This window comes from Lissotriton helveticus, chromosome 8 (assembly GCF_964261635.1).
Source record: "Lissotriton helveticus chromosome 8, aLisHel1.1, whole genome shotgun sequence".
Taxonomy (NCBI): domain Eukaryota; kingdom Metazoa; phylum Chordata; class Amphibia; order Caudata; family Salamandridae; genus Lissotriton; species Lissotriton helveticus.
In genome coordinates, this window is record NC_136069.1 from 980,605,055 (window position 1) to 980,749,233 (window position 144,179).

Here is a 144,179-nt window from a genome sequence, read left to right on the forward strand (position 1 = left end):
GTGTTTGTGGGTGGGTTTTGGGGTCTGGGAGCAGCGCTGGGTATGGATACTTTTCATTGCAAGTGGTTTGAAGAAAATCAGTGGTGGCAAATGGGAGTTAGGGCCTAGCTGCAGAGCGCGCGTGGAGTGATGTTGGGAATTTGCCAGGAAAATTACTGTCTCCTTTTTGGTAGTTTTGCTTTTTGGCTATTTGGGGGTCTTCTACTTGTTTCCGCCTGGGTTGACGGCTCTGGGGCCATTGCTGGGAAGGTCTAGTACCGGATAAAAGTGTTTTGGAGAAAATCGGAGCAAAAAAAGTTTTTGCCTTTTTGCTCACTATCATGTTTTCGGTGGCCTGTTTGGGGGGGTTCCTGGTGTTTGTGGGTGGGTTTTGGGGTCTGGGAGCAACGCTGGCACAGTCTAATTTTGATTGCATTTGTTTTCCAGGACATCCATGGTGGAAAAGTCGAGTTATGACCTTGCTGCACAGCGCGTTTGGACAGAATTGTATGAAGGCCGAAAAATAATTCTAAGTATGAGATTTTCCATTTTTGCTTTTTGCCTGTTTGGGGGTGTTGTGCTTTTTTGCGGGTGGGTCAGCGGGTCTTGGGGCATTGCTGGGAAGGTCTAATACCGGATAAAAGTGTTTTGGAGAAAATCCATGAGGAAAACGTTTTTGCATTTTCTGACATTTCGCTCACTACAGCGTTTTTGGGGGCCTGTTTGGGGGGCTTCCTGGTGTTTGTGGGTGGGTTTTGGGCTCTTTGAGCAACGCTGGGTATGGATACTTTTCATTGCAAGTGGTTTGAAGAAAATCCGTGGTGGCAAAGGGGAGTTAGGGCCTAGCTGCAGAGTGCGCGTGGAGTGATGTTGGGAATTTGCCAGGAAAATCACTAAGTCCCCATTTTGGTAGTTTTGCTTTTTGGCTGTTTGGGGGTCTTCTACTTGTTTCCGCCTGGGTTGACGGCTCTGGGGCCATTGCTGGGAAGGTCTAGTACCGGATAAAAGTGTTTTGGAGAAAATCGGAGCAAAAAAAGTTTTTGCCTTTTTGCTCACTATCATGTTTTCGGTGGCCTGTTTGGGGGTGTTCCTGGTGTTTGTGGGTGGGTTTTGGGGTCTTTGAGCAACGCTGGGTATGGATACTTTTCATTGCAAGTGGTTTGAAGAAAATCTGTGGTGGCAAAGGGGAGTTAGGGCCTAGCTGCAGAGCGCGCGTGGAGTGATGTTGGGAATTTGCCAGGAAAATCACTAAGTCCCCATTTTGGTAGTTTTGCTTTTTGGCTGTTTGGGGGTCTTCTACTTGTTTTCGCCTGGGTTGACGGCTCTGGGGCCATTGCTGGGAAGGTCTAGTACCGGATAAAAGTGTTTTGGAGAAAATCGGAGCAAAAAAGGTTTTTGCCTTTTTGCTCACTATCATGTTTTCGGTGGCCTGTTTGGGGGTGTTCCTGGTGTTTGTGAGTGGGTTTTGGGGTGTTTGAGCAACGCTGGGTATGGATACTTTTCATTGCAAGTGGTTTGAAGAAAATCCGTGGTGGCAAAGGGGAGTTAGGGCCTAGCTGCAGAGCGCGCGTGGAGTGATGTTGGGAATTTGCCAGGAAAATTACAAAGTCCCCATTTTGGTAGTTTTGCTTTTTGGCTGTTTGGGGGTCTTCTACTTGTTTCCGCCTGGGTTGACGGCTCTGGGGCCATTGCTGGGAAGGTCTAGTACCGGATAAAAGTGTTTTGGAGAAAATCGGAGCAAAAAAAGTTTTTTCCTTTTTGCTCACTATCATGTTTTCGGTGGCCTGTTTGGGGGTGTTCCTCGTGTTTGTGAGTGGGTTTTGGGGTGTTTGAGCAACGCTGGGTATGGATACTTTTCATTGCAAGTGGTTTGAAGAAAATCCGTGGTGGCAAAGGGGAGTTAGGGCCTAGCTGCAGAGCGCGCGTGGAGTGATGTTGGGAATTTGCCAGGAAAATTACAGTCCCCATTTTGGTAGTTTTGCTTTTTGGCTGTTTGGGGGTCTTCTACTTGTTTTCGCCTGGGTTGACGGCTCTGGGGCCATTGCTGGGAAGGTCTAGTACCGGATAAAAGTGTTTTGGAGAAAATCGGAGCAAAAAAAGTTTTTGCCTTTTTGCTCACTATCATGTTTTCGGTGGCCTGTTTGGGGGTGTTCCTGGTGTTTGTGAGTGGGTTTTGGGGTGTTTGAGCAACGCTGGGTATGGATACTTTTCATTGCAAGTGGTTTGAAGAAAATCCGTGGTGGCAAAGGGGAGTTAGGGCCTAGCTGCAGAGCGCGCGTGGAGTGATGTTGGGAATTTGCCAGGAAAATTTCAAAGTCCCCATTTTGGTAGTTTTGCTTTTTGGCTGTTTGGGGGTCTTCTACTTGTTTCCCCCTGGGTTGACGGCTCTGGCGCCATTGCTGGGAAGGTCTAGTACCGGATAAAAGTGGTTTGGAGAAAATTGGAGCAAAAAAAGTTTTTGCCTTTTTGCTCACTATCATGTTTTCTGTGGCCTGTTTGGGGGGTTCCTGGTGTTTGTGGGTGAGTTTTGGGGTCTTTGAGCAATGCTGGGTATGGATACTTTTCATTGCAAGTGGTTTGAAGAAAATCCGTGGTGGCAAAGGGGAGTTAGGGCCTAGCCGCAGAGCGCGCGTGGAGAGATGTTGGGAATTTGCCAGGAAAATTACTAAGTCCCCATTTTGGTAGTTTTGCTTTTTGGCTATTTGGGGGTCTTCTACTTGTTTCCGCCTGGGTTGACGGCTCTGGGGCCATTGCTGGGAAGGTCTAGTACCGGATAAAAATGGTTTGGAGAAAATCAGAGCAAAAAAAGTTTTTGCCTTTTTGCTCACTATCATGTTTTCGGTGGCCTGTTTGGGGGGGTTCGTGGTGTTTGTGGGTGGGTTTTGGGGTCTGGGAGCAACGCTGGGTATGGATACTTTTCATTGCAAGTGGTTTGAAGAAAATCCGTGGTGGCAAAGGGGAGTTAGGGCCTAGCTGCAGAGCGCGCGTGGAGTGATGTTGGGAATTTGCCAGGAAAATTACTAAGTCCCCATTTTTGTAGTTTTGCTTTTTAGCTGTTTGGGGGTCTTCTACTTGTTTCCGCCTGGGTTGACGGCTTTGGGGCCATTGCTGGGAAGGTCTAGTACCGGATAAAAGTGGTTTGGAGAAAATCGGAGCAAAAAAAGTTTTTGCCTTTTTCCTCACTATCATGTTTTCGGTGGCCTGTTTGGGGGGGTTCCTGGTGTTTGTGGGTGGTTTTTGGGGTCTGGGAGCAACGCTGGCACAGTCTTATTTTGATTGCATTTGTTTTCCAGGACATCCATGGTGGAAAAGTCGAGTTATGACCTTGCTGCACAGCGCGTTTGGACAGAATTGAAAGAAGGCCGAAAAATAATTCTAAGTATGAGATTTTCCATTTTTGCTTTTTGCCTGTTTGGGGGTGTTGTGCTTTTTTGCGGTCGGGTTGGCGGGTCTTGGGGCATTGCTGGGAAGGTCTAATACCGGATAAAAGTGTTTTGGAGAAAATCCATGAGGAAAACGTTTTTGCACTTTCTGACATTTCGCTCACTACAGCGTTTTTGGGGGCCTGTTTGGGGGGCTTCCTGGTGTTTGTGGGTGGGTTTTGGGGTCTTTGAGCAACGCTGGGTATGGATACTTTTCATTGCAAGTGATTTGAAGAAAATCCGTGGTGGCAAAGGGGAGTTAGGCCCTAGCTGCAGAGCGCGCATGGAGTGATGTTGGGAATTTGCCAGGAAAATCACCAAGTCCCCATTTTGGTAGTTTTGCTTTTTGGCTGTTTGGGGGTCTTCTACTTGTTTCCACCTGGGTTGACGGCTCTGGGGCCATTGCTGGGAAGGTCTAGTACCGGATAAAAGTGGTTTGGAGAAAATCCATGAGGAAAAGCGTTTTTGCACATTAACTTAGGGCTCGTTAGGGTTAGCACTAGCAGCAGGGTTGCATGTGTTTCGGGGTGTTCTAGATTTTTTAAACTGAGTTCTGGGGTCTTAGAGCACTTGTGGGAATGTGTAATTTTGGTTGCAAGTGGTTTGAAGAAAATCCATGGTGGGGAAGGGGGGATTTGGCCTAGTTAAAGAAAGCGTTTGCCACTATTCTTAACTTAGGGCTCGTTAGGGTTAGTAGTATTGTATTGCATGTGTTTGGGCGGGGGGCTGTTTGTGGGGGGGTTTGCGAGTCTTGGAGCGATGCTGGGTATAGATTCTTTTGCTTGCTTGCAAGTGGTTTGAATACAATCCACGGTGGGTAAGGGGGGATTTGGGCCTACTTTACTTTAAAAGTACGTTTTGTCACCATTTTCTACTAGGCCTCGTTTTTTGAGATCTGATTGGGGGTCTTCTTAGGGTCTTCTACATTTTTGCGACTGGGTTTAGTAAGGGTATGAGAGCACTGCTGGGAAGGTCTAATTTTGTTCTAAAACACAGTTTACAGTACACCTAGCTTGAGGGGAAGGATCCGCTAAATTAATTCGCCCATACTTATTTATCCTTCAAAAGGAGACTCAGACAGAGTAGGCACTTTCAAAAATATTGTACTGTCTATTAGGAATCTCAAAGTGTGACTTTTTGCACTACACAGCGTACATACCTTATATTTATTTGTCAGTGGTGTTCTAATATCACTTCCTGTTTTTCCATCAATAATTACAGGCCGGGTTTCAGCCTGTGCAATGGGAAAAAAAGGATGAAGTCAGGCTTCACATTAGCGAGCCGCAATTCAGCATCCGGCAGGCAGTGGACAGGGTGTCTTCTGGTCACCAACATTGATGGACGGAGCGTCAGATGGAATGGAAGAGTCCCGCTAATAAGAGGAATGGTTGGATGCATCTTACAACTTCCCAAATTCAACAGGACAACTACAACAACATACAGATACAGTATCCGTTCTTTTCTAATTATCTTTTAAGTAATGTTATTGCTGTGAACTTCTATGAGTGCGACTCTGCATTTCTTTGATCTCTGCTTCTAAATTCATCCCTACAGCCATCGGATAGGTTTTACCTCTGCTATTTTTCAAACCTAATTTAATGTACGAAGTGTTTCTCTGAGTGCAGAGATAGGCAAGTGAAAACGCATAATTATTACTGCAGCCCTGTACTGTCGCATTCTTTCATTCACGGTTGTCGAAAGTACTAGTTACTTTTCAGTAACCATGCATGCAGTAGTGCATGCACTTCCTTTATGTCACTTAAAAGATTTATGGTTAGCTTTGTACCCAAAGATTTGTTTATCTTCAATTATTGTTTGTCCATGCTGTGCTTTTTTTTTCTTCTCTCAACAAAACTTTCCCAAAAACCCCCATTCCCATCCATTTTCCAAACCCTAATCCTCTTCCCCCGGGCTGTGTGGTTTTGATTGATGTGTGACTAAATGACAGCAATAATTCCACACACTTGCTGAGGAGGATAAGGTCATAGCAACAGGATCGTGAAGGAATCCGAGGATATATTCTTACTCAGCTTGACACCGAGTCACTATTGGCAAATGAAAGCAGATTTTCATGTGCGCCATCAACTTGATTGGTCATCAAGAACATCCTCCTCCTAGACGTGGCAAATGAAATTATTACGCTGCTGTGTCCTTCACTTTCAGTACTATTTCTTGTAATAGTAGCCAATGTCAAACAAATTCAACGCAAGTAATAGTTATACTTTAAATACTTTACCATTTGCTAGGCTACATTGTGGCACTGTTCTAGTGTACTGTCACCTGCTATATTCTCGATTGTACCGTTCTAATGCTACGGTAAGGACAAACAAGGTTTAATTTTCTTTTTTTTCAGATGCTGCAACTGCTACTGTGTAACACCACAAGTACCACCGCAATGATGACATTTCATCCACCCTGGATTGCCAACCTTAATCGCCATTTCGCGTGCAGCCAGCCCTGTGCCTAGCCCTATTTCCAAACACAAATTACAGGTAAGATAAGCGTTTGGGGGGAGGTAGTATAATGAAGTATTTGGAGAGACGAGATACTGACACTAGTCCTAGGACTATTGAATTCACTTACTCTGTGAGAGGCACTTAGTTTTGAAAACATTTGGGCCATTAGTACTTATACAACTTGAATCAAGATGCCACTTAAGTTTCAGGACTGTTAAACCCCCACCCACCAGCCTCAAAAGCAGTAAAAAACACGTATGCTAAGATAAAGTTTAAAGTATATTTATATATCCAGTAACATAAATCTCCCGCAAGACCCAACCCCCCCGAACCCCAACGAATGTCCCTGAAAACGAAGTCCAAAAAAGTAGAAAACCCAACTCCCAATTCCCACCCCCCAGAAGTCTTTAAAAAAGGGGAAAGGGACAGTCTCCTCCTACTGGCTGCTGTTGATTTTCGGGCCAGGTCAGCATGCTCCTTGCGGAGGGTCTCGAGCAGGGTCTTGGTGTTGAGGAGCTCCTGCTCGAGGTAGGAAACCCTCAGGGAAAGGCGGTGCATCCTTTTTTTGCAACTGCTGTGGGGGGCAGCTGATTTCTTTGCTGCTCGGTGGTGGCGGGTGGCTGCGGTACCCCGACTCCGTACCGCTGGAGACCTGCGCTGACTGGCTGACCCAGGGAGCGCGGAGGAGGATGCAGGTGTCGCCGTGGATGTTGTTGAGGTACTCTGCGTGTCCTCCTCCTCCTGGGCCACCAGCAGCCGATATTCGGCGACAGTCGCCTCCAGCCTCCGTTGCCGGGCCCTTTCAGCCAGCTCCTTCCTTGTTGGTTTGGAAGGAGCATCTATATGAAGAAAGAAAGACATAGTCTGTAACCAATGCTCTTTAAGATTAACACAAAATGATTCAGCAGAAAGTTGTGTCACAGTAGAACTAGCAACTTGGAAGCGCAGTACATAACTATTGTGGCCAGTATCTATCTAACCTCCCACTTCTTCATCCTTGCTCTAACATTAGTGGGAGTTTAAGGAATCAATTCTACGAGCACTATGGACTCACTCCATTAGAGTCGACTATGACAGTACACCAGTCTTATTCTTCTTCTTCTCTCTTGTTTAGCAAAATTGGTATGTTAACTTCTGCAAGCCGGCATAACGCCAGCGCAGTCAACTTGCACCCGAGAAAAACAGACGCCCGCCATGATGAGTGAGACAGACTTTCGTTACTGTACCAGTCCAGTACATGCAGGTCGTGATGCTCTTACTTTTCTATTATGGGTGGCACTGAGAATACTCTGTTACAAGGGCTACTGCTAAATTAATTTAACTTTCACCCTACAGTGCCAATGAATAGATACTAGAAAAGGAAAATGAAGAAGATAAATAATCTGATTATCTATCACTGCACATGGTATGTTTTTGCTTACATATGGGATGACTTTAGGTGCTTTGCTTTTTATTGAGTGAACAGTGATACATCCACACAAGAATGACCGAGTTCTATTAAACTTATTAACAGAGGTAGTGAGCGGCCATCGTAATAGCCGGATATATGCTGTGCTTGCAATACAAACTACTGCTACTATTCATGGTAGTATTCGGACAAAATTACAACTTCTTTTCCTTGCCTTTCCTACACTGGGACGGACGTGCGGGTGCGGTGTTACATGCTCTTCAAAGTAACACTTAGTTCATCCAGTGACCGTCTACTCTCTCGAGTACACATATGCTATCTAAGAGTCATATAGTACCATGATCCAGGCATCCATCCATTCAAACTATATGTCAATCATTCTTCTTCATGTCTCTCATCTGGACAAACCTTAAGTTTTCTCACGGGGAGCACACTATGCAGTCTGCAATCTCAATAAGTAAGGAATATAAGAGCTTACCACTGCCCGCCACTACCGTTGCAACCCGCACAGCAGTTTGGTCCGGCACTTGCACCGCCTCCTCCCCAGAACTTTCCTCCTCCACCTCCGCGCTGGGCCCAGCACCAGATGTTCCACCTACAAAGTACATTTAAGAATGTTAGATGTCATAGACATACACCAATCACTAGTATTTTGTCTAGGAACGAATAAATGTGAATACCGTAAAAAAGCTAATAATTTGTGACTGTCTACTCTAAAGTAAAAATGTCCCTTTTTCCAGGGAAGGGTGTTGTCTTGCTGCACTTTTTGGCACAACTGATGAATGCTTGCATAACAGACAGAATCTTCACTTCTAAGAACAAATCATCATCACTAGGACAGAGGGACCAACGATTCTGCACCAAAAAGAAAAATTAAAGTTCAAACCAGGTGAGGGCTCGGCTCGCCCACAATAAATGTGTGAAATAAATCACTATAAGCACTTTTCCATTTTTAATCAAGCGTTTATGTTTTATGACAAGCTTGATTTCAATAAATATTTTTACTTTTAATAAAGCTTTAAAACTTAAATAGACTCTGTGGTTTTTGGTCATGAGTGAATGAGCAAAAGGTTTTGCAATTTGCAATGCATGAGCCCGTGCCTCTGACACTTCTGGACTCTGACTCCGTACTCTTGTCCTGCGTTGGATAATCATCATTGGGGATCAATCATCGATGAATTCGGGAGCTAAATGACTCTGCCACACTATCTAGTCAGTAAGGAGATTGGGGGTTCTTCAAAGTCTGATATCACTGAGGTATGTGGAAAGTCGACCTGTGCCTATTATAATTGATAAACAATGCACTTTAGTGTCCATAGTTCTGTTTGTACAGATTTGTCCCTGCAACAGTAGTAGTATGGATTGTCCTCCTAGCCAAACCAAAAGTAAAGTAGTATCTTATTCTTTCTTGGTGGTCATTCACCTTTTTATTGTTGGTAATTGTCAAAGCATAAACATTTAGAAGACTTGAAAAGACATTATGGACAATCCCAGAGGACTGCACTCAGAGCATAGAGCTACTGCTGACTAGAATGGGAGTTTCGTTTTACACCTTTTGCCAAATGTTCAATCTTAGTTAGCTACACAGACAGACAAATAAGAATAATCTAGTAATACCACAGGGAGTCATAGTCGAGGCAGGATAAGAATTTAGATACAGTCTACAAGAAGATCAAAGACGATTTAGAAAAAATCGAATGAGGAACGCTAGGAAAAAATAGGTACTCTATATTAAAATTAAAACTTACCGGGGCCAGCAAAGGAGCCCTCGCCTGACCGATCCTGGGCTGGTTCAGCAGCAGCAGCCTCCTCCAATGTCCTCTTGCCCCTGGGGGGAGCTGATGTACAACATGAAAGAAAGAAAGACCCAAAAACATGGATGATTGTTGTCAACCAAATCAAACATTTCAAAAGAACAATAACAAAATCTTTTGGCGAAATAGCAAATAGACTACTATTGAACGGGATATATTGACCTATCTCATGTGGTCTACTACGATATTAGTATTGCTTGATTTGCGGACCGTCGACTTGGAAAGTTATGCAACTCACTAAACAAACTACTAAAAAGGTTCGCCTAGGACTGGCAGGCAGCAGTCCGCAGCATTCGAAGTGATAGGCAAACTCCATCGTGATTGCAGATCAGCGACAACACTAAAAAGTTTCCTACTACATTAACCAGTCATTAAAATACTCAAACTATCAACCCACCACCACTATTTCTTCTTATTGCCAGGTGTACAAAGGAAGGACTGGACTGGAGTCTGTACAGGCAGATTTACAAGCCCCTTGCGGCTCTTTTGCTCCATTGTTGCGTGACTTTTGTGACGCAGAAGCATAACAAAAGAGGCGCCATGGTGCGGCGTATATTAACAACGTGACGCATATGGGAGATGCATCACGTTGCAAAGCCCTGCGTCATCAGGGGGCGTTCCGGAGCAAGGGAGGGCGTTCCTGCGCAGGAACGCATCCTAAAAGTGGCTGAGGGAAATCTACAAGATGTCAATCAGTCACTTTTAGGACAATGATGCGTGACTCAAACCCTGCGCCTGCTTGAAGCAGACGTACGGCTTGACGCAGCATTGGGGAGATAGGGCACCCCAGAGCATTGCTGGAGCTGCGCCATTGTTGTCACGCAACTCCAGTAATGCACCGCCTTTACGGCACAGATGCGTAAGGCTTCTGTGACGTTTTGGGCCCATGGTGCGCCACATTGTAAATACGGCGCACCATGGGTGGTGGTGGCGTGGCGCACAATTACTGGCGCATCCCTGCTACTTTGCAGGGATGCGCCGGTAATTGAAAATCTGACCCTTAGTGTCTAGCATTACGCAGTTCTTTACACTACACTCATACATAATTTCTCAGGCCAATGAAATGAACACAAAATAGAAAACAAATAAGCATAGTAGCAAGGCTACTGAGAAGGAGAGCAGTGCACCTGAAATGCACAGAAGATTTTGAAATATAATTTACCTACAATGTAATCGGCAGCATTATTGCTCTTGGTAAAAAACAAAAATTTGCAATACAATAAGTAATAACACACAGAGCGGGGGAAAAAGAGTAGTGATGAAATAGCTAGAAATAGCTACTACTACTCACCAAGCCCGGGGATCTCGACGCCGAGCACGTCCAGCAAGTCGCGTTCCCGGTCCATAAGATCCGTCCAGCAGTGGGTGGCCTGGTTGTAGGTGCGCCGGACCCCAGAGTGTTCAAACATGGCCCGGCACACCTTCTCCCACCGCTTCCGGCGCTCCCGGATCCAGTAGCCGGTAGCGATCTTGCCGCCTCCCATGATGGTCTTGGGGAGGCGGCGCTGGACATGAAAGACTAGTGCGGCCACCTCCTCCGCACTAAAAATCTCCCGAGCTATAACTTGCTCCCCCCTCAAACGCCCGCACGGGAGCCGGGCACGGGGTGCGGGCCCTTCCCCTTCGCGGGCTGCTTCCCGGCTCCCTTTACCATGGTCTGGGCAGAAAGGAAGGTAAATAATAAAGAAGAAATAGAATAGGGAAGAAGAAAAGAAAAGAGTTAAAAAAAGTAGTTTAAAATTAACCCAAAGTAGCAGAAAACACAAAAATATAGAGCTAAGAAAAATAGAGGGATAGATAATAAGTAAAATAGAACAAAAAAAACTTCAAACAAGCAAAGGATGGCAGAGATTGACAGAGAATACAGAAAGCATGCCCAGAACTATAGCAATGAATGAAAAACAAGATGGCCGCGCCCGTTGACGACCGCGTGAGTAAGTTCGCGCGAGATTTTCCCCGCGATCACACGTGAACATGTACTAGCGAGCCGCACACTTTGCGCGATTACACATAGCACCCGGAAACGGAATTAGGTCACGCAAACAAGATGGCCGCGCCCATGTACGACCGCTAGGGTAACTTCGCAAACGTTGCGCTACAAGCGGCTTGCGAACACGCAAAAAATCACGCAAACAAACACGCCGCAAAAAAAACAAATCGTGTATTCGCACGAATTCGCGGCTTCCGAAATCGATCTCGCACGAATTCGCGCCCCGCGATTCGCACTAAATTACAGAAAAATGATTTTTGCAAAACTGAAAGCACTCAGCAGGTGCAAAAGTTCAATCTTAACATTAGTAACAATTCCCTCTAGTGCTTCCTGAGGGGCCCCTCCAGAGTTCAGTTGCCCACTTGCAACTATTCTATGACCCTGCTCAGACCCTCACAGCAGGCTCAGAGAATAGCTACAAGTATGCTAAAGGTCCTGCTAAAAAAAATTAGACTGCAACAGAAAGCAATTACAGATAAGGAAGCAGGTGCCAGACTGGAAGTTCAAATTCAGTGACACATTAATCAATCAGCCCCTAATTCATTCATGTCAGTTGAGGCAGGGCAGGTGTGCTTTTCCCCCCATAATCTACAGTGATGAAACAGAGGGTGGCATGGGTGAGCCAGAGGGTGGCAGTGGTGAAACAGAGGGTGGCAGTGGTGAAAAAGAGGGTGCTGTGATGAACCAGACGTAGAAACCACATGGTCGTGACCGTTGCTACCCGATAAGTAAGTTCGCGTTTGAGAACTGGTAAAAAACCCTCGCGAAACGGCAGAAACACTTGCGAAACCAAAAAAAACCCCAAAAATCCGCTAAATTTGTGAGAGTTCGCGGATTTTGCGGATTGCGAATCCGTAAATACGCAATTTCACGGATTGCCAATTCGCAAAATTCGCCCATGCTTAATCCTATATCATTCAAGAGTTCGTCAATGTGTACCTGCCAATCAACGGGGAATATAGTGCTTTGTAGTGCGTTTCCATCGTTGAGTGAATGTCCACTTGAGCCGTGAGCATGTGAGTCAGGGATGCTCTAATTATCATGATGGGGACTGCAGGTGTCGCGCTGCGAAGGAACCATGATAACAATCTGCCCAATTGGTCTCCTTCGGCGCATTCATTTTGGCCTGATGGGCCTTACAGTCCAGGCAGCACAGCTGCTCTATCAAGCATGCATGGTGCTCTAGAGTCACAGTTAGGGGGTGCTGCTGTGCAGGGTTTGAGCTGGCCACTACTTCAAGCAGTCCCAGGGACACCTTGGTTGCACCAGGTCACTATGCAGGACCACTCTGGCCCCTACCACCACCCGAATGCACTGACCCCTGATTTCCACTTTTAGTGCCTCCCACTCAATTTGTCTTGGACTGAACCCCAGTTGTCCTTATGACCTTTCTTGTCTCCTCCTTGAAGACCTGTTTTTCTAACATGGTTAGGTGAAGCCACCATGTGGGGATTGAGGTTTCAGCATCCCCCATTGGAGACATATTTGTAGTGTATCATTTGCAATTGTTCAGCACCCTTATTCAGTAAAACGTTAATTATTATTCATAATGATTAAACATAAAACTCATGATATTTCACACAAATAGTTGATGTAATTCACAATCTCCAATGAATATATTTTGAAGAAAGTTCTTTATTCATATTCATATTTTTCTTCTTTTGATAATCTCCATAACATCAGATTTTACACCCTTGGAACACACAGCAGCTTCAATTAATGGTCTGGAGCACCAGAACTCTATAACAGAAAACGTATCCCCGAGCCGTAAAAAAACTTTTAACAATTTCCTTGCCAATGCAGAGTGGCTTCACTCTAAATCCTGGCCCTTTGTGGGAACTGACGTGATTAGTTCCAACATTAGAGGATTTAACAAAAAAGCTATTTTAAGAAAATTGACGTAATACCTACAGAACATATATGAGTGTATTGTGGCCAATAAGAACAATTTCGAATAGAGCCCTGAAGAAGTCCATCAGGACAAAACGCGTTGGCTAATGTTGTGTCTTTCCTATAAATCAATAAAGGATCTGCACGTTTAGACAACATAAACTGTGGGATCGGTGTCCAGACTGATTCCAGACACCCCAGACATCAGTTCGCCTGTATACCAGCAAGCTCACAATGCCACTATTAACCCCTCTTACCAAGAAGAGAATAGTTTCTGCCAACTATCGAACATGACAACCCTGTCCCTTCAGGGATTGTGGAAACAGTACAGTACTTTTAGCTCAGTCACTCGTGCTCACTTTGCCTCAGAGATACACAGATTAAACAATGGGGACGTTTTCAGTAAGCATTTATTAAATAAGCATCATTCTAGTGTAAAATATGTGTGCTACAACAACCATAAGACAGAAATAGATGTATACTGTTATAAGAAGAAAACAGAGTAAATAGATGGTAGAATTCTACCATACTGCTAAAACAAGGAATATATGCAGGAATATAAATACATGACAGTAATAATGCATACTCCTACGATGCTTACCCTAACCAGGTGAACCTATATGTGCCTAGCCTGTATGTCGGTGTATAGCCAAGAATCCCCCTAGGATGTAGCCAACCATTACCTCTGACCATTGGTTACTGGCCTGCTCTCTCCCCAGCAGCTCTGCGCCAACTACACAGCCGCCGAGCCCCAGCCGCCGAGCCCCAGCCTCCGTCTGGGAGGAATTTGAGGCAGCTGCCTTGCTCTGTTGTGCCTTTCCCTGCCTCTGGCCGTTCCTGCTACCGGCACATAATTACTGCAGTGCTGGTAATTACTGTGGTTACTGTTACTGTTTTGGTTGAATCTGTATTTGTTGCCATTATATTTATCTTTTTTCGTTTTTAGGGTCTTCTTTCCATTTTAGCATCTGCTATTTGGGTTCTGAACCCTCTTCTTCCCGCCCCCCTTTTTCTGCCGCTGCTGCCCATGCGGCCCCTCCCCCCTGCTCACACCCGTTCCCGCCTCCCAGCTGACGTCCCTCCCCCTTCCCTACTTAATGACGGCCGCTGCGTTGTCGTGCCGTTGTCGCGCCAAAGGCGCACCAAAGGCAAGCCCATCTGCTCCCATCCAAGACCCGAAGCGACCAGTGCCAGGGACCCTGCATCTCGACTCCCCCCTTACAGCACAGCCGCCCTCCACGCGCTCAATACCGGAAGATGCATAGACTGCTAACAGGCCACACCAAACACGACCCACGACCAGTTCTAATGCCTCCACGGCTGCCACACCTTCACCACCACCCCGGCCTCCAACGCCACCAACGCCAGCACCGCCGACACCCTAAGATGCATCCTCCTCAACGTGCGCTCCGTACACAAACACTCCATGGAAATCTGGAACCTACTAGACTCTCTCTCGCCCGACATCACCTTCTTCCCGGAGACTTGGAACAACACCTCCTGCATCCCCAACATCAACAACGCCGTCCCAAACGCATACAAAATCCAGAGGAAGGACTGCCCCAACCACCTGGGAGGGGGCCTAGACATCGCCCACAAGAGCACCCTCTGCTTCACGGCCTCCAGCGAAACCTTCCCCTGCACCGAACACCTGCACTTCCAGATCCAGACCAGCCCCAATGCCACGCTCCCAGGAATCCTCGCTACAAACCCGCCGACTCACGAATACCCTTTGCCACCACCATCACCGACTTCATCGCACCCCACGCCATCGCATCAATGAACTACATACTCATTGGCGACCTGAACTTCCACCTCGACAACCCCAGCGACCATAATTCCACCATCCTTCGTGACAACCTCGTCAACATCGGACTTAAACAACTCATCACCACACCAGCCCACAGAGCAGGACACACCCTCTAACCCATCTTCGCTGCAGGAAACATCGTTCACTTCAGCCACACAACGCAACCACTGTGGACTGACCACCATTGCATACACTTCGCAATCGACAAACCCAAGGCACCCAAACCAGCCCCACGCCCACCACAAAGCAACTGGAGCAAGGTCACTGACGAGCAACCTAACTCCACCCTCACTGGAGACAACCACAACTGGGCATCCAATGCAATCATTGCAGCCAGAGAACTCCACACTTGGATCTCCAACTGTGCAGACGAGCTCACCCGCTATGCAACCCCGACAAACAGCGCCCCAGGAAAACCGCATGGTTCATCACTGACCTCCAAGAAGCCAAGCGCACCTGCAGACGCCTGGAGAAGAACTGGAGAAATACCAAGACAACTGAAAAATACTCCACCTACAAGGACGCCATGACGGACTATGACAATCAAATCAAAAACATCAAGAGGAACTTCATCCACAACAAAATCCTCGCAATGCCACCAACACTAAGGAACTCTATGGTGTCATTCAGGAATTCACCAACCCGCACAGCGAAGCCACAGATATCACCCTGCCCCAAGACCTCTGCGACAAACTCGAACCTACTTCCACCTCAAGATCAAAACCCTCTAATATAACTTGGTCGACCGTCCACCAGAGCCACAGCCAACCCCTGCACCCCAAAGACACCAGCCAGCTCAACATCTCCAACTGGACACCGATCACAACCGAAGACACCACCTCGACCATAGAAGGCATACACTTGGGGGTCCCCATTGACCCCTACGCTGCTCACATATACCACAGAGCTGCGACCGCCATTGCACCCAAACTGTGACGCACCATCAACACCACTTTCAAAACAGGCCCCTTCTCAGATGACTGGAAGCGTGCATAAGTCAGGCCCCTGCTCAAGAAGCCCACAGCCGACCCCATCGACCTCAAGAACTACCGGCCCATCTCGCACCTCCCCTTAGCAGCCTAAGTTGCAGAGAAAACAGCCAACAGGGAACTGACAGGATTCATCGAAGAGAACGCCCTCCTCAAGCCGTCCCAATCCGGATTCCGAAGCAACCACAGAACCGAGACCGACCTATTTGTTGCCACAGACAACATCCGCACCCTACTGGACCAAGGCCACTCTGCAGCCCTCATCATACTCAATCTGTCAGCGGACTTCGACACCGTCTCTTAATGCACACTAGTCGCAAGACTACACAACGCAGGCATATGAGGAACAGCTCTGGACTGGATCCAATTGTTCCTCACCGGGAGAAGCCAAAGAATCAGACTACCACCCTTCCTCTCCGATCTCATGAAAATCACCCGCGTAGTGGCGCAGGGGGCATCACTGACCCCGACCCTCTTCAACATCTACATGGCTCCCCTTGCAGCCATCATCCGACAACACAGCCTCAATGTATCCTACGCCGACAACACACAGCTCATCCTCTCCCTCACCAGAGAACTCACCACCGACAAACTCAACATCCAGAAAGGAATGAAAGACATCGCAGTCTGGATGACCAACAGCTGTCTGAAGCTTGACGCTGAGAAGACAGACGTTCTCGTTCTTGGAACCACACCTTCAGCATGGGACAACAACTGGTGGCCGACCGCCCTCGATAGCCCACCTACCCCCTCACACCATGCCAAAAACCCTGGCATCGTACTCGACTCATCACTCCCCATGAACCGACAGGTCAATGCCGTCACCTACCACTGCTTCAACACCCTCTGTATCCTTCGCAAGACCTTCAAATGGATCCCCCCTCAAGGAAGACAGTCACCCGCACACTCATCACCAGCAGATTGGACTATGGAAACTCACTCTAAGTCGGCATCAACAAGTCCCTACTCCGCAAACTCCAGACAATACAGAACACTGCCCCAGACTCGTCCTCGGCATCCCACTGCACTAACACATCAGCCAACACCTACGAAGACTCCACTGGCTCCCTGTGGAGAAAAGAGTCACCTTCAAAAATTCTCACTCACACCTACAAATGCCTACACAACAACGGAACCAAATACCTCAACGACGGAATCAACTTCCACGTACCCAAAAGAAACCTCCGATCTTCCATCCTCGTACTGGCCAAAGCCCTGCCCATCCACAGAGCCAGAGCAGGCGGAAGATCCTTCCCTCACATTGGAGCCAAGGCCTAGAATGAGCTACCGGCATACATCAGACGCGCCCCCACCCTGAACACCTTCAGGAAGACTCTCAAGACCTGGCTCTTTGGCTAAACCGATCTGCTGACCCCCCCGCCCCCCTCAGCGCCATGAGACCCTCACGGGTGAGTAACGTGCTCACAATTCCCCTGATTACCTGAAGTGAGAGATGGAAGGACCCCATCTTGGTCTTGAGATGGACACCCCACGGAGGATGTCAGACCATTGCGTGCTGGAGTGTCTGCATGCTGGAACCTCAATGTCTCGTGACAGCGTGTCAGCATGGAAGTCTTTCTACTCTGACTGTCCCAGCAAAGATATGGTTCTTATAAACCCAAAAAGGTACCCTCAAGGGTTCTACTTTGCTGTGTCATATCGGCAGAGAATGACGATAGGGATGACCCTTATAGAAAGTTATGACGCAAGTGATGCAGAAGATGGTACTCCTGCTATGATTCTGAGAAACCATATGCATAATACATTAGGCCAGTTTTGGGAGAAAACCACACAACATTTATGCAGCACCAAACTGGGTAAAAGGTCAGCACATACCCATTATATAGTACAATGGCATGGTAAATGAGCGTGAAAGGTTAGGTGACTACCCAGCAGTGGTCGAAGTGGGGGGAAAAATGTAGGGGAACTGTGGTGGAGAATCGGAGGGCTGGAAAAACCCATGGATTGGGTTAGTGGGTAGAGTCAGAGGTGTGACCAGAAAGAGACAAACATCCCAATTTTTCGTATTTGTTTGGCATTTCACTGGCCAGTTACAATTTATTACATTATTTAATTCAGCCAATGGATACACGCTTAATAAAGGTTTAATATGAGTTATTGACATTAAAATATATTCACAAAGTGGGATACGTTTCCAATCACAGAATGCCCTAAATACGCTAAAAAGTGAAGTCACAAGTCATTTGTGTCCGAGCTATGCAGTTTCCGTCATCAGCACTTCTCCTTTTTTCCACAAGAGCAATTCAAACATGAATGGCAATATATCCTCGTTTTCAAATGTCTTCCACATAATTATGGCTTTTGCCATATTTGCCACATAATATATCCTCTGCTGCACAATCTGATGATTTTAACTAATAAATTGTTTGTAGCTCAAACGGATCAAAAGTTACAAAACAATGTGACATGTTGCTGAAAAGTGGTTGGCCCTTTGCAAAGGTTGACTGGTAACCTTTCTCACTGCTGCATTTGTATGGTACACTGGAACTAATGAAGCAAAATATTTGCAATCTGAAAGAGACATGTTAGTAAGTCGTTACCTTATAATATCCCCAGGCGTCAGACTGGATCCGGAAAGTTTTGCTTAGCAGTACCCCTGCGCATCAGTAGGTGGTGTTCTGCAGCTCCGGTGCCGCCACTGGCGTCGTCAGCACCGAGACAAGATCACGGAGGGTACTTAGGCACCATCCATGCGCGCTGACGTCAGTTCTTTCTTTTTCTGTGGCGAAAGCGCAGATCCAGATTGAGCACGTACCTCAGTAATTTTTTGACTACTTTATTTTAGACTTTTTGTCTCCTCTCTGTCTCCTGGTGCATGTAGGGATGCCTGGCTTCAAGTCTTGTGGGTTGTGCTGCCGTAATATGTCGGTGGCGGACCCCCATGATGTGTGCCTCTACTGCCTAGAGACAGACCATAACTCCGGGACTGTCGAGACTGTTGAGCCATGGCCCCAAAGGCTTTGCGGGAGCGACGCCGGAAGTAGTCCGAGGTCCGGCACTCCTCTCACCGCCGTTCCGGGTCTAGGGGCCGTTCAAGAGAACGCTCGCGGGACCAGAGCCGTCGATCCTCGGGCTCGAAGTCTTCGCCTTCAGATTCCGGTAAGGAACGCCATAAAAAGAAGTCGAAGAAGCGTGTTCCCTCTCTGATGTCCCCCCATCACTCCCCTGCGGTTCCTCTGGAGACGGGGAGTTCCGCGGCCTACCTGCTGTACCCGGGTCCGTCGGCGACTCCCGAACAAATTCAAGAGTTTCTTGTTGCCTTGGACCACCTTTGCAGGCCCCGGGCTCTCGCCGGTGCGCCTTCGGGCCCCGCGCTCCTGTGTCCAGATCCTGCTGGCCCGAGGGCTCCGCCACCGGCTCCGAAGGATCCTACACCGCTGGCTCCGGCACCACGAGGTGCAGCGCCGCCGGCTACGGCCCCGGTGCTGCACCAGGTGCCGCACTGGGTGCCATTTATCCTGCCCCGGTTCCGGACCATTTTGTTCCGACCTAGGATCCGAATTGGGATACGGCTCCGGCTCTGCAGCAGTGACCGGCCCCCTTTACGCTGGAGCCGGACGAAGACTGGGATAGGTCGGAGGACCCCCTTGCCCGGCAATGTGACTCAGAGCAAGGTTGGGTGGACGACCTTGAAGATGCGGGCAAACTTAATGTATCTTCTGACCCGGGGTTTGCCTCTCCTCCACCTACTATGGAGGAGGGTGCTTCCTAAACCGTGGTGCTCCGTCGAGCTGCGGAGGCTCTCAATCTCGACCTCCATACAGTGGCCCTCAAAACCAACCTCCTTATAGAGGTATTCCAGACGGCGTCTGCATCGTCGGAGCCGCTGCTCCCTTTCAATGAGGCCCTCACCAAAGTCCTCTTGGGCGCTTGGTTGCGCCCGGCCACGGGGGCGCCGGTGGATAAAAACGTCGCTAGGCGTCATCGCCCGGTGCCTGGTGATCCCTCTTTCCTGACCACTCACCCCACGCCTGAGAGCCTGGTCATTCAGGCCTCGACGTCGTGGAGTGCCTTTCCCATGGCTCCACCAGATAAGGACTCTAAAAGGCTGGGAGAATTTGACAAGAGGTTATTCTCCTCAGTCAGCTTGGGGCTGCGGTCGGTTAACACCGCCTGCTTGTTGGGCCGTTACTCCCATGCAGTGTGGGATTCTGTAGCCCAGGTCTAGCCTCAGTGTTCTGAGGAGGTCCAGGCTGTCCAAAAGTTGCCATCAGGTGCGGTTTGGATACAGCTGATTCATTGGGCAGGGCAATTTCCACGACTGTGGCGTTGCGGCGCCACTCCTGGTTGCGTTCAACTGGGTTCTTGCCTGAGGGCTCTCTCATGAGCAGGCCCTTTGATGGCTTCCGCCTCTTTGTCGATAAGGCTGACAATGCCCTGGAGTACTTTAAAGACTCTCGGGCCACGGCCAAATCTTTGGGTCTTTCTACAAAGAACCATGCCACGCCTGGGTTTCATTCCTTTCGTGGCCAGGGCAGGGGTACCCAAGCACGTTCCTTCAACAAGCCTGTGCAGAACCAGCCTCAGCTCAGCCGCGGATTCGCAGGGGCGGGTCTGGAAACCAGCACATGGGTCAGTCCACTTCCACCCCCGCTGCTTCCGCCTTTAAGCCTTCCTAATCCGAGCTTCAGGGAGCACCCCACGCCGGTGGGTGGCAGGGTCCGCCACCACCTCCCCCACTGGCACATTATTACATCAGACAGGTGGGTGCTGCAGATAATCTGCCAAGGTTACTCACTCCCCTTTCTGTCCTCCCCTTCAACTATGCCACCTCGGTACCACTGCATGTCGGGGGATCATTTGGCTCTTCTCTGTCAGGAAGTCACGGCGCTCCTGTCCAAGGTGACCATCGAGTGCGTTCCCGGTCTGGAAGTAGGGAGTGGTTGTTATTCCCACTACTTTATGGTCCCCAAGAAGGACAAGGGGGGCCTGCGCCCCATCTTGGACCTCCGGGACGTCAATCGCTTCCTCCGGAAGGAGAAGTTCAAGATGCTTACTCTGGCTCAGGTCCTGGCTGCCCTGGTCCCTGGAGACTGGATGGTAGAGTTGGACTTGCAGGACGCTTATTTTCACATCCCCGTCCTGCCGGCCCGTTTGCGCTACCTGCGGTTCACGGTAGGCCAGGAGCATTTTCAGTTTGCCGTGCTCCCCTTCGGCCTTACCAGTGCCCCTCGGGTGTTCACGAAGGTGATGGCTGTGGTCGCAGCTCATCTGCGCTGATCAGGGGTGTCAGTCTTCCCCGACCTCAACGACTGGCTGTTGAAGGGGGGCTCGCCCCAGGCAGTTGTCAACCACCTCCAGACTGCGGCGGACATCCTGCATGTGCTGAGGTTCTCTGTCAACATGCTGAAGTCGCACCTGAGTCCCTCTCAGAGGCTCTCCTTCATCGGAGCAGTTCTGGATTCTCCTCATTTTTTGGGTTTATCCTCCGAGCAGCGAATCCGGGATATTCAGGCTATGATTCCGCTCTTTCAGGTACTATCCCGGGTTTCAGTCAAGATGACCCTTTGGCTTCTGGGCCTTATGGCCTCCTGCATCCTGCTGGTGACACATGCCAGATGGTATAGGCAGACTCTGAAGTGTGACCTGAAGTTCCAGTGGGCACAGCACCAGAGCAACCTGTCCGATCACCTCCAGATCTCGAAGGGCGCTGCACGACAGTTGCAGTGGTGGCTCACGAATCGCGATTGGGTCAGTGGCAGATCCCTCTACCTTTCTCAACCGGAGCACACAGTGGTGACGGATGCGTCCCTCCTGGGATGGGGAGGCCACTTGGGAGAGGCGGAGATCAGAGGCCTCTGGTCTCCGGCGGAGTCCCGGCTCCATATTAACCTTTGGGAGCTGGGGGCGATCTGACTTGCACTGAAGTCATTCTTTCCCTCTGTTCGGGGAAGTGTAGTGCAGGTGTTCACAGACAACACCACCGCCATGTGGTATTGCAAAAAACAGGGCGGGTGGGGTCGTGGACCCTATGTCAGGAGGCTCTGCGCCTCTGGACATGGCTGTAACATCAAGGCATTACCTTGGTGGTTCAACACCTGGCAGATTCTCTGAATGCCAGGGTGGATGAACTCAGCCGTCGGTGCATGATGGATCACGAATGGCATCTGGACTCGGACGTGGTGCAAGGTCTCTTTCTCCAGGGGGGAGAGCCTTGGTTAGATCTATTTGCCACCGAAGAGAGCGCGCAATGTCATCAGGTCTGCGCGTTGGAATTTCCAAAGCAGCACTCGCTCGGAGATGCTTTTCGTCACGAGTGGAGCTGCGGTCTGTTGTACTCCTTTCCGCCTATACCTCTTCTGCCCAGAGAGCTGAAGAAGATCAGGTGCGACCGGCCCCAAGTCATTCTTGTGGCTCCGGACTGGGCTTGAAGAGTATGGTATCTCGAGCTACTCAGTATGTGCATCGATCCCCTGATCCGACTGCCTCTTTGGGAAGATCTTCTGTCGCAGCAGCAGGGGACGGTCCTCCACCCGAACCTGTCCAGTCTCCACCTCCATGCGCGAGGAATGAGCGGCGACAGTTGACACATTTCGATCTTCCTCCCGAGGTCTGTGATGTCATTCTGACTGCCAGGTGCCCCTCTGTAGGAAGGTGGAATCTGACTATATGGTTACCCCCACTTTTTGCCTGGTGTTTTGCTGGTTTTTTACTTACTTGGACTGGGACCCTGCTATTTAGGGCCCCAGTCTATCTGCTTTCTCTATAAAATGGACTCCATGTACTTTAGGTACATACCAGATTGGTTACTGGGTTACCATTGTGAGTCCCTGTATATGGTACCTTAGGTACCCAGGGCATAGGTACCCCAGAGGCCTACCAGCGGCTGAAGCATGTATTATGCCACCCCTGGGAAACCTTCAGAAATCGCACCACAGGTCTGCACTTGCAGCCTGGGTAAGGTGGTGTAAGCATCCCTTACTTAGATATAGTATACCTATATCTACCTTTACATATAGACACATAATAACCTATAAGTCACTCCTATGGCAGGCCTTGACAATCCAGAAGGCAGAGTGTTTGGTTTTGTGTGAGAGGGTGCCCTAGCATGAGCTGAGGCCCTCTGCAGCTTTCGGAACCATCTCCTTCTAGCTGTGTTATGATATAGCCATACCATATGCTCTTAAATGCATTATAATCCTCGCGGTTAATGCTAACTTTGGTTTGGCTTTATCAAAACATGTTGTGTTTGGTGTCAAACACTTTGGAATACTACCCACCCATCAGTTCTGGTGGCGGGGGTAGCATTCCACCCTTCTAGATGGAGAAGACATGTGCACACTGGTATACCTGGCTAAAGTTAAACAGAGCCCCAGCATCACAAAATGGATGCTGCTGCCACAGACACGAGTCTGACATCCTGCTGCTGGACGAAACTCCGGTAGGGGAGGCTTGGACAATAGGTTTCCTGTCCAGGGAGTTGCTAGCACCTCCCCAGACAGGCTTTAGTGTATTGGGGCAGGGTGGGTTGCATTCAGTGAATGCTTTTCAGACACTACATGGGGCACACAAGGTGCTCCATGCATTTCCCAGTTCAAACCAGTTGCTGGGGCACTCAGCCCCAGCTCTGACGTGAAACTGGACAAAGGGGAAGGGGTGTAACCACCCCCTCCCCAGGTCCTCCCATAGGTGGGACCCTAGATTTAGTCCAACCCCTAAACTTACTATAAGAATATGAGCCCAGTCCCTAGGAGTTTAGATTACCCTGGACGAAACTCTGCAACATATATCTTGGACCTTCGACATTTCATATCGACTTGAAGATGGAAGAAATCTCCCTTGTGGTCAAGGAGTGACCACCCTGTTCAAACAGGCAACAACAGCATCTTTGCTGGTCTGCATTTTCGAGGCTCTCGCCAGATTCTTAAAAATCTGTGACACAGTACATGGACTTCCAGACATCTCTGATGCTGACCTGTGCTCCCAGCAAAGCTGAGACCTGTTGCGAACACAAGAGACGTGGGACCGGAACTCCTGGACATCCTGCATTTTTGCAACCATACCTGCCTCCCGAGGTATCCCAAAGTTGTGCATTGGGGTATTTGAAGCCCCTGCCCCGAGCATCTTTTGCACTGAAACTCAGAGGTCTACATTCCACGAGTGTCCCATGGGCCCGCTTTGTGCATTTCTGCTCAAGGCCCCTTCACGGTTCCTAGTACATTGGCTACCGAGCTCCCACGAAGGGGCCTTCTTTGATTTCTTGAGCTTTCCTGGTTGCACCAGAAGTGCTCTCACTCCTCTCAAAAGGAGGAGTCCCTCAGACCTTGCTGGTCTGAATCAAAGCCAGTCTTGACATCTTGCGTGGGTTGCTGTTGCCAAGGCTTGTTGGGTCCAATTCGGATTCCGACACTGCAGCACTCGACATCCTTTGTGGGACAGCTCCTGGTTGTTGTCGACGCCTCCTGGTCCTCGTGGCTGAAGAGTCAAGCTTCACCTCTTTCACCTGAAAACACCCAACATCGGCTGGCATCTTCCCCTCGCCATCCTGGTCCCTGGCTAGTGACCCAGACTCTGTCCCCTCTGCTTTCAGGTTCTCTAATCTCCGATCCACCCTTGGATCCACCCGGACACTTTTCCTCTGGTCACCTGCAGCATTTCTTTGCAGCTCTCCATTGGAATCGACGACGAAACCCAACACCAAAAGACACCTATGCACCCTGTTTCCCTGGAGGAGGTAACACGAGTACTCCGGTGCTCCTGTGGGTCTTGACTTTCGAAATGCCCTGGTCTAAAAGGGTTCCATCGCAGTTCACCTCTAGGTGCCCTTAATCTTTAAAATTGTAACTTGTTCAATTACAATAGAAAGTCAATGGTGATCCGCGGCTGTGTTTAGACACTGCGAGCGTTCCCCGTGGATCTCCTGTGTCCCTACCTTGAGTGGTTCCTGGTTGCCCCAGTGGTTCTACAGGTCCTAGGCCTGCTTTCAAACCCTCATGTGGTTCTTATACCACTATTTTAGTATATGGCTTGTGTGGCCCCTAGGGCAAAACGTATACTGTACAACTTATCGTATGCTAATTAAGTTCCTTGTATTGTACTTTTACCTCTGACCTCATAACGAGTCCAGAGGGGTTGTGTTTAGATTAATTACATATATATTTGATATATACCTTGTGTGGTGTGCTTTCATTTGATTATTCAAGAGACTATATCTGGTAAAAACAAGTTGCTTAACTCGCATCTAAGTCTTAGCCTGAAGGCTGCTCTCCACAGCTACCATTAGGATAGCTTTCTATAAGGTTGACTTTAGAACCTACCATCAATAAGGGTCGCTTGGACTGGTGCAAGGTGCCCACTAGAATAGTGGACATCATTTGCCAGGCCAACTTCTCACACCCTCCACCAAGACAGTGTACGCCTGCAGGTGGAACAAGTTTGGTGCATGGTGCACAGCGAAGGCTGTGGATCCCCTTTCAGCCCCTCTTTCTGAGGTTCTTCTGTTCCTTCTCTCTTTGACACAGCAGGGCTCTGCTCTGGGCACTATCAAAGGTTATCTTTCGGCCATCTCTGCCTTTCTATGGCTTCCAGATCAGCCTTCTCTTTTTAAATCCCCGGTTGTTAACTGTTTCCTTAAAGATAATACGCATACATTTCCACCCATGCCCTTCATAATGCCTCAGTGGGACGTGAGTCTTTTCTTGACTTTTCTGATGTGCGCTCCCTTTGAGCCCCTTCATAACTGTCCCCTACATCTTTTCACTCTAAAGACGCCTTTCCTGGTTGCTATCACCTCTGCCAGAAGAGTGAGTGAGCTCCAGGCCCCTTCTTCCAAATCTCCTTTCCTTTCTGTTCATCTGGACAAGGTGGTTTTAATGACCTGTCCTTTTTTCCTACTAAAGGCTGTCATGCCCTTCCACATCGGGCAGACCATCATTTTGCCCACATTCTTTCCGCCTCTGCATCCTTCAAGGGAAGAGGAGAAGCTCCACCGTCTGAACCCAAAATGTGCGCTCGCATTCTATTTGCAGCATACACAACAGTTCCGGCTGGATGATTAGCTCTTTGTTGACTACGTGGGCGCCCAAAAAAGTCGGGCCATGCACAAACGGGCCATCTCCCGGTGGGTCATTCGGTGCATCAAAGCATGTTACTCCTTGGCCAAGAAGGAGCCTCCTGTGGGGCTGCGTGTCCATTCGACGAGGGCAACTGCAGCCACTACTGCCTTGGGATGCGGCGTTCCCTTGCAGGACATTTGTCAGGCAGCTACGTGGGCCTCGCTGCACACGTTTACCAAGCACTACTGCTTTGACAGTCAGGTCCGGAGGGACGGCTTCATTGGCCGTTCCGTGCTCCGGGACTTTCTGGTGTAATCTCGTTCGCAGACCCACCACCGGGGTTGGTATTGCTGGGGTATCTATTCTAAGGTAAGGAATCTATCACTAACGTGTCTCTTTCAGATGCACAAGCTACTACTTGTGTAACAATATATCTTTAACAGACATTAGTTAGTGATAGATTCCTTACCTCCCCACCCATCCTACCCGTTCTGCGAACTGATTACTAGGGTTAAGGTCATCCCTTTTTAGGGCCCTAGTTTTATGCACCAATGGTCAGTATCTTGCATGGCTCTGCGTTACCGCGCGGAAAGTCGTGTACAGAACTGATGTCAGCGTGCATGGGTGGCACCTAAGTACCCTCCGTGATGTCATCTCGGCCCTGACAATGCCAGTGACGGACGCGGAGTCGCAGGACGCCACCTACTGATGGGCAGGAGTACTGCTAACCAAAACTTTCCCTATCCAGTCTGACCCCTGGGGATATTCTAAGGTAAGGAATCTATCACTTACTAATGTCTCTTACAGATATATTGTTACACAAGTAGTAACTTGTGCGTTAGTAGATATAAACATTTTAAAATAATAAAGTATCAGAAAATATACTGCTTTATGCTGCAGTCTTAATTTAGTCAACACTGCCGCATAATTTTGTTCTCCATTGCTGCATAAATCTGCTGGGCCCATGAAGCAGAGACTGTGAAGTTTGTGAACTTAGGGCCATATTATCAAGAAAGGGCGATGCATTATCGCCGCTTTTATCGGCAGGAAACTGCCGCTAAAGTGGCGATAATGGGCCTGATAATATGTCCTTGTGAATTCCCATAGCAGTCCAGGTTCTGGTGTTAACCTGGGCTGCTATGGGAATTCACAAGGACATATTATCAAGCCCATTATCACCACTTTAGTGGCATTTTCCTGCCGATAAAAGCGGCGATAATGTATCGCCCTTTCTTGATAATATGGCCCTTAGTTTGGTGTGTGTACAAATCCTGCACTGCCGATCCTTGGTGAGTCACTGCTACTACTGTTGAAACAAGGCCTATGGAGGTACCAGTGGGTGAGGGAAACTGACTTTGAGGCTCCTGTGACATCAGTGACAGAGTCAATGTCACTCTGGGACTCTGGGGTGTGCTGCTCCGTAACCCTGCCCACAAGACTGAAGGTGAGCTTCAGTATGTATTGTGTTGGACACTTCATGGTTAACCCACACTGCTGTCGCTAGGGTCCACCTGCTGGTGCTAAGACACCAGGGCTTGTACAGTCTAGCAGGGGCTTCTATGGTCTAGCATGGGAATATGCTTCCACAGGGGGGTGGTCTGCTGGACTGATAGTGAAGGCTGAACCTGGTTCCCCAGTTCCAAATTCAGCAGCTCTAGCCATAGTGCCATATCCTGAGCACCATACTGCCCCACTGAAAGAGAAACTCGCTCTGCCTTCAGCTAGAACCCAATTGTGCTGCGCTACAAACACCTGGATGTGTCTCAATTCACATTATGCACTAGACAAGAGTAATATGCTGCCTGAAAAAAGTAATAACATCTTGGAAAAAGCAATTACTCATAGGGAATGTAAGATTGAGTAAAGCATGTGTAATGTAAGCAGGAACAACCTTGTCTTAACAGGTAGAAATGCTTTATTTCTCCTAAATTTTGCTGTTTTTTTATGTGTGCGGCATTGTGCAGCACACATAAAAACAGCAAAACGCCATTCATGATTGTTTATGTACAGGAAGGTTTCCCTTCCTGCACATAAACAATAATTTAAAAAATGACGAGTTGCAACTTCTATATGTGCTGCACAAAGCAGCACACATAGAAGTTACAAATCACCATTTAAGATTGTTTATTTGCACGAAGGGACACCTTCCTGCACACAATCATTCCCTGTAGCACAGGCACCCTTGCACTATGATGCAAGGGTGACTGCGTTGGCGCTAGGAAGCTGAAATTAGCTCCAAGCACAGGGGGAAACGCAGGACTGCACCAAATTGTTGTAAATACAGTGCAGCCCTGCGTTTTGGAAGTGGCATAGCGCGGTGTTAAGCCAAGAAGGCTAACGTCGCTGTTCTGTCACTTCTTTGTAAATATGCCCTGTTGTTTAAAGAAAGATGAGAAAATTAAACAAGCGTTTCACTGACAAACTCTGTAAAGTTGCCCTAATATGTTTAGGTGTGGATAAAACCAATCTGACCACTTTGCGACCACTCTGGCTTGCTTTATTTAGTTATTTTTTGTATTTTGAACCTCTCCGCCTGAGGCTGCACTTTGGAATAGAATAATGTCAGAAAAAGACATTTCCAGCAAAAGGGTTTCGATTTCATAGGGGAACAAATAAAGGAAAGATAGGTTAAGAGCTTGAATTCAGCAACTGAGGCAGCTGCCAGCGGCAGAGCGGAAGCTGACACTGTAACTCGTCTTCTTGGGCAAGACAGAGATAGAGTCCTTTTCTTTCTCTGCCCACCCCGCCCATTCCCCAATGGCCACAAACTGCCGAACCTTATCTACAGGCTTTCACTAATTCTGCCGTCCTGAGACGCATTTCTTAAAAATAGAAAAGTAGGGGAACGGATTGCATAAAATTAAAGAAGTAGGGGCACGCCGGGCCCCTCCAATCCCGCCCACTTCGACCACTGCTACCCAGGACTATATTGGGGTACATTATGAATAAGGCTCCCTGTTTTCCGTTTTTACAGATAAATACAGACAGAAAACAATGTGTTTTCTGCCTGTATTTATTTTAAAAAATTGATAAAAACAGAAAATTGTTATTCTTCTAAGTGACTCTCCGTGCTGTCTTTCATGAACTGTAGTCCAACAGCTGACCAGATGGACAGCATGGGAAATTAACAAACAGGATGAAATTTCTTTATATAATGGCATATGTCAACATTGATTTGCAGTATAGTGCTAATATTTAGTGGATGCATTGTTATGTCATATATGGCAGCTTAAATAGTTAAATCACGACAGACATCAAAAGAACCAGTGTGTATCTATCAGCTATATTAATATGGCAATGTACAGTTTTACAACTTCCTATATACAAAAAACACAAAATAAATATGGATAAACACAAATAAAGTGTCCCAAAAATAAATATGGATAAATACAGACGGAAATGTTAAAAACATAAATACCATGAAACCGGGAGCCCTAATTATGAATTATAACACTACTCTGGCTACTAATTTTATGGAGATTATTAAAATAAGAAGACTATGAATATGAATAAAGAACTTTCCCGCTGTACTCAGCACCGATAACCTATTTTTGGAGAGTGTAATGGTATAGGATGCGGTCTAACTGCACAAGCAGCTCTTGGGGGCCTGAATAATAAGAGTACTCCGAGCTCTGGGATGTAGGACTTGCCAGCTTTCATGGAGGGACCAATGAGTAAGCTACTGTGTAAGACAGGTGGCAGCAGTAACCACCGGTGAGGTTGGTAGTGGGTGATGTGATTGATCCATGAGCGGATCCAGGACACAGTTAAAATCTCCCCTCAGGATCCACGTTAGTATGCCCAATTTAGGCATTGTCAGGGGGTCATGAAAGAAAAGTCCAACTGAGGGGGGGTAAGGTCAGCGAGAAGGAATAAGGAAGCATGGAGGAATGTGTGAACCTCATCTTGATGTTGTGTGCTGCACAGAAGTGCGAGCCAATGCAGAAGGCCCCCTCCCATCACCTGATCAGTGTTCTGCATACTAAAAGAAAACTCTGTAACTCCCAACCCAGAGCAGCTCCCAAACAATTAGTCAAAAGACCCATAATGAGGAAACTCCAAGTCACTCTCACATACATCTTTGTCACTATTGACGCAAAGAGGCGGGTGATTGGGGTAAGGTTGTGTTTTAATATATCCCCCAAGGTGTGCAGTCATAATATCGAGTCTTTTATTTTGATTGGACAGAATATCGAGTAAAAAATATAGAACGGACATAATATCGACTAGACATAATATAGACAACAAAAATATCGACAAAATTTTTTTTACATCGAACAGAATGGACATAATATCGAATCAAAAATATAGAATGGACATAATATCGACTAGACATAATATAGACAACAAAAATATCGAATTTAAGGTAAGTTAATAATATTTTTAATTTTTTGTGTAATATTATTCTGTAGCGGGTTGTGGGTTTATAGGGGAATAGGGTGGGAAGTAATTTAATTATAATTAATTAAATATGTTAATTTATGTATTGATATTTATTTAGAATTAATTGTTAAATAATTATTAATTGGTAATTAATTAAAATATAATTGGTAATTAATTATAATTGATTAATTTATAAGTATGTTAATTTTATTAAATTATTTTCTGTAGCGGGTGGTGGGTTTATAGGGGAATAGGGTGGGAAGTAATTTAAATTTAATTAATTAAATATGTAAATTAATAATAATTGTTACTTAATTATTATTTGGTAAATAATTAAAATATAATTGGTAATTATAAATATTTAAAGAATAAATCAATAATAATTAGTAAATTTATTTCTGTAGTGGGTTGTGAGTTTATAGGGGGATAGGGTGGGGAGTAATTTAATAATAACTAATTAAATATGTTAATTAATTTAATTTGTTAATTAATTAATAATTGACCATTAAATAAAATGTACTTCATAAATAAAAGTAATTGGTTTTGGAAATTAAATTTAAGTTTTGGGTTTTTGGGTAAAGGGGTATTTTTAGGGTTCAGGGTCAGTTTTGGGTTTTTGGGTAAAGGGGTATTTTTAGGGTTCAGGGTCAGTTTTTAGTTTTTGGGTAAAGGGGTATTTTTAGGGTTCAGGGTCAGTTTTTAGTTTTTGGATAAAGGGGTATTTTTAGGGTTCAGGGTCAGTTTTTAGTTTTTGGGTAAAGGGGTATTTTTAGGGTTCAGGGTCAGTTTTTAGTTTTTGGGTAAAGGGGTATTTTTAGTGTTCAGGGTCAGTTTTTAGTTTTTGGGTAAAGGGGTATTTTTAGGGTTCAGGGTCAATTTTTAGTTTTTGGGTGAAGGGGTATTTTTAGGGTTCAGGGTCAGTGTTTAGTTTTTTGGGTAAAGGGGTATTTTTAGAGTTCAGGGTAAGTTTTTAGTTTTTGGGTAAAGGGGTATTTTTAGGGTTCAGGGTCAGTTTTCAGTTTTTGGGTAAAGGGGTATTTTTAGGGTTCAGGGTTAGTTTTTAGTTTTTGGGTAAAGGGGTATTTTTAGGGTTCAGGGTCAGTTTTTAGTCTTTGGATAAAGGGGTATTTTTAGGGTTCAGGGTCAGTTTTTAGTTTTTGGGTAAAGGGGCATTTTTAGGGTTCAGGTTCAGTTTTGGGTTTTTGGGGTACAGGGGTACAGTGTAAAAATAAAGTAAAATTAAATTTAAATTAAATTAATTTAATGAAATTAAATTAAATTAAATTATTTTATATTAATATGTTTATTTAATAATATGTTTTTATATATATATATATATCCAAACAAGTTGGGTCCTTCCGAGATCATTTCTCCCGTCGTCAGGTGGCGTACAACAGCGGCGAACCCAAGCCGTTACTTGAAATTACTCCAAAATTGCTTTCTGTCAGCAAGTACGCACTCAGAGACAAATTCTGATGAAAAATATTTATTCCCAAATTACGCTACACGTTTCAACACAATCCTGTGTCTTGTTCACACAAATGCTTCGATGTTTGCAGGCATTTTTGTAACCAAAGGAAACCACAAGCAACATAAACAAGGGTGTGTATTACAACAATCATGTGACTTACAATGTGTTTATATCGGCCATCTTAGAGTGGTGACAGACTGTTAATTGTCACAGCCTGCACCCTCCTAAAATCCATTTTTAAATGACAAGATTATTTAAGAGTCGCTGTACAGTGAGAAGGTAATTTCTACATGAATTTGTACCACATCGCTCCACACTTTATGGACCAAATGAAATTACATTCCAAATTACTTCTTTAGAATGATGCCTTCAAAATAATCCTCGCATACTTAACACGCTAAGGAACACATTGTTTTCGGTTTAGTACCGCTTATGTAATTTGCCGGGTTAGAGATTGCATGTTTAGGATTGGTAACATCCCTAGCGGAAGTATCCGCCATTACTAAGTGGTGTAGTCATACATTTTGATTAAACATACAACTCTTCGTTTAACCTCAAACTGTGATATAGTACTTGGATTTTATGACATAAAATGTACAATGCATACGGTCTAGTGCCCTAATTGCATCATATTTTACATGATATTTTACATGAACCTATGTCTCACCATTGCGACCACCAATCTATTAAAGTGTACGCCTTGTTCTGTCTGTCTGTGGTATTACCAATGCCATAGTTATTGCGCAGTCTAGTGCTCAAAAAGTGCAAAGTATAAGTGCTTCTGAATTCATGGATTAAAAAGAAGAGAGAAGTCACAAATAGGTAGGAAACCAGTGTAGTGCCCAGGGCAGTGAAGGGAAGTTTCTCTCGTGTCCTAAAAAACAATATGATAAAAGTGAAATTAAAATCTTGTTGCACTAAAGAATATATACATGCAGTGATCTCAGCAGGAAATAGTCAGTCTACAGGTTAAATCAATAATTTGCAGAACAATAGCTACCAACATGTACAGTCGCATGTTTGTATCATCATGTATACAAATGAGTTGCCAGTTCTTCATCAAGGTTGTGGCCACCAGGGAACCTAGTCTCGAGGTCCAAAATCCACCTTGATTCCCGTTTTCTGAGTGCTAGCAGCCGATTTCCCCCTCTCTTTCCAATATTTACCTGTTCCACTACATAACATCTAAGTAGGGAATTATTCGATTGGTGACACTCAGAAAAATGTCTTGCAATGGGGTATTTGATGTCCGTATTTGTAATGGCTCTAAGATGTTCCTGCACTCGTTTCTTGGCCATACAAATGGTACTACCCACATATTTCTTGTGACAGGGACATTCCAATACATACACCACGTATGTAGAATTGCAAGTCAGGAATTGTTTGATCTCTTTAGGTTTTGGATTACCCGGTATATGCACTTGTTTAACCATTACACTGGCCTTACATGCTCGACAGTGTCCGCAAGGGTAAAACCCCCTTAGACCTTGCACATGTTTCCTATTCTCAGTAACATCTCCCTTTACCAAGATGTCACGCAGATTTCGTCCTCGCCTGTAGGTAATACTTGGTCTTTCCCTTATTCGTGACCCAATGATGTTATCCGACTTAAGGATAGACCAGTTGTCTGTAAGTATTTTGTGAATCCTCTTGGATTCATTGTTGAATGTAGTAATTATTCTAGTCTGTACCTCCTCTTCCCCTTCGTTATTTTTTATTTTGGGTAGAAGTGCATCTGCTCTGTCAATTTCTGAGACTTTTGAGACTGCCTTTTTAAGTACCCACTCGGGATATCCCCTCTCCCGAAATCTCGATATCATGATGGTTTGTTCCGCAATAAATCCTTCTGGACTACTGTAATTTCTTCTGGCCCTGAGCAATTCGCCAAAGGGAATGCTCCATTTGAGCGGGTCAGGGTGGGCACTAAGGGCATGTAACAAACTGTTGCCAGCAGTCTCCTTCCTGTGAAGCCTTGTGACAAGATTACCTTGACTAACCTGAATTTCCGTATCTAGAAACTCTACACATTCATCACTGATGTTGCTAGTGAGATGTATGTTATACCCATTGGTGTTCAGTTTTTGGATAAAGTTTTCAGCTTCACTACGGGTACCATACCATACAACAAACAGGTCATCTATGTACCTGATCCAAGTACCTACTTTGGCAAAATGTTCCTTCAGATGGACATCATTCCTTATTTCCTCCTCCCATTTACCCAGGAAGAGGTTGGCAAAGCTAGGTGCAAAAGCCGAACCCATAGCCACACCACGGATTTGTTTGAAAATGTCCCCATCAAACATGAAATAATTATTTCGTAGGCACATTTTCATCATGTCCATGATCATGCTCATGTGGTCTAAGTAGCATATGTTTCTGGTCTTAAGGTAGTGATAACTTGCTTCCATACCCTGGACGTGGTCTATGATGGTATATAGAGCACTAACGTCCAAGGTAATGAGCAGAGAGCCCTCTACCCATTCTAAATCATTAATTTTGTTAAGAAAATCGGTCGTATCCTTAATGTATGAGGGTAACCTACAAACGTATTCTCTCAAGAAGTGATCAATGTATTTGGATAAGTTTTCATTGACGCTTCCAATAGAGGATACTATGGGTCTTCCAGGGGGATCAAGAGGGTCTTTATGAACCTTCGGCAAAAGGTAGAAAATAGGTAATTTGGGATAATCTTTTTTTAGGAATTTGAATTCCTGCCATGTTATAAGACCTTCATTTTGCCATTCAGTGAGATTCCCCCAGGTCTCCATGATACTCTCATGATAAGCGTTGATGTTGCTTTTACAATAAAAAGCACCAGTTTCTAGTTGTCTTAGAGCTTCCTTGACATACAGATCTCTTCCCCACAAAACAACATTACCCCCCTTATCTGAGGGTCTTAGAACCACACTCCTGTCTTCTGCTAATGAGAGAGACGACAACCAAGGTTTTGAGATTGATGACACAAGAATTGATAAGGCTGCTAAAACACCTTTCAAGCCCAAATCTGTCTTCTGTCCCATCATGCCCCATGACTCTATTGATACTTTCCAGGATGTGGTTGATAAGGAATTAACCAAATTGAAACATACATACTACAAACACCCACATAAGAATTCCAATCTATCACAGACACAGAGAGAATTTATTCTCTCATTAGCAGAAGACAGGAGTGTGGTTCTAAGACCCTCAGATAAGGGGGGTAATGTTGTTTTGTGGGGAAGAGATCTGTATGTCAAGGAAGCTCTAAGACAACTAGAAACTGGTGCTTTTTATTGTAAAAGCAACATCAACGCTTATCATGAGAGTATCATGGAGACCTGGGGGAATCTCACTGAATGGCAAAATGAAGGTCTTATAACATGGCAGGAATTCAAATTCCTAAAAAAAGATTATCCCAAATTACCTATTTTCTACCTTTTGCCGAAGGTTCATAAAGACCCTCTTGATCCCCCTGGAAGACCCATAGTATCCTCTATTGGAAGCGTCAATGAAAACTTATCCAAATACATTGATCACTTCTTGAGAGAATACGTTTGTAGGTTACCCTCATACATTAAGGATACAACCGATTTTCTTAACAAAATTAATGATTTAGAATGGGTAGAGGGCTCTCTGCTCATTACCTTGGACGTTAGTGCTCTATATACCATCATAGACCACGTCTAGGGTATGGAAGCAAGTTATCACTACCTTAAGACCAGAAACATATGCTACTTAGACCACACAAGCATGATCATGGACATGATGAAAATGTGCCTACGAAATAATTATTTCATGTTTGATGGGGACATTTTCAAACAAATCCGTGGTGTGGCTATGGGTTCGGCTTTTGCACCTAGCTTTGCAAACCTCTTCCTGGGTAAATGGGAGGAGGAAATAAGGAATGATGTCCATCTGAAGGAACATTTTGCCAAAGTAGGTACTTGGATCAGGTACATAGATGACCTGTTTGTTGTATGATATGGTACCCGTAGATAAGCTGAAAACTTTATCCAAAAACTGAACACCAATGGGTATAACATACATCTCACTAGCAACATCAGTGATGAATGTGTAGAGTTTCTAGATACGGAAATTCAGGTTAGTCAAGGTAATCTTGTCACAAGGCTTCACAGGAAGGAGACTGCTGGCAACAGTTTGTTGCATGCCCTTAGTGCCCACCCTGACCCGCTCAAATGGAGCATTCCCTTTGGCGAATTGCTCAGGGCCAGAAGAAATTACAGTAGTCCAGAAGGATTTATTGCGGAACAAACCATCATGATATCGAGATTTCGGGAGAGGGGATATCCCGAGTGGGTACTTAAAAAGGCAGTCTCAGAAGTCTCAGAAATTGACAGAGCAGATGCACTTCTACCCGAAATAAAAAATAACATAGGGGAAGAGGAGGTACAGACTAGAATAATTACTACATTCAACAATGAATCCAAGAGGATTCACAAAATACTTACAGACAACTGGTCTATCCTTAAGTCGGATAACATCATTGGGTCACGAATAAGGGAAAGACCAAGTATTACCTACAGGCGAGGACGAAATCTGCGTGACATCTTGGTAAAGGGAGATGTTACTGAGAATAGGAAACATGTGCAAGGTCTAAGGGGGTTTTACCCTTGCGGACACTGTCGAGCATGTAAGGCCAGTGTAATGGTTAAACAAGTGCATATACCGGGTAATCCAAAACCTAAAGAGATCAAACAATTCCTGACTTGCAATTCTACATACGTGGTGTATGTATTGGAATGTCCCTGTCACAAGAAATATGTGGGTAGTACCATTTGTATGGCCAAGAAACGAGTGCAGGAACATCTTAGAGCCATTACAAATACGGACATCAAATACCCCATTGCAAGACATTTTTCTGAGTGTCACCAATCGAATAATTCCCTACTTAGATATTATGTAGTGGAACAGGTAAATATTGGAAAGAGAGGGGGAAATCGGCTGCTAGCACTCAGAAAACGGGAATCAAGGTGGATTTTGGACCTCGAGACTAGGTTCCCTGGTGGCCACAACCTTTATGAAGAACTGGCAACTCATTTGTATACATGATGATACAAACATGCGACTGTACATGTTGGTAGCTATTGTTCTGTAAATTATTGATTTAACCTGTAGACTGACTATTTCCTGCTGAGATCACTGTATGTATATATTCTTTAGTGCAACAAGATTTTAATTTCACTTTTATCATATTGTTTTTTAGGACACGAGAGAAACTTCCCTTCACTGCCCTGGGCACTACACTGGTTTCCTACCTATTTGTGACTTCTCTCTTCTTTTTAATCCATGAATTCAGAAGCACTTATACTTTGCACTTTTTGAGCACTAGACTGCGCAATAACTATGGCATTGGTAATACCACAGACAGACAGAACAAGGCGTACACTTTAATAGATTGGTGGTCACAATGGTGAGACATAGGTTCATGTAAAATATCATGTAAAATATGATGCAATTAGGGCACTAGACCGTATGCATTGTACATTTTATGTCATAAAATCCAAGTACTATATCACAGTTTGAGGTTAAACGAAGGGTTGTATGTTTAATCAAAATGTATGACTACACCACTTAGTAATGGCGGATACTTCCGCTAGGGATGTTACCAATCCTAAACATGCAATCTCTAACCCGGCAAGTTACATAAGCGGTAGTAAACCGAAAACAATGTGTTCCTTAGCGTGTTAAGTATGCCAGGATTATTTTGAAGGCATCATTCTAAAGAAGTAATTTGGAATGTAATTTCATTTGGTCCATAAAGTGTGGAGCGATGTGGTACAAATTCATGTAGAAATTACCTTCTCACTGTACAGCGACTCTTAAATAATCTTGTCATTTAAAAATGGATTTTAGGAGGGTGCAGGCTGTGACAATTAACAGTCTGTCACCACTCTAAGATGGCCGATATAAACACATTGTAAGTCACATGATTGTTGTAATACACACCCTTGTTTATGTTGCTTATGGTTTCCTTTGGTTACAAAAATGCCTGCAAACATCGAAGCATTTGTGTGAACAAGACACAGGATTGTGTTGAAACGCGTAGCGTAATTTGGGAATAAATATTTTTCATCAGAATCTGTCTCTGAGTGCGTACTTGCTGACAGAAAGCAATTTTGGAGTAATATATATATATATGTATTATTTTTGGTGATATAATTTTATAATTTATATTAATTATTTATTAATATTACATTTATTTAATAATTATTTCTAAGTTTATATTAAATATATTTATATATATTATTTTTAACTTAATTTTAAGACATTTAAAAAAATCGATATTTTGACAGTCTATATTTTTGTAAGTCGATATTTTGGAGTCGATATTTTAGTACTTACCTGTTTGAAGATAGGCAGTCGATATTTTGTCCCTCGATATTTTAACCTCGATATTTTGCTATCTCGATATTTTTGGCGTCGATATTATGTCAGTGATCCATCCCCAAAGCAGCAGACAAAGTAAAGGAAAAAGAAAAAAGGTTAGGAGAGGCATAGCCGACCCATTTCTACATTGCAATAAACTTTGAGACACATAATTAAGATATGTTCAGGATCACCGGAGAGTGGCGGAGAGGCAGCTCTTTTCTCTTCGGCGGAAGCGCAGGGTGAATTGGATGTGTCACCATGGTAGTTTCCGGAAAAAAGGGCAATCCCGCTGAGTGGATCAATCATTCTGCCAGGCACTGGTTGCAGTGACCAAGGTGGTGCAGCTGCTATGGGCTACATTCGCCAAGTGTTGTCCATGTAGTTATATCAGTGTGTCAGAAGCCTGTGGTGTAAAGTCGGGGGAGCCATTGAGTCAACACTGCCTGCAGAACAATCGGAGTCCGGTTTGCAGAGTCAGTCTTCTGTCCAGCTGGGGGTAGGGGAATGCCCATGGCCCACCAGGAGGTCACTTTGGTTAAAGCATGGGGCGTGTTTTTCTTCGCGTGTACCCAGTGGGAGCGCCCACAATGTGTGTCGTCCCAGCTCTTTGTTCCTTCACTTGACTTTCTTCCTGGGGCCCTCTACCTGTGAACTTGCAGACGGATAAATCAGAGTGCCCATGTCATATCAGTGCTGTTCCACTCAGTCCCAAGCATCTGTGGGTTTGGTAAAGAAGTATCTGCTGTTGTTGGCTGTGACTTTAAGATTAGCTGGGAATAAAAGAGAGTACCGGAGGCCGATCAGTTGAAGTTTCTGCTTAACCCCCAGAAAGGAGGCTCTGCAACGCTGCACTGCCACTGTTTAATCTGGAAAGAGATATATGCATGCATTTTCATAGAGGATTGGGCGAGCAGAGCGAGTCGCCTGTAGGATGGTTTCCTTGTCTCTATAAGTCATCACCCTTGCCACCAAAGGCCTGGGGGGCTCCCGTGGGTAGCTTACAGGCTGGGACCCAATGGGAATGCTCAAGCAGAAAGTGAGGCAATAGTTCCATGGGCACCACTGTCCTCAGCAGCCAGTCCTCAAAGAATTGTGTAGGGTCGAACCCCTATAGGGAGGTTGTTCTGGTGGGAACACCCCTCAGAATCCACCGCACTACCCTTAAGTTCCTGGATTTTACGATAAGAGGTCGGACTTAAGCAGCATGAGCACAGTGGTGGCAGCATATTGTTTGGTGATCAGTAGGGGTGAACAGGTCCTTTTTAACCTGTGTCACTGGAGTGAGGCCTACATGCTCACTCACCTTTTTAAATTTTCTATGCAGTGAGCCTAGCTTACCCTTGGCCTACATCAGTTAGATGTAAAGTGCTGTGCAGTGCAGGAATGGTGATTCTGTGTTGGATGTATATGTGCCTGAATAGGGTAGAGGACATGGATAGAGCAGTACTGTGCATTACATGCATGGTGAGTGCATGTACTGGGTGGATGTATTCCTGCAAGGGATATATTACATGATAGATGTAGTTCTGTGAAGTGCGTGCAGAGTAAAAGCCTGTGCTGGGTGTATCTGTGCTTGCAAGAAGTACAAAACATGAACAGTGGAGTGCTGTGCAGTGCACGCATGATGATTGTGTGTACTGGCAGTGTGTGTGTTTACAAATAGCACACCATGGCTTAATACAGAAAGGCTAAACTTGTGAGCAGTGCACACAGAATGAAAGTGTGGGAGGAGCATCTACGTGTCTGTGATTGTACAAATGCGTGGAGGTAACAGTACTGGATAGTGTATGTGCTATGGCCGTGCATTGAGTGCAAGTGTGCCTATAATAGTACATTACATGGAGGACCCTGGGTTCCATTTTGGGAAGCCCAGGCCTGCCTGGTGAAGATATGCGGAGTACAGGAATTCCCTCAGATAGATTTGTGTATTGCTGCATTACTGTGAGCTGGGTGGAACACACTATAGGAAGGGAGACAGAGACTTGACCTGTACACTTGAAAAGGGTGCTGTCTGATTCAGTGATATATCACAAGGGAAGACCCTGGACACATCTCAGGAAGGGAATGGGGCTGATGAGCCTTCTCTTTCCCAGTAACAATGTGATGAATTAGGTCTCTTGCTACCTGTTTTCTCCAAAGTACTGGAAAATCATTTCAACACCCAACTCTCGTTGTTTGTTGATGCTCACTATCCTCTCCACCCTTCCCAGTTGGGTTTCAGGACTGGCTATAGCACTGAATCCACCCTGTACGTGACAGAACATCTCAGACAATATTGGGATGAGGGAGGTACTGCTGCACTTATCGTATTGGATTTGAGTGCGACTTTTGACAAGGTGTCCCATTCTATGCTGGTTGATAGACTGCAATCAATAGGCATGTCAGATTCAGCCATTGGGTGGCTTATCTCCTTCTTAAAAGACCGTACGTTTTAGGTTTTTTCATCCAATGTGAAGTCCCAAACACAAGCTCTGACTTCCAGAGCCCCGCAGGGATCCAGTCTTAGCCCCTTGCTGTTCAACATCTATGTACACCCTTTGGCTCACCTGATAGAGTGTTATGGACTCACCTTCTTTTCATAAGCTGAGGATACCTAGATCATCTTCTCCCTGTCTTCAGCACAGAAAAATGATCTATCATCTTTACTTCATCTGCGCATTATGAAGATTGCAGCTTGGTGGAATCAAAACTCACTTAAACTCAACAGCAATAAGACCCAGGTCTGAGTTTTAGGTAACAACTCCTCCCGTTGGGGTGCTAATCAGGATTACTAGGGACACCTTCCATTCCAGTATCCAAGGTAAACAACCTTGGATTTTTGCTTTATGACAAGCTCTCAATGAGGCCCAAGATAGCTAAGGTGACTGCCATCTGTTTCTCAGTCCTTGAGTGGCTGAAAAAGATTCAGTGGCATATTCCTTTAGCGACACTGCTTCAGGCACTAGTTATTTCCTGCCTGGGCTATGGCAACGTGCTGTATTTGGAGACAATAAGTCATCTATACAGTCCCTGCAAATTGTCCAGAACACCACTGCTAGACTGCTTTTTCACTTGAGCAGATATGCTTCTGTGTCCCATTTACTATAAGAATGTCATTGCCTCAAGGTGGCCAAACGCATAGAATTCAAAGCACTGTGCTATATGTTCCAGGCCAAATTTAGCCAGGGTCCACATAACATTCAGGAACTAGGATCCCCCTACCAGCCGTCTCGACTACTAAGATTCTCTTCCCAGGCCCTGTTCCGTGTCCCCCAGTTCCGGTTAACCCGTATGAAGGGCCACTCCTTTGCCTATCTGGGTCCTAAACTCTGGAACTAATTACGGGATGACTTAAGAAACTGTTCAATCATTTCGCACCTTCTGTAAGATGCTGAAAATAGGGCTACTTTTGAATCTGCTTGGTTGGGACAATTTCTTGTGAATGCCTTGCACCGGGAAACCCTTTGGGGTAGCTGTGCGCACTACAAGTTGCTAATAATAATAATAAGGGAATATAAAAGCGTAGGTATCGGTGCAGAGGATTAACCTTTTGATGTAGATATCACTGTGGCTGACATCCAGGTTTTATCTCTAGTCACTCCATTGGCCTATGCTGTGTGACTATCCTATCAGCTTCAGAGTCTCTCCTGCTGTGAGTAGAGAGCATTTCGAGAGGAAAAAGAGAGAGAACAGTGTACACTTCAAAAGAAACATAACCCCAACATAAAACGTTGAAGACCCAGACCTTAAATCACATTTGGTATCTGTGAATGAACTATAAGAAGGGGATGTTGAGACCCCAAAATTTGTCATCTAATCAGCAGCCAGACAGGCTGTTTGGGGAGGGGAAGTTCTGCAAGATTTCTACCTGTGACCTGGACTGAGAGAGAATGCCTGCTAGTCTCCCTGAGAGAGAGGACATCACCCAGGTAAAGCAAAAGCACCTCCCTGGAGCCTGGAGCACCAGTGCTGCCTGTTTACCACGACATGTGTGCCCTATGAAAAAGAGGAGAGTGTTAGAGGGAGCGACAGTCAGTGGGGAACTCTGTCAAGTGGTCTCTGGGTGAGGAGTAAGGAGACAGCTGTGCATTGAATCGGTTTTTGCCAAGGTGAAGGATCGATTCATTGACCCTCGTATGCCAGGAGAGGACCACTGTGTATCGAGTGCTCTGCAGGCATTGTGAAGTCCACACCGCCTCATTGCAGTGACCTCAAATGCCACAGGGGGCCACCGTAGAAGTAAACGGGCAGACAAAGTGCCAAGATTTGTGTGCACCTTAGTGGCAACCCTGTATGACAGGAGAGTTGAGTGTGGTAGAGGTAGCTGCACCGGAGAGGTCCACGCTTTACCAGCAGACACTGCAGCTAACCCATATGCCATGAGAGGCTGTGGTGCAGAATATGGCCAGGTTTGGGCCGTTGCCCGGGGAAAACTGAAGCTTCAACCTATGGGTAGAAATTAAGAATAGAGACCTGCTCTGATCTGCCCCTGGGCTCTAGCAGATGCTGAGAGCACTTCTCTCTGTTGCTGGGACCCAGTCAGGAGCACGAAAATCAACCTACTCCCCACGCGGGGGAAAGATTAACTTAAAGCACCAATGGAAGCCTGGAGCGCCTGCAATTACTATTAAGGTGGGCCGCACTACTCAGGAGAGCCTGCGCCTGCCGGGTGCTGCAGTGCATTCCATGTGCAGACTGACTCAATCAAGCAGGACTCAAGCATTGCAATTGCCTGCAATCAGGGCACCTGGTGAAACGTTGAACGCTTCCTTGCTACTGGCTGCTACAGATGCTGTGGCACCATAGACAATTTTGACTATTTCCTAGAGTCAGAGTAGAATCTTGAGTATGACCTACTAGTGAGCATTCTCTGGATGTGGCCACAAGGGAATGGGGAATAACACTGAACACATTACTAGGAAGAGGGTGGAAAAGGGACTTGCAAGATTAACACTTGAGCACCGACTTTAAGGGAAATGTGTTATTGCTTTTGAATGTCGTAATACTTACTTGAAAATGTTGAGTTAGGAATAAAGAGCTTCTTTTAAATAAAAAAACAAGTATTTGACTGGATATTGACTTAGTGACATTTCTGAGTGCGCTTTGAGTTATGAGTCATATTCACTAACTTGTATCTACACTTCCCACCCAAGGGAGCCTTTGACTGCTCGTCCACAGCTACCACTGAGAGTCAAGCGCAGAAGTGTTACTCTGCTAGTTGCTCAAGATCCATAGTAGGTTGGGCCCCAGGACATGAGGAGTTAAAGGAACCAACCACCACAGTTGAGGCCAGTAGCCCCTGCATGCCCCATGGCTCTCTTAAAGGCTTGGTTCAAAAGAAAGGGAGGTACCCTACAATTCATAATAGGGACTGGGTAAGTACAACAGCAAAATCAAATAAGTCCCAAAGGGATGGACACAGATTTGTCATAAGAGTTTGAGCACAAAAACAATTTGTACAAAGATTAAACCATAACAAAGTTTTTTTTTTAAAACAATAAAGGAAACTAATCCTTCATTATGTCAGCTAACATCAGGATAATACAAATAGACCCAAAACTGAGTTTGTAAAAAAATCATTTTGTACAATTTATTACACATATACTAGTTAAAATACAATTTACTCATAAAGTTAATAAAAACATAAAAACATAGATATTTTATACACAATTTTTTTTAGAAAACAACAGTCGACGCGGCGTTTCGGTGATATTCCAATGATGTTCACCTTCTTCAGGACAGTTTTTTAAATAATGGAGAATATTTGTATTATTATAACATCCCTGAGTTGCTGACATTACAAATTCATAACCTAATACCCTCTTTATCTTCATATATCTCGAACTTGAACATACCTCACAATATCTCTCTATCTCCGTGGAGTTACAACAATGCTTGATGATCAGATTCTTATCTTGTCTAGGGAGATCCCTCACAGCATAAGTCTGAAGGCAATGAACAGCACTTCATTACAGTCATATTTTCCGCCTTATGACTAACTCTTTTTTTTAGATTTTATAAAACAAATTATGTTATACATACCGATTAAAAAAGGTTTAAAAATCTGAGATGCTTGGTTGGAGCCACCGTGTTTGTTTTTTATCTGTAATCAACTGAAACAGTGAAAACAAAATAGGCATAGGATCAATTGGTCTCTATGTCACAAATGAGAGAGGTATCTTAACATTACTTTTTCATTTAAACTTGCCTAAAAAGAACAACTTTACCGAGAAGCCTGTTACGGTCTCCTTGTAAGTCGCATTTGAATGTTGCCAACCCCTCGAGGTACCGTCATGGGTAATTTTCATGGAGATTTTCTTGCTCTAAATAAATGTTATATATAGACTTAGGAAAAATGGCATTAGTAAACTTTTTCCTAAGTCTATATATAATGTTAAGATACCTCTCTCATTTGTATTCACTGTTTCAGTTGATTAAAGATAAAAAAAAAAACACTTATGGCGGCCAAAAGCGGTACAAAAGGGGGTGGTGATGGACGGAGCATCTGAACTAATCAAACACTCACACCCAGTCAAAAGATCTGGGTTTAATCTATCACCGTTCTTCAGCCCACTCTGCCACCCCAGTTCAGACATGGCTATATGCAAATCAGTCTGACCCTGTGCCTCATGGGAACAGTCTAGCCCGAACTGCCAAGCCATGCCTTCCCTGGACCGGAAACACGCTTCCGAGGACCGGTTTCTGGCATTACAGCCTTCTTCAGCCTGGCTTGCTTGAATCCAGTGGCAAAGTGAGCAAGGGACTCACGTCTGAGCATACCCTGCCACACTTATGGTGGCCAAAAGCGGTACAAAAGGGAGTGGTGATGGACGGAGCATCTGAACCAATCAAACACTCACACCCAGTCAAAAGATCTGGGTTTAATCCATCACCGTTCTTTAGCCCACTCTGCCACCCCAGTTCAGACATGGCTATATGCAATTCAGTCTGACCCTGTGCCTCATGGGAACAGTCCAGCCCGAACTGCGAAGCCATGCCTTCCCCGGACCGGAAACACGCTTCCGAGGACCGGTTTCTGGTATTACAGCCTTCTTCAGCCTGGCTTGCTTGAATCCTGGGGTGGCATAGTGGGCTAAGAACGGTCATGGATTAAACCCAGATCTTTTGACTGGGTGTGAGTGTTTGATTAGTTCAGATGCTCCGTCCATTACCACCCCCTTTTGCACCACTTTTGGCAGCCATAAGTGTGGCAGGGTATGCTCAGACGTGAGTCCCTTGCTCACTTTGCCAATGGATTCAAGCAGGCTGGGCTGAAGACGGCTGTAATGCCAGAAACCGGTCCTCTGAAGCTTGTTTCCGGTCCAGGGAAGTCATGGCTTGGCAGTTCGGGCTGGACTGATCCCATGAGGCACAGGGTCAGACTGATTTGCATATAGCCATGTCTGAACTGGGTGGCAGAGTGGGCTAAAGAACGGTGATGGATTAAACCCAGATCTTTTGACTGGGTGTGAGTGTTTGATTGGTTCAGATGCTCCGTCCATTACCACCCCCTTTTGTACCGCTTTTGGCCGCCATAAGTGTGGCTGGGTATGCTCAGACGTGAGTCCCTTGCTCACTTTGCCACTGGATTCAAGCAGGCCGGGCTGAAGACTGCTGTAATGCCAGAAACTGTTCCTCGGAAGCTTGTTTCCGGTCCAGGGAAGGCATGGCTTGGCAGTTCGGGCTGGACTGTTCCCATGATGCACAGGGTCAGACTGATTTGCATATAGCCATGTCTGAACTGGGGTGGCAGTGTGGGCTAAAGAACGGTGATGGATTAAACCCAGATCTTTTGACTGGGTGTGAGTGTTTGATTGGTTCAGATGCTCCGTCCATTACTACCCCCTTTTGTACCGCATTTGGCCGCCATAAGTGTGGCAGGGTATGCTCAGACGTGAGTCCCTTGCTCACTTTGCCACTGGATTCAAGCAGGCCGGGCTGAAGACGGCTGTAATGCCAGAAACCGGTCCTCGGAAGCTTGTTTCCGGTCCAGGGAAGGCATGGCTTGGCAGTTCGGGCTGGATTGTTCCCATGAGGCACAGGGCCAGACTGATTTGCATATAGCCATGTCTGAACTGGAGTGGCAGAGTGGGCTAAAGAACGGTGATGGATTAAACCCAGATCTTTTGACTGGGTGTGAGTGTTTGATTGGTTCAGATGCTCCGTCCATTACCACCCCCTTTTGTACCGCTTTTGGCCGCCATAAGTGCGGCAGGGTATGCTCAGACGTGAGTCCTTTGCTCACTTTGCCACTGGATTCAAGCAGGCCGGGCTGAAGACGGCTGTAATGCCAGAAACCGGTCCTCTGAAGTTTGTTTCCGGTCCAGGGAAGGCATGGCTTGGCAGTTCGGGCTGGACTGTTCCCATGAGGCACAGGGTCAGACTGATTTGCATATAGCCATGTCTGAACTGGGGTGGCAGAGTGGGCTAAAGAACGGTGATGGATTAAACCCAGATCTTTTGACTGGGTGTGAGTGTTTGATTGGTTCAGATGCTCCGTCTATTACCACCCCCTTTTGTACCGCTTTTGGCCGCCATAAGTGTGGCAGGGTATGCTCAGACGTGAGCCCCTTGCTCACTTTGCCACTGGATTCAAGCAGGCCGTGCTGAAGACGGCTTTAATGCCAGAAACCGGTCCTCGGAAGCTTGTTTCCGGTCCAGGGAAGGCATGGCTTGGCAGTTCGGGCTGGACTGTTTCCATGAGGCACAGGGCCAGACTGATTTGCATATAGCCATGTCTGAACTGGGGTGGCAGAGTGGGCTAAAGAACGGTGATGGATTAAACCCAGATCTTTTGACTGGGTGTGAGTGTTTGATTGGTTCAGATGCTCCGTCCATTACCACCCCCTTTTGTACCGCTTTTGGCCGCCATAAGTGTGGCAGGGTATGCTCAGACGTGAGTCCCTTGCTCACTTTGCCACTGGATTCAAGCAGGCCGGGCTGAAGACGGCTGTAATGCCAGAAACCGGTCCTCGGAAGCTTGTTTCCGGTCCAGGGAAGGCATGGCTTGGCAGTTCGGGCTGGACTGTTCCCATGAGGCACAGGGCCAGACTGATTTGCATATAGCCATGTCTGAACTGGGGTGGCAGAGTGGGCTAAAGAACGGTCATGGATTAAACCCAGATCTTTTGACTGGGTGTGAGTGTTTGATTGGTTCAGATGCTCCGTCCATTACCACCCCCCTTTGTCCCGATTATAATATAAATCATCATTATTTTGATCTTCCACCACATTAGATAGTATCTTGCTTGGACCCCACGATGCACCTATTAATAGGACTTGCGATTAGAACACAAGTAGTTCCTGTGAGGAGTGAACTGCCACAATTATCACTCCGATATTGTTCTGGAGATCCCAATATTTAATCCTTTATTATTATTAGTTTCTTGCCACCTTGCCCATGTCCCACTGTATGGTGAGGAGGCATTCTCCAATCTGTATGTGTGTTCATAGATTTTGATATAGCTGTGGAAACAAATTACCTTTGCAGTGACCACATTTTTAAATGAAGGGCAGACAACTGTAAATATCGCTGGACAATGGTTAGGTATACAAATCCACAAGGAGTTGAACCCTCTTCAAATTATTAAATATACTGGTGGTTTTAAGGATATTCAAAAAGGCAGAGACATATATAACATAGATACTTTTCAGACTTTCTTTCTTCCCTCAGAATAATGAGAACCCGTCCCCCCCAAAAAAATCATAGACACATATAAATTTAATGAAATGCAAACATAAATTTAAGTAAAGATATTTTGATAGGTCAAACAAGCAAAATATAAACGTCAGCCGGTAAAGACCAAAAGCATGTAATCTATTATCAAACACAATCTCAATAACAGTTGAAACTAAAAGACTAACAGCCTGATTCATCAACGGGCCGTTTTGCGAGCCCCTAATAGCGATTCATAGCGAATCGCTATTGAGGACTCGCAAAACGGTATTCATGTAGGAATTGCTAAATAAATAGCGATTCCTACACATTCCTTATTTGCGAGTAACAATTTGCTACTCGCAAATAAGGAATAACTCCCCATTCATTCCTATGGGCCAAAAGGCCCATAGGAATGAATGGGGAGTATCCCTTATTTGCGAGTAGCAATTTGCTACTCGCAAATAAGATAGCGATTTTAAGGGTGCCAGGGGTGTCCAAAGGACACCCTGTAGCACCCCTTAAATGCACATTTGAACAGGTGTTGCGCACACACATGTCCAAAGGACATGTGTGTGTGTAACATGCAAAAGAAAAAAATGCACTAAAGTGCTTTTTACACTATTTTCGCAATTTACCACCAAGTCAGACTTGGTGGTAAATTGAGACCAAATCCTGCGATTTCGCTATTTCTAATTGGTTGATGAATTGCATTTAAGGAATCTCTATTAGAGATTCCTTAAATCCAATTCCTCGCAAATATGCGATTTCGGTAATAGTGATTTTTGCATTTGGGATGATGAATCCCAAATGCAAAAATCGCACTCGCAAAGGGCCAGATTCTCAGAATCTGGCCCTTTGCGAGCGCAAATCAGCTTGATGAATCAGGCTGTAAACTCGGAGCACATTGCTGCAGGCACGATGCATTAGAAAAGCATGCTGCCACAAGAAAATCAAGAATCAAAATCTTTAAGGAAAAGGCTGCTTCACCAAGCATCCTTTTTAAACCTAAAGGCAGGACTCCCAAACTACTCTACCGTAACACACACATTGTACAGCGCAAAATAGCAGAAGCAAAGTACAAAAGCACACACATCTGACAAACATTTAATGTGCAAGAAAAAGAGTAAGTTTTCTGGGAGCGAGTCTATTTGGAGTGTTTGTTAAATGTTAACGCTTCCTGCTTGAGAATGCAGGATTGTTGCAATTGTAGTGTTTCCTATGACTGCAAAAAATAAATTGCATTGCATTGCAGACCAGACCAAACTCCTCTCTTTTAACACAATTATAGGGGAGTGTTTTATTTTTTGGCCCTTGTACGGGTCTCTAAATGGCAAAATATGCATTCATTGTACAGCAACAGAACTAACTTTCAGTAATTGTAAAAATTAAAAAGTCTTCAGGTGCAACATCAACAAAGCCCGTTTCAGGCCGCAGGCAGTGACCAGCTGGCACAGAAAAATGATCAAATGAATGCATAACTGCTCTTAATTACAGCCCGCACAGAAAGGTACAGTACAGGGCTGGACTGGCCATTGCGGGCACCGGGCAATTCCCCGGTGCGCCGCAAGGGTGGGGGCCGTTTTTGTTACAGAGCCGAAAATCGGCCCTGTTACAAAAACGGCCGAAAACCGGCCCCGGCATAGAGGGGGGGGGCGGCCGAGCACTTTGCCAGGGCTGGGTTTGGTTCCCAGTCCGGCCCTGGTACAGTACGTAACTGTACAGTTTCGACATTGCGGCCCTGGTACAGTACGTAACTGTACAGTTTCGACATTGCGCAAAACTGGATGCAGCAGCTAATAATACACTCGCTGATCTCAACCATGTAGGATACAGTATCTGGTATGATTGAGAAGTTGCTCCTTTCTACATTACAGTAAATGCCTAAGTGGCATGTAACTAAATTATGCATGGCTTGTTGGCAATGCCTCTTTGCTTTCTCCTGCCCCTTTTGTATTGATTGTGAGGCGTGGGAGAATTTCCACGTTTTTGACTCTAGAAATTGTTGTAGACGCTTTAGTGTTCCTTCTCCACTTTCACATTCCTTTGGTGCGGCCTATTTTAAGGAACGCCATGGAGCAGCACCTGTTTCTCCTGATCTGAACGGTGACAGTTCCTTCTCTGGTGCAGTTGGTGCCACAAGAGTTTGCTGCTCGCCCTGTCTTACTGTGAGTAGGAGCCACGCCGAGCTTGACCCCTCCACGTGCAATTCCAAGATTCTCCGTCCGTAAAGTTCAGAAAAGAAGCACAATTTGGTTTGAGTGCTTGTCATCGCCTCGTTCCCTGCACCTGAAAGATGGCTGAATGTGGGCGTCCAGAGGAGCAGAGAGAGGATTCGGCCGTGGATGAATTCAACGACATCATCAAAAGCCGCTCTGGTAAAGCTGACGTTTTTAACTTTTATGGCGTGACATTAAAAAAGTACAATAAATTGGCAAATTAAAATCACTGTATACGATGAGTAATATGAATTGTTATCTGGAAGGCTAGGAACTGCGCAGTGTATCGTTTTGCACAAGGCCGTGAGTTTATTGCTGAGAGACATTATAAAGAAATGCACAGGCCTTAGCAACAAACAAACTAATTAATCACGATTATCTTGAGACACTCTCATCTCTGCTACACAGTATGAATGCCGACGTGTCTTTATATCTCCCTCCTCCCAGACTATAATGTCACTGTCAGGAATTAAATGTTAATGCATGCTACTTTCGAAGCTGGAAACTTCCGGCTGTCATTACAGAGAGGTAGTGTGAGCGTATGCTAGCGCAGGACGATATGTGGAACTTTTCTTTGAAGTACTGTAAGAAAATTAGTAGTCTTGATTACGTAGCCAATACTGTGAAGAACAGGGCCGTAATGGAGACGCAAACTGCAAACAGACCGGATAGCTAGGCTCCTAATGAAAACAGCCCAGTAAACACGTGTCTGTTTATCTGGAATACGCAAAATGTGTCTGCTGGGTACGAGCACAGCGTGCGACGTACTTAGAGCCTGGGGCTACAGTTCGGAACTTTGAAGGTTGGGTGCTAGTAGTGATGCAACACGGCAGGTCACGCAAGCAGCTGTGTCTGGTTTCTCCCCGTGGGTTAAGGTTTCAGATGCCTAGACTGCCTCTGCTTCACGCTGGAAGCAGACCAGGAGATGCATAGAAGATGTATTTATAGGCCATTCAGGAGTTTACGTGCCCACGAGGTAAATAATTCTGCTTTATATGGCTGAAACATGTGGCTTGGTATTTTTGAAATGTCAACGGAGCTGGCCTGGCCTGGGATTGAGAAAACGAGTCTAAAGTTTATAACACAGAATTAGAAATGCTCTGGCTTTCTTCCGCTTCTGTTGACAGTGCTAAATGCCGCTTGTTGAAAAAGGCAGTGACTGGAATGCGAGCTATTGATCACGAAGTCAGCTGTTCGATCCCGGGGCTGGCATCCCCGCCCCCAGAGCATCTACTACTGCAAAGAGCGCGTGGGAACACATGTGCACCACAAACCCTTAATATCAGTCTGAGCTGATTTCACTTTTTCTTAGGCACTATTATACTGCTAATGTAAATTGACAAAACATTAGACTACCGCCCATTTATTTTGCATTTTATTATACTTAAATTGCCGATACTCCTTTTTGGGTAAGGTTAGTACAAACCCAACATATTTCAAATCTATTCAAATCTCTGATTTGTGGACATGGTGGTCCGCATTAAACACTAAAATGCGCACGTCGCAGAAAGTTACATTTGGTGCCTCTTTGAGGCCAGTTCTTTAAGCAAATTCATTTGAGTGCCTTTTCTCGCTGTTTCACAAACAATCAAGACGTTTTATTTGCAGGTATAAAATAGGTTAGATGCGATCATACACATTTGCATAAGGTGGCAATCTTACTGCATCTTGCGCTTGATCTTTCATATTCTTAATACATGTATTACTAGAGTTCTTTGTTGTCCTAATTGTGTCTAGAGGCATCTATTTTTGTATCCACATTGAACTGCTGATTCCTAGTAAAGTGTGTCTAAGTGTGTTGCTGTGATTTACTTGATCCGAGTGGCATCTGTCACCGGTTTGTACTTGAAAGGGAGTGCACTTTCTAACTGCCAAATCACTTTTCTGACACATTTCTCTCACTTAAAGGTTGTGTTTACATGCTCTTGGCACTTTTAGGGATTCACATAAATACACTTGTGCTCATGTTAAAATGGTAATGACCCATTCTTTTTCGACTGAAATGAACTAAGCATGTAAGCGTTGGACGAACATACCTAAATGAAGTGTATTTTTAATTCAGAGAAATAAAACAAATAAAGATGCGATTCATGAAATTGTTGGCGTGGGTATTTTTAATACTGCTAGTGGATGCCAGAAGTGCATAACTTCCAATAGAGGCTCTGATCTTGAAATCTGGGTACCAGTTCCAGATGGATGCTCATTCAAATGATGGCACACTGTTGACACATGATTGAATATGCAATATACCCTTTGATTAATTATCTTATGGTCAGTAGTATACACAAATATCAATGACTCTTGTGATGCCAAATTGCTAATGGTGCCAAGAACCAGCAGTTGACAATGATAGCTAATAGCCAATGCTGGTCAGTAGGGAGGGACGTCAGTCAACATGGACGTACGCGGGGGATATGTCAGTTGCCTATTAAAAAAAATTCAAGATCGCGCTGCCAATATAATGCTGGCAGCATGGTCCTACATTGTTTTTAGATTATGCACCCACTGATATCATTTCTGCGGACGCCCATGTCACGTTTAATGACATGCTCTTTATTTAGAAAGTCTTTCAGTGAAATATAAAGCTGAATTCTCACTCTGTAGTGCAAGGCACAATACTTCAAACCTAAACAGCCTAAAATAATAGTAACACAAACTAGTGTAATGCTCTGACGTGCTATATTTGTGAGATACTTTGCCATAGAAAATTACCCACATGAAGCTAGATTAAATTAGCTATGGATATTAGTGAAAATAAGGTAATAACTGCTGATTGCAATGCATTGCATTGAATTTATGTCAGAATGTGTATGCTGGCTTGTCAGATGCTGGGGTAGGACATTTATTTATACATTGATCCGAGAGAGTGAGGGGTTCTCATGAAATTGTATCCTTTCGTTTTAAAAACATGTTGATAAATATATACTGCTGGCATTCGTAAGCAATATTAAATATACCCGTGCCCCATATTCATGAATCAACTGATGCATGATAAACTGAGGCGCTAACTCGTTCATTATTCCCAGTTCCTTATCCTATTCAACAAGGCAGTCAATGTAAATGTAAATGTAAATGTAAATGTAAATGTAGTTGAGCTTATATAGCGCACAGCTACCCGCAAAGCAGGTGTCCCGGCGCTTGCTTAGGGAACCCTTCCTGATATTCCCCTGTGAGATAGCAGGGTATCCACAAGGTGAAAGTCAGGCATCCCGCCGCGAGGGGCCGTTGTGGAGATTAAGCAAGCTGTTGCCCAGAGTCGCAGAGTGTGAACCCGTGAGTCGAGGAGGCACCGGGGTGAGTCAATGTGACTTTGACCACACCAAAAATGCACACAACGTCGACCACCAATGGCAAAAGAGTAGCGTCGAAAAACATTTTTTTTCGTTATTAATTTATGTCTTCATAGTCAATACACATACCGAAAAGATGCTTCATGTGAAGAAAGGCGTAACATAGTTTTCTCCACAAATAACTGCCCTTGTCTGAATTGTGTTTCACCAGACAAAGCCCAGCAGGTTCAAATTAATTGAATAGTTTCCATGGTGAGACGTTATATATAGTTTTGGAAAAGTTGAACTGATATTTCACTTCTAATGATGCTGCTTGTGCAAGCACGTTGAAATCCATAATTTCTGTTTGGTTCAGAGCTCTCTATATGAATTCTGTGCAGTTAACCTTGTTATATACAGAGAAGGGGGTTCGGAGAGGGTACAACAAGACAGCAGGAGAAGGTGTTCATATTGTTTTCTTAGGGATGCTACTAAAGTCCCATATACTCCGTGCCATGCCCTTTGGTCTATGTAACTTTACAGAAACAGTATTATCTTTTATTTCCAGTTCTTCAAGGAAAGCAGTTTCCCTTTCAGCTGGTGAAATAAAGGGCATTTTGTCATGTGTACATTTAGTAGAGGTAGCTCCAGCACCTTCAACCCTTGGTATACAGTACATCATATTTTTTCGCTTTTTGGGAAGAAGAGATGTATTGTTCATGGCTGGATTTAGCATTGGTGGCGCCCGGTGCGAGCATTTATTTTGCCCTCTCACCATTACTTCCTTCTCCAAAGATTCCTTCACTACTGCCACCCAGCAGTGCACCTCATCTCTTCATAGCCCCTTTGTCACATGCATTTCACTTGCTGTATAGTGCTACTCATACCATTGTTGGGTGTCAGAGCACTTTCCATCATACACACATTAAACAGAGACAATGAATGACACATTTAAATTAGTCTAAAGGAAATGTTACATAAAACAAGGGGGATTACAAGGTGTAGGAGTAACATGTCACCCATACTAGTAGGCAATGTATTTTAAGAGTGTTTGGTCTGGAGAACCACAAACTCAGAGTTTGAAAAGTGCCATGGTGATTGGGGTTCGGTTTATTATTAGGAACGTATTTCTTCCCAAATCAGCCCCTTTTAGCAATATTAGGATAATAAAATATAGGGGACAAACCATGTTTTTTTAACCAATACCATGCAGATTGCATGCAGCTTTTTAGTGGCGGTTCATAGGAAAGAAAGATTGATCACCAGTGTTATTTTGACATTTTTTGGTTACGCCTGCACATCGCTTGCACTGAGCGTGAGAAATCGATTGTTTTTAGTATAAACTTAAAAGGGATTTACATCCTGCCTCCTCTCTTTCCTGGCTTCTTATTGGTTCCTGTGCCTGCCACTTACCTTTCCTCCATTTCTATGGGCTGTAGCATATGCAAAATGTGATTCCATAAATGCAATCGCAATTTGAGAACTCGCAATTAATTGCAAATTCTCAAATTGCGAGGGCCTTGACCCTTGATGCATCGTAAAAGCTAATTTTGCGATCGCAAACGGCCGATTTTTGCGAATTGCACCGTTTGCGATCGCAAAAGGCTTTGATGCATGTGCCTGTAAGGACCTTACTTGTGAACTTGGTGTGTTGTGGGAGTGGGCCGCCACACAACTGCCCCACTCCCACCTGCCAAACTCAACAGGATGCCAGATTAGGAGCTTTGACGGTCCCACAGGGGGAGCCTTGCTAAGGCTCAGCCATGGCAGCGCCAAAGTCCATTACTGCACGGCATGGGCTGCAGTGTGGCAGTTGCCGCACCACCACCGTGGGTTTGGCGGTACATTGGACTGCCAAACTCATAAATAGGCTCTAAGTCTGAACAAAGAAATGTTCATTGCAACCTCATTCAAAGGGTCTTCAATGATGTCTCCTCCTTGGACAAAACCAGCAATCTTGTTCTGCTGAACTTCTACCTTCTCAAAGACTTTTTATAGAAATGTATTTTTTAAGTCCAAAGGTAAGCGCCGACCGAGCCGAATCCACTTATGTATTTGGCTCCCACTCCATCATGGTTGGCCATACTTTCCTACTTTGACCTGGTCTCATGTGACTAGATGTCTGCGGTTGGCACTTTGATCTTTTAGGCACTAGTTTTGACCTTAAACTTAAAAAAAATATAACTCTTATTCTACTGATTGGATTTTTGTTTGTTGGGTGCCAAATAATTTATTACCATTTACCCTATTTTTGGAAATTGGTGTGGAATTTTCCATGTGTGTTTTTCTCTTTTTATTACTGTTTGTGTACTGCCTACATACATTACACATTGCCTATAAGTTAAGACTGACTGCTTTTGTACCAAGCTGCCGAGGGGTTAAGCATAAGCAAATTTTGTGACTTTTGTGGTTTACTCGGACACGGATTGTGTCTGTTTCTTCAATAGGCATCACCCCATTCAAACAACAACCTAATTTCTCACACTTAGGCAACAGTGGACCTGCTGAACCATATTAAGTAATCAAAAAAATGAACCACAGTTGCTGCCTTTTTTAGACCAGTTCTAATGGCTGCAATTAATCCAATTAATATGAATGTTATTTCTCAACATTTGATGTGCAATCTACATGTTTTATTTGCAGGTATAAAATATATCAGATGAATTCTTAACCCCTTCGACGCTCATGACGAGCCCAGCTCGTCATGGAGTTTCCATTGGTTTCAATGGAAATTACATGAAGAAGAAAAAATACGCTTAGCATCCAAGTGGTTAAACATTTACCTAAGGTGGTAAAGTTACAGCATCTTGCGCTTGATCTTTCATATTCTTATTGGATGAATTAACCAAGAGTTCCATGTTGTACTGATTTGTGCCTGGAGAGATGCTCCACATCTGTTTTTAAGACCACATTGAATTGCTGATTCCTAGGACAGTGTGTTTAATGGAGGTACTGTGCTTTACATGATAGAAGTGTCATCTGTAACTGTTTTGTACTTGAAAGGAAGGAAAATTGTCAACCATCAAATAAATCAGTTTTCTGTCACAATTCTTTCACTTAAAGGTTATATTTTAAGTTTAATGTCTGTTTTTAATGGTAATACTTATGTCAGAAACAGACAGATTGAAGGCTGACGTTCTAAAACTGACCTGAAATTGCTAATTTACCTGTCTGATGATTGTTTGTAATTTCCTTTTTTCCATTGTTAGAATGGTGGTATACCATGAGTTATGGTTGTAGGGATTTCTGGGTAGGCCCAGGAGACATCTTTATTACACCAGAGTAATTGGAGTAATTTCAATAATTACACATTACTCTTGTCATGTCAAATCACTGAAATTATACAATTACTTCAGCTTGAGTAATAAAGGGTAGTTTGGGGCGAAAATCCTACTGCAGGAGCACAGGAACAACAAACTAAGAGAGAGTTTGCAGCTTCTGGCTACCACTGTTTGTGTCCTGTAGCATTTAGTGCTATTTTCTTAGGGTGCAATGCACCATCGGGTCCATTTTAGAAGCTGTCAGAACCCCATTCCGAGGGCCACAGGGAACTCAGGGGTTACGAGGTCTAATGTGTTGGTTGAGGCCTTTTACTGCTGATGCCTTGGGGCCCAACCTTCTGTGGAGCATGAGCAACTGGGTAAACATGGAAGAGTAGTGAAAGGCTCCCTCGAGGGAAGTGTAAATACAAGTTAGTGAACAAAATTCATAACTCAAAAAGTGCATAGTGGTGTCAGTAATGCAATGTCCAGTCAAATCCTTTTTTTTATAATAAGAATAAGTATTTTATTTATAATTATATGCACATTAAAAGCAATGTTATGACCTATATAAACAATAACACATTTCCCCTTAAGATTGAGGCTCTAGTGTTTTGCTAGCAAATCCATGTCCCACCCACTCTTTGTAATATGGTAGAGGGTATTCCACATTCATTGATGGCTGCATCTAGAGAATGCTCACTACCGGGCCTTAACTCAATAGTCTACTCCTACTCTTAGAAAGATAGTCAACAGTATCTTGGCATCGCTGCACCTTTAGTAGCAAGTCCCCTGGGACCCGATAGGCCTCTAACCAGTCTTACCCACTCCAGCAGTGAGAAAGCTTTGCAGTGTCTCAGCAGGTGCCCTGTCTGTCGGCTCTCGCAATGCTCTGGCCCTGTTCCTTAGAGTCAGCTACACACAGGAGGTGTGGCAGCACCATTCATGCAGGCTCTCCTCTGAGCTTACGCAACCAGCTCCAGCAGTGATCGGAAGTGATTCAGCGCTCCTCCAGCACGGCAACTGCTGTGTTCCCAATGAGGGAGTATTAGATTCCAATGCTCATGATCAGGGTCACAGTAGTGTGGTGTTGCACCCATGGCATTCTCCTCAGTTCACTAGGCCTATTTGGGTACAGTCCTCAATGCTTCCTTGTGACATTCAGGTAACAAGACTTAACAGTTTTTGGAATATGTTGGTTAGACCTCGACAGTAACCTCATCTGTACACCGAAGCGACTAGTATAATCAAACCATTTGGCTACAAATAAATTACTCAAAATTCATTCCTCTGTACTACCAATGTGTGCCTCGTTATATGTGTACAAGAATAAAACCAAGAATTGCTAATTCAATGATTCCCAAAATGACTGTTTACTCCAAGAATAGGCTACAAAATGTATGACACAGAGTTGCCAGACCGGAAACTTAACTAGAAATAATGACCATATATGAGCCACACTTAGCAGCCTACACAGACTGTCAGTGACTTAGGATCCTTTGCTTCACTGTCAAATGCACCATAGTCACCAGCCCAAGTTATCTGTCGAGAACAATTTCTCTATGTGACTGCATGTGATCATTAAGCTGGGTTAAGAATGTACCTTTATTCACCCCTAGCTACACATATTAGGACCATTGTAGGTTGTGATTCACAAGTTATTTTTCAATCTCATTAACAAATGGAAAAAGTAACGCATGTACGAGTGACCAAACCCTCTAATTGCTACTGCTATAAGACACTATTGGTTGGATTATGCTTTTTCTGAGACTCCCCAGTTGCACCTTGAGATGGTTTAGAGATTATAGTAATACTAATAACAAAAGAGAAAGCAAAATAAAATAGCAAGATCACTGTTTCATCTTTCTACAACTGTAATTGAAGTATCATTCACCTCCCTAATTGGAAGCCTCACTACTTTATGTTACAATTACCCTCACCACCTACTGCAACACTTTAGGCCCCTTTGTACTGAACACTTTAACCCTCCTTGGTACCCTGAGGACGTTTGTGGTTTCGTTCATGTTTATTTAACTGACCCCTAAATGATCAACCATTCCTCTTTTTCGCCACATTCATTTCTTTAGAATTGCCCCTTATGTCTATTATTCTACTTTCATGCTGAGAATTCAGAAATATTTCTGTAATTCTGTTCAAATTATATCTTTATGACATTTTTTCGAAAATCTATTCCATACAGCGATTTTCTTGAATTATCTGCATTACTACTGATGGCTGTCCAGGTCCCACTGCCATCTCACCCGCCAATCTCTGATTGCATTTTTCATAGGATCATGTGCTTTATGTCATCTTCGATCCATCACTTTTCTTGTAAATTTCAATTTCTTTAGTCTTTTATACCTGCAGTTCAACTATGTGATATTCCATAACCGCATGATATTCCACACCAATTGCTTTTTCTGCTTTGTAATCATATTCTTTATGAAATCTCATCTAAGATTCATACCTGTCCTCAACTTTTTCTCACTCGTATGCTTTTCAACTACTGTTCATATTACAATGCATAGTTTTGCAGAGCATATTGCATTGTTTCTCCTTCATATCTCATAACTCTTTTGAAACTCCATGTCCCCTCATAATATTTCCCTCTTTTCTCCAAATCTACTTGTATAGCCTCCCTCCCTTTTCAAATATTTGCATAACAATGACGTAATACACTGGAATGACTAATTTACTGATGGAAAATCAATTTTTACTGATTCATTGCTCCTCATACCAGTCCGTACTAATTTGAAGTGAGAAGGCAGCTCCCTTATATTCTGTTTCTCATCTTTTCTCTTTCTGTCATTTTAAACATATAATTTGGACCATTATTTTCATGTAGTTATTATTTATTCGATAGTTTTCTATAGCATTTCTGCATCAGAAACATATAAAGTCTCATTACACTTTAAACAGAACACAAAGAATAATGATGATCTGGGGGTCAGAGGACTAGAAGAGTAACACCAAACAGAACAACAAAGTAAAGCTGTGCATCCGTAATATCAGTGGCAGAATACTGCTGGTGTTTAATATCAATATCATAATATCATGGGTACTATAATGTTGACGTTTTTAATGTCGATTTTAAGGTTTTAATTAACAATAAGATCAAAGAATAAAACATTTGTTACTTCAATTTGTGATTTTCAATATTTATTTTATGTTTTTAGGATGTGTTGTAAAATTCACTTTATTATTTTATTAAATAATGGTTAATGTTTTAATGTTGCTTTTTATTCAGATGTTTTAATGTTTCGTCAGTGTAATACTTTTTATTTTAATTAAATATGTAATTTTATTTTTTTCAAGTTGTGGGTTTTCAATGGGTTTGCAGTAGGTAGTGTTTTAAATCAATGTTTGATTTTTTAGTAGTTAAAATATTTGTATTACTTTTTATAGTTTTAGTTACATTTTTAAAATGATTTCTTTTTATTTTAATCCTATTTATTTGGGATAGTAGAGTTTATCGGGTTTTGTGGCTTAAGGAGTTTCTTTCAATATTATTCTAATATATATATATATATATATATATATATGCAGAAAGAAGAGTTACCCCCAAATGAAGAAGCCACACACGGCGAGCTGTTGACCTTTTAATCACAGGATTGCAGAAGCATACAGCCTGGCACTCTGAACACAAATGCAAAGCCAGACGCGTTTCAGGCATTCTACTGCCCTTGTTCACTGGCGTGTGGAAAACAGAAGCGAAGCAAACCACCTGCGCCGCTTTAAATGTTCCGCCCATGTGGGCGTGTGCGCTTGAATGCTGGTAACTGTAGTTCGCTATAATCAAACCCAAGTGGGTGCCGCTGTACCACCAAAATGTTCAGTCTTACCCCAGTGGGTATGCTCAGAGTTTGCCAGGACTGCTGCCATGCCCATACAACATCCATGGATCGGACCCGTCGTTCCTGCAGCACCTTTGATTTCTGAAGCTGCGGACCTGCGTGATGAGCAGTGGGGCTTCCTCGCGGCTAAGGCAGGCCGCTATCGATGCAGAAAGAAGAGTTGCCCCCAAATGAAGAAGCCACACACGGCGAGCTGTTGACCTTTTAATCACAGGATTGCAGAAGCATACAGCCTGGCACTCTGAACACAAATGCAAAGCCAGACGCGTTTCAGGCATTCTACTGCCCTTGTTCACTGGCGTGTGGAAAACAGAAGCGAAGCAAACCACCTGCGCCGCTTTAAATGTTCCGCCCATGTGGGCGTGTGCGCTTGAATGCTGGTAACTGTAGTTCGCTATAATCAAACCCAAGTGGGTGCCACTGTACCACCAAAATGTTCAGTCTTACCCCAGTGGGTATGCTCAGAGTTTGCCAGGACGGCTGCCATGCCCATACAACATCCATGGATCGGACCCGTCGTTCCTGCAGCACCTTTGATTTCTGAAGCTGCGGACCTGCGGCTGTATGCTTCTGCAATCCTGTGATTAAAAGGTCAACAGCTCGCCGTGTGTGGCTTCTTCATTTGGGGGCAACTCTTCTTTCTGCATATATATATATATATATATATATATATATATATATCCACACACACCTTCCGCATCCAGAAGAAGGAATCAACCACGAAGGAGAAGTACTTTGAAGAGGCTTTATTCATGGAGAACAAGGTCCGGTGGCGGCGAATGCATTTCGGCATTGTCCGCCTTCCTCAGCGCCCTTCACCCGACCAAAATGTCCCGGTCTGAGCTTCCTGCTACCTTATGATGCTGATGTTGCTACGCTCCTCCCCCTTGATATTCAGGCCACCTGTTGCAATGCTTCACGGAAATCGTTGCACCACAACTCCCAGAATGCCACATGTTTAGGCAAAAAGGGCTGGTGTAGTGGATATATATATATGTATGTATTATTTATATTTTGGATTCCCGGGTTTGAAATGGGTTTTGGATGGGTAATGTTTAAAAATTGTCATTTTTCTATTTTAAATATTTTAATAACATTGTGTAGATACATTGTAAAAACTGTAATAATTTTTTTAAATTACAAATTAAACATTTCAATGAAAGTTTTGTGGTAATGAAATGTATATGTTAGCTATTATCACATTTATTAACTTTTTATATTAATGTAACTTTATATAGGTTTATTTTTTAAATGTTATGTTTTTTACTTCATTAGGTAAAACATTTCTGATATTTGTATTCATTTCTATTTTATTTATGTAAATTTATGTAGCACAAATATAAAATTTGACCTTTCCTCTTAGGGGCCGATTCCAATCTCGGTTGGAAGGGTACCGAATCGGGTTCGGCATTAGCGGATGCGATTCGGAGGCTGCATTTCCGTCCGAGTCGTACACGGGTCCGGATGTCAAAGTACGATGCGAACAAGCGCGAAATCTCCGTCCGAATCGTTTCCGGGTCCGAACCGCTCTGTACAACTCGATCACAAGCAAACCATGGCGCGCAATGGAGACATTTCACGACCGAGCTAGTACGATGCTCGATTCGGAGAGCCGGATCGAGTCGGAGCGTCCGGCTCACAATAGCATCCAGAGTCGGACTTCGGGGGTCCGCGTCAGGCCCCCTCTTACCCGCAGCCTTACGACTCGGACACAGGGGGAGACCCATGGGTCTCCCCAACACAGGAAAGTATGGTGCGGAAGGCACCGATGCGTAACCACTGTAGGGGGCGCATTTGTCCATGACGTACCCATTCAGTCAATGGGAGCCCATGTACGCGTCGTACAACCGGCTCCCATTGACTTCTGTGGGAGTCCGACCAAACTGAGTCCGACGGCATACGGCCGCATCGTACTCGCTCGGTCGGACTGCAGGAATCCGGATCGGTCAGAAAACACCCCGGATCCGGCTTGGTCGGAGTGCTTTCCGACCCTGATCAGAATCGGCCCCTAAGTGTCCAACACTTTTCCAAATGTTGTTTAGTTGGAATGGGAATAGTAAAGTTGATGACCCCAGAATCAAAAATGTTCCACAGTGTTGCTTAGTTTGGATTGTGAATAGTCAATCTTACTCTTTCAGTGACCAACACTTTCCACAGTGTTACTTAATTTGGGGTGATAATAGTATATCTGAGTCCTCAAGAGTTTCCAGTGCTTTTCTCAATGTTTCTTTGTTTGGAGTTCAATGCGTTATGCAGTATTTGTTGGTGTGAGTAGGAATAGTTAATGTGACCCCTTCCAGAGTCCAACACTTTCCCAAATGTTGCTTAGTGTGGAGGGCAAAAGTAAATCTGACCCTTCCGAAGTCTAACACTTTTCTAAATTGTGTTTTGTTTGGAGTGGGAATTTTAAATCTGACCCCTCCACAGCATCCAACATTTCTTTGACCACTCTAGAGTTAGAATAGTAAATCTGACCATTCCGGAGTCCAATGTGTTCCAGGGTGTTGCTTGGTGTGGGGTAGATATAGTAAATCTGACCTCTTCCAGAGTCCAACATTTCCCTCAAAGTTGCTTAGTGGGGAGCGGGATTAGTAAATATGACCCCTCTAAAGTCCAACACTTTGCCTAATCTGACCGCTTCCCAGCATCCAACATTTCCCCAATGTTGATTATTTTGCAGTGTTAATAGCATATCCGGCTTCCAAAGTCCCAAGCTTTCTCCAGTGTTGCTTATTGTGGGATAAGAATAGTATGTTTGCCCCTGGAGAGTTCAACTCTTTCCCCATTGTTTGTTGTTTGGAGTTGGAATAGTAAACCAGGCCCTTCCAATGTCCAAAGCTTTCCACATTGCTGCTTAGTTTGGAGTTTGAATAGTAAATCTGAGCCCTCCTGCATCCACAACTATCCTCAATGTTGCTCATTTTGGAGTGGTAATTACTTGAGTTTCCAACACTTTCCTCAATAGTGCTTAGTGTGGAGCGGGAATAGTAAACCTGACCCTCCCAGAGTCCAGCACATTCTGCAGTGTTGCTTAGTGTGGAGTGGGAATAGTAAATCAGACTCCTCATCGGCATCCATTATTCTCTCTGTTTTGCTTAGCTTGGAGTGGGCATAGTATATCTTGACCCCCAGACTCCAACAGTTTCCGCAATGTTACCAAGTTTGGAGTACTAATAGTAAATTTGACCCCCTACAGAGTTCACCCCTTTCCTCAATATCTTTGGTCTGGAGTTGGAATAGTAAATCTTACCCTTCCAGTGTCCAATGCTTTCCACAGTCCTGCTTAGTTTAAAGTGGGAATAGTAAATCTGACCCTTCCATCATGGTGCAAGGGTGCCTGTGTTTCAGACAGGATTTTTTATGTGCAGGAAGAGACACTTTTCTCCATAAAAACATAGAAAGTAGAAAAAACGATCAGAAATAAAGATATTTGGGGAGGCGTGGCATTTTAACACATTATCAGGTTTATGAGTAATGGTATATCTGGGAAAATGCCAAAATCCACGAGTGGTTACGTGGGAACACCCTTGCTCCACCCATAGAACACCTCCGTCCCGGGGGCAGAGTAACATCCTGAGTTTTGAGCTGCTTTTCATCACTCTAGATTTATCAAGCCATTAAGGGCCATGCAAGGTGGCTTCAGCGGCATGATAAATTTGACTTCGCTTTTGCTTCGCGCTAGTGACCCCTTGCTTGGTGCCAGGGCGATGCAAAACCATCATAAATATGCCCCGCCAATTTTTTTCATTTTCAGACAAACCGATGTTTAGAAAAAATACTTTGAGATTAATTTATATTTTGTAATTTAAAAAAAAAATCAAAATAGAAATTATGTTATTTTTTATGAACTGTAATTTGAGGACATATTTGCTTAAATAATTCATACAAGATACATTCATTTTAATTATATAAAATATTTTTTTTAAGTATTGGAACAATTTTTTAAATACACAGGCTATCATTTCCACACTATATTTTGGTTTTCAATGTTTTTGTTAATTTTAAAGTTCAAATTTATTATAATGTATATTTTTGCACTAGGTATTTTTTAACATTAAAACAAGAGGGGACTGGGAGCAATAAACGTCCAGCATATGTCTTTCCTAACATAGACAATAAAGAAAGGGTATACAGTTCTTATAGAATACCTTGTGGAAGAGCACACTTTGTGTCATCCCACAAACGAAGAGGTCGAAGGAGTACAAATCATGAGAAGCAAGAGCCCTTACTCATCCAAATGAGTGGCATGCTTCATCAACCGGCAGCGCCTCGTTAGGTTGGTGCCCCCTTGAGGGGGCTCTTTACTGCAGGTCTTTTCAGATTGTGTGCCTTGGAGGAACAAAAATAAGTGTGGCGTGTGTAGATTGGAATAAAAGGGTACAGGAGCTAAAAATAACTGAGGGACATCTAAATTCACTTTATTCTGATGATGGCCCTTGTCATCATTAAAAACAGGGTGAAACAATGAAGGAAGTGATGTCCTGGAGGATTGCAGATATGGGTTTGTCACCGGCAATGTACAGTGTTGAATGCTACACTGCATGATACGGGACTTAGGTCAGTTGAGTTTCACGTTCTTATGGTTGACAGAGTCTATGCAACAGTAAAAAAGGGTGAAATTAAACCTTCATGCATTAATATAATCTTTTTGAAGAAATAGCAATCACACCGCTCACTAAATATTTTTTAGATCAATCATTATGCTCAGAAGTGCAATCTCAATCAAAGAATGTCAGAAATATTCACTGGGTCTAATTTGATAGAGGTGTTTCACAGAAAGCCCCTTAAAAGTAATAGAATCACCACTGTCTCCTAATTAGGTACAACTGTACTAAACAGAGTTCCCTTAAATTGGGTCCATTAAGGTATGCAGGTAAATATACAAAAAATGGCGGTGAAACAGCTACTTGATTTTGAGGGACAGACGGAAACCATGTACAATGGAGTTGCACCCATTAAAGTCTGCGACACAACGGGTTGCAGACTTTCCCAAAATAAATGTACAAAATGTCCCAACTAAGCTGTAAACCACCTCTCAGTTGTAACTGAGACTCAATATCTTTGCCATGACAATGTACCCAAATTTTTGAGGTATAATTTTACTACCCACATTTCATTTAGACATTCTTTCAACTCAGATAAAAAATTCCACCAGAGGTGCCACCTATTGCTCAAAGCAGCACTTTAGTGGAGAAACCTCTGCCATCCTGGCAGGGAGCAATACATTAAGCAGATGTTTCCCTCCACCTTGACGGAGTCTCATAACTCCTCACAATGGCAGAGTAAAAATAATAACTTTCTGTGCATTAATATGTTCCACATATATTTAAATATGGTGCTTGAAAGAATGACATTCCTGCAATCATTTACATCTTGAAAAACCTTCCACTTCATCATCGCTCCAAGCAACTCTTTTTGGCTCCCAAATGCAGCGAAAATGCCTACTTGGGTATAGTAGAAAGGGACCTGGCGTTCCAGATATGAGAGCGGAGCCAAATATTGTGGCACAGTTTGGAGCATCCTGCTGATGCTCCTTCAGTGAGAGAATGACTTGTTTCACTGGGCCTTTTCAAGATCCTGTTCTGTGCAGTGCACCGATATAGAAGGGGGTCTGTGAGATGCTTTTTCCCCTTTTAGAGTGCAGAAATTAACTTGTAAATTGTTAGTACATAAGTTTTTCAAGTAAGTACATACACCGCAAGGGCACAAGTCCTAAAAAAAGAAGTGGGGGGGATGCTGACGTCACAACAGGAAGTGACGTCACGAAAGGTGGCTTGCACTCAGTTGAAGTTTTTTTTAGTAACCGAGCTCCCGGTAAAATGAGTGGGGAGACGCCGTCAACCCGCGTGGTACCCCGACTCGAGCCCTGTATACTGCTAACAGTAGATATCGGAACCACCGGGCAGTAACTGTCTCTTCTTCTCTTGGTGTCCGCTGTCAGCATATGTTTTGAGTTAATGTGTGTGGTGTAAGCGAGAAAAGGTAATGCACAGAACAGTTCTGCCGGTGCTGCGCACAGGATGGGATCATGATCCAGCCCCAGGGCCCATATCATGAGGAGCTGTACTGCCTGTGCACATAGCCGCCCACTTAAGTGTTTGAGGTGGCTGAAGCTCAGGCGTTCTTTGAGTAATGCATGCACTTTAGACAGGACAAGTCGGTAATGGAGAGCTGCAGTCCTTCCGAGTTATGTGTGAACTTTAGACATTTCACATGTTAAAAAAAAACAGTGAGTCTCTTGATGATTCCGCCCCGTGTATCTGAACATGAGGTCCATATTTTGTGTTGCTCTTGCACAAGGACGACACAGAACCTAAGAGGGATGTATCCAGCAATGCACGGCCACCTTGCTGCATGGCTTTATAAATCTAGAGTAATGCAAGGCAATGCTAATCGCAGCAGGGAGGCATTCCATAGGTGAATCGTGGGCGTTCCCATGCATCCACCCATGGATTTTGACACATTCCCAGATTTACCTGTAGTGATAGACCTGGGCATGCATCAAAATGCTATGGCAACCCAGAAGATATTTCTCCTAATTGTTTCCTCTTCCTACATGTGTTGCATTCTGCAGCACACATAGAAAGAGTTAAATGGCTTTCATGATTTTTTAATGCCTTTCATGATATTTTTTGTGCAGGAAGGCATTCCTTCCTACACGAAAAACAATTCTGACTACAACACAGACACCCTTGCAAAGTGACGCATGGGTACCTGCATTGGCGCAAGGCAGCCAAAAATGCGCCAGCACTATGAAAGGACAGGAATGCCCCTTATAATGGAAGATATGGAGCATTCCTGTCCTTTCGTGTAGCGCAACACAAGGTGACTTGCTGCGTTGCGCTGCATGAAAGAATGATCAATCTACCCCTCAATGTCAGTGGTCTTGGGGCTCATCTGATTGCCATTTTAGTGAGGTGGTGTCGATAACTGGAAAATTGCTGGCAGGGCTTGAGAAAGTAATATGTATACCCTAACTACACAATCACATTAAGATAAGTAAATGGTATGTTATGGCACTGGATTTATGGGTAAAATGTTTCCTGTTTTTTTCAGAGGGCTCACTGCATAATTTCTGTCTTCAACCTATAATCCTTTTGAATTTAAGGAACTAGTAAAATTGCCTTGATCCCTGCTAAGAAATTCAGATGAAAAGGCTTTTAATGGCTTATGTTTATGCACAGCGCTGGACTCGGAACGATAAACCTTAAACACATTTCTTTCTTCTCAATACAAATCTGGTAATTTCAGTGTGCCAGATTAAGGTGCACAGGGATTCCTGTTACTTAGAGTAATGACAGTTTAAGATGCAGAGCATGTTCGTGTCTGTTTCAAATGTAGCCAGAAACATAGCATATTACTTTCGGCCTGACACTGAAATAACTCCAGAACAAAATATAAATGTCTTTCTCATTTTCTGAATTTCCTCTTTCTTCTGGGTATTCAGATGTCGATTCGTGAAATCTCATAGCATGTTACCTATAGGCAATGTTCTAGAAGCTTGTCGCTTTATTAGGTCTGGCTTGAAGGAGCAAATGTCGCCAGGCAATATGTAATTAGCCAAAAAAAGGGTTTTAAAAAGCAATACCAGGAGAGGAACGTTGGCTCCTCCAATGTATTGTTAGCCAGGAGTAGATGTTTCAATTGGGCAGAAGATATGTGCTTCCACAAAAATGTTCTTTCCCTCCACAGGGCCAGTGTCAACAGCAGCGTGACTGCCTGAGCCTAAACTGTCAGAGGTAAACACATGACACTGGATGTTAGTAAGATGCTTTAGATAACTATTTTAATTTTTTTATTTATTTATTTGTGCGATTTTATATAGCGCGAACTTTACCCGAAGGTGTCGGAGCGCTTTACATAGGACCCAGTTTCAAACATAAGGACTGAAGGTTACAAGCGGACAAAAAATTTGCAAATTTTGGACTTACATAAGAACCAGTTGAAAACATACGGACTTAGGATTACATACGTTATAAAAAGGTACAAGCGGAAAAAATTGCAAATGTACAAGAGATAAAGTCACACAAGGAGGAGATACAAATGGATAAATTCTAGGCATATACTAGTGATATCTCTATCTACTTAGGGAGGGAATACACATGGATATACTCTAAGAGTCACATAGGAATGGTAGAGAGCACAGCGGACTCCTGCATAAACTAGTGATTAGAGTTATCTCTATATACATAGGGAAGGGGTAAGACTGGATATACTCTAAAAGTCACATAGGAATGGTAGAGAGCAATGCGGACTACGGCATGTTCTAGTGATTAGAGTTATCTCTATATACAAAGGGAAGGGATACACATGGATATACTCTAACAGTCACATAGGCAACTAGTCGTTAGAGTTATCTCTATATACATAGGGAAGGGATACACATGGATATACTCTAAAAGTCACATAGGAGACTAGTCATTAGAGTTATCTCTATATACATAGGAAGGAATATGACTGGATATACTCTAAGGGTCACATAGGAATGGTAGAGAGCACAAAGGTCTACTGCATACACTAGTGATTAGAGTTATCTCTATATACATAGGATGGGGATATGACTGGATATACTCTAAGAGTCGCATAGGAATAGTATATGGTGCAAGGTCTAAAGCCAATACCATTGATTAGAGTTATTACAATAAGTCAAAGAGCAGAGTTCCATAAGTGTGGGTGCAGTCACAGCACAAAGGGAGGGTGGGAGGGATGCAAGGGTATGGAGAGAAGGGGAGGCAGAAAAGGGAGGAAACATTTGAGGATCATCCACGGGGAAAAGGGTTAAAGGACGAGGGAATGGGAGGAGGGCTAGAGTCCAGAGAAAACTGTCCGAAAACAGCAGCAACGTGTCGGTCAGGACAGAACAAAAGACAAGAAGTCCAGGAGAGAAGGTGGGAGTTCAGGTGGGAGATGAAGTTGGAGGCCAGCCGCAGGCGCGTCGCCATCTTGGAGAGCTTGCGGTCATCCGGCTCGGTGGGCGTGAGATTGCGCAAGGTGGTGAAGGTGTTGGTGCGGTCACGCGTTGGCCGTGGGGCGCTGTGACGGCAGCCGGTGGGACAGAAACAAGTTCCAGTAAAAACCAAAGCAATCCAGAGGCACTGTCTTCGCAGTGTATCGGTGACCGGACTCAACCCCGGGCAGCTGCCGCCCGACAGGGGTAGTGGATCTGATCAGGAGACCTGTGCCAAACAGTAGTAGTCACTGGCGTTGTGGGGCGCGAGGGCCAGGGTCCCCCAAAGCACGGCCCACCCCTCGGAAGTTGCTCTACCGAAGGCTGTTCGGGGCTGAAGGCAGGTCAGGCAGGTATTGCTGGGCCCTGTCGGCAATGTTGAAAGAACACAGTCCCAACCTGGGGGGACAACCTGGAATCAGGCGGGGAAATCACAGGGGGAGACCACATGAAGCCCAGGCAGGTTAAGAGCAAGCCCCGCGTGGCGCCGATCTTCGCTCTGCGGTCACTGGCGGCCGCCATCTTAGGTCCAGGCAAGTTGCAAGGAGGGTAGTGCGAGGGGGAGCCGCCACAGCACTAGGGGCCAGTTGTGCGCCCCCCGCCCAGATATGTTAGCGGGAGGCTCCGCTAGGAATCAGCGAGCAGCCGGCAACCCTACCTACCGGGAGCAGCCTCCGATCGTGTGGGCATCGCGCTGGCCACCATTTTGGTGGAGCCGTGCAGGACGAATTATGCCAGGCACTGCAGACTGCTTCCGTGAGTAGGGTTGTTGGGAGCGCACCCAGGTATGATTTTGCGGCATCTCCTGGTGCTGCATGCGTTCCGTCACCTGGCTGATGTCAGTACAGGTCGGGGCGACGCCAGGAAGCGGGCAGTATGAAAGCCCGATCGCGGAGCCTCAGCAGGACACGTCTGCCTGCTGAGGCTCCTCCTCCTCTCTAGGTAATTTACAGTGTTTGCTTTTTCTCTGGCAGCAGCACGAAAGGCAGGACAGCAGTCATTAACTTTAGACTTTAGAGTGCAATTTGTGTTTGAGAACCCAGGGCAAAACTAATCTATGTGGATTTTTAGCTCCGGTTTGACAGTGCCACTGTCACCTGAGCTTATGAGATCAACAAAACAAGCTTCCAGAGTCTTACTGAGAGGGTCTTAAGCTCCAGTTACATTTTGGTTTCCCTGAGTATAGAATTTGATTGGGCGAATTTGTGTGCTTTCACTAAAGAGACTACTAGTATTGCACTTTTTGGAGTGTGGCAAAGTTTATACTTGTTGCAGCAGGTCTGAAGTGTTTGTGGTGACAAGCCAATGATCATAGCTGTAGGCGTGATCTGTTTGTTATGAAATGTAATGAAAAAAGCACTAGATTTAACACTTTACTTTGATAAAGCATATGTTAAAGTTGAGTGTTGGTTGCTTTTACTCTATATTAGACCCTATAGGTATCCATTTTGTTACATGGAATCTCACAGAGTAAAGTACTAGGCAATGGTTTTTGGTTTTAGTCACCCAGTGTACCAAATAGTGGATATGGGTTTGCTCTGTGGGAAATCTTGTTCGGCCACTTTTTGAAGAAGTATTTTGCTAATCCAACTTTAAATTTGTATACCTTCTTAATTTTATGGCTGTATATCTGATGGTAGCCTTATGGAAAAGTTTATAATCCTTGGTAGAATCTCTTTGTAACTATCTGCCAGTATCTTGCAATAAAATATCATTTAATAATATATCATATATATCGGCATGTATAAAAAACAGTATTAGAACTGATATAATGAATTATTAAGATTCTAACCATTTATGTTGAATTACCATGTGTTATAATAGTCTGTTTACCATGTTTATTATGTTACATGATGTAGTCACGTGGTACAGATCCTGGTGCTGTGATTGGTGATTTGCCGTTTTTTAAATCTTTTCAGTGTGCAATGGCAAATACTCTTTTATTTCGGTGAACAAGGCGACAGGGTCGCCGAAACGCGTCCGGTCTATGGCACTTCCGCTGCACTTATCTAAGATAATAAAATAAGAGACACTGCAAACGCTACCTGAAGTTGTTGTCCGTTTTTCTCCGTGAGGGTGCTGCAGTCTGCAGTATTCTTTGGAGCGGTTCTTCATATATATATATTTTGTGACCCTTCTGTCTTGAAAAGTCCGATTTTCGGGAGTATATAACCCACTTCAAGATGGCGCCCACTGTGGTGCTAGGAAGGGCAAGTCCCTTGTTGTTGTTTACCATTCTGGCAAAAGTGCATTTAAAGTTTTGAACTGCATGGTACCGGTGAGAAAACACCGAGGAAGGCAACCGCCGAAACGTTTGTTTTTTGCTGTCAATAAACGCTGTGTCTAGTATACTGCCGGAGTGCTGCTTTCATCTTATCGCATGATAAGGTTTCTGTGAGCGTCATATATATATATATATACATATATATATATATATATATATATATATATATATGTATATATATATATATATATATATATATATATATATATATATACACATATATATATATTACCTACTGGCGATAGCCAGTAGGTATATATATAGTTAGGATTGTTTTCCATAGGGAAATCGCAACATTCTATTAGGAATAACTTTGGCGCCGGTTGAGGAATCTTCCTGAACTTTTCCTTAACTTTGCCTCGCGGCGCTCCGCTCCTTCCCTGAAAAGTTTGGGGGGGATTCGTCAATCGGGGGCCGAGATAAAAGGGGGGTCCCAAAACGTGTTTTCCCCATGTTAATTTCCATCGGGCGGTTGGACTCACTTTTAGCCCGAACGGCTGAATGGTTTTCCACCAAACTTGGCAAAATTGTAGGGACTGGTAGCCCGATGTGCCTTTGCTATGTCTCAAGATATGTGCTCCAGTGGTTTTTACGAAAATTAACTTTGAAAAAATATATATTGGGCTACATTGGGCTATATATATGTTAGAGCCCAAATGTAGCCCAATGTAGCCCAAAGATGGCCACCAGAGACAAAAAAAAACAAATGTAGCCCAAATATCAGCCAGATGTAGCCCAACTATAGCCCAATGACAGAATGTCCCAGAGTGTTCTAAAGTACAACTAGAGCGCTAACAGTCTTACTTATGACAAAAGTATGGCACACCTGAAGTCATCTTGATTGGAATAAAGTGTTAACACTTAAAACATTTAATTTGCAAAGGAACAAAATGAGGGGGTTCATTTTGCCATAGAAATTATGATTAGTGCTGAAGAAAGAAAAATTAGGGCACATTTTGAGTGACTTCTCAAATCCCCTGATCTTTCATTAAAAAAATTCTGATATGCAGTCTCCCAAGATGGCCACCAGAGACAAAAGAGCCCAAATGTAGCCCAAATATCAGCCAGATGTAGCCCAACTATAGCCCAATGACAGAATGTCCCAGAGTGTTCTAAAGAACAACTAGAACGCTAACAGTCTTACTTATGACAAAAGTATGGCACACCTGAAGTCATCTTGATTGGAATAAAGTGGTAACACTTAATACATTTAATTTGAAAAGGAACAAAATGAGGGGTTTCATTTTGCCATAGAAATTTTATATATATATATATATATATATATATATATATATTCACTGAAAAAACCATAGGTTACACACCAGTTCTAGTTAGGAATTAGCATTTAAAAAACCTTTGAAATTCACTGAAAAAACCATAGGTTTCACACCAGTTATAGTTAGCTGGAAATTTTACTCGCATAAAACCATTGAAATTCCCACGTTATAGTTAGTTGGACTCACTATAACTTGCACGTCTGCAATGCACTGCTGATGATGTCACATATTACATCACTCATGCATATATTTAAATATTTAAACATTACTCGCTAATATATGTATTCACTAAGATACACTTAATAAGCCAGTTAACCAATCAATTTTTTTTTTAAAAACATTGAAAAAACCATAGGTTTCAGGCCTTATATAGTTAGGAAGTAGCATTTAAAAAACCTTTGAAATTCACTGAAAAAACCATAGGTTTCAGGCCTTATATAGTTAGGAATTAGCATTTAAAAAACCTTTGAAATTCACTGAAAAAACCATAGGTTTCAGGCCTTATATAGTTAGGAATCAGCATTTAAAAAACCTTTGAAATTCACTGAAAAAACCGTAGGTTTCAGGCCTTATATAGTTAGGAATTAGCATTTAAAAAAACCTTTGAAATTCACTGAAAAAACCATAGGTTTCAGGAGTTATATAGTTAGGAATTAGTTTTTAAAAAGCCTTTGAAATTCACTCAAAAAACTATAAGTTTTAGTGGTGTTATAGTTAGCTGGACATTTTACTCATACAAAACCAATGAAATTGCTCCTATATAGTTAGTTGTACTAACTATATTTCGCGCACCCGCAATCCACTGCTGATGATGTCACATATTAGATCATTCATGACATGGTCAGTGACATCACTAAAGACATCTCAAATGACATCACTGATGACATCACTGATGTGAACAAGGCTCCGTTGAGCCGAAACGTCTTTGACTTTTTCTGCAACGCAATAAATTTCAGCACCTAACTGGTCCGTGTCCGTGTGCTTTTTGCTGGCTGGTTGGCGAGATTCCAGAGCGCATAAGGAAAGCGGAACAAATTATATATATATATATATATATATATATATATATATATACCAAGTTTGCAATGCAGCACACGCAAGGTACATACTTTTATTAATTTATTTACTTAGTTTACTCTGTTCCGCTGTATGTCGAAGTCCACTACTTCCCACCCTGCCCCTACCCTGCCCCACCATGCCACAGCAATCCCTTGGCGAGCCGCCACTGCGCTTTAGTGAATCCAGTTATAAATCAGGTATGCACTGCCACACCTACTGCCTGCCTCAATATTTGCATGAATTTGAATGTAAGACTTAATACCCATTCTCTGCATAGCCGTTGATGCATAGAGTACAATGCGGGTGAACATATTTAATGCTTTTTGCTGCACCAGTGTACGTTTTCCTATCCCAAATAGAACTTCTCTTCATCACATTATTCATTGTTTACAGTTGTCTCATTCTAACAGAACCATACCCTAATGTGGACCACTCAGTAGCCGGTTTTCTGTTTGCACTTGTTTTGTATTTCTGTTTTTTTCTTTTATTCAGTGTTATGTTATTATGTGGCAGCCTTCCTTCTCCAATAAAAGCGCCGGGACACTCTTTTTGAGTAGCCGTGCGCTATATAAAAGAATAAATAACATAACATAACATAACATAACATAGCGGTAAGTCAAAATAAAGCATCATTTACATACCTTTGGTATCCTCAACAAGCTCTACTGGGATGTTCAACATAGATCCATGTGGCCACAGACATGCTCAATTTTTAGGAAGTCCACGTCAGTTATATACAATTAATCCAAACTGAAATAAATGACCTTGTTAGTGGGAATCATGGGAATCTGAAATGGCTCCACTCCTCGTGTACTGGAGTTGTAGGCCTGCAAATGTCACAGATCCCATCATTAGGTCTAGGATACCTGTTTTACCACTTATCACCGCACAAGGAAAGTTGCAGCCTGCATCTAAGAAAGCATGCCTGTCAAAGATTCAGCCATGTTTTTCCCTGTCATTCGAACTGGGGGGGACGTAAAATTGCATTTTCTTTGATTATGCAACCACTTCCTTCAAGTGCACATTTCAGTCGATAGAAAATAAAATTCTCCACAATTTAGGCTTATATACTAGATTTCACTTACTGTTCACATTGTGAAATGGCAAAAAAGTTATGTTTTCTTATTATTTTCATTGTACTCTAAGGAGATTATCCCAGTCTAGATTCATTAATTTTGCGGTGTTAATAAAAACCATTGCAATGGAAATGCCCTCAATACATCTTTACATCATCAAGGCAAGACGGAGCAGACCATCATATTTAAAACACATTGTTCAGACAAGGTAATCTCGAACAATAGCCATAATCCCAGGTAAAAACATTCTGACTCAGTGAAATGGAGAAACACTGAGACATGGTGCAAAATAGTCTGTAATAAGTTTTTGAGAAACGGAGATCAAGTGAGAAGAGGCAATGGGAGGAGAGAATAGATTTCCCAAAGTTCTCACATATTTTCCTGACCTTGCAAGCATTTGACTATCTGTTTGTGTAAAACAGAGGGCAGATGCCTCCAAGCATGTGTTAATGCCCCTTTTTTATTAGATATAATGGCTTTAAGAGGACTCTTCTAGGGGCATCCAAGGCAGCACAGCAGCACAGATGATGTAGCCATGATTCGGACCTGTAATTGCACAATCTACAAGCCCCCTCCTCACCACGTAGGGCCCAACAGTTAAAAGCAGTAGATTGCAGGCCTAGAAGATGCATAAACATGTTTCTGCAGGCCGATGCGTTTAAACTATCAGAGAGATATGGTTGCGGAAGCCCTGGGTGGTGCGAATCATTCAAAGGGAGCAGAATAGTAGACGATTTTAAGGCCCGGCAGTCCATCTGGCATGAGATTTGTCTTGCCTGTTATTTATAACCCTTTTCCAAACTGTAAGGGAAGAGACTCTTCTGTTAGTGATGATTCCTCAATTTGTAGGGATCTTATGGGCTTTACAATTTGTCGGTTCCATGGGTTCCCAGAACTGGTAAAGGTTTCTTTTAGACAGGCTTTAAGAGTGTTATCTGCGGCTTTTAATACCCTTATGTAATACTTCAGGGTGTCTGCCTTACAGGAGAGAGATTGTCTTATAAGGCCCAACTCCAGTCGTAGTCTTGCCCTATGTATACTCTAAGGAGACAGCAGTTTTAAATACATTCTTATAATTACAGGCAAATAATTAAATATTACATGTGTAAGACTAGTCAGTGAAACAGTTACACTTCTTCAACGTTGTGGGAGCTCGAATGGGAAACCTTGACGTTGTTGCAGGAATACATTATTTTTAGCTGATATTCAGAAAATACCAGAGTTTTACTCTTACATACACAGCAGACAGGAGTAAAAGGTCACAGCTTTACATGAATTAAAAATGAAAAGAAGAATATCTACTTTAAGTATATCCTGAGGCTTTTGACAAAACGATTGCAACTTTTTTTGTCGCTGTATCCACAGTTTTCCAGAAGCACGATGGTTGTGTAGCTGCCTCCCTGTTTTACGAATGTAGCTTCAATTAAGTAATTTCAGCTATATACTAATGGAGATCTGGCATTAATTCCAAAGGCAATAAGAGGAAACGCTCTTTAAACTTTTATTCCCCACTGAATAGTGTTTAAGCCCTATTGAAACCTCTTCTTTTCTTGGAGGTACTCTCCACAGTATCTCTATTTCCTTGGATTCATTTTTCCCTCAAATCGATTTTATGTCTGTAATACAAAAATGTGTCCTGCAGTCAAGTAAATGTATAATTTTTCTTAAATCATCGGACTTTGAATTCTTCGATTCAAGTTCAACAACAGCTTCAGGATGTGCATTTGACGGTAAATGGTGTAGGGCGGAAGGGTGATTAAGAACAGGGGCTTTTAAATCTATACATTAATTTAGAGATAATACTGAAGCCATATTCCTCCTGGTGTTTGTATAAAGATATAGAGTGTCCACAAGATATATCATTGTTAACAACAACAGCAACAACAAAATAATAACAGTAACTACTTCCTCAAAATAATTATTATTGCTAGTAGTATTGCTCTTCTTTTGCTACTTTTTCTACTCGATATAATTATTGTGGTGGTTATTATTATTATTGAAGTAATTGTTACTACGACTAAGGTTATTGTTACTAACAGTAGTAACAGTAGCATGTGTACCATTATATCTTGCATTACTATTATGAGTATTACGTTTATTAATACCCTTATTCTACAGTAATTTCTACCTCTGACTGTAACTTGGTGGCTCTATAAACACTTTATATTATAAGTAGTATTGCTGTTACTCATTGCTTCCTATACTGAAAAGTCCTTGTTTTTATGGCACGCATAATTTAAACATGGGTTGGTATGGTTATGTGGAACATGCCTTTAACATCGTTTTCAAAGCTATACTGTCACTCAAACTAGTGTTTGTAACACAGTCGACCACTGGAGTCATTTCACAACGCTCATATAGGTTGGACAACTGACGTGATACTACATGTATTTGACCACCATCAAGATCGAGAGAGGGGCTCATATAGCTTTTGTCCTAGTGGAATCACTGGTAGTTGCATCATTGTTCTCTGCAAAAGAGGAAACATTGCATAAAATATACCATGATGAAATTAACCCCTCCCATGCTCATAACGAGCTGAGCTCGTCATGAGCCACGGTTCCCGTGTGTTCATGACGAGCTGAGCTCCTCATGACTGTTAGAACGCTCACACGCGGGGCTAATTCCCCTGCTGTGCTGGGCGCTCTAAGGAACGGGCGTGGTCATGACGAGCTCAGCTCGTCATGAGCACACGAGACCCTGTGGCTCATGACGAGCTGAGCTCGTCATGAGCACCGGGGCGCTGTGCGCGCCACCCGCCCCCCAGCACAGCAGGGGAATCTGCCCTGCAGTGAAGGGGTTAAAAGAAATATATTAGTATAACACAAATAAGTAGAGACGTAATGTCACAGAAGTGGATAACATTGAGGTCTAAGACCCACAAGCGATCATATGAGGCATAACTGCAAACCATGGTGATCTGAAATGATAGCTCTCCCCCATTGAAATGATAGGTGACACTGCCATCAGCCAACCATTTATAGCTTTCAGTGCAGTTGTAGCGCATATACATATGTCAAAACAGGATTCACCTTTGAGTACAATTTCTATAGCATCTACACTTATATACACAACATTAAATTCAAAGAGGAACACAGTGGAAAATATAAAAATAACTTCATAAAAAGTGTACAATGTATTCAAACATATATTAAAAACAAAATATACATTGTTAATTGATAAAAGACAATGCACATAAAAATATGTAATAGTACAAATTAAAAACACACACAAGTGGGAAACAGAAGTAAGGAATAAATGGTTCCTATTGTCATGAGGCCAATACAATAGTCCAAAGCGCAATCATACTCTAATACATATATAGCTTTCATAGTTAGAGTTGTTGTGTCATAGACTTAACGTATTGCAACTCAAAGATTGCATCGACGCGTTTCGGTGGGCACGTATTTAGAGAGCCAACACCTTCTTCAGCGATATGATATTTGAATCCCACAACATATTAAATATCTCACATGGGGTCACAAAGAACCTCGAGATTTCTAAACTGTCACTGCGATACCACTTTATGGTTATCTTTATACGATTCGTTGCTCCCAGATTTACTTCAGAGAGTCAAGATTCAAACTAGTTCACCGACATAGTCACCAGCCTTCAATCTGACTGCTACGGTCATTCAGTACAGGCAATATATCCCAGACAGAAATGGTTGTTTCTTTAAAACAGTTAAGGTCGTTGCGGGTTACGTCGTAATCCCGACCACCTTAGAGGCAGGACCGCCAGCAGTCTGCTTGAATTCGGAGAGACGGGAAATAAGGGCAAACGCTCGACTGAGGCGTTGTAAGTCCTGTTTTCCTGCGCAAAGTTCTGCGTATGTGCAGAATCCCTGCAACAAAACCATTCAAACAAGGCAGATGTTTACTTTCTAGAATGTCATGAATTTAGATTGAAGTTGAAATAGTAGTTTGTATGAGTGATCTATGATGGCGCCTCATTGGGGGAGTGATACATGGAAAGTTGAATGGACACTTCATTCTGAGTGGAGGAACTGAAATATTGTAGCCAGATATTTAAGAAAAGAACAAGAACAACTCATGTGTGACAGACATGCTTTAGAGCTGAGAAGCTCTCTGGTACTTACATCCTGCCGCAAAATAATTGGAAGTCAAAGTTGGGCAGCGTACATGAATCAGCCCTTCAATGAAGAATCTATGCTTTCATATAAATAAACCATTTGCTACTTTGATCACAATGAAAACACATCATTCATCTGTTACAGACAATTCTATACGAGAAAGCAACAATGCAACAAAAACTAAAGCAGAGTAAACATCTTTCCCACATAATTTTCCACATCTAAGTATTGTACCAACTCTACTGTCCTGAAATGATCCATTCTGTTCAAGTTCAAGTTCAGAAATTTGTATAGCGCACTACTCACCCAGAGGGTCTCAAGGCGCTTGAGGGAGGGGGGTGCTTTACTTATCGAATATCCAAGTTTTTAGTTGCTTTCTGAAGGAGAGATGGTTCTGTGTAAGGCGGATGTGGGTGGGGAGGGAATTCCAGGTTTTGGCCGCTAAGTAGGAGAAGGATATTCCCCCCATGGTGAATTTATGGATGCGCGGAATTGCGGCGAGGGCTTGATTGGACGAACGTAATTGGCGGGTAGGGGTGTAGAAGGACAGTCGCGTGTTGAGGCATTCTGGTCCTAGGTCGTAGAGGGCTTTGTGTGCGTGGGTGAGGAGACGGAACGTTATTCTCTTGTTGACGGGGAGCCAGTGGAGGTCTTTCAGGTGACCGGAAATGTGAGCTTGGCGGGGGATGTCCAGTATGAGTCTGGCTGAGGCGTTTTGGATGCGTTGGAGTTTTTTCTGTAGTTTGGCTGTGGTTCCGGCGTAAAGGGTGTTTCCGTAATCTAGTCGGCTTGTGACCAATGCGTGGGTGACCGTCTTTCTTGTTTCGGTGGGGATCCAACGGAAGATTGTTTTGAGCGTGTGTAGGATGTTGAAGCATGATGATGAGACGGCGTTGACTTGTCTGGTCATCGAGAGGGAGGAGTCCAGGATGAAGCCCAGGTTACGTGCGTGATCCGTAGGTATGGGTGCTGTTCCCAGGGCCGGAGGCCACCATGAGTCGTCCCAGGCAGAGGGGGGTGAACCTAAGATGAGGACTTCCGTTTTCTCCAAGTTTAGTTTTAAGTGGCTGCTCTTCATCCATTCGGCTACTTCTTTCATTCCTTCGTGTAAGTTGGTTTTGGCGGTCCTTGGGTCTTTGGTGAGGGAGAGGATCAGCTGGGTGTCGTCTGCGTAGGAGATGATGTTGAGGTTGTGTTGGCGCGCGATGGATGCGAGGGGGCTCATGTAGATGTTGAAGAGGGTGGGACTCAGTGATGATCCTTGTGGTACGCCGCAGATGACTTCGGTGGCCTCTGATCTAAAAGGGGGGAGGCGGACTCTCTGGGTTCTTCCGGCGAGGAACAAGATGATCCAGTCCAATGCTTTTCCTTGTATTCCGACGTTTCTGAGGCGTTGTATGAGGGTCTTATGACAGACTGTGTCGAAGGCTGCAGAGAGGTCAAGTAGGATGAGGGCGGCTGTTTCTCCGTTGTCCAGTAGTGTTCGAATGTGTTCAGAAAGTGATATGTACAATGCTATATCTATGTGTGTATGCATGTGGTATTTCTATGGTGAAACACAACCAAAAGATAGCAGAGCACTGAACATGGTTAAAGTTGAGCATAAACTTAACAAGTGATAGGAGACGTGGTTGATTTTTGTACTGTTAATGAATTGTGATGTAGTGTACTTTAAAAAGGTGCATCTTTAATGTTTACTAAATTGGAACAACTTTTGCACAGTCCTGATGGAATACGGGATTTTGTTCCAAATCCCGATCATAGATGGAAAATGGCAATTGCCTTATTTAATCTGCAGTCTGAGAGTGTCCTGGCTGTGGATGTGCTGAGAAACATCAAATGTTAGTAATCGTATCTGCAAGAAACGTGAGAACACTGGTTGTGATGGCTCTCAACATGATGAAGGTGGTTTGTGTGAGCTGGCAAGGGGAGCCAATGGAGTTCCATCAGGATGGGGGTGATGTGATCATATTTATTCAGGCTCTGGGTGAGATGCTCTGAAAGTGTAGGATGCTCTTAGAAGGTGCCAGGGTGGAATCTGAGACATCATGGAGTAGGGTGTTACTGAAATCCAGATGCCAGAGTATTAGGGCTTGAACAGCAGTTCTGAAGTCACTTTTTGGAAGCAACAATTTCACTTTCTGTAGAAGAAAGAGCTGGTACCAGGTGGTGTTTTTTTGGCAATGTGTTCTTTGAAGGTGAGGTTGGTGTCCAAGATGAATCCATGTGACTTGGCATTCAGTGAAAGTTGTGTATCATCAGCAAATTTCTGAATCTTGATGCTGTTAACTGTGAGAAGAGCACCAAAATGCTTCTTGAGGAGGTTGAAGACATCAGAAAATCTGAGGTAGTCTGCAGGGGAAAGGGAGCGTTTGGGACCAGGAAGCACTGCTTCATTTCTGGTATAAAATTAGAGAGATTCTGTCAAGAGGTTGATTTTGGAAGGACAGAGTGGCTAAGTGAGATGAGTGGGATCCATTTGCTGATGAGGGACAGGCCCATTCATAAATGTTTCTAGGAAATTAGACCTACCAAAGATCCTAGTGTCATGCTCATATGCTTAGGTTACCATGCTTGCATAAATTCCAGACAGAGAGCATACTCAAGAAATGCTTATCCGTATATTAAAGTGCTTGGGGTCATGAGAAGGGCACTGCCTGGTTCAACCACTGCTCAGAACCAACCACTATGAAGCAAAGGACAGGGGACAAAATACAAATGTTATGTGGAAATACAAAATATGTTTATCAAAATTGTGGGAAGAAATATAGGTAAATTCTAAAAAGCCAGTTATTTACTAAGAACAGTAGAATGTAAAGAAAAGTCTGTTTATGTTATTCTATTGCGCACTGCCCTACAATGTGCTGTGGTTATGTTATGTTATGTTATGATAACTTATATATCGCACGATTACCCGGAGGTGTCCTGGCGCTACCTTAACTGGGTGTGTTGGGTTCAGACGAGGACAATGCACCCTATCATAATAAATGATCTGCTTACATGTGAAAATGCATAAGGAAAAGGTGGACTGGGCCAGTTTGAAACCATAGGGCTACCTTTTGCTTGAGGTAGAATCCTGACCTCACTTATAATGGGGTCTGAGATCTCTCTGCATGAAAGTGCAGTGAGTAGCTGCACTACCTTTCAAGGGAATTCCTACGACTCTCCAGGGATTCCCTGAGGAGGTGAGCTGACTATGTGGCACCCCATTTGCTGTGCTATGTCAGTGTGTCTCCTGATGTCTTCTTTGCCCTTCAACTACATCTTGAATATGGTACAGGATGCAAAGACCAAAAGTTGCCTAATTTCTATGGGGTCTTTCAGCAATGCAAATCAAGGCAGTCCCCTTTTTGATTGCAATGGCAGAGGATATGCACTGACATGATTCATATTGCATAAGTAGAAATAGAAGCTTCTGCAGCACATTCTCTAATACAAAGTCCCCTAGGAGTAAAAAAAAGCCGGGAGACACTGTCAAGGTGCATTTGGCGCACGTTGTATAAGAGCACCCGTGGAGTTTAATTTTGCAGTTGCTCTCTATTAATTCCTTCACATTTGAATTTGCAGTGCAACTGCTATAACCATGCAAGTCCTTTAGATTTGGAATGTAAAACCGTTGTTACAAGATCGTCTTATGGTATGGTAAGTCATTTTAAAAGGGTGGGAGGTAAATGATTATTTCCTGTTGGATGGATAGGACAGCAGTTTCAAGTGCACTGAAATGATAATGTTCTGTAATGCCCAGAAGATTTTAAGGCAAGGAATATACACAGGGCTTCCAATGGTCTGGTTGATTTACCTTAGAGATGTTAGCCAGATAATGAACAAAGCAGTAATTTGGTCATGCTGGACAGCTAAGAGAGATCAGATAAAACAATGACCTGATGAAGTCAGGCTTTCCTGACTAGTGTCTTAGAGTACGGTCAGCTACTGCTGTTCCACACTCCCATGTGATGGGTATGATCCTTGAAGTGCCTCGGGCCCTGAACCGATTAATGTTAAGTTAGAATTTAGTTATGCACACGAGGGAGCATTCAGAAGGCCTGAAGCAGGCTCTGGTAGGGTTGGTAGAGGGTGGATAGGGTTTTCACATTTAAGGCAATGCCGTAACCATAGATAAAATACCAATAAACATTTGCCTATAGCTTAAGGAACTCTTGGAACATTTACAGTGTTTTGTTCGTTAGTTAGAGCACTGTGCTGAAGTTATCTACCAAACGGTTTGTATATATTTGTTGTCATCATTATCTACTGTGTTGTGCCCCTGTTCAGGGACCTGCAATTCCCTTAGAACTGAATTGTTCACAAAGGTCCTTCAGGTCACGAAAACAGCAAAAAGTCTGAAATAGAAACATAGCATGGTACTGTTTCTCTCAGGTTTTTACAGATCGTATAATTTTAGCAGCAACACAGTAAGGCAAAGATCAGGTCTCCAACCACTACACTAATGCTTGAGGCCATCTTTTAAAAAGATACTGAGAAATCAGTTTTAACACTCAATAGAGACATTGCCTGTGGCAACCAGTGAGTAAAAATATAAACTGAAATAGCTATTTCAAGAAACCACAGTCTTTTTTGTGAGATACACATTTATCTGCCTGTAGCTCGTACATCTTTGATGCTGAGTCATGATCAATATTAAATAACATTTCAACAGTGCTTTCATGAGGAGTTAGGGGCTCTAAAAGGCTGCTATTACTTTTGTTGTAAGAGCACACAGCATTCGGTGATTACACTTACTAATATCCCTAATATAAATGCAGACCTAAGGCCTGAATGCGAGATGAGGAGGGTGAAGCAAATAATGTTGGTGGATTCTCCACCTCACAAAACAGACCCTAGGTTTACAGGTGAAATAAAAGGAGCGTTCTAATGCTCCAATATATAATGATATTGGACAGCTATTAATATATTAATCACTACATTACATACATTTTCTTATAACAGGTAGTGGCATTTAATATTTTTGTGAAATAATGACACTGCACTTCTAAGTTAAAGAATTGCCACTAATTTGTAAGTTTGCAATTGGCACCAATACATTTATAACCACAAGGATTCATCGGTGTCCATCTAGAAAGATAGCAACGTCTCATTAAGTCCATCTGTATCCTGCATACTTAGAAGTGGATGGAGATGAAGAGATACACGATTGAAAAAAAAACATACACAATTTAATATTTTGTTTCGATACTGCTGTTTATGATGGTAATATAGCCTGGTTTCTTTTCAAATGTGCCAAAAACTATGATTTGCATTTCTGTACTGTACCAGATTCAAGCACATACAGTCACATATTCGTGTGGCTCATGGTTATCAATTGTGCCACTACCTCTGCCTACCATGAATTTCCTCACTTTGAGCAGGGTTGGGGAGCGCAGGCCATCAGTCCACGTGCTATGCTACCTCTCCTGGATTGTCCTACGTGTGCCTGTTGTCACTTTTCAAACTACGCTCACCTGTTTCCCATGACCACATTCCTTTTAATTTTCCTCTCGGCTTCCACTGTTCTAAATACCAATTGTCCACATTTCAACCACCGTTGAGTGCTTCTTGGTCTCTATGCAAATTCTAGTCCACTAAGCAGAAAAACCTAGAATTCAAGTAGCTCGCTATCTCTCCTTCGACAATGTACTCAAGCATAAGCAACCAGGATTCTGAGCTTTCCACTCTAAAGAGACTGCCTGAAGGCATCCGTCTATTTCCTTCTCTCCTCTCACGAAAACCACCAATTATCTGCTATCATATATACTGTCCTCTCTTGGGTATTCAATATGGTTGATTATCCCACCCTTTCAACACTTGCATTATCAGTTCACAGTGTTTCAAACTTGCACCACAACTTCTCTTTCTCCGTCATCAGATATTCATCAGACTTACCACCAGCTCTCCTACCAGATGGCATTTCCAGGGTTTAGTTTCGGGTCTATTGCTCTGCTCACTGTGGCTGAAATGTACACCTGCCACCTCTATGCAAATGCGAAAATGATGACAAAATTACATTCGTAAGAGCGCACGGTTATCCAATAAAGAGTCTTGCTGCTAGGTTCAATAGGAATACAAGCTCAATAAGCAGGCTAACATAAGAGACGAGGAAAAAGCAAACTTTCTAGATCAGAATATGCAAAATATATTTATTACAAATCTCATTTGGTACCAGTAGATATAACATCAAGGCCACTCTGCAAAAATTGAGCAGGGCATGGGTCCACGTTTGATTCCGATTCAATTGAGAAATTCAATTGTTTCATCTTACTTAAAGACATAGGGGCATATTATCAAGGGGGTTTATCTCCGCTTTTTTGGCTTTAAAAGCCAAGAAAGCGGAGATAAAATTATCTCCCTATTACCAAGCTGTCGCTAACACCAGTTAGCGGCAGCTAATAGGAGATAGCGACCATCTTGGGCCCCGCTTTGCATGTCAGTGATATTTATCACTAATGACATGCAAAGTGGGCGTGCCAAGATGTTAGCGACTGGAAACAGTCGCTAACATCGCTATCTCCTATTACCAACTTTTGGAGATATTCGCGCTAAGCGCGAATATCTCCAAAAGCTAACACCTGCCCTGAGCAGTTCTTAGCCATGTTAACCAATGGGAGGTGGATAACATGGCTAAGAGCATTTGCTCGATAATGCATGAATATCGCTGACTTTTCAGCGATATTCATGCATTGCGGCCGTTTTTTATCGCATTTGCGATAAACCTTGCTAATAGCAAGGTTTATCTGCGATAAAAAACGCCGATGTGCGGCGATAATTTTTGTCTCTAAACAAGTTAGAGACAAAAATTATCTCTATTGGTTGGTAATATGCCCCATAGGGACAAAATCAGAGTGCAAACGAGCATCAGGTTGAACAGAGAATCAAAAATAGGCCAGGAAGGGGAGAAGGCACTACGGGGCATATTATCAACACAGGCGATAAAATTATCGCTGCTTTTATCGGCAGAAAACTGCCGCTAAAGCCGCTTTTGCGGCAGAAAACTGCCGCTAAAGCGGCTTTAGCGGCAGTTTTCTGCCGATAAAAGCAGCGAAAATTTTATCGCCTGTGTTGATAATATGCCCCTACATGTTTCGTCTGCCTTGCCAGAAAAGGCCAATGGGAGAATCACAGCACCAGGGTGAAGGCGAAACAAACATGGTGCAAAACTCACAATTGGAGTTAGACATGTTAACATTTCTTCTAAGGATTTACCACCCTGTGAAATGCAAATGCCATAGTAAGAAACATGTGCAATGTTTTGCCAGTTTCTCATAGGCTCTATGAGTCTGTTGCTACATAAAGTTAGTTTCAAAAGTATAATCTGTGCGCCTAAGTGTTTTCAGTTTTTACTCTGAAGTTTTACATTTTTTTAAATCTTGTAAGAATCAAGGGGTTGGAGGGACTGTTTTAACTGGGATAATTATATCCAAGATACCGGTTATCTAAGTACTCAGATAAGGTCTCATTAAAAGCAGAGACGGCTAGTAAATGTGAAAAGTGATGGGGTAGAAATGTTATACTCAAATATAAAGTGCTAGCGGAAAAGATGTGGGCGTGGGGATTTCTCCACTACAAGATGATTTTGAAAAACAAAATATTCAAACAATGGAATTTACAGCAAATAATAAAAAAGAAATTGGAAAAAATGAATCTGAATTGAACCCCTACAAGTGTTAAGAAAGTTTTAGAAGTAAGTTATAAAAAGAACTCATGCATAAAAACGTATGGGTGGCATTTTATGAACAGCAGCAATGTACTTACTTCACAGTTGCTAAAACATTGCTCGTGGCTAATTAAATCTTAGATTGTGAGAATTTCTTGTGGAATTGCATAGATGGGTATAGATAATCTAAATTGTTAGAACAGTAACCAAGCTGGGACGACGTGTGTACGTTCTCCCTGCAAGCTGTCTACCAATTGGTACGTGTGTTTTGAGACTTGCATTGCTTTTTCAATTACCTGTCCAGAAAGTCATGTTCAGAAGTAAGAACCTTTGATACAGAGCAAGAGGCAGGAGGTCGGATTTTCCGTCTCGTCTTTTATACATTAAGGGTATCATATGTGGCCCCTAAGAGGCATTTTTGAAAACCTCGCAATAAGGCCTAAATCAATAGAGCCTTAACTTGTACTTAAGACAGTTTGAGTGCTTACACCCGGCCTGCAGAGACGACCTGGCTTTTATTAGGATATCACTGACCCTTCTCATTCTACAATACCTCTTTGAGGATTGTGGGGCTACCTGGCGACTGGGACCAGGTTAAATAATTTTCTCTAGTCCTAATGAAGACCCATTGTGATGTTTACATGAACACACTTATTGGATAAGGTTGAAGCGTTGATGATAAATAATAGGTGCTTGGTGTCTTTACCCAACATATTGATCAATAATAAGATAGATACTTGCGCTTATGAGGACTATAAACGGACACCCCAAACAAGTTCTCTCCTGTCTTTCATTTCTATGTTTGTTGTCCAAAGTTACGTATTTTGTTCTGTGTTAAAACAGATTTTTTAGGTCTCGTTTTAGACAACGAGCATGCGTTGTCTGCGAGACTTATGCAAAGGGACTTTCAGAAATGCACCCAAACGCTTCTCCGAGCGGATTCTCTACAGTGCATGCGTGGGAGCGCGTGCACATCGCACAACAAATGTCAGCCTGTGAGCCGCCTCTCCCCGCACTCAGGCTGGTTTATTTACATTTCAAAGGAATTCTCTCCCCCGCCCCCCTCCGCGCAATGCCAGAGCTTGTTCTAATGGCTCCTTTGCTCGCACTCCCCCTTCCTTCTCCTCAGCGTAAACATGCGTTCCTTGGAAGCTGCGCACTTGAGTGCTTCTGTCAGCGCAGTTGGACTGGTGTCACCCAGCAGCTTTCGGGCATGCCACGGCTCTCATAAAGAGTAGTGCATCAATGAGGTCCATCCTAGAGAGCAGCATGTGAGGCTACTGCCGCTCTCCCCCTGCCAAGGTCCTCAAGCAATTCCCGTGCGCTGCGCTCCACTCTAAGCTGTAGCCCCATGCGTGGTGCTGCACTCCAAGCTGCTGCCTTGTGTGAGGAGCTGCTCACTAAGCTGATGCCCGTGTGCGGTGCTGCACTCTAAGCTGTTGCCCCGTATGCGGTGCTCTACTCTTAGCTGCTGCCCTGTGTGCGGCACTGCACTATAAGCTGCTGCCCTGTGTCCAGTGTTCCAATCTAAGCTGCTGCCCAGTATGCACTGCTGCACTCTAATCTACTGCCACATACGCAGTGCTCCATTGTAAGCTGCTGCGCAGTGCTGCACTCTAAGTTGCTTCCCCGTGCTGCAAACTCCACTCCTTTATGTCTCCTTTCTGGCCTCTTTCCTACTTAACTTTTCATTATTTCTCCTTTAATCCCATTTCCACCTTCTCACAACCCCTTCGAGCAGTGTTATCTTAACATTTGTGTTTCTCTCTGTCTTATGATGTCTGCCCTGCCACCATTTACTTCGGACCCTCACACACCCTCACCGTCACACCTCCTCACCCTCACACACCCTCACACCCTCTCACCCTCACACCCTTACACACCCTCACACACCCTCACACACCCTCACTCCCCCTCACACCCTCACCCTCACATCCCCTCACCCTCACCCTCACACCCCCTCACCCTCACCCTCACCCACCCTCACTCACCCTCACACCCTCGCCCCCTCACCCTCACAACCCTCTCACCCTCACTCACCCTCACACCCTCACCCTCACACACCCTCACACACCCCACCCTCACACACCCTCACAACCACTCACCCTCACACCACCTCACCCTCACATCCCCTCACCATCACATCCCCTCACCCCCTCGCACCCTCACCCTCACACCCTCACACCCCCTCACCCTCACACCCCCTCACCCTCACACCCCCTAACCCTCACACACACCCTCACCCTCACTCACTCTCTCACCCACCCTCACCCACCCTCTCACCCTCACACACCCTCTCACCCTCCACACCTTCTCACCCTCACCCTCACACACCCTCTCACCCAACCTCACACCCCCTCACACTCACCCTCACACACCCTCACTCTCACACACACACTCACCCTCACACCCCCTCACCCTCACACCCCTCACCCTCACACCCCCTCACACCCCTCACACACCCTCACACCCTCTCACCCTCACACCCCCTCACAACCTCACACCCCCTCACCCTCACACCCTTACACCCCCTCACCCCCACACCCCCTCACCCTCACAGCCTCACACCCTCCCCCCTCACACCCTCACCCTCACACACCCTCACACACCCTCACTCACCCTCACACCCTCACCCTCACACCCCCTCACCCTCACAACCCTCTCACCCTCACACACCCTCACCCTCACACACCCTCACTTACCCTCAATCAACCTCACACACCCTCACCAGCATAGCATAGCAAAACATAGCATAGCATAACAAAACAGCATAGCATAGCATAACAAAAAAAGAAGAGGATAGCAAAACATAGCATAGCATAACAAAACAAAGCATAGGATGGCAAAACAAAACATAGCATAACAAAACAAAACATAGCATAGCAAAACACAACAAAGCATAGCATAACAAACATAACAAAACATAGCATAGCATAACAAAACATAGCATAACATAACAAAGCATAGCATAACATAACAAAGCATAGCAAAACAAAACATAGCATAGTATAACATAACATAGCACAGCATAACAAAACACAACAAAACATAGCAGAACAAAACATAGCATAACATAACAAAACTTAGCATAACATAACAAAACAAAGCATAGCATAACAAAACAGCATAGCAAAACATAGCAAAACACAAAAAAATATCATAGCATAACAAAATACAACAAAAGATAGCATACATAAAAAACATAGCATAGCAAAACATAGCATAGCATAACAAAACACAACTGAACATATCATAGCATAACAAAACACAACATAGCATAGCATAACAAAACAAAGCTTAGCATAGCATAACAAAACATAGCATAACAAAGCATAGCATAGCATAACAAAACATAGCATAACAAAACATAGCATAGCAAAACAAAGCATAGCATAATAAAACTCAACACAACATAGCATAGCATAACAAGACATAGCATAGCATAACAAAGCATAGCATAGCAAAACACAACAAAACATTGCATAGCATAACAAAACAAAACACAACAAAACATATCATAGCATAACAAAACAAAGCACAGGATAGCAAAACTAAACAAAACATAGCATAGCATAGCAAAACAAAACATATAATAGCATAGCAAAACATAGCATAGCATACCTAACACAACAAAACATAGCATAGCATAGCAAAACATAGCATAACAAAACATAGCATAGCATAGCATAACAAAACACAGCATAGCATAGCATTACAAATCAAAGCATAGGATAGCAAAACATAGCATAGCATACCGGGAATGCAGTCGGAGTGTCGAGGAGGCCAATGGAGGAGGCCATGAGGTGCTGGCATAATGTAAAAATATAAACCAGGCAGCAACGGCGACAGGAGGCGGGCGTCCTGCACCACAGGAGGAAACAAGGCCACAGTCATCAGTGTGGAGACGGGGCAAGGAGTCGGGAGTGCGGACACAGCTCGGGAGGACTTGACACAAAATCCACAGGGAGAGAAATGACCAGGGACTGGGGGGACAGGGGGAGATGAGCACAATGGCACACATTCACAACAAGGTCTACCACACTGCACACCCACAATGACCCAGGATCATGTCCATGTTACCCGTAGCACACTCCAGCACACACACATAGCATGAACAGCACACCCACATTGACGACAATGTGGTACAATGCGCAAACACAATTGGGGATAACAGAGGACACAACGGGGTCCGCACACGTGCAGAAACAGGCCTTCTACATCTGACAGGGCTTGAAAATGTGAAATGGAAATGTACGCGTACAACCTCACATCCGTCACGTAGCCCAATTGTACCTAGTCCCGCATCAAAATTCTAAACCTGCTGAACAGTCACAATGTACATTGTCATACAATCTGCATGTAAACAAGAACAATGTGCCGACATACATGTCAACACAATGGCTACATGCATCTCCCCTTAATATTGCAGAGGGACACACAACACCCCAGCAGACGCAGAAGACCACACATCAGTGATGCCGGAGAGGAACACTACACCTTCGACACCGATGCCCTACAATCGCTCATGGACATCCCAGGCAACCCACCACCAGGACCAGGGCAGCCAAGCTACTCAGAGGAAAACACAGACCCTGCACAGACCGCACAGACCACACAGCAGGAAGCACCCGCACGCAAGGCTGGCTCACAACACTTCACTGGGCCAAACGTGGCACTCCAATGCCAGGTGTCAGAATGCCAAAAGGAGGTGGCCGTACAGGTGCGGGTGGGGTCCAAACCCATAGAAGGCAAACCAGATCACATATGTGGGTGTCTAATATCCTTCAGGGATCACCCACACCCCACAAACGAGACCCACACTGCCATAGAGAAACATGCAGATGCACATTCCCAGTACAGAACCACACCCAGGGGCACACAAATATCACTCACACACCTACGTCGGCTCTGCATACTACGGCCCAGTCCACTCCCCTTACATATTGAGTGGGTGACGATGAAGCTACCTGTCCAAGCTCTAACCCACTGCCTGCGGTGACATGTCTGCGTCCGCTGTACACACCACAATGTAATGTCATAGGACCCAGGGACCTCATGCATACAACAAAACCATATGGACACATGCTGATATAATGTTGAACTGGCTACAGGCACGTGTGCCCGGCCCCTTTATTAGCAGGGCCACATGTACAGTAAAGCCGGTGCTGGATGTGTGTGGGGTGAGTGCAAGCCAGCCCGCACGGAGTGCTTGGTGCTGGCAACAACCTGAACAGTGGACACCAGTGCAACAGAAACATAGAAAACTGAATACCAGAGTCATCTGCTGAGCAACATGGAGGGAGCCGGAGCAGGTACAGAGGTCACCCAACATACCAACAGAAGCGTCCGTGAGTTTCAGTGCATTGAGTTTGGGGCACTAGAGCTGAGCGCACTCATGTGATCAGAATTACTAGGGTTGTCTCCCTTCAGGATATTCCTGATGCAGACGCAGTGGGGTGTGTTAGACCTGCATCATCTTCCACATCAACGTCCCAGGTCTCCCACACTCCCTGAGGTGACATTGCTGTGCAACCACTCCACAGCACAAAACTCAATCAGTGACGGTCTATGGGTTGTGGTGCACTGAGTTAGTGGCATCTGGAATGCTGAGCAGGGTAAGGTGATGGCATCCAGGACAGGTGTGAGCAACTCCATTAGTCTGTCAGGACCACTGTTTCTACTCTGGCAGATGGCGATGGAGGTGGTCCTGGCGATGGTGGCGTATGCCTCCTGCGGTGATGCCACGTCCGGGCCGGTCAAGACTCGATTGGATGTGTGAACCCTGGGGGATCGCAGATGAGGCCGGAGGCAGCGGACAGCATAGGGCCACAGACACATGGCATTGACGACCCCAATGCCATTGCCTCAGATGCCATCAAACATTAAATCAAACAGGGTCCCTGACTTGTGCTGCACAGAGTTAGTGTCCCCGGATGCACAGCCGCCAGCACAGGCACCCTGCCACGGGATGGTGACTTGCTGTGCACTGAGGTAGGGCCACGCGGACTGGGCGGGTCCTCATCAATGTCGAAGGTGAATGTGGCGGAGGGTTGCGGGGGACAGTGGAAGGTGTCCTCCAGGGCATGATGCGGAAGGTCTGGTTTTATCCAGAAGCAGCAAATAGTGGGGTGGCAAGCGACAGCCTCGTTGTCAGAAGAAATTCGGTATCAGATTCATGAGGATGAAACTACCCCCTAGTACATAGCCTCAGATGCCACCAATGTACTACCAGTGAGTGTCCATGAATGTCAGGGAACAGACTTAGTGGCACCAGGGCTGAGAGGGGATGCAGTCTGTGATGATGCCGGTACACTGATATGAACTCTGCCATTGCTAAATCAAGACTCTGTGACCTACTGGACCGCAGTGTATTTCGGAGGCAGCCGTCAGCAGTGGCCCACAGCCATGTGTCATTGGTTCGCGATGCACAGAGTTAGTGACACCAGGGCAGTTGTCGGTAGTGTTCGATCACCTCCGTAACAAAGATCCTTATTTGATCCTGACTGCAACGCGTCATCGTCTTACACCTCTCCTTGCGTGCAATGTGTACTCTGCGATTGAAAAATAGATGCTCAGTTCCAATTGTGCGACAAACCCGACCGCAGTGTAGGCGGCAGGCGTTAACAGCAAAGGGGCCACAAAAATGTGTGGGTGTGATGCTATACATAAACTTGGTGTCACCACATCGAAGGAGGTACAGTGATGTGAAGTCTACATTGCCATGTGTACCCGGTCATTGCATGATCAAGACTCAGTTCCAAATGTGTGACCTACTCGAGCTTAGTGTGGCCTGGGAGCAGTAGTCTGCGTGGGCCCACAGACACGTGTGGTTGTGATGCTATGCACAGACTTGGTGGCACCACGTCGAAGGAAGTATAAGGACTTAACACCAGCCATAAATGATGTTCCCTGCCATGGTGTAATCAAGACTCAGTTCCAATTGTGCTTCCTACTTGCCCGCTGTGTATGTCGGTGGAGTACGTCAACGAGAATGGAGTTCTGCGGGCCTGTGTCGCGGAGGCTGTGATGGTCTGAGGAGGCTGCCAAGGTTGTGGGTCTTGGGCCTGGAGCTTGCATCTGTATGTGGTGGTCACTCTTCGACACACACCAGTGTCGTCAGGTGGGCTTTGAGGGCTGGGTGCGCAGGGGCGGGCAAGAAGATTTCGGGGAACAGCGGCCCGGGGTGCAGCAGGCACACAGGATAACAGGCACCAGCGCTCATGGCGTCAGCCTCGTGGCGGGGAGAGTCGCCGCCCTGGCAGAGACATTGGGCATTCCAGAAGAGGACCACACCCAGAGTTACATGCCTTTTATTCACACTCCTACGCTGGCCTGGCGTACGCCGAGCCAGCCCACTCTGCTCACGCTTATGGGGGGAAGATAACAAGCTACTTTTCCTTGATCTCCCCCACTGGCTGGGGTGGCATGGTTGCATCCACTGTCCACTGCACTCCATACACCATCGGGGTCTGTCGACATGCATATGTGTGTGGTTTGCATACTGCAGTCTGGCCAGCACAACCACGCCACACTTGGCGTTGTATACATTCATATTCAACGGTCACTTACCTACTTCACACATGTCTGGTCCCCACATCCTGCTATTGTGTGGTTGAGGTGACATGCCGTTGGTGGCTACAGTACATGGCTGGCCCAGGTTCCAACAGTAAGTTGTGCTGTCATGTCTGGTGGGTGTGCATGCTGTTTGTGAGCTTGTGACGTGTGCATCCCTGGAGTTGTGAGTTACATGATTGTGGAGTTGAGGTGTGTGGTGTGTTCATTTGGTATTGGCCAACAAGCTGTGTTTTTCCGTGGGTGCCTGGTAGCGCAGGTTGAGAATGGACTGTCGTCAGGTGTAGGGCTCATGCACACTGCCTGGGGGGTTGGCGACGACATTGGCAGAGATTCCCTGGTGGTCCAATATTGCCTGGACAATGGTGGGTACGTGCTATTTCTGTTGCACTTATTGTGTGCAATGTTGCCAGTGGGCACAAGTAGGACATGTGTGCAGTCAATTGCCCCCTGACACATGTGGGAAGCCAGCTGTGGCATAGATGCTTTGCTTGGTGTCCGGCTGTTTGTGCGCAGTGTGTGGGAAGTATAGATAGTGGGGTACCAAGCTGATGGTGTCATCCATGACCGTTGTGAGGGACTTGGATTGGGCTATCTGTGTGACTCCTCCGACTCACAGCCAGCCGACTCTGAGGTGAGATGTTGGTTGTCCGCTGTGTTGGTACCGTCAGCCTGTGGGCAATTTTGGTCAGGATGCGGAGGGGGGTTGTCCTTTTGAGACTGTGGAGGGCACTGACATTCTCTGGTCTTGGGTCTGTGAGGTTGGTGCGTTTTCGGAGGGTCGCTGCCTTTGTCCTTGTTGGTTCGAGGGAGCGGTGGGGTCCAGGGGGGTGGGAGGTGGTCCTGGAAGTGGTGGTGGTGGTGGGTGTTGTGGCCTTCTTGTGTGTCCGGCCCGCATGATCATTGGCTCCATGGCATCTGTTGCCCTTCAGGTGTGGCTCTGGGCTGGGCTCCTTTTTGTGGTGCAGGCTGTCGTCCGACTTTACACCAGGTCAGAGCAGGTGTTAGTTTCCTGTAGCTAACATGACTTAGCGCCTCTTTTGTGATCCTATCGCCGATCTGGCTGGTCGCTGAGAATGTTGTGTAATGGTGTTGTCGTGGCTTTTTGCTCGGGAACACCTACTCTGCATCTCATTAGCGATAGTTGCTTGGGTTGTGGCGATGTTTTTTGCAGCAGCTATCGCTGGTAAACTGGTGCTATGGCCTGTTAGCAACAGCTTGTGAATGGGGTGATTTATTTATTGGGACTTTGGCTGCGATAAAGTGCCGCTAACTCTGCGATAGCTCCTTGAGAATATGCCCCCTAATTCCCTGCCTACAATTCAGCACCTTGAGACATTCATATGTAATTTGTCACAACATACAAATCCTGGATTTATTTCATTCTGATTGTATTCACGCCTGTATTTTAATTGTATATTTCAAAAGTTAGATGAGCCGTGGGCTGGCTCAGGCACATAAGGAGGGACGCAGCAGGGTCGTCCAGGATCCTGAATGGCGGATCGAGCTCCAGGCTAAGTTCTCTCTGGCTTTCGTCCTTTTGAGGTAGATTTAATGAGTGCCAATTCATTGGGTAATAACCGCAGTACCTGCTTAGGAGACCTATGACCGGCGTGGGGCGGAGCGTTACAAAAGAAAGGCAGGGCGGCAGTTATCATGCAATTTTAACGTGAATGAAATAGTGGCATCTGACACTGCATTGTTGACGGTCAAGATAAAGGTTAGAATAAAGTCTTACGAAAATTAATAAAATAAGTGTGCTCATTCTCTTTTGTTGCAGTAGTACTGCTTGGTAAATCTGAACTTTAAACTTGATATGGTTGATGAATGCAACTTAAAAATGGAAAAGAGTACGGTACATCTTTTATTGCATAGTTATTCAAAACTGTTACAATACGAAACAAATAAAAAGACAAAAGAAACCTCAATGTTTAAAAGAACCTTACGCGATTAAAAATTATGGTGTTCTCTTTAAAATAATTACCAGGGAAACACAATTAACTTTGGCGCCTCACATGAAAACAGAACGTTAATCAAGGTTTCCAAACGCGTGGAGAAGAAAAAGAGCTCTTCTCTCAGCCTTTCTGCATGTCTCTCGGTATGACATGTTTAGCAAACAAGTTCAGATGTTTGTAAGTAACTTCTTGACTCTGTTCGTTGATGTTAATATTATGAGGGCCGCGGCCCTTCTGTTTAGGACAAGCGGAACCCATCATCCGGTTTGTGAGGTGCGCTTCCGCTTAATTTTAATTTGATGCCCTCTGCATTATGTCGTCTCTCCATATTGACAGGCGGGTTAATGAGCTCACTGCTGACTCTTGTCCAGCTGCTCGTGGTAATTTAGGCTCAGTTTGCTTTTGTTTGGCATTTACTACCTTTGATTCTGTGTATTGATCAGCTCCATGCAATGGCAACGGATGTCCAACGAGTCAGACGATTCTGTTGCTAACTTTGCGGCTCTGAAAAGGTCTTATTGAATTTTAACATCGCCCTTCCATTTCCTTACTTGTTCTCGGTTGGCGTTTGACTTGTTTTTTTTGCATGTACATAGCAATAGAGCTTTAGAAACTTCCTCCACGAGGGAGGATGTGGTCTGACGGCTAGACTGCCGACTTTGGAGCTGCGAAACCAAGGTTCGAGCCTGGGGGTCAACTCCACATCCTGTGATTCTGGGTAAATCACTCAATCTCCCCATGTCTCCTAAAAATCAATGGGGCAGATTTACAAGAAAGTGACGCATCTGTGAAGATGCATCACTTTCCCTGTGCCACTTTGAGAAACCCTTGCGCCACTATGGATGCGCTGTATATACAATATGGTGCAAGGATTGACAGATGCGTCAGAAATTCTGACGCATCTGTTGACGCAAAAGTCATGCATTGCTGGAGTCATGTAGCAAGCACGACTCAACTCCAGCAATGCCTATCCTCCTTGTGCTGTGTGCCTGCTTCAAGCAGGCCTACGAATTTGACGCAGTGGCTTCCTAGAAGTGGCGCAGTGAAATCTTGTAGATATCACTGCGTCACTTCTACAAGGCTTTTTTGCGCTGGAACGCCCACCCTGCATACAGTATACCTGACGCGGGTATAATGTGACGCAGGGCTTTACAACATGACGCATCTCCCTAGATGCGTCACGTTGTAAATGGGCCGCATTTTTGCGCTGCTGCTGCATCACAAAAAGTGACGCAACTGCGGCGCAAAAACAACGCAAGGGGCTTGTAAATCTGCCCCAAATGTGTCCTTGTGTATCATAACCGGTGCTCATGTAAAGCGCTCCAATACTTTTGGGTTGAGTTTGAGCTATATAAATTTGGACAAAAAAAAATCCCATCACAAGAGAAGCGGCCATCACAAAGCCAAACCCACAGAGCTGTGCTGGCAGGGTTTGCGCTTGATACTACGGGCTGCACTTGTGCATCAGGAGGTCAAAGCCCCTGGTGGGAGACTGTGACTATAAAATCTCCCCATGGTGTCCTGGTAACTCTATGTGTGCCATACACCATCCCAGAGAGGTAGCAAGAATGTAGCAATCTATGATCATAGGTTAGGGTATGCAGCTTTGCAGAGTGCTCAATCACCCAGGTAGGTGTCCTGGAGCCTTTTTGCCTTCAAACATCCATCTGTAAAAATAACCTGCACAAGGACACATGACTTCCCACATCTCAGTAGTGCACACTCTGATGCAAATAAGTGCATAGCCCCTGTACATTTGTGCTTTGGATCACCACATGTGAGTTTGTTTTTGCAGATTTGGCATAACAACCCTTGCTGTTGCACTTGCTGCTGCACCAAGTTACGTCCCCTACATCGGAAGCACTCCATCTCTGACCAGGCTCCATGTGAGCTGCTGCAAGCACATCACTGAAATTAAGAAAATGTACTGAAAGAGCACATCCAAATAATAATAAGGATTTGCGATCTACTGTGATATCATTCACTGGCCGCCCACTTTAAAGTGAGTTGCAATGTGAGGAATTGCTAAGAATCAACCAAGATTAAGGTAGCTTGACTCAATTGGCAAATATTCATATGCAGAATGTCTCTTTTCCTTTTAAGTGTCAACAGTCTTTTTGTGAGGACGTATGGTGTGCAATACAACACCATAGAGTGGGCTCTGAGTCCACCGCTGGCTCGTGGCTGAATAGCTTTTTGTTTCTTCTCAGTTCCTTATTCCTAAGTCGATTGATTTCCTCTGTATCTTGTGTTTGTCCCATCCCTAGAGCATGTTATTTTTACATTGTTTCTGGTAAGGTGACTTGAGAACTTTCGTTATGGACATGAGGTTTGATTCATCCGGAACAGCTTACGCAGGGATTGTGAGAATCAAAAGTAATGTCTTCAGTATCTAGTGATGGGCTTTAACTGATGTCAGTCACCCCAGGAAAGGAATAGGCATGGAGTTATAGGGCCAGTATGTCACTTTCTTAGCATCAGAGTCTGGAAGGGGGAAGATGCTGTCTTCTGATCTGCTTCCTTGCAGAGCTGGAAGCCCACTCGAGCGGTAAATAGAGGGGCATGAAATGCCATTGGGTGACTCGGCCTCCCAAGATTGCGGTAGGACGAACGATAGTGCACCCCCACCCCACCCTCCCAGTAAGAGAAACCCGGATAGTGCTTAATTTGCACCAGGGATTGCTGGGAGGCTTACCAGCACTCAATTTTTGGGGCCCTGAGTGAGTTAATTTATATGGGGGATCCGATGGAGGATGAAAAGGTCTTGAGCTCGAAACAGGATTAGACAGCCTTGAGCTCAGCATCCTCGATCTTCATAGCATCGGCTTGAGCTTCTGAACTGAACTTAGAGGCCCAGGTCTTATTGTTTTGACCTACAAAGTCTAGTTCTGAGTAGGGAGGTGACACGGTCAGAGTGTATCAAATTGCTGCACAGGAGGTAGATGCCTTCGAGGGCTACATCAGTTATTGGCTGAGGGCCTGGTGCTAGGCACCTCCAGGCAGTCTGGTCCGTTTCATTGTGGGTTACCGGTTCCTTGCCGACAGCCTGAGCTGAGGCCATCAATTCGCACCGCATACATACTGTTTTGCTATGGACTAGCATCTTATTGGCCTTTTTGCTTTATGGGTTTTTCCATGCATCCTATCTCTTTATGAGGGGTGGACACTGGTTGCTCAGATCAGATACAGAGTCTGGTTAGGCACGGCAACTCTATGTAGGTTCCACCCCAGCTACAGTCTGCATTCACAGGCCAGTCAGTTTGGAGCACGGGTTGCCAAGCCAAACCAGAGTCTAGCAAAGGGTGTCCGGGCAATGATTGCTCATTTGATACAGGTGTGCCATTGTACTTAGTGAGAGCTTTGGAAGTCGGGTTCCGAGTAAGGTTCAACTATTCAGGAGGCTTACACATTCTTTGAAAAACGAACTACTTCTTGCTGATGTTTAGGTGTTATCATGCAGAGCCACTTTGGCCTAGAAATTAGAGCGTGGAGGTTTGTTACCCATAAAGCTTTAAGCATGCTAGGTCACAAACGGCCTCCAGAAGGTTGGGGGACCCAACATGGCGATGCTAGGTTTAGGAGTGGAATCCAGTTTCCCTCCTACTGCACTTTTCTGGGGTTAACAATTCCTTTGTATACCCGGAAAGGAAACCAGTAAAGGGAGGCAAGGTATTTGGCTTTGTTGAAGCGGTAGAGTGTACTGAGGCACTACATTATGTGGTGAGCCAATCCCTGGGATGATTTATTTTATCGTACAACTCACCTTTTATTGTATTGTGATTGTAATGTATTCTATGTAACTTTCATGATACTTAACGTATCGAAATAAAGATTTATTGAATCTCAGATCGGTTGAATATTCTTACCTGGGTCAGTGTCACCAAGTGATGCATGCCACAAGGGCAGTATCACTCAGTAACATTCCCCAAATTCCATGTTCAGAGGCCTGTTTACAACCTACTGGTCTACCTGTGAGGCTCAGCTATTGTGACCATCAGGCAAGAAATTGAATTTTGGTTCAGCGAAGCTAAACAAATTCACCAGAAGTGGGATCCAACCGTGGGATATGGAGTCTTGGGTTGGCTATGAAGATGGCAGAACAGCTTGGTAGAATGCATTCCTCCCTGGATGAAAGGGTTGAGTGAGGATACATTTACATTGGCCTCCTACTCCGGATGAAGCTGAGATTGGTGGGAATAGTTACAGTACCGGAGAGGAGTGAGCCATACATCTAGGGTGGTCTATTTCCAGACAGTGAGGTTGGTATGGCCCCAGCTGGCAAGGTGCTAGTGTAGTCAGCCAGTTAAAAAGTACCCATTAGGAAAGCTGGGTCAGAGATCCCTAATGTGGACTGATTTACTGAACTTTCCCTAGGGAGGGATGTTGCTTTGTGTGGGCACTAGGCAGTCAAGGTGGGGGCTGATCTGCTGGTGGTCCTGGACCTTTTTGCCCCACACTGGATGCCTGAAATTTAACATTGTGAGGGATTTGCCTGGTGACAGGTACCCCGCCAGGGATGGAGTGCTATGCAGTCCCCTGGTTTATGTATTGCCTGCCCATCCCTGTGAGAAATGTGGGGGAGTTGCTATTAAGGTATGTATACCCTGGATGCCTTTGGTTGAGGGTGTGGGCAAAGAATATGGAAAGGGGCCTTCTGGCACTTTCCATCCTGAAATGTTCCACTGTGATGGAAGGTGGAAACAACTTTGCATTGCCTACACAATCTTTGAGCTGTTTTGCTAACCTTACGTCATGCATTCTCATAACAATAATGTATGTCTTTGCTTAGCTTATCTCATGTATTCTCAAAACAACAATGTCCGCTTAATTGTGGTTATCATTTCACAATGATACTGTTGTACTTGTCTATGGTCATCTTACTGTGTATCGTGGGGTTGGAATGTTTACTGACGAATCCTCTTTAAGGTTCTGCAGTGACAGGCCATTCCTGTGAGGTGGTTGAGGTACTGTAATTATTTATTTCTGGCCACTGCTGCTACTTATATCTGGCTTTTCGACTGCTGCGCGTTTGAGCTTTGTGTGCTCGTGCCAACGATCTTCCACACGCTCGAGATGCTCACGCTCGCGTATTCTTTTCATTGTTGCTAAGTTACAAGAGAGACACTAAGCCTGACAACATATGTCAGCACGTTGACGTGACTCCATTTTGTTGCATCTTTTCCTCGTTTTTCTTAAAAACGACTGAAATGCTGTTTTACAATTGACTGTCAGCACATTATTTCAAGTATTACGCTGTACTCTACGCGATCTGCACGCCTTACTAGTAGATTGCACTTCAGAAGCTTTTCATTGTTTATTAATTCCATCATCAATGGTGATTTGCACACCTTTCCAGCAAATCACCACCAGATTCATTAATCACAGTGATTTGCACACCTTTTCAGCTAATTACATTGGCTTCATTATTCACGGGGATTTGCACACTTATATAGCAAATTACTATTGTTTTCATTATTTACGGTGATTTGCACACCTATTTTCTTGTATTGTTCATCATTTTTCACATTTTCTTTACAAACCAGTGCATTTTCTACCAGCTTCCACTTTATGTTGTATAGACGCCTTGCACAAGTCACTTGCTTGTTCATTTCCTTCCTCTAGTGGTGTCATATTATATTTATATATATCTTTTTTATTAATATGGCAGCTTCATAAAGTATTACTCCTCCACCTTCATTTTTAGCTGAAGGCGATACACCTGATATTGAATGGGAAGAGGGGATTGGTATTTTTGGAAATTATTTGAAAGCTATAGATGGTCTCAGATTCCAAGCATCTAGAAAAAAGCCATTTTAATAAAATCTTTAGGCAAAGCTGGTCACCATGCCTTCAAATTTCTACCAGAAATTATTGGCGCTGATAGTGAACCAATTGATAACCCTTTCATTGAAGCTAAACAAAGACTGGCGAAATATTTTGGAAAACAAGTTAACATTGTCATGCAACTCCATAGATTTTATACTATTCCTCAAAAAGGCAATGAATCTGTGGATCAAATGGTTACCCGATTGAGAGAGTTAGCCCTAAAATGTGATTTCGGTAACATGTCTGACCAATTAATTCGAGACCAACTCATCGTGCAGTATAAAAATAAGAGAATGCAAGAAAAATTATGGGCTGCAAAAAATCCTTCTTTACTTGAGGCCATCACCATTGCCAAAGTAGTAGAGGAATCTGACAAATGCATGCAGGAAATGCGCTTCTTTGGAACTTAAGAAAAAAGAATCCGTAAAAGTCATTTCCAAGAAAGATTCACCTGTCAATTCTGATGTGAAAACCAAGCAACCTTTGAAGTCAAAACCAAGAACATCTGGTGACTACAAAAGCAAATTCAAGGGATGTTATAGATGTGGTAGTGTAAATCATGCTGCGGACTTTGCTGGATGTTTTGCAAGGGATAAGTCTTGTAAGAGCTGTGGAAAAGGGGTCATCTAAGTGCTGTTTGTAATAACTCTAGAAAGAACAGAGTTGTTTTTGTTGATGATGAAACCATTTCTTCTGAGATGTCTTTATGTATTGAAGATAGTGTTACTGGTACCTTACAAAGATCTAAAGCAACATTCACTTTGAATGATGTGCCTCTACCCCTTTTGGTTGATCCAGGTTCCATGCTTACCATTATTCCTTTTTGTATTTTCAAAGAATGTTGGCCTGATTATACATTATCTCTTCCCGATGTCTCTCCTAAGGGGTATAGTGGTGAAACGATTGATATTAAAGGTGTTATGGAAACTAAATTTGAATTTAAAGGGAGAAATGCCACTGGCAAAGTTTATATTTCAGATGATGGGCCGGCAATTCTAGGATGAACACAACAAATGATTTACACATAATCATTGATCCTACATCTCCTGAGCATGTATTGGTCATTGAAGATTATCCCAGTCTTGATTCCATTTTGTTTAAATTTCAAAATATTTTTCGTCTTGAATTAGGAAAACTGTCAGGGTACACACATGAAATAAAACTTAAGAAGGATGCCATTCCTGTTAGACATCCTCTCAGGAAAATTCCCATTTTGGTCCGAGAGGAAGTCAAAGAAATGTTGCTTGACATGCAAAAGCAAGATATCATTGAACAAATTGAAGTCTCAGAATGGCTTTCTCCAATTGTCGTTACTAAAAAAAAGGATGGCAAACTTTGGTTTTTTGTGGACCTTAAATCCCTAAATCAAAATATCATTGTTGATAGTTTTCCTCTCCCTTACATTTCTGAAATGGTTTTACTAATAGATAAGACAAAACATTTTTCAAAACTTGATCTAAGATCAGCCTATCATCAGGTTGTTTTGCATCCTAGCTCTAGAAAATTAACAGTTTTTTTACGTTGGAAGGAGTATTTCAGTTCAAAAGATTACCTTTCGGCCTAGCCTCAACCGCTAGCGTTTTCCAACATATGATGCATCATATTCTAAAATACTTCACCAATGTTCATTATTTTCAAGACGATATTCTCAACATTGGTAAAAATATTGCTGAACACAATGTTGCCTTGGACAATCTGTTGGATTCGCTACAAAATGTTGGTCTTACATTAAGGTAAGATAAATGTTTATTCCTAGCCAAACAAGTAGATTATTTGGGGTACACTATTTCCGAAGCAGGTGTGCAACCTAAAGAGGTTTTGTTACATGCCATCAGACATGTAGCCACACCTACCACGAAAGAACAATTAAAGTCCTTCATGGGGCTAATAGAGTATTATTGAAAGTTTGTAGATAACTTTGCACACAAAACTGAGGCTTTAAGGCACTTGTTGAGGAAAGGGGCACCATTTTCCTGGGACTCTCTGCAAGAAAATGCATTTCAAAATATCAAAAGCGAAATTATCAATGCTAGTATTCTTACACCATTTGAATCTGGCAAAGACACTTTAATTACTGTTGATGCCAGTGCTCATGGGATTGGTGCAGTTTTGTCTCAGAACAAAATGGGTGTTGAGAAACCGGTTGCGTTTGCTTCGTGAACACTCAATAGTTCTGAACGGAACTATGCAGTCATTGAGCATGAGGCTCTGGCTGCAGCTTGGGGTGTGCATTATTTTCGAACATATGTTTTGGGGAACCACTTTACTCTCAGAACTGATCAGAAGCCCTTGACTAGAATTCTCAGCCCGGGTGGTGCCGATAAAGGTTCACCTCGTTTGATGAGGTTTGAATCAAAATTACAGGAGTTTACTTATACAACAGAATATATTACTGTTGGAAAAATGTTCAGACTGTTTATCAAGACTTCCGTTACCAGAGAAAGATGTTTTGAATTTTGATGAAGTTATTTGCTTAGTGGCCAGCATTGAAGAAGTAGGTGTGGATGAGTTCAAATCCATTTCTAAAGAAGAATGGCACCAAGCTGCTATTTGTGACTCTGACTATGGTGAATTAGCTAATTCTATTAGTTTAGGATGGAAACGTGAAGGCTTAGTGAAACCGTCCTTACGCACTTATACTAAATTACAAGATGAACTCAGCATTGGAGTTTCTGATGATTTAATTTTAGGGGTGAGAAATGTATTCCTCCTAGTACTCTCAGAAAGAAGTTATTTTGTCTAGCTCATGAAGGACATCTTGGGCAAACCAACACTACCAAACGACAAAGTCATTTTTGGTGGCCAGGCCTTGATGAAGACGTGAAACGATGGGTTGAAAATTGTTCCTTGTGTAGAGAAAGTGAGAAACGATTAAAAATCAATTCCAAATGTATGGGGTCTATTACTAGCAGTGATGGTCTACCTTGGGAAAAAGTCTGCCTTGATTTTATTGGTCCGTTAGAATTTGTTTCTGGTGATTTGCGTTTTAGTATGGTTTTGGTGGATGTTTTTTGAGATGGCCTGAGGTAACATTTTTAAGAAATATCACTACTCATACAGTCATTGAAAGTCTTAACTCTATCTTTATGAGAGAAGGTTTTCCACACACCCTAATCACTGATAATGGCACGCAATTAACCTCTCATGTCATGCGCAATTTCCTTCAGCATAATGGCATAAAACACGTGTGTACTTCACTGTACAACCTTCAGGGAAACAGTATAGTAGAACGTATGAATAGAGTGGTTAAGGGTGCAATTCAGTTGCTATACAAGGACGGAAGAATGTTCAAAAGTGTGTACAAGATGTGGTGTGGGCCCACAACACCACTGTGCATAGCGTTACTGGCTAAATACCTTTTATGGGAATGAGAGGCAAATTACCAAAAACTAAATTGACACCTTTTTGGATGCATGAATGTGACACAGCAGCTACAAAAACAAAACATTTTGATAACAGTGAGGTTGGCGACTTAATCAAAAGTAAGTGTGGGAGAAGAGAGAGTGCTACGAATACATTTTCTGACCCTATGAAAGTAAAAGAAGTTCATAAATGGCATGTGGTTTTAGAAAATGGTCAGAAATGGAATTTTCGAAGGCTAGCTTTGTACAAGAAAAATGACGATCTATCTCATTTGAAGGTTATTTCACCTCCTGTTGTCAAAAGCAAGGGAGTGGGTGGTGGTGTTAGTGATGCTGATATCAACTAACATTTACCTGCCAGGTTGCGTCAAGTACCAAGAAAATTTGATGACTTTTTTATGACTTAACTTAAAATGTACCAAGGAAATTTGATGACTTTGTTATGTTTTAAAATATTTGCATTTTATTGAAGCATGTTATATTATACGTAATGTTCATGTTTCATCCCAAGTTTTTTTTTTGTTGCATTATATATGGATTTATTTCATGTTTATTTTCACAATGATTTGCATTGCTTGTCTTACCTTCTGTTCTTTTCTGTTGTTTAATTTGTTATGACGTATGGGAATATGTTGTACTTGTCTACGGTCGTCTTACTGTGTCTCGTGGGGTTGGAATGTTTACTGTCGAATCCTCTTTAAGGTTCTGCGGTGACAGGCCATTCCTGTGAGGCGGTTGAGACGGATGGCAGGCAGGGATCCCCGTCCGCTTGGAGAGCTACTAATAAATACGCTTAGAACCTACCTTCACGTCTCCTGGTTCCCTTACCACAGATACTATGTGACTATGTGTATAAAAGGCTACGCCCTTGGTTATACCACATTGATTGCAGTTGTCCCTCTCCTTGGGAGTTGTTGCAATGAGGGGGAGCAACGAATTGCACGTTGTGAGTGCACTATCGGGATTCATCCTTGATTTTAGAGATGCACTGTGCAATTAAGCTACTAGATTGGTATCTTTGTCTGGAATAAAAGATTTATACTTGGAGGAAGATATTAAAGCATGGGTGACAGGCTTCATTACAGGTAGAAGCTACTTTACCTACCTGTTTTTTCAGGCACCAGGATATTTGGTAGGATTCAGTGGCAGGATGCTGAGCTGTTACTGGTATGCAAACTTGATCTCACCTGGTACATGGTTGGCAGCTGTGGCCACTAAGCTATATTGTCTCAATGAAAACTTGTCTTGTTTACTTGTGGTTCAAGAGAGCCTCTGCTAGATCTAAGCATCAGACTTGAGCAGGTTCCACTTATTTCTTTTTGGTCGGACCTGTTATGCTGCCTGCTAATAATAGCCCAATGCTTCATGAAACAAAGAGGGAGGGACAGTAGCACTGCGAAGTGGCAGCTCATAGCACTACCATTTAAAGGCAGCTCTGCTACTCTTCCATTAAAAAAAATTATAACAGAAGTGGAAACAAAGCTGTTGGTCCCGGAGTTTACTCAGAGAGCAACTTGCCATCTCCTACAGCCTAACACCAATCCTGTTGACCAACCACCTGTTGTCACCTACTACTGTCAGCATTCCCACAAGCCTGCTTCACCCCTAACCATTGCAATGACTGAGATCAGTAAACTCCTTGCAGGACAAATAAATAAGCTCCCTAAAAGCAGCGCTCTGTGTGCTTTTGTGATCCATACATGTCCTCCACTATGAAATCACTGTTGTAGTTTCTCCCTTCGGGTCGAGGAAAACCTCACCTTGCTGAAACGTGTAAGAGGTCACCTCCAATTTCGCCCCTACCATTCCTCCTAGGAGGAAATTACAGATTCAACCCATTTTATTGCCGAGCAGCAAGTAGCCATTTAGGCATTTCTTTCAGCTGCTTGGTGTTTCTTTTGCTGTTCTTAGCATTCCCTTCCGGGTGGCAGGGCGACTTCCATCAATCCATAAACACCAGCCGCCCTTGATTAAAAGGTTCATTTAAAGAAGAAGGGGAAGTGTGAAGTAGACAGTGGAGGCAATATAAATCTCAAATGAAAGGTTTATTGTAGGTACAACTGTATAGGCCGTAACAACAAGAACTGCCAAAGACAGGGCAGCCGTGTCCAGTCTCAACCAACCACCAACTGACATTCCAGAGCCCCTTACATTCCAGGTGATGAATCCCAGGTTAAAGAACCCCACATCATCACTGAACACAGAATACCTAATACAAACTCACAACAAATGATGAAATTAAAGACAAGCTACCTAAGTGCATACAAACGACATACAAATTAAATACCTAACAATATAAGTAACAAGAGAAACTATACAATTCAAGACTAGCCTTGAGATCACACATATAAATTACAAGCACAAATACATATTTTCAAATATAGTCTTGCAAGCACACTGGTTTCTTCTGATCCTGTTGAGGTCTCAAAAGATGGTTCACTAATTGAGCCTCCCTATCAAGATCACTACTAAGTCTCCTCTCCACTGGATAAAACGTGTGCCCTATTAAGGTTCCATATTCTGTGATCGTTAGTTTTCACAACATTTTTAAACACTTTTATTACCTTGAAAGGTTGGATACATTTGGAAGACTTTCCTTCCTTGCATGGGGATTTGACTTTTCCTCAATACCCCACCTGCACAGCAGTCGCCCCTGCTACTTACTCAAATCATAAAGTAGTTCCCTCTTCACCTTCTTCTCATATTCTCTCTCTCTCTTACCCTTTAACACTGCCAACCTGGTCATCCACTTCTTTTCTTCTTTCATACACCCACCATGGACCAATCTCCCAACTGGGTACCCTCCCATTAAAAAAGTGAATGGGTGAGATCCCCCTAGTAGAGTGCACTGTTAAGTCATACTCTTGCACTTTTCATCCTCAACTCATTTTCCCACTCTGTATCACACACCAAAAACTGTTGAAGGTTTTCCTAAAGCACTTTTATAAAGCGCTCTACGATGGCATTGGAAACAGGGTGGTGCGAAGCTGCGTTCTTATGCCTCATTCCTCTGTCCTTCAAGAATGTCTCCACCACCTCCGAGCTTAACTTAACTCCATTATCCGTAAGTATAGAAGAGGGAAAACGCTCCCTCTCAAATACCTTCTGTAAAAACAATATCACCTCTCTGTACTCCACAGAGTTTGCCATCTTAGTCTCTGGCCAACGTGATTAAATGTCAATGCAAGCAGTGACATACATGTCACAAGATTTCACACTAACAGGGCCTAAGATGTCCAAAGCTATTTCAACCCAAGGCCCAGTAGCATCTTCTCTTGCTATAATGGTCTGAGTACTGTTTAAGCACCTTATTGCTCTTGACACACTCAAGACAATTTCTTACTTCCCTCTCAATCATCAAATCTACTGCTGGCCACCAGCACTTCTCTGTATCTCTCCCTTTTGAAATTCCCATGTGACTGGTGTGGGCATGGTCTTCCAATCTTTTCCTGATGTCACACAGAAGAACCAACGTATTCCCTCTCATCAACAACCCGTTGCAAATGACCAAATCATCTTTCTCTTGCCAATATCCTAACATTTCCTGGTCACACCTGCTGTGGGAACACCAACTTACAAAAACCATCAGTCCACCTTCTGCAGAACCTCATTATTCTGAAGTTCATTCTTCAATTCTGACTCCTGGATAACACCCTCTGTTACCAAACACACCTTCACTTCTTCCTCAAAATCGTCCCCTGCAAACTAGTCACTATACTCTACGCTATCTTCTGCCTGTGCTTGATATAACCTAGAGAAGCAATCAGCCTGAGTATTACATACTCCAGGGACATAAGATATCCCAAAATCAAATTCTTGGAGGGCAACCACCCATTTGCGGATGCAATATGAAACTTAAGACAATCCCTTTCTTAGAAAAGATGACCTTAAGAGGCTTATGACCGGTTTTGACCAGAAACGTATGCCTTCAAAGAAACCTCCTGAGCTTCTGCATAGCCCATTATACCCCTAATACGTATTTCTCCACAGCGAAGTAGTTAACCTCAGCCTCTCTTAAGCCCCTCAAAATGAATAGGTTTGTCCTTTCCTGACCACCAGACCTCTGAATACGCACAGCTCCCAATCCTTTTGAACTAGCGTGTCATAACAGGTGTCTTATCCTTAATATCAAAACTGCCTGAATCTGATGCACTTTCCAGGCTTTTCTTAATGTCCATGAACTCTTCCCCACACGATTTGCACCACACAAACTCTTTGCCCATGCTCAGCAAAGGACTCATAGACGAGATTGACTCAGCAAACCTAGGCACAAACTTGTTATAAAGCTCAGCCATCCTCAGAATTTTCCCCAACTCATTCTTGTCTGGAGGCGGTGCTAGGTTTTTTTATGGCACATACCAAAGCACCCTTGGATCGAATACTATTTCCTGTGATCGATTTGCCCAAGCACTCCATCTCAGACACGTTGAATTTGTATTTCTCAGACTTTAATGTTAGCCACTCCTCTGTAACCTTCCTAGCACTTTACAGAACCTCTTGTTATGCTCACCACTATCAACCTCGTAAACCAGCCAGATCATCATCCTGATACACCTTCACCCCTTTGACATCTTTAAAAATTCTCTCTATGGCTCTTTGAATGATGAATGCCTCAGAAATCAGCCCAAACGGCAACCTGAGAAATTTGAAAGTGCCAGTGACAAAGGTGTTGAGTTCCTGGAAGCAAGGATAAAGCTTGCTCTGGTGATACACTAATGCAAGATCGAGAGATGAGAAATCCTTGGCACCATTAAGGGAACACAACACATCAATGATATTGGGGAGTAGGTAATGGTCCATGACAACTGACTTAAGTTCCCTAAGATACACACAAAGGCTGACCTTACCGATGGCCTTACGTGCCATCACTACCGGTGCGATCCACTCTGGGGCTTCAACTGTCTGGATGATGCCATTGTCCTCCAACTTGTTTAGTTCCTTCCTCATGCTTTCCGTGACCAATGTTGTCACACCTCACACCTTGGCTGCTTTTGGCTGTGTGTTAGATAGATTTGAGGTTGACCATGTGCATGTAATCTTTGAGACAACCCAAATTCGTCCTGAAGACATCAGGAAATTTGTCTACATTCACACAACTTGCTGTTGCAAGCATCCATACTGTGGAGACATCTGAGACTCTCACCAGGGGATCCTCATTAGTGTCTAAGTATACATTCAAGTCATGTTGCTGCAACTAACTAATAAGGGAATCCCTTTTGACTGAAACATACATTTTACCTGGTACTATGTGGTCCTTAAATTCAATAGTGCCATACCATACCTCTTTGGTTTCACATCGGGTCTCAATAATTTCACCTTTGTTTTTAAAAAATGTTCATTAAAAGATTTATGAATCAGTGTTATCTTTGCACCTAAGTCAAACAAAATTTTGACAGATTCACCATTAACTTGAATGGCCTCAAAGGGCCCTCCAGACGAACACTCCTCCGTCTGCAGTATGGTAACCTCCCCAACTGATCAGATAAGATCCTCATCATCATCCTCATCATACTCAGCCTTTCGCACTGTTTTGTTGCCTGATCTGCAACACCTCCAGAAGTGGACCATCCTCGAACATCCGTTGCATACCACGTTCCACCCTGGGCTATCCTTCGAACTGATGATGTGACCAGTACTTCCACATCGGAAGCATTTCCCCCCAAAAGTTTTCATGGTTTGGGCCTCAGCTTTTCCCTGTGTCGTCTTAGCTTTGATGGGTTTATCTCGTACCAACGTTACTACTGCATTATCTGTTTTTTTCAGTGCTAACATTGCTACCTTTTATAATTTCCACACATGCTCTTGAATGCTCATACTTTTCAGTAATAGTAAGAACTTCTTGCAAAGACGTATTGTCTTTCTGCCACATGTTCTCTTTAGCTTTTTCTAATGAACACCCCAACATAAATTGGTGCTTTAAGTACTCTTCGCAGTTATCACCAAAACTACAGGTTGATGCCAAACTACCTAACTCTGTCACACACTACTTAATTGACTATCCTTGCCTTCGCATTCCCTATCCAAATTGGTACCTGTTAGAAATGGGGTTTTGGGTTGGCTAGGGTATACACCTAAGCCAGGCAGAATCCACTAACCTAGTCAGGGTAAAGAAGTTACACACCCAAGATAACCCCTGCCTACCCCCTTGGTAGCTTGGCAGAGCAGTCAGGTTTATCCCAGAGCCAATGTGTAAAGCATTTTTGCAACACAAACGCACACCAGTGACACATTAGGCAAACCACAAAAGAGACTCCACACAAGGTTACATAAAAATACCCTTTGAATTATACATAAAACACATCAAACATATTCACATAAATGATTTCGCAATAAGGCAATTGTCATGACCATAACATAGATCATAAAATCACTTTGTAGAATCACAGACCATAAAAAACTGGGCATTGTAATAATACCACCTATGTAGGCACGTTACCGGCCATTCACAAAACGGGCTAACCGTACAAATGCTGGGTTTGATTGATATCAGAGGCAGCCTGGGCTTTTATCGCAGGCTGCAAGTACACATTGGAGTACCCCTAACGTGGCCACCAGCCCGCCTACCAGAGTGGATGTGTCAATTTAGGGGAAACGTAGGGCCCAGACTAGGAGGGAAGACCTCACTTGGTCCCTTGCTCACGTAATAAACACCAGGCTGCTGCCCATGATCATGCAGTGCAGCTGCCACATACGCAGTGAAGCTCAGGCCCACTCCACCGGGGGCTGAGTGGGCCTTGCGGTCGCTACCGAACCTTTCAGGAAAAGAAATGCGGCCAAAGAATACCTTTAGCAAAAAAAAGTATGCCGTACAGCGCCTGTGGAGTTTAAAATCTTCCATTTTCAAATGTTGTTTCTTTGTGCTTGGGCTATTGTCCAACAACATTTCCAAGCTGCATACAGCATGAGGTCCAAGATCACAAGCCGCTCATTGCCAAATGTGAAGTAGGAAGTGGAGGCAAAATAAAGCTCAAATGAAAGGTTTATTGTAGGCATAGCACAGAGGCCCCAACCACACAAACAGCCAAAGGCAGGACAGCCTCTAACTGACATTCCAGAGCCCCTTAGAATCCAGGTGATGATGCGCAGGTTAAAGAACCCCACATCACTGGACACAGAACAACACTGGAAGCCAAAAAGTTGCCTGTGATATTGTCCTAGAATAATCCATGCCAATCCTGTAAGGATAAATAAAAGGAATCTTTCATAATGAAGATAAACCAAATTAAAGGAATAAAAAAGTTTGTGTTAGAAAGCTAAGGGACAATTAAATACCATTCACCTCTTTAAGTGGTGTGAAAATAGGTTTGACATCATTCCCCTCCAGGTTCATATGGTCAGTGAGTTGCCAGTGAATTAATGAAATTAGTGGAATAGGAGTACTGGTCAGCCCAGATATTAACATTTCCAAGTAGAATATGGTGGGTGTGACAGGTTGACCAGGATAAAAGACAATTTGCTAACATTTTGTTGAAATTTCTGAAGCGTCCAGGGGACAGTAGCATAAGATCCATGCCAAGAATCATGTGTGAGAGAATGTGATCTAAAGGCCAAGCAGCTCATCTGCATTGAAAGAAGCCAAGGGTACCGAGAAAACCGTCAAGGAGACTCTAAAAAGAATAGTTATCCCTTCTCATTTTTTAAAGGAGAGGTAGGTGATTTCAGGGCACAAGTCGGGTGTACATGCAGGTACACAGCGTCCACCCACTGTTTTCACAAGGGTGGACACCGTCCCCAATGCCAAGAACGTGGGCCCCACAGAAATATGCTGAACTTGTCCCGGTGTAATTTACAGACACTGGGACAAGTTCAGCAGCACATTTATATTGTCTGCTTTCCATTCCCAGCAGCAACGCAGGAACGCAGCAATGTGCAGGCAGTGAGGGAGCTTTTTTTTCACCTCCAGCTGGGCCTAAGTTAAGGGCCCAACAGGCCTTCCTTTGTTTCAATAGCCTGACTCTGGGCGGCCTGGAACCTCACGCTTAAATGTAAATGCCATGGAGGGGAATCAAAGGCACTCAGCTAGTTATCCCTTCACAGGTACTAAGAGAGGCGTGCTTTTGGCTTTGTTCAGTCCTTGAATATAAGAGATGCATGCACTGTAAGAATGTCAGATGTGTTGGTCAGTCCCTGTATTTACACAACAATTTCATAGCACTATTTTATTTCTTTTAATGCTCTAGGCAACCAAATGCAGGATATCAGCACTCTTGACATAACATACACATTATACATTAACAATAAATCATGTATGTGTGGAAATCAATGCACAAGATGAGTTACATGAGACAGGGTTACAAGGTGTAGGAGTCACATGTCCTTAATGGCTCACTGTGCTATATTACATGGATTAAAATGTATGAGTTAAAAGCGATAACCCACTTTAGTATATAAATAAAATACAAATCTGTCATCTGCATGTTATGTGAAGCGCTTTGCAGGAGACATATTAACCCACTATGCTACATTGATTCCAATCAGGGACTTCACAAACACAGATCTGTCCAACATACGCGTTTATCACCAGAGTTATCTCACCATTATTATTATTCCCTGAGATTTACTGGGCACCTTTACAGCTTATGCCTTAACCCATAAAATATTTTAAAATGCAGACTTTGCAACCAATTAAGCAGAACAGATCTACTGTCATGCTTCTTCTTGTTGCCAATTTATTTGTGACAGGGTTAAAAAAAAATATATATATATATTAGTTGAGGCCCAGATTTTGCATCATGATTGTGTCACTTTTTTTGCGCCACTTTTTTGGCACAACCCCACGCCAAATCTCATTTGTTAATCTCATAATGTGCTTAAAGGAACTCATGATATACCTGATACACATGTATGAGGTCCTAATATCTGATGTCACATCTTGTGATGGCACACCAAGTGAAGTCACTTCCTGTTATGTCAGGTGCAAGGTCACGCATCATGACATCATGCGCTGTGATGGCACGCGTCACGAGTTCACATGCATACTGCCGAACCTGGCTAGTCCCCCCATTTCTTTTTTTAGGACTTGTGCCCCGGGTGATTTACCATGGTCTTGGACTGCCGGCCACCTCCCCCCTTGAACACTGACCGAATTACACAATTCAAACAGTCAACACATGGGGGGTCTTTGGAAGTCAAGGGGGGGGTACGGGCCCCCCCCCCTGGCCGTATTTATTAAAATATAAAAACAAATCAAAAATTTTAATCAAATAAACATTTCTGACAATTATTAAAATGCACACTTTTCAGAATATTCGATTGACATCCGTTTCGACATGGTATGATGGGCTAACCTTAACAAATAGCTAATACAGCGTGTCTCCTAACGTAATCTAATCATCCTGAAAATTAAACTGCATTCTAATATTTCCAATACTTTTTAATAACTTTTTAATAACTTTAATAAAGGCCTACGGCAAGGTCGCCAACCGGTGTCAGATCCTTTTACAGCTGCGCTCTCGCGTTGAAGATGCGCATGCGCAACCCAGGGCACGTTACACCCACGTGCGCTCCCCGAACTCCATTTAACCATAACAGGAGGGCCCAGACACTCGCGCACCTTAATGACGTCATAGTGTTGTGAGGGGTGGCTACCAGCCTGAGGAAAGCGTAGACTCCCTCCCCCGCACCCTTTAAATTAATGGAGACCATCTCCTGCCCCTGAAGTTCTGAGAGAGACCAAATGGCCCCTCCCGCGGGCGGCCCCTTTCGTGAATGGGTCCGCCCCCCCCGTAAGGACCTTAAAATGCTGCTCACCGATTAATGACCTTACCGCCACAGGCCAGGTAGTTAACCGACTACCTGGCCCCCCCCCAGACCTCCCCCCTTCCTAGAAAGGTCATACTCTTCCTGCAAAAACTTCCACCCATGCCAAGATGTTTCTTATAAAAAGGGCATTCCCTTCCTCTGTTAAATGTACCCCATCCCGTAGGTAGAAGTGTTCCCCCCAAATGCAACCGTGAGGGATGGTCTGTAAGACCGGAGTCCTAAATAACCTGTCCAGCTTGTTGTTGACCCTCTTTAACGAGCTGTTCAACGCGCTGACTGAGTTTCCCCCCCTCCATTGTATCCTCGGTATCAGTTGTGACCATACTACAACACTACCTGGTAACCGCTTTGCTAGCCAACCTGCTGCAGATACAATTTCTTCCAGGAGGACCCTTCTGCCCAGACCTGCCAGATCGTTCCCCCCTAAGTGAAGTATTACCGCCGATGGTGGTGTAGTATGTCGCGCTATTAAATCTGACATATAGTCCCTGAACTGATTGAGGCGGAGCCCCCCCCTGCCATGGAAGGAGACCCTGCACCCCCTACTTTCCACCCTTTGTTTGTCTGAACCTGCAAGAAAAGTTTTGTTAGCACGTTTGACATATGAATGCCCCACTACCCAAATGACTACGGTCTTCTGTCTGTCCTCCTGGTTCTTCCATGCTGTAGTAAAGTTGCCTTGATGCTCCATGGGTAGTTTCCGTCCTGCGTCACAGGCCCGTGAAACTGTAAATAACCAGAAAAACAGCAGGTATTAGCAATACTCCACATGGCGGCAGCTCTCACAACATGTGCAACCGCACGTAGCGTTTATAAGCGCTTGAGGACCATCTCCCAATTCTTTGCACACTCTTTGTGGTCAAACCCCTCGCTGTTGCTTCTGTGGCTGCCCCTATCCGGAAGGAGTGTGTCCCAAATTCTTTGTGATTATAACCAGCTTTTGCCATGCTCATGGCTAACACCCTCCGGAACTGAAACCTGGTAAGAGGAGTCCCATCCCCATGCATTAGCAGTGACCCCACACACTCCTGCGCCCGCTGTCTTAATAGTTCCTCCACATGTGTCACTGGGCAGCAGGGATTGTTCCTTGCCCGATGTAACGCCAAACTTTGGCCCCTAGCGTCCTGATCAGTTTTAGATTTCCTGATGCTGATCCACATAGTGTCGCCCCTTATGCTGACATCCTGCAGCTGAAGGCCGCCTATCTTATCACCTTTGTTGGCCGCCACGAGTTCCCCTACCCTGAATGCCCCATAGAAGGCTAAAGAGAAAGCCGCTTTAAATAGGCCCACCTCAGACGTAGAGTTACATGTGTCCGGCAGCGCGAGGAGAACAGCTGACAGACGTTCAAAACCTATGGGTTTCCTGGAATCTATGGAGGGGGGCTGCATGCGCCGCCATCCTTTTAATGCCCTGTGGGCCTGGAAGCTGTGTGTAGGGTCCCTGCCCCCCCGTGCCCGTGCGAAAAAGGAGATAGCGGCCTTGTGCCTGTTGGCTGTCGCCACCGTGCGCCCTTCCTTGTGTAGGCTGCCTAAATACTCATTGAAGCTAGCCTCCATAGTCCAACTACTCTCCCAGCCCTGTCCCAGAAAGTGACAGTAAGACCTGAACGCCCCTTCGTATGCCGTCCTGGTCTTGGGTGCTAGGCTGGCTGCCACGAGGTCATGTAGTTGGGGGCACCAATTTGCCAAAGAATCGCCGGGAATTGGGCTGGCGCTGTCTCTGCCTCCGGCAAGTGATCCCTGAACACCTGCATCTTAAAGCGAGAAAGGGCATCAGCTGCATTGTTTAACACCCCTGGGACATGTTTTGCCCTGAAAAGTACATTCCTTGTCATGCAACACAGTACAATCTCTTTTATCAAGCGTAAAATGAGTGGACACCTTGCAGCTTGTTGGTTGATGCATTCAACCACTGACATATTATCTGACCAGAATATTACCGATCTGTTGGCCAGCTCCTCTGGCCAGACTTTCAATGCCACCCAGATTGGGAAGAGCTCGAGGAAACCAATGTTCACCGTCAGCCCGTTCTCCTCCCACCAAGCGGGCCACTTCTGCGCCACCCATTTCTTGCCCAGGATGGCCCCAAACCCAACACTGCCCGCCGCATCTGTCCATAAACCCATGTCCTCTGAAGACACCGTGGGTGCACCCCACAGCACTCTTCCATTGAAATCCGCCAGGAATGCCATCCATATCCGCATGTCCTGGCGCACCTCAGCAGACAGCCGTGTCCGGTGATGTTTTTCACGAAGACCCCTCATGGCCTGTGCAATCGAGCGTGAAAATGGGCGAGCCATAGGAATTACTCTCAACGCAAAATTCAACTGTCCCACTGTCTGCTGCAACAGCCCTAAATTCACCTTCCTCGCTTGTAAGCACAGTCCTAGAGTCTGTTTGAATTTTTGGATCTTTTCTGCTGGTAATCTAAAACACCCCTCAACCGAATCCAGTTCAATGCCTAAAAATTCCAGGCATGTCACTGGTCCCACTGTCTTCCCCTGTGCCAACGGGACCCCGAAAGAGCGCATGAGCACGCAAAATTCCTGCAATGCTGACGCACACTCCCGTGAACCCGCCGGGCCCAGAAAAAGAAAGTCATCCAAGTAGTGCATCACCCACTGGTGACCCGTCTGATGTCTTAATGCCCATTCCAAAAAGGAGCTAAACTGTTCAAAGTAAGCACATGAAATTGAGCAACCCATGGGCATACACTTATCCATGTAGTACTTTCCCTTAAAGGAGAAACCCAGCAGGTGCTGGTCCTGTGGGTGAACCGGGAGTAGTCTAAAGGCTGACTCAATGTCTGACTTAGCCATCAGTGTACCTGCGCCCAAACTCCTCAGCATGCCCGCTGCCTGATCGAAAGACGCATACTTCACTGAGCAAATTGTATCATCAATAGCATCGTTTAATGATGCCCCCCTTGGTGCGGATAAGTTGTGGATGAGCCTAAATTCCCCTAGTTCCTTCTTAGGCACCACCCCCAGAGGAGAGCACACAAAATTCTGCGTGGGAATGACGTGAAATGGTCCTGCTACCCTCCCCAAACGCACTTCTTTAGCTATTTTTGTTGACACCACTGTTGGATTGGCAAGGACTGATAGCTGATTCCTACACTGTGGTCTCCCGACATACCCCCCAGCAGGAATTCGGAAACCATGTGTGAAACCTTCTTGCAATAATCTAGCAGACGTGTGATTCGGGTACCTGTTCAACCAGGGGATCAATGCTGACAGCTGGATGGGTGAATGTGCTATTAGCGGGTAGATCTTACTATTCAGGTTTCCTCCTACCCCTGCTTCCCGCACCACTATTTTTATTTCGGCACGTTGTTTCGGGGTGGGAAGTGTGGCCACATATGCTACATGCGTGCCTGAACTTACAGGTACCTGGTGCCCTGTTGCACGTCCGCCTATTGAAGTCCCAACATACCCCCTTCGCCCCTCCAGTCGCTCTCTGTTTTTGGGCCGTCTCCCCTCCCGGTGCTGATCGAAAGGGCTGTTGAAACGCCTGCTGCGGCCTGGGGAAATAACCTCTACCCGCATTTGTGCTTGTGCTTGCCCCCTGACCCTTCTCGAATTGATTGTGCCATGAGATAGAGTCTACCTTGTCCCATGATAAAGTTTTATCAAATTCTTTGGACTTTCTGAAAGCGACATCATATTCCTTCCATACATCCCCTGCATGATTCTCATGAAACATTGTTATCCTACTTTGATAGCAGTTCATGGCTGGTTGCATACCCTTAAAACGTTCGCCCATTACTGCGCCGAACACTGCAAAAGCCCTCAGCCAGTTGATGAGGTTTTCTTCTACTCTAAACTTGTACAACTTCGCTCTCCATTCACTGGGCAAAAACATTTCCTTCTGTGATTTTGCATATTCCCATTCCCTGTTATCTATCAGCAATGAAAACATGTTCACATACTTGTCAGCCCATATCATTTCCTTGACACTCTGTGACACATGCTGTGCTAAGCACTCACCCCTAGAGGGCAATGTCCCTTCGCCCAGCAAAGGAAGGGCAATCTCCTTACCATTCCCATTGTCGTTGGGTAACGCTGCCTCCGCGGTCTTGGCACCGCCTCCATCATTCGCTGGACCTGTTTGGGGAGAAACCGGTGCAGGCGGCGTTGCGCCCCTACCACTAGCCAACAATATCTGAGTCACCAATGTTTGTTGCTCCGTTGTCAGGGCAGTATTGACCGGCAACGCACCCCCCCCTAACCAAGGGAGAATAGCCGCCACCTGAGCTGCCAGGTCTATTGGCACTGGCCCTGGCGCGGGAATGGGAGCAGGGCCCGCCCCTAGGGGCACCGGAGCCTGTGGTGGCGCGACGGGTGGCACTGGTGCCGCCGCCGGTATTACTGGCACATTTGGTACTGCCACTGGCAACTGGGGCACCGGGGCTGGGACGGGCACCGGGACCTGAGGTGGCGGGAGTGGGGCAGCCGGGGGTACCTGTGGCGGCAGAATTGGTACAGCAGGAGGTATGATGGGATTAATATTCTGTGGCTGCCCCCCCACCCTCTTATTTCTTGCCCGCCTGGGTGGTGTTACAAAGACGCCCCTTGGCTTGGGCGGTACTATCGTCCGCTTGGGTCTACTAGATGGACCGGCCTGGGCATCTACTTTGGCCCCCAGGGCCGCTAAAGCCTTATCCATTTTATCAACCTTCCCTAGTCTTTTATCCATTGCAGACATTCTGCGCATCATTTTTTGTAATATTACACCCACATTTGGATTGACACGCCCCCTTTTTTGAGACATATTTATGAGCACACCGTGCTCCGTACCTGACCCAGTTGAAGGTGCACGAGCTGGATCACACAGACCTGGGTCCCAGGCTTGTCCCCCTGAAATCAGAAAGTACGTTATTTCCTATTCCAACAAGCAACTACAGGCAATCAGATAACCCTTCTCGGCGGTACAAGTCAAGGTACACCTTTTAGACACTTTACCCACCCCCTTTCTTTACCTCTAGCTGCTAGAAAGGCGAAACACGAAAATACCAAATACACAAGAAGTGGCCCCGTTCTGTAAGCATTCAATTCCAGAATTATTTGGTATTCGATCACAATGTAAACTGGCAGGACACCTTTAGCGTGCCAATTCAATTAACATACTAAGCAGTAAAAGGAGGCACAAAATCACATTTGTTAGATTTCAGCATGCCACTTCAGATAAATTAAAAGCAGTATTCAGTGGCAATAAACTTTGTAGGGCACCTCTTGCGTGCCAAATCGGTTATATTAATTACAAAGCAGTAATAATTCCCCTCGTAACCCAACAGCGTACCCTTTTCCTGCAACCTTAGTTAAATTGCAAAACAGCAATATAAAGCAAGAAAACCTCAACCTAAAACGTGCAGGGCCCCTTTAGCGTAGAAGTCCCATAAGACAATCCCCCTTTAGCACTTCGTTGCGCTCTTTATTTTCGGAACTATTTGCCAGTTCTTAACCCTTATCCCCGGGCTGTGTGTTTTCAATATAGGATAACCGGGCACTCTGGAGGATCAAAAACGCGCGAAGCTGACACTCTGCCCACTGTGCTACCAGTGCGCGACTTTGACTGGCCCAAAACCGGTCAGCTTATCCTTACCGAGGACCTGCCGGTAAACCGCCGTATTCCTGCTGCACGCAGCGGATCCTGAGCTGTTTCAGCGCCCTTCGCCCGCCCCGCACAATACCTCGTGTCCCGCTGGCTCTCGCACTCCGATGCGCGACTCGACGCTCCACCGCTACCTCTGCCCTTCCGGTGTCCTCCGCGAGGAAATCTGTTCACCGCCGCTCCCACGAACCACCGGACCACGCAAAGGCTCCCGCTCAGCTTGCTCGTAGATTCTCCCGCTCTGCTCCGCTCCTACCACGCGTCGGCCTGAAATCCAGGAAAACCCCCGCAGTCCTCCGCCGCCACGAAGCACCCTGAAATAAAAAAGATAGAAAATTAAACGGCCCCACGGTGGGGCGAGGAGCGAGCCTGGGGAGCGCGGGCACAAAGAGGCCGCTTCCCGCGCTCCCCAGGCTCTTAACCCCTTCGCTGCCACGACCACGCCCCCTCGCCCCGGAAGCACATCAGTACTTCCGGGGCGAGGGGGCGGGGAACGCGGCCCCGAAGGGGACGGGTTGTGGGAGGGACCGGGCCCCGCCATGCTTGCGTGGGGGCCTATTGGCCCCCCCTTGTATTTTGCACCCGGAAGAGGCAGCCCGGGCAGAGGCATCGCGGCCTTGATTCTGTAATAAAGAGAATGTCCAAGGAATAACCGAGTAGGAGATCTGTCAAGCACATATTTGTCAAGTAATCTATCAGACAGCTCCTGGCCATCATAAGGGAGGGGGCGTAGCAGCATCAGATCGCAGAATTTCTTCTCATTTTCACATTTTCCAGTTTAAATTTCTGACAGTTTAATGACAGTGCAGCATCGGATTGTTTTCAATTCGACTTGCTGGATTCTTATGCAATGAAAATAATACTTTCCCTGTCACTACCACTCATGTCACTCTGTCTTCTTCCATCCGCATCCACTCTCTGGCTCCCAAATCCACCCCCCTCGTCCGAAGCCATGCTATTCTTCCAATTTCAATTTACACCTTCAGTCATTTATCTCTGCCACTACTACCATGGCTAGATTTCAGGTACTAAGTCTACAAAATATTCTTCTACTCCATTTTTTTTGCATTCAGCAAAATACCTACTCAGTCAGTATCCTAAAGTCCAGGATGAGTAGCAGTACATGTTCTTCCGGCTGGGAAGAGTCATGAGTGGTGGAATGTGCCCCTGCTGAAACCTCGCAGGCACTTACCAACTACTTTATATTAACACAAGGCTGTCAGTCCACTTAACGTAGGGCGCTACTAACCTCCATCTTCAAAGCTATCCACATCACTATTCCAACATGATCTATGCAAAAGTATAGGACTTACATCTCCTCATGCAAAAACCTACCACTTACCACAATCAAATCGCCACTAGCATTGTCCAAATTCAGGTCTTTCAGTTTACTACAGCCCCTCCTAAGGAACTCATTCCCTCAGGGGTAGAACGTGCTATATAAATACAAGCTCAATAATTAGAGCACCTTAAAAAGTAACATGATGCAACCTGAATACAAAAATGGATGCCGGCCCTGCTCGCTCTACTCTCACCCTTCCCATCGTATCTTTGCACATCCCTAGTAATATCACTCACCCTGGGCTATGTTGGGAAGCAGCCAATGGACTGGTCGATATTGATGTATAAAAGAAGTTTAGTGCAGAGCAAGCTTACATATGTGTTTATTCAGATGTTTGGCTGAGCATAGTGCGTAGCACTGCAACGGTTTCAGAATACGTTTGTGCCAGGCAGGCAGCTGCTCATACAAAATGTCCTGTTCCACTAATGTGCCGATATTCTTTTACTTGACATTTCACAGCAACACAGTGTTGCTCATTATTAAAAAAAAGCTCATCAGGAAGTCTCTTTCTGCAAAGTCTAGCTAGCTATTTGATTACTGTTAGGCATTTTTAGGCCCTGTAAGCTGTGAGATCTAGTTATGGACACCAGTCTCCATCTTATCAGTGTAGCTAAGCAGAGATTGATAGATCTATGCTGGCAACCATTTCAATCACCAGCTGCCTTCTAACGAGTCTCTCAGCTGTGATACTTGCAGCAATGTTTTCTAGGCTGCATCTGCAATTTGAAAGTGTTTACTTATTTATGCTTTTGTATATATTTTATTTAGCAATTCATTTGAGATGTTTTCTATATTTTAGTGTCAAAAGATAATACTACTTCCTTTGGGTTTTAAATATTTAAAATACTATAAGCCAAATAAAAATGCATTAGTTGGAATACTTTATGGTAATTGGTAAAGTTTTCACATTTCACAGAATTTTTTTAATGAATTTATCAGGACGACTGAACGGATTCACGTGCTGATAGCATACTTTAAGGTTCTCGCTAATATTTTAATCTACGCAGCAAAGAGCATTAACACTTTGGATGGTGAGGGAAAATGGGAACAATCCATTAAAAATGCATTTAAAGACTATTATGCATTTTCTTTTCACCGCAAGAAAAATGTGAACCTATTATCAGCACATCTATCAAATAGTGTGTCACTTGCCAACCTAAATGGGCAATAAACTACAAGATCAGCTCCTGTTTCTTTACAGACATCCACATAACATGTGTGATCTTCCTTCCTCCTCTCCAACACGCTTATCAGATAAATGCTGAAGAAAGTGTGCCAGATCATGTGTGTTCTATTTTCCTATTCAATGCCTCAGATAGATCAGAAGAATGCATATACGATTATCTGTCTGTCTGTCTGTCTGTCTGTCTGTCTGTCTGTCTGTCTGTCTGTCTGTCTGTCTGTCTGTCTGTCTGTCTGTCTGTCTGTCTGTCTGTCTGTCCGTCCGTCCGTCCGTCCGTCCGTCCGTCCGTCCGTCCGTCCATCTATTTATTTATCTATCTATCTATCTATCTATCTATCTATCTATCTATCTATCTATCTATCTATCTATCTATCTATCTATCTATCTATCTATCTATCTATCTATCTATCTATCTATCTATCTATCTATCTATCTATCTATCTATCTATCTATCTATCTACCTATCTATCTATCTGTACCACTGAGTTGGGTAACAATAAGCATCTGTTATTCAGCTCCTAGATACCCCTGGGTGAACATGCTCTTTACAGATAAACATGTTATGTTATCTATCTATCTGTCCAACCGTCTGTCGGCCTACCTGCCTGTCTGGCTGGCTATCTAACATCTAGCTAGTTTTTAATAGCAAGTGTGTACATGTACATATATATGATAGTCATTCTCACACATACACACACACACACTTGATGTATGGTGGACAAAACCCAATGCTTTCAATACCTCACCCCCACCTTAATTTGCTCGGTGTAGACAGACTTGTTATTTCATACGCCAACTGCTAAGGGGTGTACTGAGCATGCTCAGCAGCATGACTTATGATTTTATGTTATGGTAAGTTATGTTGGCTTATAAAATACTAAGGGCCTGATTATGACTTTGGAGGTGTGGCACTGAGTCCGCCCCACCGCTGCAACACCAAAGCCGTGGTCAGACCGCCCTCCAGATTAGGAGTTTCCTCCTGTCAGGTGGGCTTGTTTTTCGCGTTGCCACGGCAGGGTCTCTGAAAATGGGCTCCTCAATGGGAATGCCAAAAACAGTTCCTGTACAGCATGGACTAACAAGCCATGTCATGCAGAAACTGTTGTGTCCTCCTGTGTGCATTGACATGCGGAGAAGACACAGGGAGTCCTGTAGGACCTTGTTTGTTTCCTCTCCGTCATGATGTTCATGTAGTAAGAACCTCCAGGACACCGCCGGCGGAAAGGAAACTCGTAATATCCTTGGCATGATTATTGAGGCCTCCTGACCGCCGCAACATCAACAGAGAAGGGTGGTTCACTGGTGGCTGCGGCAGGGCTGTGGCAGTCCGACCGGCCAATTCGTAAAAGGCCGGTCAGGAGCCAGCAATGGCCACGCCCCCATGAGTCTGGTGGTCCAAGGCCAGACCCTGCAGTCAACTTTGCTGTGCACTGTGAAAGGCTTTGTGCAGCTGGAGGTTGACGCCCATGGAGGATTGGGTACAGGGCCTGGCTCTGCACCCAATCCTGTGGGGCCACTTCCCTGCTGTGCATGGCTGAAGTCCATGCAAGGGGTTGTTAGGGATCTGAGATGAGGAAGGGAATAGGGCTATGTCCCATGCCCAACAGCAGATTGGGGGCCCATAAGGGAGTTGATTGAAGACCATGCACAGCTGAGTTTTAGGAATGCCTCTGGCAGAGTTGGGCATAGGGGATGACTGGAGACCACACACTGTACCCAGCACACGCATCTGAGTATGGCTGGGCAGCTGGGCTTGGACTTCCACGGCGGGATTGTGTGCAGAGCTTGTACGAAGGCCAGGCCTTCTGGCCAACTTCATGATGTGCATGGCTCAAGGCCATGCATAGATGGGAGTGAGCATCTGTGGCGGTTGAGTTCAGGTCCTGGCCAGACCCCAGCCCCTATGCCCAACCACCCCCCAAGTGCACACGGCCAAATATCATGTGTAACAGAAGGTTGGGCCTATGTGGGGGTTTGGCTCAATGCAGGGGTTGTGCACAGGGTCTGACCTGAGCCAAAGATGGTTGGGACCAAACTGATACGGACAACATACATTTTTCTCATTTTTTTTTTTTAAGGAGGAAGGTGGTTCTAACAAGAACCGTTTTTTGGGTGATTTGGAAAGATTTGTTATTGTTTCTAGAGTTTTTTTGAGGGCTTCACAAAAAAAAAAACAGAAAATAGCATCTGAACCAGGATCATAAAAAAATTACTTTCTGCAGTCCGGTTGGTGAGGAGCTACCAGCTTGTTCGGAGCTCCTGAACTTTTCTCCCCAATAGATGTTAGTTTGCAGAACTTGGTGTAGTACTAACCAATATGAGCATGCCAGGCTTGGCACCCCTCTGTTTTGCCAGAACTTGTGATGGTATAAAGTCTCTGGTTTACACAGAACGTCATGCAGCTGATATTCACGCTTTAGTTTAGCAGCAACTAGTTGGTTTGTGTGCCGGGTCCTGAGGTGTTTCATCATTCCTGACGGCCCAAATTAGTATTTTGTGCCAGAACCCCTGCTGAAGTCCTTGTGACACAAGTTGAACAACACAACCTTTGCAGAATCTATGTTCTCATCAGTTGGTCATTAAGAATTGCCAGGCAATTGACTCTGGTGTGGGCTCCTACTGCTGCTGAGGATGTCCTTGCTCACCAAAGTTTTCTATTTTTTTAATTAAGCTCCCAAAGCAGGAGTTTGCTATTCAAAAAATACTTATTGCCTTGCCATGGTGGAAATGTTCTCCCAGCATCTGGGTGTCACTTCGTCCCTCTCCTCTTTGAGACCCCCAGGCTTTCCCTGGTTGTTCTGAACAGGAAAGAAAATATGTTGGGTTGTCTGCCTGAAGTAGGTCGGATAGTCTAATGTTTCTTTGACTGATAGCCCAATGTCAGATAAGTGATCGGTCAGACGTTTCTCTTGGCAGAGGTAGCGTTGACTGAACCTTTGAGACGTGAATCCTCAAACTTTCACTAGATTGGGAAGTTATATGTTTGGTGGACTGGGTATCTGCCAAATCTTTGATGGAGTGTCCCTTCTCCAAAACTCTTAATAAGGCCCTGAATGTCCATTGAGATAGTGATGTTAATGTCTTTTGAACAACAATAAATACCTGTGGCTACGTTATGAAGTTTAAAAGCTGAAATATGTTGTATCTTTCCATTATCTTCCTCATGAATATGTTCATGTCAAGATGGAATTGCCCTGACCAGCGGATACTACAGCGGCAATAAAGTAAGAATTTGGGACTTCCATCAGAAAGCACAGGTGGAACAGAACTAGCTTAACATTGTGTCACTGTGTTGAAAATCTATTTCTCCTCTGCTCTGTTTTAATTAAGTAATTGAGCAGTCTAACCTCATCCTCATTTAACATCATATTATCAATACCTTTGAATAATATTATTTTAGTTACTGTTTTGTTGCTCTTTTTGCAGTTCTATGGCTTTTGCAAAATGCACGTTTTTTTAAGAACTTTGCAGTGATCTGCTTTTTCTTAAACTTGACAAAGTTTTGAAACATCAGCCGATAAAACGATCCTTCGAAATGAATGTTGTTGGCAAAACTGCCCTTTTCTAGAGATTCTCTTACACACGTCTGTTCCAAAACCTTTTTGTAGGACATTTCATCAATAGTAGTAAAATTAGTGCAATAGCAAAAATGATAATAATAAATTTATGTTTTGATACAAAATGAAAACTCAGTGGACTTTTGCGAGCGTCCTGTATAACCAACCACCCATTTATACAACGTTTTTGAACCTTAATTTCTCAAAAGCTACTGAATAGATTTACACCAAATTACAATGAACTTGCTTTGTGGACCTAGGATGTAGCTTCCTGACAAATTTGCTGTATTTCTATCCGGCCGTTTTTGCGGCATCACTGTTCAAACCGAAGCTTTCCAGAAAGGAGCTGAGTTGGATGAACTTTTGTTTTGGAAAATTTTGTGACAATATCTGAAGTACCTATACCTATATCTGAAGTTAAGTATAGCAACCCTATACTTATTTATATTTTCATTATATTTTGTTGACTATAAATATATCACCATATTTTTGCCTGTCTATAACGTTTTCAATATTCTGGTGGTATACACTATTGCCAAAAGGCCTCTGTTTGTAAACAGCCTTTAGATGCATCCACTCTGGTGTTTTCATTCATCATGGGAATATACATCAGGAAGAGGCTCAGTAACATTGATTCAGTGATTCCAGTTGGATCCTTATGTGGATCATCAGACAGCACTGCAAGTGTTTGTAGGGGATCCTGCCTAACTATAATAATTGCAAAAGGGAGACATGAGTCTCCCTTTTGCACGCCCCGTTGGTGTTTTAGGTTAATGCAGAGACCCTTGGCAACTATAGATTGCCACAGATATACTGTAGAGGTTCGGCCTACTGCAAACCCTCTAGAATGTGACATATTTCCCTTGTGGTAAAAGATACCCCCCCATCTTGATATGGCAACATCTTTTATGATATAGCTCTGTATCTCTTTCCTGTTTATATAATGTTTGGCACTGATGCATTGAGTTAGGGACCACAATTATTTATCTTTTCAAATATAAAAAATGTATGCCTGTCATAGCAAATGTACAGCACAGAAATTATATTGAAACATTTGTGAACTGTATTTTTAAAGCACAGTTATCGACAGAACATCTAGCTGCATGTATTAGACGTCTGTTGGCTCTTAAATATTGTTTCACAAAATTTGAGTATATCGAAAAAAAACTAACCTATGCGTGAACTAGGATTCAACAAAGGTTCGTTGTAATCACCTTACTAGAAAAAAGATTCTTTTTTCTAGAGATTACTAACCCACCAGGGTTTCCTCTAGGTGGCATGCTTCATCATTGGGGTTCCTCTCAATCCTCTACGGATTGAGGCTCTTAAATATTAGAAGTGGTTGTTTTCAGGTCCTGTCTTTGAAATCATATGCCTGATACTTGGAACCTTTAAAGACCTGTCCTTCTCATTCCATCTCACAGCAGTAGTGCAACCTATGATATTACACCTACTACTGCACACATGGGCCCTTCCATTGTTACAGCTGAGGGGCAGAGTAAGAAATTGCTTTTGAATCCAAATTCTGAGCTTGAACTAGAAATCTCTTCAATTCATAAATATCTCTAAGACTAAACATTTGTATTTAAAAAGGCCTTCCCAAAATATCCCAGTGGTGCTGAGAACAGCACCTCCTCAGTGGGGGAACCAACTCTTACATGAATGTGACCAGGGTTTTCACCCAAGACCAAAACATGAAATGTTCCCTCCCAGAGGACGTGTGCTAATCAAGGTACTCGGGTAACAATCTACGGAAATAATACTTACCTGTGCGGAGGATTTCTGTCAAGAGTGTACTGAAAAGTAGCCATTGGAGATGTGCTGTAGTGATACAAGCACCAGCATGAATAAGAGGTACATAAATAAATGGATGGCCTTGAATGCTGAACTTCATATCCATTGTTATGAAGAAAGTCAACTTACTTTAGTGATACATCTGCATGATGATTGTTTTATTTTGATTATTCTTTGCAATAGAATGCCATATGAAGTAGTTACAAAGATATTCTCACAGGCATATTCCACAGTAAGATCATTTCAAGTTTTGCCTATTTGAATAGACAGACACTCTAGTTTTCATAATAGAGATGATTTCTAATTGCAAGATGTGAGACGGTTCGCCGGACTCTTTTCTTTTGAATGCAGCAAACGTTTGACTGGAATGCTCTTACATCAGTTGCTACTGCTAACAAGAGAGAAGCATGCTTCTGTAAAGGCTTACTAAACAACACTGCACATGCAGAACTGCGGCAGAAAATTGAAGAGCTATTTTTCTCTTTTATCAATATTCTATTGAATTAGTCATTCCCAACTCAAGGCTTCATTTCAGTATGTCAATATTATCAGAAAAGCCAAGGTCATGCTGTACTTAGATCAAAACATTTATTTTAAATATGATCACCAGGGAACATTGAGCCCTTCGCTTACACATTAACATTTCTCAGATAATTGATCATCTGACACGGGTTTCCCTGCTTGCAAAGCATAATGTGGGTGTATGTGTCATTCCCACTTCTTATAGGTTCATTGTTTCTTGATTTAGTGTTTGGAATTTATACTGCTTAGCAAAGAACAAAACAGCAATAGCATATGAACACTCCTGCTCTTTCTGCTGTTTCAAAGATCATGAAATGTGGACTGTTACGTTATATGACGATTCCTATTTAAATTTAATCACTCCTCTATTACGCATACTCTTTTTTGGAAAGTAATTTCCAGGAGGAAAGGCATTACTCGATGCATGTCACACTGTCAATTATTGGTGCAAAGCAAAACGAAAAGGTCCCCTCTGCAAAATGGTATAAGGGGACTCTGAGTCTCTCATATCTCACATATATTCATTGGCCTTGGTCTGAATGGGGGTCGCCTGAAGGCCCCCTGAATGGCTGAGATCCTTTTGCACAGCAGTGGCTCGTGTTACACCCCTTTATCATATACAGACAAACCGTGAGGGGCATTTTGCTAAAACATTTTTATAGTACAATATTTAAAATGTTATATTATGGGAACAACGTTACCATGTCATGATGATGCAATTCATTTGCGTGGAGAATTGCCCATGATTGTTCCATCAGCAGCCGTCTATATGGATTGAGGGGACACACCCCCACCTTTTTCCCAACAAGAGCAAAGGTCAGCCTGACAGAAACTCTTCTTGTTTAGATCAAGGAGCCTGGATTTAGACATGCACATAATGTGCATGCTCCTGGATGCCTCAGCTGACCTTTTCCAGGCTGAAGATTTCAAAAGCCTGGTGGGTATGACCTCCTCAACCATGCAAAAGTGACTCTAGGCCCTCTCCCTCATGATGAGGGGCATTGTCACTAGCTGCCTCAGATCTGGGGGTGTCAATCAGAGACACCTCGTCACAGAGTGGGGTAGGGTCAATAGTCTCACTGACCTGAACTTACTCTGTGACGAGTGAGGGACTGCCGCCTTCTGTCATTGACTGGCCTTACGTCAGCCAATGAGGGAAGCAGCAGCCCCAAACCTCATGGGACCTCAGAGGCTTCCCTCTCTATGATCAAGGAAAGTTAATTTTTTTGTATGTTTGGAGCTTGCAAGCGTGCACATCTGAATGTGTGTGTATTTGTTAGTGAGTGTTGTGAATGGGTGTGTGCATGTGTGAATGCATTAGTGTGAGTGTGTGTATGTGTGCATGTGTGCTCTCTCCCCGTTAAAATTACCAGCCACCACTAGATTGTTAATTGTAAATTATTTCTTTATCATTTTTAATAGATCAACTAATATGACCCCCTGCAGCTTAGTCATCTTCATGACTCTCTTTGGTGTATATCCAGTACAACTGGGCAGAAAAGTAACCTAGCTCAAGTAGTGTGCTGCTATCCAACCACGAAATAGCAGTCAGCACTCAAAGCCAAGACTTTCCAGTTCTTTTCATAGGCAGAAGCAGCAGCAGCCGGTGCAAGTAAGAGAGGTGGGGCCTGGTGGGGGGGATTTCAACAGAAGACAATGAGGGAAATTAAATATATATTTGATCATCTGTCAAATCCCCCCCCCCCACCCAGCCCTACAGCTCTTACCTGCAGGGGCCGCTCCTGAGCAGAAGTCTGTCTCAACTACCCCCTCACAACGCCCACAGCACTCACAACACTTGGCGCAGAATATCTTTCCCTAACCGCTGCTCTACCCTAAGATCCCCTATTGCAAGAAAAAATAGTGATCCACCGGGTAAACTGACCATAAGTGTTCTTGAGGAAAACCAGCAGCAGCTTGTGAGGTTCATATGGTACCTCAAGAAGACTTTGAGTGGGTACAGCAGATTGGTGAAGGCTTTTGTGCTATAAAGAGATATTGGTGATGAAGAGCATACCACGAGGGAAAAAAGAGATCTGCAATCTGCACCAGTTCAGTCCTTATATCCACTTCATCAGCACCCTTCTTCCACAACAAGAAGCAACATTTTGTACTCAGCCTTCCTGACCATCAGACTTGACTAAGCACATTTAATAAATCTGTTCATTGCAAACTCTAAATTGAGCATGGTTAGAAAGAAAAAATAATTACTAGAGAAAAACTGCTGATTCAGTCAAATCACAGTCAAACCTCTACTTGCTCATTAACATTCAATCCCATTTTAAATATTCAGCTTCATAAGATTTTGTGAGGCTCGATGAGTGAAATGCAGCTCACCCATGTAGTTAATGACATGCTCAACATTTCTTTAATTCACTAGCAAAATCACATTCTTTTATTTGGCAGCAGGTTTGTTCTGTGAGGGACTTGTAGGTGCTGTCACTTTGAGCAGCTTGATTGGCAGCTGTATAGAGCTGCTTTAGCAAGCAACTGTGACAATAAAACTAGTTAGTCATTAGTCTGTCCAAAGGATGTTTCTGATCTTTCACTTTGTCTGAGAATGTATTCAGATCTTGCAATAGAATGGTCATGGAAAAATACATTTCTATTTGTTGACGGTAGTGGGTTGGTCCTTCTCTGGCCTGTTTATGACCAACTCAATAATAAAGAAAAAATGAATTAATCTGTATCTGTCTTGAAAGCCATGCATAAACTCATGTGTAATAAAGTTATTTATGCATTTGGTTGTAGGCCCATTATAAGGCCACAGTCTTGTTGGATTAAGCACACAGTTTCAATAATTCAAACCTGAGCTCAACCCCTGGTAGCTATGCTGCAGAGACAGGCTTAATTTAGGAAAAGAGTGGATCAGCAGTACCAAAACAATTAAAAAGTAAAAATACCATACAACAACAATCCCCTAAGCATTTTCTAAAAGTCACGAAAAACATTCATGACAAAAATGACACCTAAATGATTAAAATACAATGAGACAAAGAGGCAATATTAATTTTGAATTTATTTATGTCAAACAATACCAAGAAGCAGCATAGTGTCTGTGTGTACAGTTGGCAGGGACATAAACAAAAGTTGAAGTTGACCACAATGCACCTAACACTGGCTAAGGCTAGCACACAAACCTGATATGGAAGTCAACATCATCCAGCAGGGCAAGGTTGAAGGTTGTATCTGATGATGCCTTCTCAAATTCAAATACCCATTGACTGAGGCCTTGCTGATTCATTGGCTTTGGAAAAAGCTCTGACTGGGCAATCCATTCTTTCATATACTGCACTTTTTGGCTTTAGACATGGTGGTGGGGGTTCTACAATACCCCTTCAGAAGTAGTGTGCAAGATCATTGGAACCTATTGCATGTTACCCAACATTACCACGTGGAAGGCCTTATATGTAAACCTTACCCCTAAACTATCCCCCTCCAGGATCCGGAGGTGGGGCACAGAACAGGTCATAATCTGTAGGTGTGTGACCAACTAGTAGCCTCACTTTTCAACTGAGCTGATTCGTTTGGCTACTGAATCAAACCGGTTAAATAGTGTTGAGTCAATGATGGATGGGGGGTATGTCACTAGCCACATATTTCATCCTGAGCCACAGCTGTTGCACTGCCATGAGGGTGCATTCAAATTTCTATTCACAATGTAACATGCATGCACAAACACATTACACACTTATTCATTTATAGATATATGTTATAAGTACGTGGATCATTCTTACACATTACCAATTTCACGTCACATAACACCCTTCATGTAGACTGCAATTATTATCATATAACAACATTAGGATTGCATGTACATATTTCCATATTCCATGATCTACTTCTAAATACTGTTAAATGATTTGGCTTTATTATTTAAATTCCCAGGGAGACATTCAGAGACCCACACATGTTTTTTTTTGTAAGTAGACATGTTTCTGACATCTATGTAGCACATTTTTTCAGCTCCACTTTGTAAATAGAGAACTTCATACCAAAGGTAGAGAATCTTTGAGTCAGTGGAGTTTTCTGCCATCTCAGCAAATAAGAAATGACATATAGGAACAGGAAAATGGCAGCATCCAAGGAACACCACACAACTCTCCTCCACCCTGCTGCTCCTTTAACTTCAAGCATGGTCCAGGATCTAGAAGGGAACGTCCATCATTTGTCCCAGAAGAAATTGTAGATCATTGTGGTGGGCCTAGACCCCAAAGTATCATCTGTTTAATGGGGGATCTTAAACCAAGCTGAGCATTGCAACACTGACTGAGATATTGCAAGCCTTTGCCTTGCACTGCAATGTAGTGGGTGTCACCAGCTGAGGAGTCAAGAAGTACTGCAAGCACTGAAAGGTCATATTGTGCTAGGTAACGTTGAAGGCAAAGGATGAGCTAGGGATAACCTCCCAGCCTAACACAGGGTGCTCCAATCTATCCACTTTACCAGAGTGTGGCTCACCGATTAGAGCGGCAGACCCTGAGGCAGAGGTCTGGCCCGGGACCAGTGTTCAATTCCCAACGCGGCAGGGTCTTGGGCTCAATGTCCACGGACTCGATAATTCTCGCCTAGGTGCCTACTCTAATCATGGGTCTCACTCTGCAACTCTGGGCAATAGCCTGCTTAATCTCCACAACGGCCCCGAAAGTGCTAGGATGCCTGTCCTCACCTTGGGGATGCCCAGTAAGGGGCATCTCACAGGGAAAGCCAGGAAGGGTTCCACAGCGGTATACAGCGCCAGGATGCCTGAAAGGTGATAGTGCGCTTTACAAGTATACATACATTTACACACATTTACATTTACAGGGTCAGAGCTTTGCTACTCAGGAATCTGCTAATTTTCTTTATTCTCCGCCATTGGAAAAGGCCGGCAGAGACAACTGAGCTGATCTGGGCTTTCATGGACAGGTCATTGCTGATTACTATACCCAGACTTTTGGTGGAGCCTGCTAGCCTGGGAGAAGTGCCCAATAAGGGAGGCCAGAAGTTGGAGTGCCATGGATTGGCTGACCCACCCGTGAGGATCAGCTCAGATCAGCTTTGATTAAACCTACTTGTTGACATATGGCCTTATTTTTTCACAATGAGTGACTTAAAATGCACATAAGATCTTTAATGTAGAGGATTTTTTTAATTCCAGACACACTTTCTAAAAAGTGTTTAACACACAGTTTTAAACTTCTTTTAAACTTATACAGATGAAATGGTAATTGACGTGAGATGTAACTAACTTGTACTATTACACATATCATACATAGTACACCTATCAATAAATAACTTTTGACATTCAAATCAAGCTTATTTTCCTTTTTGCCATCACTAATGAATGTACAATGGAATTTTCTTAGTCTGTGTGAATTCTATGTGCATAGGTTACTTTTCTGTTTTTATATAAAACCTATATAAAACCTAATATTTTTCAACTGGGAAAAGGGTGTGCTTAATTTGCCTCTTTGTAATCCATAGCCACCCACTGTTTAAAGTGACAAATGTAGCAGAGGAGGAAGCATCTATAATCAGGGAAGGTTCACCAGACCAGAGAGTCAATTAGAGGCTGGTGAAATCAAATCACCTGTGGTGGTTGATTTGAACAGCAATGCCATGAGTAGGCAGATGACTGTGAAACTATATTTCTGATGTTCTTGGACTGCAGGTTGTTTGCTGTGGGTATGGTAATAAAATATTTGAGATGGCATGAGTGATGTCATAAATGATGTCATAAAGGATGTCATAGAACATGTCATGGATTATGTAATATGTAAGGTCATGAGAAGTGAAAGGGGTAACAAGTTATAGTTAACCCTGCTAACTATGACTGGTGAATTTCTGTGTTGTTATACTTCAAAATGTTAATGTTGTCAGTGACATATTCACCTAACTATAGCGCTACTATAACCTTTATTTTTTTCATTAAATTAATATTTTTTTTCAAACTAAAACAGAGCTTTCTATCACACTTAACTATAACGTTACTTTAACCTTTGGTTTTTTCAGTAAATATATATGTAAATATATATATATATATATGCAAACACACACACAAACACACTTACCAATGAAGCAGAGCAAGAGTGGCGAAGAGGCGGGTATGATGTACTATATTTGCTAATTTGCACACTCTGACTGCACTGAAATATTTTTTACTGTGATACTGTTATCTTTGTTCTTAAGAAAAAACGCTGCTCCTGCTTTTAACTATTTTTTAAAAGGTATGATGAGCTTAACCTTACCTCTTTGACGCCCGCCGTCCTGTCCGCCGGCTCCACGTTCCACCACGGGTTCTCCCGCTTGACGTGGAGGGAGGGAAGGCGGGACAAGGCTTGAGTCACGGGTCAGAGGTCGGGGGGCGGGAACTACCCTGTTGAAGCACTACTTAGTTGTGGGCTTCACAGGCACTCGCTGGATCTGTTGTTTGTTAGGGTGGCGAAGAGGCGGGTATGATGTACTATATTTGCTAATTTGCACACTCTGGCTGCACTGAAATATTTTTACTGTGATACTGTTATCTTTGTTTTTAAGAAAAAACGCTGCTCCTGCTTTTAACTATTTTTTAAAAGGTATGATGAGCTTAACCTCACCTCTTTGACGCCCGCCGTCCTGTCCGCCGGCTCCCCGTTCCACCACGGGTTCTCCCGCTTGACGTGGAGGGAGCGAAGGCGGGACAGGGCTTGAGTCACGGGTCAGAGGTCGGGGGCGGGAACTATCCTCTTGAAGCACTACTTAGTTGTGGGCTTCACAGGCACTCGCTGGATCTGTTGTTTGTTAGGGTGGCGAAGAGGCGGGTATGATGTACTATATTTGCTAATTTGCACACTCTGACTGCACTGAAATATTTTTTACTGTGATACTGTTATCTTTGTTTTTAAGAAAAAACGCTCCTCCTGCTTTTAACTATTTTGTAAAAGGTATGATGAGCTTAACCTCACCTCTTTGACGCCCGCCGTCCTGTCCGCCGGCTCCCCGTTCCACCACGGGTTCTCCCGCTTGACGTGGAGAGAGTGAAGGCGGGACAGGGCTTGAGTCACGGGTCGGAGGTCGGGGGCGGGAACTACCCTGTTGAAACACTACTTAAACGGGCATGTGTTCGTCGCGCAGCCCGTCTGCGACCGGCCGGGGCCAGGGGCCACCCCCCTGCTCGTTCCCCTACTGCTCACAGTTACTCTAGTGAGGACTTAAATAGACTTAGACCTAAACGCCATGTCAACTGTGAGATACTGCTATTAGATAATATCGTAGCCTGTTGCCCGATTTGCAAGTTCTCCCCCTCCCATATGCAGCTAGGCATAACAGGGGAGAATGGGAAAACCCTGAACATGATCTCCGATCTGAACACAGCTCACGATAAACAGTTTAATTTCCTCAGTACGAACTGCAGATCACTGCCTAAGCATAAAGAGGATATTTTTAATCTTTTAACTGATGTACAGCCGGATGCACTCTTTTTTAACTGAGACATGGTTAAATGCTAGCTCAGGGCCAGATATTGCTTCGGCCCTCCCCCCAAATTACGCTATAGTAAGGAAAGATAGAGTAAACCAATGTGGGGGTGGCATAGGAATAGTCTTTAAAAAAAGCTATCAATGCAAATGGGTAAATCTTGACTTGGCCAACTGTGAAGCTGGTCTCTTTAAACTTACCCTAACTCCCCAAACTACATTCTCTGGTATTCTGATTTATCGGCCACCTGGGACGGCCGGTGATCGGGCGTCGGCCCTGTCTGAGTTGATTGCTCCATTTTTAATGGAAGCTTCTATGTTCTCCATTCTCGGGGATCTTAATTTGCACCTGGAGGATAGTAGCTGCCCTATGATCCTCAATTTTATCTCAGACCTAGAAGCACTTAATGTTCAACTGAGGAATACTGGTCCGACGCATTCGGCGGGTCACTTACTAGATCCGATTTTTACCAACTTTGATCGCATAGTTTATAAACCCGCTACCCTTATTCTATGGTCGGATCACTTTCTCACTCATTTTAAAATCTGGGTTCCCTGCACCAAAAATTTGGTCAGATCAGAAGTCTGGTTTCGAAACTGGCAAAAACTTAGTGTAAGTGACCTTAATACTCAGTTAATATATTCTAGCCCTGACATTGTTCCTAGTGAACTTAGAATTAGTGATCATAAAACTATTAATACTTGGCTAGCTACTGCTGTACAGACTATAGCTCCACTAACACTAAGCAAACGCACCTCCTGTCATCCCCCTGCCCCATGGTTCACCACAAAATTAAATGATGAAAAAAGCAATTGTAAAAAATTAGAGAGGCTATGGAGAAAAGACTACAACCCAACTAATAAGGAAACCTATAAGCAAGCGCTCAATGCCTACCATCTATCCTGCAAAATAGCTAAGGGCAATCATACTAAAGATACCATTCTAGCCGCACAGAGAAGCTCTAGCACTCTTTTTAAAGTTTTAAAAAACCTGGCAGGAGCCGCCCATCAACCTGAACCACCGATTTTATCCACTACGCAATGCAACCACATAGCCAACTTTTTTACTGAGAAAATTACCAAGATCTACTCTCATTTTAGCAAATATGACGAGGCCACAGCTTCTGCAACTAACACGCCTCTCCCTAGTGAGAAAGTCAATAGGGTAATTTCCCGGGAGAATGTATTAACAAGCTGGCAATCTATGGACATGGCGACCTTTGTAGAAATCCTTAATAGCATTAGGTCAGGCTCTCCTCAGGACCCTATTCCTGCGTTCATTCTAAAGCAGTTGGATCCTTCTATTCTGGGCGTAATTAGATCTTTACTAAATGCTTCACTAGTAGAGGCTGTGATACCCGATGACTGGAAGCATGCAATGGTAATCCCTCTGCTGAAAAAGGCAGATGGTGACCCAGAGATCTTTTCCAATTTCCGACCAATATCATTACTGTAGGAGAGTAGGGTCTGCTATCCTATGGTCACCCCAAATGTTTGCTTTTTGCTTCACTGGTTTATGACTTAATGTGGCTGTGGGCCTGCTAATCAGACCCACAGCCTGCTGTTCTCTCTCTAAATTATTGCCAATGCACTTTAGGTGCATTACGAAATTGGAACTGGTTCACCTTATTGGCCCCTGTAACAGTGTACCCAGGTACCCAGGGCATAGGTGCTTCCAAGGCCTACCAGGGGCTGCAGCACATATTGTGCCACCCCTGGCCTGGCCTCCAAATCTGACACAACTGGCTCATCACTCAGCTGGGGTAAGTCAGTGTAATCACCCCTTACTTAGGTGTAGTATGCCTATACCTAACTATGTTCCTATCAGCCACTCCTTTGGAAGGCCTCATTAATCCTGGAGGCAGAGTGCTTGCAAATATGTGAGATGGTGCTCTGGCATGAGCTGAGCCTGTCTGCAGCTTTCGGAACCATGTCCTTTAGCTGTTTCATGATACTGCCATACCATATACTCTTAAGTGCATTATGAACCTCGCATTAAATGCTAACTTTGGTTTGGCTTTATCAAAACATGTCGAGTAAGGTGTCATACGAATTGGAATACTGCCCCCCCCCTCGCCAGTTCTTGCGACGGGGGTAGCATTCCACCCTTCTAGAGGGACACGACATGTACCTAACCTGAATCCCGGTTAAAGTTAAACGTGAGCCTTAGCATCACAAAATGGATGCTGCCACCACAGACACAAGTCTGACCTCCTGCTGCTGGGAGTCCTTCCAGCGAGGGCAGCTTGGACAAAGGGTTTCCTGCCTTGGGAGGTGCTAGCACCACCCCAGACAGGATTTTGTGTATTGGGTAGGACAGGGCTGAATAGAATCAGACATGCCTGGGGCACACAAGGTGTCCCTGTGCATTTGCCAGTTCAAACCGGTGCTGGGGCTTTCCAGCCCCAGTCTTGGCGTGAAGCTGGACAAAGAAAAGGGGGTGTAACCACCCCCTTCCTGGTCCCACCCAGAGGAGGGACCTAGTAGGTGATCCGGCCCCTAGAATTGGAATAAGAGTAGGAGCTGTGTCCCAGGACTTCAGATCATCCTGAACTCGACTTGAAATACAGAAGAAAACTGGACTTCGACATTCTGCTGCACAGAAGACGGAAGAGAATCTCCCTTGTGGCCAAGGAGTGACCACCCTGTGAATACAGGCACCAACCAGCAACTCGACGTCTGCTTTGCCGCCGCCTCCCGCCAGAGCCTGAGCCCAGAGCCCAACAAGACCTGGATTCCCAGACATCTCAGAGCCCGATCCACAGTCCCTGAAAAGAAGAGACCCGTGGAGAAACCGAGAGACATGGGTCCGGACACCTTGAAAGACCCCGAGAAGCTGACTGCGCAGCACCCGAGGCACCCTCGACGCTATGCTTTGGGGTTTGAGAAGCCCCGACACTGAGCAGCATTTGCACCGAAGATCAGCCCCCCAGCGATCTGCGTGGGGCCCTTTTGCACTTTGCCACTTGACGCGCCATCCCAGCCACTTGCCACAAGGCTAGCGGCCATCTTGGCGACGAAAACGACAAACTACACCACTGGTCTGGTTGCTCCAGACTGGCCCTTGCTCCCCTGAAAAGGAGCACCCGCTCTGACCTTGCTGGTCCGAGTGAGAAGCTTGCATCGATTCCTGCATGGCTTGCTTTAGCCAAGGCCTGTTTGCTCCAATCAAGTTGCTGACACCGCCATCAGCGAGAGCCTTTGTGGGACAGCTTGTGATCGACTCCTGGACGTCCATGACCTCTTCGTGTCCACGTGGCTGCAGAGACAATCTTCACCTTTTCACCTGTTTGCACCCAACATTGCCTGGTTCCATTCTGGTTCCACGGTAGTCACTGGCTAGTGACTTTGAACATTGTCCCCTCTGCTTTCAGGTCTTCACCTCTTCAGATCCACCCTTGGATCCACCGGAACTCTCCTCGACGACCCGCCTACAGCATCTTCAGCTCCAAGCACCATCGACCTGCGTGACGAAACCCGACACTACTTCGCACCTGTGCACCCGCTTCATGTGGGTGAGGTAACTCAGCAACGACGGTGTTCCCACACTGGTATACACCTCTAGTGCCTGTGTCTAAAGTTTTATCCTTGTAGGTCCATCGGAAGGTTCCTTAAACACTAACTTTGTAACTTTTACGCACCATTGACATTGCATTGGTGCATGCGTGCACTTTAAGCGCTGCGCCCGAGTCCCGCGGGCCTTTCCCGACTTCATCACTGTTAGTCCCGAACAGCTCCAGCGATTCCCCAGGCCCTAGGCTTCTTCCCTTTCAGATTGGTGGTTCTTATACCACTATTTTAGTATATGGTTTAGGTGGCCCCTAGGGCTCATCCATATTCATGCAACTTTTGTATATTTAAACTGTGTTTTGTTTTAACGCTTATGCTTCTGTGCTCATAAAGAGTATAGGGGATATTTGTAGAAATAAATCTATATATATTTTCAATATATATCTGTGTGGTGTCCTTTCATTTGGTATTCAAGGGGATTGTATTTGGTAAAACAGCTTGCTTCACATGTCTTTACAGAGTTTAGCCTAAGACTGCTTAGTCCATGCTACCCCTAGGATAGCTTGTCTATAAGGTTGACTTCACAACCAATCATCATAAGGGTTGCTTGGCATGGTACAAGGTGACCACTAGAACTAGTGAGCATCATATACCAGGCCAACTTCTCACAATTACTACCTATCTGCTCGAAAATTTTGGAAAAGCACGTAAATAATCAGTTATCTTAATTTATAAATGATAATAATCTGTTGCATTACTCGCAGTCAGGGTTCAGAAAGGGACACTCCACGGAGTCAACCTTACTAGGGGTCACTGAAGCCATCCGAAAGGAATAAGATGGAGGGGGTACGGCGGCACTCATTCTTTTAGATTTGAGTGCCGCCTTCGACACCATCTCCCACAACACCCGGATTCAGACGTTGGAGGACATAGGAGTACAAGGGAAAGCCTTGAGATGGCTAGAACAATTTCTTTCACACTGGACCTTCCAGGTCTTTTCCAAAAACAACTCCTCTGTCACTCTGAATTCTTTGTATGGGGTACCTCAGGGCTCCATACTAGGCCCACTCTTATTTAATATATATGTTACCCCTCTAGCCAAGATTGCGGAAGAAATGGGTCTTACTATTTATTCCTATGCGGATGACACGCAATTAGTGTTTTCCCTTGCATCGACAGACAAATCTGATATTTCCCCTCTCCGCTCGGGATTATTGAGAATGGCCGGCTGGCTTTACTCTAATAAATTAAAACTGAAAGGGGAAAAAACAGAGCTACTCATTTTCGGTGATCACAAGGAACTCTGGGGCCCCACTCATTGGCCGGCTGAAACGGGCCCGTCCCCGGTTGCGGTTCAATCTGCCCGCAACCTAGGAATAATAATTGACGATAAACTATCAATGCGTGCACATGCCGCAAAAACTGCCGCAACTTGCTTTGCCATCCTTAAATGGCTAAGGAAAATACTTTGGCAACTTCCTGATGGGGCACAGAGGACAGTAATACAGGCCTTAATAGGGTATTGATTGGATTATGGAAATATCCTTTTCCTAGGATCTAATAAAGACACTATTAACCGTCTGCAGATTGTACAGAACGCCTCAGCTAGGCTGCTTCTCCATCTCTCAGGGCGCACAAGCATTTCAGAACACCTGAAGAAATTGCACTGGCTGAAAATCGCCAACAGAGTGAAATTCAAAGCACTTTGCTACATGTTTAGGATCAGTGTGAATGAGGCACCTTCCTATTTATGTAGACTGGCCCAGAAATATTTACCATCACGCGCTCTTCGGTCCATGACACACACCAAATTTGTTGTCCCCAGATTTAAACGAGTACGGCTGGGCGGACGTTTGTTTTCCTATTTGGCCCCTGTTTTATGGAACTCCCTTCCACTCAAACTGCGGTTGGAACCAAACTACCTCCAATTTCGAAGGAGAGTGAAAACTTGGCTTTTTAATCAGTAACATTCACTTTATTTTAATTTCTCAGTTCTCCCTAACAGATCCAAGGCGCCGGGAAACCCTCAGGGTAGCTGTTGCGCCATACAAATGCAATAAATAAATAAATAAAAAGAGCAATGGATGAATGTCTTTAATAACATTAGGACAGGTTTCACAGTAAATTATTTAAAAAAATAAAAGTCCCTAACCATTAGAATGGATCACACCTGTTTCTTTGATAATTATTAAATCAGTTTATTTAGCAGTTTGCGAGGGACCTGCTCATTCATTTTCCACTTTCACTTGACTTTGAATCATTAGCAACAGTCATGCAGTGAGTGGCATAGCAATATATGTCACACTTTTCCGGAAATGTCATTACTCCCCTTTGCAGTGCAAAATGAATTCTAATGTTCTAATTATTTTCTCTAGATGACATGGACCAATTCATATCCCATTTCAACAGATGTAAATTCAAGCTCTTCTTTGCCTGAGACTTATTTGAAGATATTTGGCAATAGGTGTTCCATAAAGTAAAATATAGCGGCAGCTGTTGAGAGCCATCAAGAAAAAACATCAGAGAAATGCACTTATTAGTGTATGGTTTTTAGAAATGTGGGGTCTCTAGGGTGTGAAGTGAGGTGTTTCACTGAGCGGTGCCCACAGGTCATGGTGTTTTCATCAATCGCAATTTCTATTCTCGAAGTATCAGTTTTGGAAAAGAAAGGAGCATTCACAGCCTGCCAAAATAAAGAAGAGTCTCTGCATTGGGCGGCCTCATACATATTATCCCATGCCTGTTTTTTAATTTAATTTTTACGTTGTTTCCTAGCTGAGTTATAGGCCTTCCTACAGGCTCTGATTACCTCACCATCCCTTGTTGGTGTACCAAGTGCAGCCTTAAGAATGGAATATGTTTTGGTAAACTGGCTGTCAAACCACCCATTGCTCTTACTTTGTATCTTTTTATTGGGTAAATACTTATATGCATATTGTAGGGAGGAGGTACAGCCCAATGCCAAGGCGGGCTACTTGCACCCCTTCTTTTTCTTTCTTTGACAACTTTTTCCCAGGTGTCTAGTGGCCTTTATATCCCCTGGAGGGCAGATTGGGGATGAACAGCACCAATCCATCCCCATGGGAGCTGAAAGACTTTTGCACCCATTTTGGAGTGAAGACATGGCCTGATGCTTGATTGGGCCACCCCCAACCATTTTATGGGCCTATTTATTTCTGGTGTCTAGTAGGCTGAGATTAAAAGTAAGGGATGCAGTACATTGATTCATGGTTTAAAAATAACAAGGGAAATAATTTGGAACCATTCATTAAAGTAAATTGGGCAACACAAGACTGAATGTTATAAAAAAAGGGAAAGTTAGGAAAATGCTCAGAAAGCACATCCCAGTTGTCCCTATATAAGATGAAACGGCAGGCTCTTACTTTTTGATTTTCGCAGCTTTCATTTTAAATCACAACTCATTAGGTTAATCAAACTATATATCTGTCAATGTGGTGAAGAATTTGTGAGCATGTTCCTCAAATTTGTGGTACTTAGTCTTTCAGTCAATTCAAACTCTGTTGAAAGTTATCAAAACTCCTGCACAAATAATTCAAAATATTTGGAGCGATGGGGTTGGGACCTGTATGGGTTTTGCTGGTTGAACCACAATGAGTCCACAGGGGAGTATATGAATAAGTCAGATGGAAGTCGAGTTAACAAGAACCTAGCAATCCATTGTTGGGTGATGGTAAATCAGTCTCTAAGGGATTTCTACTTCATTGTAGTGCCTGGTGCCTCTCAAAATCTCCCATGGTCCTTTGTGAAATAACAATATCCAAAATGTGCTTAATCTGGGCTGAGGCACCCAGTAGGCATACTTCCTACTCTCCCCACTTGGAACAATTTCATTAGCTTTGCCATCACTATCCTAGGAAACCTTGCTGTGCAAGCAAGCCAGTGTGTTTGTTAGAATCTTTCATCAACCTGGCTCGCCATGTCGTCTAGGCCTCTTCTTGTTTGCCCTCCTTTTGGAGCGAGGTTAAGGCTTTGTTCCTTTTGGGGTAGAGCTTGTTTGGTATATTCTATATCTGCTGGGTTCCCTGATGCTTCTCGTCCTCGTCTTTGCCTTTGCGCCTACCAGTTCCTCAGGAGTGGTGCACCTACTCGTGCCTTATTGCGTAGC